This window comes from Equus asinus, chromosome X, assembly GCF_041296235.1.
Source record: "Equus asinus isolate D_3611 breed Donkey chromosome X, EquAss-T2T_v2, whole genome shotgun sequence".
NCBI lineage: Eukaryota > Metazoa > Chordata > Mammalia > Perissodactyla > Equidae > Equus > Equus asinus.
This window is the reverse complement of record NC_091820.1, coordinates 124,276,854-124,421,032: the sequence shown is the minus strand read 5'-3', so window position 1 is coordinate 124,421,032 and position 144,179 is coordinate 124,276,854. Positions and strand designations below refer to the sequence as shown.

At 41.6% G+C, this 144,179-nt stretch overlaps 3 protein-coding genes and 1 long non-coding RNA gene across 7 annotated transcripts in view; 2 read left to right on the top strand and 2 right to left on the bottom strand.

Moving 5' to 3' along the window:
- Positions 1-2,728: 2,728 nt before the first annotated feature.
- Positions 2,729-21,519, bottom strand: LOC139042791 (uncharacterized). Its single transcript, XR_011499924.1, has 3 exons — positions 20,899-21,519; positions 4,112-4,234; positions 2,729-3,943 (listed from the first exon to the last, which is right to left on the bottom strand). It is a non-coding gene; the product is annotated as an uncharacterized lncRNA (long non-coding RNA).
- A 17,716-nt stretch (positions 21,520-39,235) lies between these two features.
- On the bottom strand, positions 39,236-99,710 carry SLC9A6 (solute carrier family 9 member A6). 3 transcript variants are annotated; one of them, XM_070502344.1, is made up of 17 exons: positions 99,583-99,710; positions 99,224-99,448; positions 89,579-89,778; positions 88,098-88,175; positions 87,734-87,810; positions 87,315-87,427; positions 84,952-85,057; positions 78,227-78,362; positions 76,588-76,699; positions 76,208-76,296; positions 73,574-73,687; positions 67,882-67,993; positions 66,789-66,942; positions 61,144-61,174; positions 58,786-58,865; positions 45,508-45,613; positions 39,236-41,934 (listed from the first exon to the last, which is right to left on the bottom strand). In XM_070502344.1, the coding sequence occupies exons 2-17, from the start codon at positions 99,390-99,392 to the stop codon at positions 41,662-41,664; spliced, it is 1,950 nt and encodes a 649-aa protein (XP_070358445.1). In that variant the 5' UTR covers positions 99,393-99,448; positions 99,583-99,710; the 3' UTR covers positions 39,236-41,661. The 3 variants fall into 3 exon arrangements, with proteins under 3 accessions (XP_070358445.1, XP_070358444.1, XP_070358446.1); XM_070502345.1 differs by lacking the exon at positions 99,583-99,710 and adding an exon at positions 62,338-62,427 and having other exon boundaries at positions 39,244-41,934; positions 76,588-76,693; positions 78,221-78,362; positions 99,224-99,575; XM_070502343.1 differs by lacking the exon at positions 99,583-99,710 and having other exon boundaries at positions 99,224-99,575.
- Positions 99,711-108,821: 9,111 nt separating this feature from the next.
- MMGT1 (membrane magnesium transporter 1) lies at positions 108,822-119,827 on the top strand. The gene is made up of 4 exons (XM_014853042.3): positions 108,822-109,226; positions 113,038-113,090; positions 115,021-115,124; positions 116,765-119,827. Exons 1-4 carry the CDS (start codon positions 109,148-109,150, stop codon positions 116,922-116,924), a joined length of 396 nt encoding a protein of 131 aa, XP_014708528.1. The 5' UTR covers positions 108,822-109,147; the 3' UTR covers positions 116,925-119,827.
- A 19,559-nt stretch (positions 119,828-139,386) lies between these two features.
- The window catches only part of LOC123282715 (integrator complex subunit 6-like), a 5,522-nt gene continuing 729 nt past the window's right edge, over positions 139,387-144,179 (top strand). Inside the window, exons 1-3 of one of the 2 annotated variants that reach the window (XM_070503008.1) lie at positions 139,387-140,953; positions 143,240-143,614; positions 143,975-144,179. The exon at positions 143,975-144,179 is cut by the window's right edge and continues 729 nt beyond it. In XM_070503008.1, coding sequence (XP_070359109.1) covers positions 140,803-140,953; positions 143,240-143,614; positions 143,975-144,179 — 731 coding nt within the window. In that variant the 5' untranslated portion in view covers positions 139,387-140,802. The remainder of the gene's footprint in view (positions 140,954-143,239; positions 143,615-143,974) is intronic. The other variant, XM_044764227.2, reaches the window with a different exon arrangement.

Below are 144,179 nucleotides of genomic sequence, written 5' to 3'. Positions count from 1 at the left end.
AGAAATTTGGGAGCCATCATTATGTTGGAGTATTTAAAGCCAAGGGGCAGGATGAGATTGCTCAGGGAAAGCGTGTGATGGGGGATCCCGATTGTGTGAGTTGTGATGGGAGGCAGGACCCACCTTCCTCTGAGGAAATTGAAAATGCCAGACGCTCCCTTTCCCTGAACCCCGGCAGTCTGGGAGCCAGCATGTGACTTAGGCTCAGCTAACCTCGGACTCCCGTCCAGGACTTTGAATCTGGAGCCAGTGTTGCAAAGAAGCAAGGGACAGTTGCGAATTCGTTCTGATGGCAGCAGCTGCGGCATCCAGTGGATCATTGGTAGTGGTTGGTGGTGACAGTGTCAGCATTCAGTGTCCAGTGGAGACGGCAGAGGCACCTAACCAGTCTGTTCCTCTGGTGTGAGCTTGGCTGGGACTCTGACCCCTGAGCTTTCCTCAGTCTCAGACCGTTTCCAAGCCTGGTTCATCGGCCTTCCCATCAATTCTCTTTGCTACCTGATTTCCTGCCAGTGAATTGCTTTTCTCCGGGTTAACCAGAGTTGGTTTCTGTTAATTGCAACTAAGAATCCTTTCAGCACAGTGCTTTGAACTTGGTAGGCTTTCAACAAATATTTGCTGAATAAGCATCTGAACAAGTTTCCTCCTAACTTGAACTTACTCAGTAAGGAGTCCCATGCTTTTCCACCATGGCTGCTGCGGTGTAACGGCAGGTACTCTTTTTTGTTCATTGACAGCTTCCTTGGAGTTTTCGAAGGGCAGAGAAACAAGAGGTCAGCAGCTGAAGTAACTGTCATCCTAATCTAACAGCAATAAACACATTGACTCATGGGTGAAGTCAGTCTCCTTCTAAAGACGGCATATGGGAATTATTATTCATGGAGAAGGATTCTTCTCTGGAGCCTCCATATTTAATGCTGCTTCAGATCAACCCACTCACCATTCTCCATATTTTAAACAACAGTTATAGAAACCCATGAACTCCTGATTTTAAGGTATGCGTCCACCATGAAAGCAAAGATATCTTTTCCTTTGCAACTAGAATAAAGAAATCACATTTTACTTTTCAAAACTTCTCAAGGTAATTCAATTCATCCCTCCCCTCCAGTGCTTTTAAATGAAAGTCAACTGTTGTCTTTGAAGAGACTTAAAGAAATTATTGAAACAGCTGGAGTCGAAATCTGCTTTGGCAAAAACAAAAAAAAAATGCGGAATTATCCTACACTGTTCTATTTTACATTTTATTGATTTTGAGCTGCATAAAGGGCCATCTGCTGGGACTCCTGTAAAGAACCCAACTTTCTGTCTACAGAAAGCTCCAAACTCGAAGAGCCAGCCAGCTCTTCAGCTGTGGTGTGAACCCAGTCCAGGACAGTGCACGGTCAGTTGGAGTTCTAGTTGACAAAAAAATGGAGATGTCAGCAGATGGAGAAAAAAGTTAATTTGAAAAGGATCACTATATTTGATGCTAAATCCCATCAGTTTCACCTTAATATTCTCTCATATCTATACCCTCCTTTCCATACCCATTTAGTCTTGGCCAATGCTTCTCCGATTTTAATACGGACACCAATCACCTGGGCATCTTGTTGTAATGCAGATTTCGATTCAGCAGGTGTGTAGTGGAGCCTGGGATTCTGAAGGTGTGACAAGCTCCCGGGTGATGCGTGGACTGTTGGTCTTGGACCACACTTTGAGTAGCCAGGGTCTGGGCTGCCATAACATGTCTTAACTGGATATTTACAGCACCTTTCTAACTGATCTCCTGTCTCCAGGTTTGGTCTTATTTTCAACTGATTCTTCATAGAGAAGATAGCAATGATTGGTTTGGATGCTAATCCTGGACCTGTAACATTCTCCTCACCTCTCTCCTCTTAAATTCCCCCAGTGGCTCCCAACGTTAAATACAATCCAGATCCCCTAGTGAGGCACCAAAGGTCTCCGTGCCTATGAGCCTCCAAACAGCACTCTCCTCTATACACACCTTGCCCTCCAATCAGCCCACTGCTGCGCTCTTTCACAGCTCAATGTCTCTGCAAGTCTTTTTCGTACTTCTTCAGTTGGGCCAACTGCCCTCTGTCTGCCTGGTGAGCAACTCTTTGGTAAGTTTTTTTTTTTTTCCTGCCACAGCTCCTGCCTCTTTCACAGAGAGAAGACTTCTTCCTATGTGTTCCTACAGTACCCTGAAAATATCTCTACCACCGATCTCATCAACTGTATTTTCATTGTTTACAAGATTATTCCCTGGTACTAAATTGCGGGCTCCTTGAAAGCATAGACTTCTTTCCATCCTTTATTTCTTTCTTCCCCCCTTCTTCCTTTCCTCTCCTGCTCCCTCTTTCCCTCCCTCCCTCCATACTTCCTTCCTTCTCTCCCTCATTTCTTCCTTTCTGTCACACTGAACTATCTGAAATTTCTGAAATCTCTGGTCTGTAGGGCTGTGCAACACTGTTTTATCTCCCTGGAACGTCCTTTCCCCACCTTCTAGATCTGGAAACTCTTATTTATTCTGCAGGATTCAGTTGAGATGTTACTTTCTCCAAGAAGCTTCCATTAATAATTTTTACCCCCACTCCACTCCCCAGCCAGACTAGGGGCCCCCATATCACCCCATACAAACACATCATAGCGCTCGTTACACTGCATTGTAATTAAATGTTTACTTCTCTACTCAGCTAGACTATGTACTCATTCATTCATTTAACAAATATTTATTGAGCACATACTGTTCTAGGCACCGGGGATACAGCAGGTCCAAAACAGACAAATCTTTGCGCCTCCTTCCTTGAGCTTACATTCTAATAGAGGAAGATATATAATACACAAACACGTATGTCGGGTGGTGACAACGCCTTTAAATAAAAATAAAGCAGGTCAAGGTGATGGAAAGGAATGGGGAGGTGTGCTGTTTGGGTGGTGAGGAAAGGCCTCCTGGATAAGACGGTACATTTGGGCAGAGACCTGAATGAAGTAAGGGAGTAAGTCACGCGGATATTTGGGAGTGTTCTAGACAGAGGGAACAGCAAGTGCGAAGGCCATGAGAATGGAGCGTGCTGGACATTTTTGAGGAACAGCACAGAAGCCAGAGTGGCTGCAACAGCATGAGTAAGGAGAGTGGTGAGAGGCATTGCTGAGCTTTGGAGCAGGACCACCAGCTACAAAAATAAGAAGATCATGGACTCAGGAAGACAGGGAGCTTCGCGTATGTTCAACATCCAACACGAATAACCTTTCCCGAGTGTCAAGAGCTGTTGTTTATTGCACCCCTCCCATGGGCTCATTATCTCTAATGCTCACAATAACCCTGCAAGGAAGGTGGTGTTAACCCAATTGTACACATGAAGCTACTGAGGCTAAGAGATTTGCCAAAGGTCAGTCAGCTGGTTGAACAGGAGGGACGGGAACCAGGGTCTGTCTGACTGCAACGCCTGTGCCATTTCTGCTACATTTCATGATGCATCCCCGTAGTTGAAAACACAGTATTGAATAATGCCAAAGCCTTTTTCGTGGGGTGAAATGAAACATTTTCATAGCTTGAACGGTAAGAAAAAAAAAAAAGAGACATGGCATACAGTTTAAAACTTAAAAGTACAACAAATATCAAGAGTGTAATGTCATGGTGTTCTAAGCAGGGCATGGACTCTAGTGAACGTATCTTCTCAATGAGAAGAGATAGTGGTGGGTTACTTTCTGATGGCTGCTGTAACGAATGACCTCAAACTTGGTGGCTTAAGACAACCTAAATTTATTCTGTTCTCCAGGCCACAAGTCCAATATCAAGGTGTCAGGCGGGGCCAAAGCCTCTAGGGGAGAATCTTTCCTTGCCTCCTCCAGCTTCTGGTGGCTTCAGGTGTTCCCTGACTTGTGGCTGCGTCACTCCAGTCTCTGCCTCTGTCTTCACACGGCTTTCTCCTCTCCTCCTTGTATCTGTCTTCTCATCTGCCTTATATAAGGATACTTGTTAGTAGATTTAAAGCCCACCTGGATGATCCAGGATGACCTTATCTTGGGACTCCTAATTTAACTACATCTCCAAAGACCCTTTTTCCAAATAAGGTCACACTCACAGGTTCTAAAAGCTAGAAGGTAGACATGTCTTTTGGGGGCTCACCATTCAACCCAATACAGTTGGTGACGTGACATTAAGAGAGTCATAGTCCTCCCATGACCATCTCAACCGCACTTGGGTTCCACACTTCTCATGAATCCTAGTCTTTCTCAAACACCTCAGAGCCTACAAAGGAGGAATAGAAACAAAGTCAAATTAGGTGTGTATAAATTCTTTTTTTTTTTTTGAGGAAGATTAGCCCTGAGCTAACTGCTGCCAATCCTCCTCCTTTTGCTGAGGAAGGCTGGCCCTGAGCTAACATCCATGCCCATCTTCCTCTACTTTATATGTGGGACGCCTACCACAGCATGGCGTGCCAAGTGGTGCCATCCGCACCTGGGATCCGAACCGGTAAACCCCGGGCCGCCGAAGCAGAACGTGAGCACCCAACCGCTGTGCCACTGGGCCGGTCCCAGGTGTGTATAAATTCTTGCACTGAAGTATTATAAAGTATATCCAATAGGTTTGCATTTAGACAACTGGGTATTTGTCTCTCATTCCAGACAACCACTGTGGTGATACTCAAAATATTTAACAACTGACCTGGTGCAGGTACCAACCCATCAGAATGGACTCTGCAGCCCAACAGGAAGATGCCTACCATAATCAATAGGCACTTCTATGCTGTTGTCTATTGGCAGAAGAGCAGTAGTAACTAATTGCTAATCCCTCACATCTGAGGAATCTCTTAGCTTTCAGTTTTTTTCATATTATTTATACTATTTGGTTTCCACAATGACTCCGTGAGCATGGCAGAGCATGTTATCTCACCGATGAGCAACCAAAATCAGAGAAGTTAGCTGACTTGCCTGAGATCACCCAGTTGTGTGTCAGATGTGGGCCTAAAACCCTTCTGATTCTTGGCCAGGACTCCTTCTTCACCAGGCTGGGTCTGCGAGGGCAGACTTAGTTTACTTCGCAATGAACATAATATGCATAGAAGTTTGGGGTTGGACATCTCTTCAGGAGGCTGAATGGAGGGGCCAGGCCAGTAGTCAAAATCCAATATGCCTTTAGGAGCTGGCGGGTGAACTAAGAGTGCAACTGCCTTGGGGTGAAACAGAGAGCGTGATGGAGCCTTGCTGATCTGGAAAGCATATACCTTGCCTAAAAGTATTTAAAATCAACATTTTTTATAACAGTGAGCTATCTAAACAAAACATGTCTGCTGGCCTTCTTCAGCCCACAGGACACTTGTGTGTACCCTTTGATACTCAAACCATGTCAATGACAGATGACAAAGTTGAGATTCAGAGAGGCAAGTTATTCACCCAGTCACACAGCTTGTTACTGACAGCTGAGATTAAAACTGAGGTCTGCTCACTCTCTGCCCAGTCCTCTTCGCATGCTTAGCCCCAGGCTGCACTTGCTCCTTCAGTGCCCTGGTCGGCCTACCACCCCAGGACCGTGGCTCATAATCCAGGCTTTTACTATCCCTGTGGTGCCATATTCCTTTGCTCCTCCTAATCAAAATTCCCCAAACCTCCCCGTACCCTATGGCCCCGCTCCATGTTTGGCCTAACCAGAAAAAGGAATTTGTGCTAAGGCAGCAGTGGGAGGCAATGGCTTAGTGTGAATTAATATAGTCAGCTATGTCGGTTGGTTATGCCAAGTCAAGGATCACATCCCTTCATTGCAAAGTCATTAAGGAAGGCAATAGAACATCACGGCTAAGAGTTTGGGATCTCTAGTTATAGAGACTTGGGTTCAAATCCTGGCTGTGTGACTTTGGGAAAGTTTTATCCCTTCTGTGCCTTAGTTTCATTCTTTGAAAAATGGTTTAGTAATACTTTCTACTTCATAGCACTACTGTGAGGATTAGAGAGGGTATACACAAAATTCTTAGCACAGCGTCTGGCATATAGTAATTCATCATCAATGACAGATTCTGAAAAAAATCTCTGATAATAAATGAAGATACATCCCATTGTGAGCATTCCTTGGCAGTCTGAATGGCTTCTGTGCTCCATATCTGACTTGAGTTCAGAGAAAAGAAGAGTGAGGAGGAAGAAAAAGATCCCCTGGGTCAAATAGTGCTCCCTTATGTTAATATATATAGCCATCATCGCCAGATTATTTTTATGTAAACAAGAGCTCTTTCGTATATTTTACCTGCAAATGGGGGTTGCTTAGCAGGCCTATTTTGTGGCGGGCCAGGAATAAATTCATAGAAATGAAATAATCATGGAATAGACAAACTGGAACCAATGTGTAGAATCGGAGGTGTCAGCCAGGAAACTGTAAGAGGCCAGAGATAGACTGGGAATAAAGCACAACAAGTGAAAGGAAACATGGAGCAGACTCCTTATCCCCTTCTTCTGCTCAATATCTCCTGTCAATAACTGGAATAAAAACTAGAAGGCAGATTAATTGAATTTGGCAGTGGCATACAGCTTGGAAGGGATGGTTAAATAACTTGCGTGACAGAATTGGGTTCAAAAAGACCCAGAGAGAAATCTGACTTCCTTGTTCAATCGAGATGGAAGAGTTCCTCTTACGACTAAAAAACCCCAGACAAGACAGAAGGCTGCAACACGGAACCACCAACAGGCACAGAAGAAAAAAAGCTCCAAGGAGGGTCTGCTCTCGCTACTCAAAGGACCACAAAAAGGATAGCCTAACAGAACAGAAACTCTTTTTGACAATATCTGCCCTATTCCAGCTAAATACCAGTCTGTGTGTCTATCCCTCCACCAATACCACACTGTCTTGATAACCATAGTAAGGCTTACATTGGGCTGAATGATCTCTCTCATTTCATTCTTCTTTTTCAAAATTCTTTTAAGCTATTTTAAGTTCTTGCCTTTCCATTTCAATTTGAATGGGCACTTATACTATCAATTTGAGACATTTTCTCTTTTCTTTTTTTACTTTATTTTATTTTATTTTTTTTTGAGGAAGATTAGCCCTGAGCTAACTGCTGCCAATCCTCCTCTTTTTGCTGAGGAAGACTGGCCCTGAGCTAACGTCCATGCCCATCTTCCTCTGCTTTTTATGTGGGACGGCTACCACAGCATGGCTTTAGCCAAGCAGTGCCATGTCTGCACCCAGGATCTGAACCGGCGAACCCCGGGCCCCCGAAGCAGAACATGTGCACTTAACCTCTGTACCACCAGGCCAGCCCCCATTTTCTCTTTTCTAACGTATGATTTCATGCTATAAATTTCCCTTCAGCTCTGCTGTAGTTGTGCCCCACAAATTTTGATGTGTTGGACTTTCATTGTCATTTTGTTCAATGTATTGATTTCCCTTGAGCCCCCTTCTTTGAGCCATGGATTATTTCAAAGTGTGTTGCTTAGTTTCCAGGTGTTTGGAGATTTTTCTCTTATCTTTGTGTTAGTTTCTAGTTTTATTCCATTGTGGCTAGAGAACGTGCTCTGTGTGATTTGAATTCTTTTAAATTTGTTGAGGTTTGTTTTATGGCCAGAGATAGACCCTATCTTAGTGAATTGGCACTTGAAAAGAATGTGTATCAACTGTTATTGTGTGACGTGTTCTAAAATGTCAATTAAATACTGTTGGTTAATGATGTTGTTGAGTTCTATCTGCTTACTGACTTTCTGATTGTTCTGTCAATTGCTGAGAGTAGGGTGTTGAAGTCCCTAACTATAGTTGTGAATTTTCTATTTCTTCTTTCAGCTCTATCAGTTTTTTCCTCATTTATTTTGAAGCTATGTTATTTGATGAATACACATTTAGAAACACTGTGTCTTCTTGGTGGATTGATCCTTTTATCATTATGTAATTTCCCTCTTCTACCTGGCAAGTTTTTGGTTTTGGTCTGAAGTCTACTCTATGTGATATTAATACAGTCACTCCTACTTTTTAAAAATTAACGAGTGCACAATGTACCTTTTCCTATCCTTTTACTTTCTATCTACTTATGTTGTGTTTGAAGTCAGTTTCTTGTAGAGAGCATGTAGTTGGGTTATGCTTTTTAATTCACTCTTCTAGTCTCCTTCTTTTAATTGATATGTTTAGGCCATTTACATTTAATATGATTATTGATATGTCAGGATGTAAGGCTCCCATTTTATTATTTGTTTTCTCTTTGTCCTCTCTGTTTCTTTTTTCCTCCCTTCCTGTGGATCACTCGAACATTTTTTAGAATTACATTTTGATTTATCTGCATTTGAAAAATGAAAACGATAAAGGAGCCTACCAACATTCTCTTTATGATGACATATGAATTTTCTAAGATAAGAAAGGATGGCTTTCTCTACCATGCTCCTGACTTCCTCCTGAGCCCTCCCTGGCAGAATCATTAACATTCATATTTCTATCAACAGTTTATCCAAGCCAATGTAGGATTTTTCTATTATGCTTTTCAAAATTCTTCTAGCCTCCACCCATTACCCAATTCCAAAGTCACTTCCACATATTTATGTATTTGTTATAGCAGCACTCTCCTGGTGCAAAATATGTATCAGTCAGGGTTCAATCAGAGAAACAGAACCAGTATGAAATATATATTGAGATTTATTGCAAGAAATTAGCTTATGAGATTGTGGGGGTTGGTTAGACAAGTCTGAAATCCATAGGATGGACCAACAGAAAGGGCAGTCTGGAACTCTCCATCATGAGCTGAAGCTGCTGTCCACAGGCAGCATTTCTTCTTCTTCAGGGAAACCTCAGCTCTTCTCTTAAGGCATTTCACTTGATTGAATCGGGCCTACCCAGATTATCTAGGATAATGTCCCTTCACTTCAAATCAACTAATTATGGACTTTCATCATATCTAGGAAATATTTTCATAGCAACATGGAGACTAGTGTTTGATTGACTAGCTGGGGACTGTAGCCTAGCCAAGGACACATAAAACTGACCATCACAGAGCGTAAATTGCCACAATCACCTTTTAAAAATGTTTGACAGTGTATACTAAAGCTAAACACACATATACTCTATGACTCAGCAAATATCCTTCTGGGTTTAGACCTAATATAAATCCATGTATCCACCAAGTCATAGACAAGAATGTTCATAACATCATTATTTATATTAGCCTGAAATTGGAAACAACTGAAATTTCCTTCAACAGGAGAATGGATAAAAAAATTATGGTACGTCCATTCAATGGACTACTACTTAGCAATGCAAAAGAATAATCTACTGCTACATGCAACAGGATAGATGAATCGCATAGACATAATGGATGAGCAAAACAGTAAGAATGAATCTCAAAGACATCATGATGAGCAAAAAGAGTCATTCACAAACAAATAGATCCTATATTATTTCATCTATATGAAATTAAAAACAGGCAAAACTAATCTGCAGCGTCAGAAATCAGGATGGTAGTTACTTTGGGGTGGGAGTTATTGACTGGAAAGAGGCCCAAGGGAGACTTCTGGGTGCTGGTAACATTCTATTTCTTAATCTGAGTAGTGGTTACAGGGATGTGTGTGTTTGTGCGTGAAGATCAAGGTGTACATTTAAGACACATGCACTTAAGTTATACCTTAGTAAAAAAAATGTTTAATAAAAAGATCCAGGCAGGCTAGAAGAATGATTTGGGACCAACAAGATGATCTTTAATGTCTAACAATCTCAAAGTGGAGCATGAGGAAGACTTGATTTGGCAGCATGGAGAAAGACATGGGGGCTTCAGTTGACCACAAGTTCTATATGAGTCAGCCACATGACACGGCAATTTGAAAAGCACATGTAATTTAAGCTGCTTTAGCAGATGCAAAGTATTTCCTCTTGTTGATTCCAGCCTATCGTTTCCAAATCTCTTTGGATCTTAATTCTGTCATGGAGGACAGAATGGAGTTGTAGAAAGAACTCTTAACTAGGAAAATAAAGCCTTGGAACTAGCTTTCTAACTTAGACAATAGTCTTTAATGTTGAGTAAAAGTGAAATTAGTTGTTTTCTTTATAACTGAACTTAGATTTAGAGACCAGATGCAAAACTCTTTGAAAGTTGTTGGTAAATTTAGGAGGATTCAGAGGCCAAGAGTGAGGATAGAGAAGCAACCCTGCCATCTGTGGAGGAGCTTGAGACAAACAACTAAGGACGGACACAGAAGGTTTTTTTATTTTGAATATTGGAAGGGCTGGCATATGGAAGAGGGTGTATCTGTTCACTCCCGAGGGCAGAGCTACGAGCAGGTGGGTGTGATGGTGAAGCTGTCTTGGCTTCTGTATCAGGAAGGACCCTCCTAATACCCGGGGCCCTGACAAAGAAGGAGAGATGGTCGGCACGGAAGAGTTTAAGCAGTCGCTCAATGACCACAGGCTGGATAGCGCTCAGAGGACTCCTGCTGCATAGTGCCTCTTTCCGGAGGTGAAGAAGCAAAGAACGGCACTGAAGGGAAGGAAGGTGGAAGCTCAAAGACAATGGGAAAGGAAATGTGCTAATATCTATGTTCAAACATTACTATCCCTTTGCAAGCTCTTAAAAGTTGTCAGTGGGGATGCCTGTAAAGGTAAAGCATCAAATATTTTAAACTAGAAATGGACCAGAAATAGAAGGTAAGCTTGTTACATGTTCCCTGAGGCACCTCTGTAAAATGGAGCCAATGTTAACCCTCAACGTTATCTTTTCAGAAGACATCAGTTTCAAATGCTGTCTAGACTCTCCAGTTCATTTATGCAGCTACCCATTTCAAAATCTTGCCTCTGTCAAGCGGCATGGAAAACATCTTGTTATGACCCTTTGAAGAAAATCCTCTTCAACCACACTCCCTTTGCCCCTCCAGCTACGTGGAAAACCCACCAGATCTTTATGCTCATGATAAAGTGATTTCGCTTTAACTGTATTTAATTTAGTAGAGTTGGCATCAAATATAAAGGATTATGCCAGCAAGTGTTGGTCGATCTGACCCTGTCTGGAATGCAATGCTTATTTTATCATACGGCTGCAAAAATATTGTCATAAATATCTATGACTATCTATAAAGTATACAAGGTTATTAATACACATTCTCTTACTGAGGCAGTACAAAAATTACGTAAACAGATAAAGCTAGAAGCAAGCATATTTCATTTGCTTAAATAACACTAAGGAAGCCACTGAAGCACGGCTTCTGATGGGCTGGCAGGAAGTAGGAAGATAATTTCAGTGATGATGTGACATGATAAATTGCCTCTGCTGTACACAATTCTCACTCCAGAAAATAATTCGTCTCCGGCTTCCATCACATTGTTCTTTCCCACTGATGCGTATGTCAGTTCCATCATCTCTGGAGTCTGAGCAGAACCAAGTTTCTTCTTTGTGGCTGTAGCTCCAAAGATGCAAAACCTTGAAAGAAAAATAAACCCGCAAAGCACAGCCTACTTTGGGACAACTTCTAAAACGTAAACGTCATTATCTGGGTCCCACTTACGTGTTTGTATTGAGAGGCCAGAGATACTCATAGAATGATATTCTTTTGAGACAAGGCACCTTGAGAGGAGGCAAGAGAAGCCACAATGTGACCCCATGGAAGCTGGATTTGGAGTTCCAGCACCTACCAGATGTGTGACTTTGAGCAATTCACTTAACTCATCAGTTTCCTCATCTGCAAAATATGGATATCATACAACCTCCGAGAATTTTTTTGAAAACTAGGTGGTATCATGAATGTAAGGAGTCTAGCCGCACTGTTTGTGTCTGTTAATCGGTACCTGGCATTATTACTCATTTAACAAATATTTATTGAGCACCTATTAGCAAAGCACTGTTCTAAGTGCTGGGAATACAGCAGTGAATAAAGAAACCCAAATCCCTTCACTGATAGATCTTAAATCTACTGAAGGGAAAGAAACAGTAAACAAAATAAATAAGTAAAATGTGTAGTTTGTCAGAAGGCGATAATTGCTATGGAGAAAAATGCTGCAGGGAAGGTGAATAGGGAGTGCTGGGACCGAGTGTGGGGCTGCAGGCTCTGATGGGGTGGTCACCTAAGATGATAGCATGTAAGCAAAGACCTGAAGGAAGTGAATGAGTGAGCCGCGAGCCACGAGCCATGAGGATATCTGGCAGAAGTATGTTTCCAGCAGAGGGAATAGCAATGCAAAAGCCCTGAGACAGAAGCATGTGTGGGGTGTTCAGAACAGAGGGAGGCCAGTGTAGAGTGGTATGAATGACAAGGTGAGTAGTAAGAAATGAGGTCAGAGAAGAAATCAGGGCCAGATCATGTCAGGCCTTGTAGCGCCTGGTGTGTAGCAGGTGCTATATATGTAATAGGTATTATTATATAATGCCATCATCATTATCCGACTTAAATATTTAAAGAATCATCCTTTTCTTGGATGAAAACCATAGAAGGCACAAGGATAGTAGCGGGGAGATTATTGAAACAACCAGATGAGAGATGACGGTGGCTTGGACAAGAGTAACAGCAGTGGAGATTGTGAGACATGGCCAGATTCTGGATATATTTTGAATTTAGAGTGAACAGGATTTCCTGACTTGGTAAATGTGGGCTGTGAGTGAAGGAGAGGAGTCAAAGATGACTGCAAAGCTTTGGTGCCTGAGCAACTGGAAGGATGGGATTGTCATAATGTGAGACTATACAGGCGGAGCAGATTCTAGGAGATTGGCAGCTTGCTTTGACCATGTTAAGTTTGAGATGTCTATTAGACATCATTGTGGATAGATTAAGTAGGAAGTTGGATATCCAAGTCTAGAATTCAGGGGAGAGGTCCATGCTGGTGTTATCAGTTTACGAATTGTATTTAAAGCCATGGAACTGTATGAGATCACCAAGGAGTAAGGACACATAAAGAGGAAGAGGAACCAAGCCCTGGAGCGCTCCAATGTTATGAAGTCAGGAGAAGAACAGGCTAATCCATGGAGACAGAAAGTAGATTAGATCCAGGGTTGTTAGAGGCTGGGGGTGGGGATGGACAGTGACTGTTAATGGATAAGGGGTTACTTTTTGAGGCAATGAAAATGTTCTGGGATTAGATCATTGTGAAGATTGCCAACTCTGTGAATATACCACTTCATTGTACACTATAAAAGGATACATTTTGTGGTATGTGAATTATATCTCAATTGAAAAAAGAAGTCAGAGAGAAGAGGAAGAACCAACAAGGGAGACTGAGTGAGGTGGGAAGAAAACCAGGAAAGTAGATAGTCCTGGAAGGCAAGAGAGAAAAAAATGTTTCAATTGAAGTGTGTCAAATGCTGCTGAGACTTAACCTAGGTTGAGGCTATATCATTGGATTTACATCATGAAGATCACTGATGACCTTGACAAGAGCCATTTAGGTGGAATGGTGGAGGCGAAAGCTTGACTGGAGTGAGATGTGGGGAAAAACCCATTGGTCACTGTTGGAGGATGCTAGGGAGCCAATTCATTATTCTGAAAACTGGTAAATAGGGGGAAGGAATGAAGCACTCCTCCTGCCTTTCTATAGAAATGATATCACTATAAAACCGTATAGTAGATAAGAGGACATTTCTCTTTATAGAAGTATTTCCAGCTAATAGGTGAAGGTGCTATGATAGAATTCTAATATCACCACTTTGAAATCCTCAAGGAAAAGTATGCATTAGATTAGCAATATTTGCAATAGCTGCTAACATCATACAAAGAGACATTATCACATTTCTGTACCTCCTAATGGAAACACACACCACCATCAATGAAGTGGTCTTGCTAAAAAAAATTCAAACCAAATCTTGTTAAGTCTCTAGATTCAACTTCCAATGTATAGAAAATACAGGAGACAGAGGAGCATGTTAAATGAAACTACAGGGATGCGTTCAGTAAACTAGAGAATGTGGAGGATTCTACAGGATAAACAACCAGTTTTTTTTCCAAAAAAAACAAAAACAAAAACAAATTAAAGAACAAAAAAGAGATGGAGGCAACAAAATCCAGAACTAATTGAATGGAGCGGTGTTGCATGTTCATGGATAAGAAGATGCAATGTTGTCAAGATGTCAGTTCTTCCCAACTTGACCTATAGATTCAATACAATCCCAATCAAAATCTCAGCATGTTATTTTGTGGATATAAACTGATTCTAAAGTTTGTATGGACAGGTGAAAGACGCAGAATAGCCAATACAATATGGAAGGAGAACAAAGTTGGAGGACTGACACTACCCTACTTTAAGACTCACTATAAAGCTACAGTACTCAAGACAGTGTGGTATTGGAAAAAGAATAGACAAATGGATTAAGGGAACAGAATAGGAAGCCTAGAAGGAGACCCACCTAAATATAATCAACTGATCTTTGACAAAGGAGCGAAGGCAATATAATGGAGCAGATATAGTCTTTTCAACAAATGGTGCTGGAAAAATTGGAGATCAATAAGCAGAAACATGAATCTAGACACAGACCTTACACCTTTCACAAAAATTAACTCAAAATGAATCACAGACTTACATAAAAAAGTTCTAACTATAAAACTCCTAGAAGATAATGCAGGAGAAAACTTAGATGACCTTGGGTACGGCTATGACTTTTTAGACACAACATCAAAGTCACGATCCACGAAAACAATAATGAATAAGCTGGAGTTTATTAAAATTAAAAACTTCTGCTCTGCAAAAGTCAAATGTCAAAAGAATGAGAAGACAAGCCACAGACTGGGAGAAAATATTTGCAAAAGACACATCTGATAAAGGACTGTTATCCAAAATATATAAAGAACTCTTAAAGCTCAACAGTAAGAAAACAAACAACCAGATTAAGAAATGGGCCAAAGACCTTAACAGACACCTCACCAAAGAAGATACACAGATGGTCAGTAAGCATATGAAAAGATCCTCCACGTCATATGTCATCAGGGAAATGAAAATTAAAACAACAAAGAGATATAACTATACACTTATTAGAATGGCCAAAATCTGGAAAACTGACAACACCAAATGCTGACGAGGATGTGGAGCAACAGGGACCCTTATTCATTGCTGGTTGAAAGATAAAATGGTACAGTCACCTTGAAAGATAGTTTGGTGGTTTCTTACAAAACTAAACATACTCTTACCATATGATCTAGCAATCACATTCCTTGATATTTTACCCAAGGGAGCTGAAAATTTATGTCATATAAAAACCTGCACATGGATGTTTGTAAATCTTTATTCATAATTGCCAAAGTTTGGAAACAACCAAGATGTCCTTCAGTAGGTGAATGGATAAATAAACTGTGGTAATCCAGACAATGGAATATTATTCAGTGCTAAAAAGAAGTGAGCTATCCAGCCATGAAAAGACAAGGAGGAGCTTTCAATGCATATTACTAAGTGAGAGAAGCCACTTAACAATCTGAAAAGGCTGCCTGCTGTATGATTCCAACCATATGACATTCTGGAAAAAGCAAAACTGTGTAGATAGCAAAAGGAACAGTGGTTGCCAGGAGTTAGGGGTAGAGAGTGATGAATAGGAGAAGCAAAGAGGATTTTTAAAACAGGAAAATACTCTGTAAGATACCATAAGGATGGACACATTTCATTTTACATTTGTCCAAACCCATAGAATGCACCACACCAAGAGTGAACACTAAAGTCAACTATGGCCTTTGGGTGATAGTGATGTGTCAATGGAGATTCAATGGTAGAAAATGCCCCACTCTGGTAGAGGATGTTGATAAATGGGAGAGACTATGCATATGGAGGGCTAGTGGGTATATGGGAAATCTCTGTATCTTCCTCTTAATTTTGCTGTGAACCCAAAACTGATGTAAAAAATAAATTAAAAAAAAAATCCAATAGAAGAATCTTGATGTATCGCCTTATCCTTTTCCATACCTATGATGTCTAGAAATTTTTGCTGGTATAACTGGAATTCTTATTGTACATCTTAGGAAGTCTTTTAGCTTTCAGGGAATTACATTTCTAAAGAATTCTCAAGATCAGATGTTTTATTCTAATGTTTTTATATTCCTCTTGGACACTAGAACCAATCCACTGTTAAGGGAGGACTCTTTTGGTCTTAATTTTGTAAAGTTTCCATTTCCACTGTCCTCTAGAACTCTGTGCGTTTCTTGCTAACTGCCTTTCTGCATGTTTTCCACATATGTATGATAACTTAATGAGAGAGAGAGAAAGTATGAATGGGACGAGGGAGTTCAGAGGCAATGGGTATAGGCAACTCTTTTAAAGAGCTTTAGTGTAAAAGGAAAGAGAAAAATGAAAAATGGGGCAGTTAGCAGTGAGGGAAGTGGGTCAAGACACATGTTTGTTCAGTGAAGGGAATGATTTGGTAGAGTAAGAAAAATTAATAATTTAGAAGAGAGAGGGGAGAATTGTTATAGCTCTGTCCTTACGTAGGTGATAAGGGCTGAGAATCTAGTGAAGAAGCGGAAGAGTTGTCTTTCAATATGAAACACACACCTCTTCCATTGTAACAGATTTGGTTGTGGGAGCTTTCAGAAATTCTTTTCGTCTTCTGCTTGCTTCTATTTTATCAATAAAATAAGAAATTAGATCACCTCCTGAGAATGAAAACGGGGGGAGAGGTGTTGGAGGTTTGAGGAGAGAGTTGGAGAGTGAATATCTAGGGAAATAGTTTGGTTGCCAGGCAACTGCAAGGACTCACTTGTGGTTAGTGGTCAAGAATTTAAAGTGAGACTGAATATTGTGGTTTGGTATTTTCCTTCAGCCACACTGCAGCTGCAGGTGCAGAGCAGGGAGAGAGGTGAACTTCTCCAGGTTTGAGGTTTTGCCAAGTAAGTATGCAGATATGAGAAGGGCAACAAGGGAGCATAGGCAAGGGAGTGGTTACAGTGACGGAGTGCGGAATGTAAGCTCAGTAAGAAGGGAGAGAGGACAGCAGTGGGGTGAGGAAATATGAAAAAGTAGTTGGATCAATGGAAGGGAAGTCTCATGGGGTCAGAAGATAGTTGCGGTCACTAGTGGGAGTGAGCTGGACAGATAGGAGACGCTAGTTTCCTATCTAGCCTTGCAATGAGACATTGCAAGTTTTGGTAGAAAAACTGGTAATGCCCAGGTCTAGGGTATGATGGTGATAATATTGAGCAGCTGAGGTGGGGCTAGGGGCAAACAAGGTCAGGAAAGGAGGTCAAGGAACTGAGAAGCTAGGGGTAGAAGACTCTTGCTCATGAAAGTTGAAGTGGCCATGGCGGCAGTAGGGGGAGAAGTTGCGGTTGTGGTGGCTGCCCCAGCAGACACAGTTGTTCTCGGGAGGAGGGAGACAAGTGCAGCCCTGTGGGGAGTTCAAATGTCTCCCCTTCAGAGAACTCTTCTCTGACCATCCTGACCTCCTCTGACCTCTCCTTCCCATCACTGTGCATCTCATTACTCTATTTCGTTTTCTTTAATGCACTCATCACTATCTGAAAACATCATACTTCCTTATCGTCCATTTCTTCCACTAGAATGCAAACTCCTTGAATTTGCCTCCTCCAGTGCCTTATTCTCAGGGCCCACACAGTGCATTTAATAATAGACAGCTAGAAAATGGTGGGAAAAGAAGGAATGAGTTTTATCATGAGTGTGCTGCCTCCTCAGCATCCAGGAGGACCTTTTATGAAGCCTCTGGAAAGTGGGGTGAACAGAAAACATTTACAGAGGTTGAGCCTGTATTAATTGGGGATGAGAGGCTCTGTCAAGGGGGTTTTGCGAAGGCAGAAGACCCAGTTATGAGTCTTCAATTTCCGTCAAGTGTGGCCCCTTTGTTTCCTTCAGGAGAGTGTTGGGAGTTACATGTTGAATGAATACAGAATTCACCCAAGTGACTCTCCCTGAACAGCCTGAACAGTTGAGGGTTCAATCTTAGTTTCCCAGCAAAGAATGTACAGCCGTGGAGGAGGAGTGCAGTCTTGGGCTGCCCTCCAACCTGCAAGAAGTTGCCTTTCCTCCAGGGCCCTATCTCCACCTTTTCACATTCCGTTCTTTTCTGCACTGGCTCCGATCAGGCTTCCATAATCCCTCACCTCTACTGAAATAGCTCTTGTCAAAGAAACCAGTGACCTTCTGTACCCAATTCAGCAGTCATTCTATTGTCTCTGCCTCAATGCTCAGCAGCAGCATTAGATACATCGACAGCTCCCTCCTCCCTGAAACGCTTTCCTCCCTCAGCTGCTGTGAAGATACCCCAGGATTTCCCCCATCTCACTAGCTCCTCCTCCTCCTCTGCTCTACCTCTAAATGTGGCAATTAGGGCTTCAGGGCTCACTCCCTGGCCCCCTACTTTTCCCTGCCTTCATTCTGTATCTGCCTGTTTCCCTTGGCATTGCCTCTCTGCTCCCGAGGCCTCAACTGCCACAACTCCCATCTACTGACAGCTCTTCCTACACCAGAACTCTTTTCTGAGCTTTGGACTCCAGTATTTCCATCTGTCTACTGGACATCTCTTCAAACTCAGTGTTCAGAACAGAGCTCTTCATCTTGCCTCCATGCCCTCACCAAATCTTGTACTCTGTCTCTCCATATCTTTAAATGGCATCAGCAGATATCCAGCTGCTCAGGCTAAAGTTCCAGGAGGCGTCATTGACTCCTCTCTCTCCTTTGCTCACCTCCATGTACAAATCCCTCATCAAGCCCTGTCAGTCTTACCTTCTAAATATCTCATGAATCTGTCCGCTTATCTGCGTCTCCACCCTCGTGCAAGCCAACATCCTCTCTCACCGGGATGACTGGCCCCATCTCCTAACTCATCTTCCTGCCTCCACTCTTGCTTGCCTACAGTCCGCTCTCCACACTAAAGCCAGAGCAATGGTCTTTTCAAAACATAAATTGGATTGTGTCTCTCCTCCGCTTAACACTGTTTAATGGTTCTTCCATTGTCGTCAGAATACGAATCCCAAATCCATAACATGCCCGTGTCTAGCTCTCCAGCGTCCCTTCCCATGACTCCTTCCCCTCCCTCAAACTCTGTGAACTTTTCTTGGTCCCTCAGGTATGCTTGTGCACTGCGAGTGCTGGCCCTTTACATATGTTCTTCTCCCCACCTCATCTTCACCCTGTTGACTTGGCTAACTTGTCCTCATCCTTCATGTCACAGCTTAAATGCCACTTCCTCTGGGAAGCCTACTCTGACCCTTGCACTCAGCCTCTGGGGCCCTTGCTCTGTGTCTCCAGAGCTCTCTTCGTGTCATACTCTTTGTGCCATAGCATTGATCTAACTGCATCGTAATGGCCTATCTATTTTCCATCACTCCACCTCCATTAGAAGCTCTGGAGGGCAGGGATCTCTCCTCTTTTGGTTCCCTCTGTATGCCACGTGTCTAGCTCATAGTAGACTCTTTGCACCAGCTCACCCTTATACCAGAATATTCCTCATCCTCATCTTTAAAAGTCTGGTTACTCATCCTTCAGATCTCAGGTTAAAGGTCATCTCCTCATGGGTGCTATCCCTGACCACCCTGTCTGAGCTAGCCTCCCAGTTACTCTGTCACATCACCCCACTTTCATTCTCTCCGTTGCACTTGCCACTCCTGGATATTTTCCTTGTTCATGTGTTTCATTTTTGTCTGTTTATTGTCTATCTTTCCCAGCAGAAGCGTATGCTCCACGGGAACAGGGACCTTGTCTGGTTTTGCCCCACATTGTAACATGGCTTCTAGGTTAAAGCTTGGTACATAGTAGGATGAACGTTGGATGGAAGACATGTTGGAGGAATTGAATGAATGAACCAATGAATGAATGAAGGGATGAATGAATGAACCAAAAGTAACCCTCCGAGGAGAGTGGCAGTCCTCAAGTGGAAGCAGCAAACCAAGTGAGGAACCTGTGGCGCCTCAGCTGGGGCCTAAGATAGGTCATCAGTGCTTCCCTAAGGGCTGTGGCCTACATTCTCCCAGCATCAACTGCCTCTGGCATTCACGAAAGGAGGACACTGAGGAAGCCTCTCTTTCTTAATTTCCAAACGGGGCAGACCCTTGATATGGAAGGAGGAAAAATAGCCCCCCATGGCCGGCTGAGGGAACTTTCAATGGATGCCGCAGGCTGGTTAATCGGTGACAGGTAAGGCCTGGGACATAGATGTCACGTGAACATTCATGAAAACCAGCATACCACTGGCTAGTGATGAGGCCCAGGACAAGACTAAGCTGCCCGGAGGTCTAATGGCCCTTTTGAACAGTCTCAGCTTTTCTGGAGGGCAGTGAAGAAGAATATCGCCTAACAGTCCCTGCATTCCATCGCTGCCCTGCCTCTAACTCTTCCAACCCTTCCACCTCTCCACTCCCCACCCCATGTCTCACGTACCCCCACCCCCATATCACCCCCAGCAAGAACAGAAAGTCATCATTCCACCTCCAGAAGCTCTGCCCACAGGAACGTGAGCAACCTGCTAAAGCCAGCTCGACTCTGCTGTGAATACTAAGATGGAGCCCTCGCCAACAGAACTGCACCCTCGCTCAGCATCGAAATCGAGGTTCGGAGCTTTTCAACAAACATTTCTGAAGCCATCCCCTTTCTTTTTTTAAAACTGCAAACTAAAGAGTTCTCTCGCAAAGAGCCCCTCCCCCCTCCCCCTTTGGTGGCGAGCCATGCCAGCTTGGACATCTCCCAAGGACCAGACTTCTTATAAACAAAGCCCAAGTTCCCTCAAATGCTGCCTGATTGATGGAAGTCCTGTGGGATCCAACCCTTGGAGGATTCACAGCCGAAGGCCACTCGATTATTAAGTACTACCAGAAGAGACACCAAGCTCAAAACATAAAACTAAATGCCCCAAAGTCCCATTTGCTTGCTATTTCACATATTGTTGTAGATGATTCAGGGCACAACGCGCCCTCTGCTCCAAGAGACCCTGTGTGGTGCTGCCCAGACAATGGAAGACATACTTCCTCCCTTTGAAAGGGTCCAGTGGGCCAGATCACCATACGTGCGAAGGGCATATTGTTAAGGAAGAAGCATGTAGTACAGACACTTACGGCGTGACCAGCATTCTCTCTCTGCACCACCTCTTCTGAGTGGTCTGAGGCTCTCAGTTTCCCTTGGGAGTGCCATGACACAGAAGTCCTCGCTCCAGCACAGCAGGACCAGGCCCCGCCCCTCACTCCGGGCTGTGGAGAACAGCTCAAATTTAAATTCTGGCCTCTGGAGCAAGATACTCTCCGAAGAGCCAAGGAGCCTCCCAACTGAAACTACCCCCTCAGGGACTCTTTGTTAGCCAGGAGTCTACTGGAAAGCCCCAGCAGCACCCCAGAGCCGGGGTGGGGGGCGAATCAGGGAGCCCTGGGGAGGCGTTTACACTTGTGGCTCCAGGCCTAATCCTCCTAGCTTCTTAGTAATCCACTTGATCATACTCCATCATGCAAGCACATTGGCTTTGACAGAAACCATAAATACAAACATGGATCTGAGTAAGTCCCCCCAGAGGCCTGCGTCTAAGGCTCCGGCAGAGCAGAAATAAGTGAAGCAACCGTGACCTCGTGAAATGAAGACTTTGGTGTGGGAGGCAGTGGTTCTTGGGAAAAAAGAAAGAAAGAAAGAAAGGACAAAAAAAGTGCAACTTGCTTAACCGGTTATCTTTTTGCTTCAGGGCTGGCCACACAACATCTCCGTTGCAGAATGAGTTTAAGGAAAATGAGAAAGCAGAAATGTGGAGCAATAAGCAGGCATTTCATGGTTTTCAGAAACCACCGAACTCCGGACCCCTCCACCACAGCAGTCCAGGGCGCACAGCGGTCTGGGAGACAAGAGCGACCACCAAATGTGGACATGCCCGCTGCCTCCACTCTCTCCCAGCAAGCCCGGGCCCACCCACAGCATACCACATCCTGGCTCCTAGGGAACTCTTTCCCATCCAAACTTGGCTGCGAGAAATGGAACTCAGCAAAGTTCCTCACCACTTAGCCCACGCTGTTTTCAGCCGAACGGGTACAATGCACCAAATCCCAGCAAAATGCTCTGCTAGCAGCTGTGAAGAGATGGGGAAATGCTGGACAGGTGGTCAAGGTGTTCGAAGTATGGAGGCAGTCCGTAACTAAGCAGGAGAAGCCACACTCCGCGTGTTTCATTTTGTGAGAAATCAAATGGCCCAAATGCTGAACACACGCACCCAAATCTCGAAAGCGGTTGCCAAAATATACCCTGGACTCCCAGTTCCTGGGTGAGGCTAACCTTGGTTTTCTGCAGAAACTGTAGGTGGAGCATCTTGTCGGAAACAACCTTCAGAACCTGTGAACCTGCAGCCATTCCTGGGGATAGCCTGAGGGCTAGATTGATTTTTTTTAAAAATTGGCTAACATTTGATCCACGGCCACGAGGCGGATGTTCCCACACGGCCGCACCACTTTGGGTCCAAAAAGAAGGTGAAGGGAATTTTCTCAGGTGTCACACAACTTGGCTCTAAAGAGCGGCCGCCGTGAGGTCCAGCACACTGGCAACAGCATCGGAATAAGTGCGCAATCTCCCAAGGGAGCGTCTTGGAAGGGAAACACTCATTTAATAAATGTAAAAGTCCTGATGTCATTTAATAAATATGAAAGCTCTGATATGCTTGTTAAAAATCAATCTCTACTTTTTTGTTGTGCTGTGCCTTTGCGGAGGAGGGGAAGAGGACGAGGATGCCACTAATTCACATGCTCTCTTCCATGGGGGAGGGGCGAAGGCTTCAGTGTGTGGCTTGGCAAATTTTTTCTCCAAGGGCCAGATAGTAGATATTCCTAGCTTCGTGGGCCAGATGGGCTCTGTCACATAGGCTCAACTCTGCCTTTGTAGTGCAAAAGCAGCCGTTAATGATATGCAAACCAATGAGCGTGGCTGTGTGCCAATAAAACTTTATTTGCAAAAGCAGCCCCACCGCCTTTGCTCTGTGGGCTGGACTTGGTCGGCAGGCCATCGGTTGCAACCTCTGCTCTCTGCAAAGCGGACCCTCATCTTCAGACTTCTTGTTCAGCATCTCCAAACAACTTGCTGAAAGGTAAAGGGACAAGCTGAGGTCCCGAGGCTCCTATAATCGCTTCTCTTCAACCATTCTCAGTTTAATCCCATGATGTCACTCTGAAATGCAGCGGGTCATTGACAGGGTCACATTACTCAGAGAAAAACAGGATGTTTGACACCTAAAATATTCAGAACAAACCCAGAGCTCATCTCTGCAAAAATGCTCTTATATAATGGGAAACAAGGAAAAAGGGCAGGCAGCAATGGGCGGCTGAGCAGGGACAGTCACTCCCGGGGAAGGCGCACTGGGCCCGGGCTCAGATGGCAGGCCCGCTGCCCCGGAGAGCGCATCTCCGCGTGCAGCTGTCACTGCAACGGAGGATGACTTCATTTCAGCTCCCCCAAATAAAAGGGTAATCATCTCTCACTTGGGAGAAATACCATATGGTAGATGCTTTGAAAAGTTGTAAGAAAAGTATAAAGTACTTAGGGGAAAAAAGCTACTTCCCAAAGCATGAAATTTGTCTAGAAAAGGATCAGGCAGTTTCTTTGAAATACCATGGCTTCCTAGAAAATCGAGGCTAAACCAGCGGGATTTGGTAACAAGAGGGGCCTTATCAAGGCAAATCGATGGGGGAGATCAGTTTCTTGTGTTTACATACCTTCGGAGCAGCTCAAATCCCCAACACTTATTCGAAAGCCCTCCCGTGACCCGGCCGCAGGGAAACATCCAACTTCAACACCCACTACTCTCTATCTTGTATTCCAGGCTCACGAATATATAACTTAACGACTTCTGTGTCCCCAAAGGCCCAGGAGCATGCGGCTTCATGCCTCTTGGCCTTTCCTCATTGGGATTCCTTGTTCTAGAAGGCCGTTCTAGCCCTTCAAAATTCAGCCTCCGTTGGCTGTTCCCTGACCCTCCGAAATGTGTTCAGCACCTCCTCTTCTGTGCTATCTTGGGATTTGCACATATTTCTCCTGTTGTACTTTCCACGCTGTAGAGTCATTTATTTGATTATATGACGATTTCTCCACTTGAGTGTGAGCTCCTTGCTGTCCGATTTGCCTCGGGGTCCCCAGAGCCTAGTTAGTGTTGGATTTGTGGGAAGAGCTCGATAAACACCAGTGGGATTGGATGTCCAACAGTGGGGGCACCTTACTCGCCCAGGGGTTCTCTTCTGAACCGGAGCTATATTTCTAGGGCTAGCTTAAGTTAGGGCTCCAGGTTAAGGTCTGTAGAACACAATCATCTGTAGCCCTGGGTTCCTCTGCGAGAGGCTCCAGTCAACTGAGTCACCAGCATAGCTTTTTCATTAACTTTCTTTTTTTTTTTTATTTTCCCTAGCATTGGCTCAATTTTTATTTCTTGTAAAATAAGATTTTTTCAGACATCAAGAGACCTAAAAGCCAGTCAGGTTGTTATTATGTTGCCCACTTATTCTGTCTCAAAACTTTGTTACACAGAATTCACTCATAACCACGTGGTTTTCAGTCATCGGTGAAATTTTTACATTATTCACATAGCTAGCAGATCTGGGTATCCCGGCTTCAGAGGTGGGGGTTCTCAGAGGACTGGACATCTGATTTAAGGGAGAACGGTGTTCTGGATCTTTTTATATCCTTTCTTGGGGCACAACTAACTGGCAGCAAAGATATCTGAGCATAAATCTATACCGCATTTCAGGTGGGTTCGTGGTTGGGTCGCTCACTGTTCTTTAGCAGCGAGGTAAACAGCAAGTCAGGGCGAATTTTAGACAAAGACTTATCCTTGGAACTTGGAAAGCATTGCATGTTCCATATATTACAAGAAAGTAAAATAGAAATCCTCTGAGCCAGGTGCTTCAGATCTTGAATTGCCTTATATTAGCACAATATTTAACAACTTCTAAAAAGGTCCGTTTTGCATAAGGAAATAAAAGTTAAATTTCTAATTCCTTAACTTTCTTAACTAAACTCTCAGACACCAAGACTTCCAGTCCAACGGCCGAGAGTCTCTCAGCCAGCTCCTTCAGGTCTCATCTTCAATGTCTCCTTTTCTAAGAGGCTTTCTCTCACTCCCCAGTCTCGAGTAGGTCTCCCCATTACTCTGTCTTGGCACACTGTTCTTTTGCTTTCTACCACTTGTCACCATCTGTAATGATTTGCAATATTTCTTGACTTGGTTCTCATCTGCCTCTCCCACTAGAGGGTTAGCTCCATGAGGACAGGGAGTGTCTGCCTCACCCACTGTTGTAGCCCTGGCCTAGCACAGGACGTGGCCTTCAGCAGGCATTCAATAAATAAGTATCTGTTAAACGAATGAATGCTGTGGGGGCTGAGGAACTAACACACTTGCAATGCCTCGCACAGGACCCCTTGGCTCTAGGCATACTGTAAATGTTCTCTTTATCAACATCTCTTCCCACACGCTCGCTAATCTCGGGAAACAACTCGGAGAATGAAGCCACACTTCCCCCACCCCAGTGCTTACAAAAATGCTTCCCTCCACCAACAGACAAATGTAAAGGGAGACAAATGCCAAAAGGAAGGCAATTATCATCCTTCCTGTACAAATAAGATGTGTGCAGAAGTTGACAGCATTTATGTTTCCTTCAAGGGCAGCAGAAGCTAAATTCCCCACAGCTTGAGCAAATGGAAAGACCAGAAATGTTCACACATAACCTTAAAAGTGGATCTGACTGCAGAGTGAGACAAGCCCGGGTGCGGAGATTCTGCCCATATAAGGCCCTGCAGGCAGCTCCCAGTGGAGCCTGAGATAATTTGGCACCTCTCCGCAAAGACCAACAGGATTGCTTTCAGGGCTTTGTTCACAAATAACCCCAGATCTGCTGTCTACATTTTCATCTAAACATTTGAGGAAAAACCTAATACCACCCTAAACATCTCCGGCTTCGAAGACTCTTGATAGAAGTGCTGAAAATAACTCAAAGGTGGCCATCATGGAAATGCTCGCTTGAGGCTCCCTGGAGATCTCCCTGAGTTGCTAGGAAAGAGGCCCGGACAGGAGGACAGGACTCTGGAAACCACCTGAGTTCAGACATGGGCTGAGACCCGCTTCCTTCTCTGCCAGTGACTCACAAGGCCAGGGGGTCAGCAAGCTCTTCCTGGAAAGAGCTAGATAGCATTTTTGACTTTTTAGGCCATAAGGCCTCTGTCAGACGCCTCAGCTCTGTCGTAGTGGAGAAGCCTCAGATCATACATCTATGAATGAGTGCAGCTGTGTCTCAATAAAACTTTATTGATGGACACTGAAATTTGAATCTCACATAATTTTTACCTGTCACGATATATTCTTCTTTTGTTTTTTTTTCCAACCATTTCAAAATGTAAAGCCCATTCTTAGCTCTCAGGCAGTATAAAAACAGGCAGCAGGCCAGATTTGGACTGCGGGTTGCAGCTGACTGACCCTTGCAGTAGGCAGTAAGGCCCAAAGGGCACAGCCTCAGGCCTTTGGACTCACTTGGATTTTTCAAGCTTATTTACACCACTTTTTGGCTAGGTGACCTTGAGCAAGTCAGTAAAATCTCTGAGCCTCACTTTCCCCGTCTGTGTGGACCTCCCTACCAGGTCTGGAATGAGGATTCAAAGGGATAAGGCATAAGGAACTAGCTCTCAGTACAGTTCTTGACACACACAGTAAGCACTCAATAAATGTTAGCTACGGTGATCTAAAATTCCCTTTAATTCGAGCTGGGATTCACCCTTCCGATAGCCCTAGTGTCTAGCACGATGTCTGGCACACAGCAGGCACTCATGAATTCTTTGCTGAATGAATAAATGAATGAAGCCCCATTGAAATGCAGCAACTGATACTTTCACTCACTAGCTGCCCAGGCAGTCGGGTTTCAGCCCGCCTCACTTCCAGACTTTTAGTTTGGCCCAGTATCCTGGTTGGGTCATCACTGGGGATAAATGGTTGGAGCTGGACTTTGCACTGTCAAGATGCACATGTAGTAGGTACTCAATAATTGCTTGAAAAATGAATGAATGAATGGACAACTATTGCCTAAGCTAAGCCCCATGGTGTTTGAAGCCCAAGGAAAGTGATCTTCCTCTCCCCAATCCCTAGGGCTCATGATGTGTTTGTGGGGGGGTCATTAGCACGAGAGGGCCCCTCTGTAACACTGTTCGGGGAGGCAGAAGGTCATTGGACAGCACTACCTGTTTGCCTCCTTCTCTCGCCTTCTTCAGCTGATCCCTCAGGAGGCTGCTGGCCTGCCCACCATCTGCTTCCCTAGGAGACGCAGCTCTCACACAAACAAACTTCTTGGGGCTTTTTTGAGCCAAGTTGCTGTCTGCGCACGCATCCTCATCCAGAGGGCCATTGCTCCAGCTGCTAAGGTAAAAGAGGGGTTAGCCAGGGATTCAGTCCCGTGTGCTTCATGGGGGGAAGCCATTTATTTTTATAAAAACAGCATATGGTGCTCATCTACCCCTCACAAGGAGGCTGTGGGGATTCCTGGCACACGGGTAATTTTAAGTTTCAAAGTTCTCCTGGGTCCCAGAAGAAAAGCAGCAGAAAACATAGCAAGGGAAATCGTCTTGAGCAGTCCACAGCAGTCTTTAAACCGCAGAGAGCATCACGGGCGGATCAGAGGCTCCAGCAGAGGCCTCCCTGGAGAAAGGCCCAGCAAGGCCAAGCCAGGCTGATACGGTGTCGGGTTCCCCACCCAGAGCAACCGTGCAGGGATCAATGAGCACACTGTGCTCGGCAGCTGCCTGCCGGGAAAGCCTCGGCCTCGGGCGACACTGAGAAGGGGCCTGTGGGCTACGTGAGCACTGACAAGACCCTTCAGGGCTTCCAGCTTTCCTCCAGAGGAAGGCTTGACTTGGCTCCCACTACAAATACTGTCAACCACATCATAGCTGGTTCACAAAAGTGCTCAGAAAATGGAAAATGTTAAGGGCATTTGTGGGAAGCAAGAAGGAGCCAAACACAAGTAGGGCATCATTTTTCCCACCACCCAAGGAGCCACCTTCCCGAGTGTTGAAGAGGCAGAAAGGCAAGTCAGGGGACCTCGTGCCCGTTGAGTAGGCTTCTCTAAGCTCCCCGAGGCCTATGGGAGTCTGCATCTCTGAGCCTGCTTTGGGCCTCTGAGCCCATGGAATCAGCCATTTTTTATGGTTAATAATAGTGACAATATCCATCACAGCTACTATTGATAGAGTGTTCACTGTAGCCCAGGCACTGTGCTAAGGAGCTGTGTGACCTTGGACCTGCACTAAACCTCTCTGAGCCTCAATTTCTTGCTTATCTGTAAAAAAGGGATGATAAGAGTGCTAGGTTTGAGGGCTCTTGTGAGGATTCAACAAGGCAATGTGTCTGAAACGCTTAACCCTGGCCCCAGCCCTTATCAGGTACTCAATAAGTGGCAACTATTATTGCTAACATTAGTCCATGTGACAAATGTCAAATGATTTAGGATCAAAAGGGAAGATGAGAGCAGTCTTAACTCTGACTTCTGCCTTCCCTCCTCCTCAGTCTTCTCACCTTATCCTAGCCTTAAACTCACATCTTTTCAGTTTTTTCCCAACCCCCGTTAGGGCAGGCAGGGCGAGAGCTGACCTGGTCTTCGAGAAGCGTGAACCAATCCCTCACAGGTCTGTGTGCCCATCAACAACCACTCTGAGCAGCCTGCCTCTTTCTTCCTCCCTGCCAGGTTCATCTTCTGCATTTTTCATCTCCTTGACAATACAACATTGGCCTGGCTCCACAGGGCAACGCATGAGGCATGCCACAGCAATGTGAACAGCAGTTTGCTGGCTAGCTTGCCAGGCTGCGGAGCTATGAGTCAGAAATGCCAAGACCTTTGAAAGCAAAATCCACCCCTTCTGTCATGGCCACCAAAAATAATGCCCCAAAAGGTATTTTTTCCCTTCTTCTTATGAGGGTAAAGCAGAAGAGAAAAAAAAAGTAGCACATATGTGGAAGATAAACATATAGATAAGGAAAACAGATTAGCAGTTACCAGAGGGGAAGGGGGTGGGGGGAGGGTGAAAGGGGTAAAGGGGCACATATGTACGGTGACGGATAAAAACCAGACTATTGGTGGAGAGCACGACGCAGTCTACACAGAAGCTGATATAATAATGTATACCTGAAGTTACACAACGTTATAAACCAATGTGACCTCCATAAAATAATTTTTTAAAAAATTACTTGATCTTCAAAAAAAAAAAAAAGATAGGCAGCAACCGGTCCAATAAAGGGACTGTTTCATCTTGGTTTATTCATTTCTTCATTCATTACAGTCTTAGCAAGCGTCTACTCTTTGCTGAGTGATATGCCATAGGCATCCGAAAAATGAGACAAAGAAGACAAGGGTTCCTGCGCCAGAGGGGCTTACTGTCTAGTGGGGGAGATGGACAAAATGAACGAGCGATTCCAACGTGCTGTGGAAAGTTCTCGCAGGAGAGGAGCACAGGGTGCTGTTGGGGCCCAGAGAGTGGGCACTGAGCTCATCCTGGGAGTGTGTTTGTTCTAGTCTGAGCAAAAGCCAGCAACAACAACAAAAAAGAGGCTTTGATGAAAACAAGTGGAACTCAGCGGCCCAGGAAGCGAAGGCCAAGGGCACAGGGCCTGCAAAGGCAGCCTGGAGCTGGTTCTCCGGTTCCCTGTGATCTCCTATTTCTCATCCGTCCCTGAGCCTGCTGATTCGGCTCCTGCCTGCCATCCTCAAGAAAGAGTTGATCCTTAAGAAAATGCTCACAATATTAAGTTACAAAATACAAAACCCAAATTCAAAATCCTGTATATAGTTGGATCCCAATTTTATACATTTTGTTTCTGTATGTGGGAGTGCATATGCACAGATAGTAAAAAGACTGAAGGACAGCCATCAAAACAACGTTAACGATGGTTACCTTTGGGAAACATCTTTATTCTTCTTGTTTCTTAGTTAAATAGTTTCATTTTCTCACAATGGTCATGTATTAATCTTTATTATCTGGAAAAGAATGTTAATTTTAAAAGTGAAGAGGTGGCAAAGGCTGCGTGTTGTATGATTCTGTTTATGTGACATTCTGGAAAAGGCAAAACTATAGGGACAGAAAACAGGTCAGTGGTTGCCAGGAGCCTGGGGAAGGGACACAGGGGAATTTTCTGGAGTGATGAAAATGTTCTGTATCTTGATTGTAGTGTTAGCTGCATGACCGTATGTGTTTTCCCAAATTCACAGAACCGTACACTAAAAAGGATAGATTTTACTGTATATAAATTGTTCCTCAATAAATCAGAGTTGTTTTTTTTAAAGTTAGAGTCTGGATCATTTCTCCAGTTCTGTTATCTCTGGAGAATCCAACGGACCTAGGAAGATAATGAAAATTTTGGAATGTATAACCTCAAGAGGAAGATTAAATAAACAGATAAAGGAAATTTTCATATTCCTGTCAGTCTCTCCAAGTTCAGCCTTAGATGGCTGGGGCTTGAGTTTTGTTCTTTGCTCCTTTTTTAGAAGTCATTTGAGACCAGGATTTATGTGAAAGATGTAGTTTTTCTTGGTATTTAATGAGGTGACTTTAGCATGAATTCAAGTATATGATTTACAACTGGAGTGATATCTTTATGAAACATTTACATCTGTGACAACACCTAATAAAACTTTTTATTGGAAACATTGCATGTACGGTTAGCACAGACTGTCAAAATAATCCCCCTTGGACCACACACATCACAAATTGATCATTTTTCCTGTTGCTCTTGTCAGTATCATATCTAAATTCAATCTGATGGGGAATCAAGGGCAAGCCAGTGGCATCATTTTCTTTATGAAGATTGGGGTTTTCACTTACTGCAAGGGACACAACACAAAGACTGTCTTAGAGTAGGAAACTACGTGAGCCAGAAGCTGGCAAGAAATTAAGACTATCAGTAGAAGGAAAGAGAGATGCCTAAACACAGTTTCTCCTTCCTACGTAAGGATAGGTGCTATATTTCCCATCCTGAATTACCAGGGTAGACATTGTTTTTCAAATTCAGTCACAGAATTTAAATATTTGAGATTGCTTTGTGCTTTATTTAATATAGAATCCGATCATGATCGTAAGTACTGACATTAGATGCTGTATCATTGAGGGAGGATCTGAAGCTACCCTTTTGTCTCTTCTCTGGGTTAACAACAACAAAAGAAAGTTCTATAAGAGATCAGTGTTAATGGGAAGAACTTGGGCAACTGGCTCAATACAGAGAGAAGAGCTGTTCCAGTTACTTTTTAATTTACCTGTAAATTCTCCTGTTTCTCCTGAGAAGTGGCTCCAAATGCAGGTACGGAAACTACTTGTACAGATGCTCCTGGTTCAAATAAAATCAGTTGAGAATCACAGAGAAATACTGAAAATTAGAATATCTAAATGATTGATCCTGGTAAAGGGCATAATGAAAATATGGCATGGAGCTCTCTACCGAAAAAAAAATGGCCATGTTAGTCTATTTTCTTTACAAATTACAAATTTTGAGCTGTAGACTCATCTAGCCAGCGGCCTGCTGGACGTCTCCACTTGGATATCCCACAAGTAGCTCATGCTCAATGTGTCCGAACCTGAACTCCTTCCCTTTCCCCCTCTCCCTGACCTGCTCTGCCTGGGTTCCACACCTTGGTGAATGGAACCACCACTCACCAGTCACAGTCCAGAAACCTGTCATTCTTAACACCCCATTCTCCCTCACCTCCCATAGCCAAGCACTCAAAAGGTCTCCCCGAAACCTACTTTTGCCAGCCCCTACTGTCACCATTGGTCAGTGATGTCTGCATATTCCTGGGTCCAGTGGTTGCTCTTCTGTCTTCGTATTACTTGATCTCTTCACTGATTTTGACGTTATTGACCATCCTTCCTTATGAAAACTCTTTTTCTCCCTTCATACCTGTAACACTACTCTTCTTGTTTTCCACCAATCTCTCTAGTGATTCTTTCTCCGTCTTCTGTTATTCTACTTTCCCTTTAAATGTCACTGGTTTTGCTTGTTTTGGTTCGGTTTGGGGTTTTTTTGGGTATCTTTTTCTAGGACTCTTTCTATTACATACTTTCTCTTGATGATCTCATCCACTCCCTAGTCTAGATCTGTTTCCTGTGCTTCAGGATTATATATCTAACTTACCCTTTGAGGCTCAATTCAACATCACCTTCTTCAGAAATCATAGAATAAAAATTCATCTAATTCCAAGTCTGTCTCTACCACTAGACTACGAGTCCCTTGAGGGCAGGAACCGTGCCTTAGTCACCTCTGAAGTCCCAGTACCCAGGGTAGGCACTCAGGCAAAGCTTGTTGAAAGAATGAATGATTAGTAGAATCAAGTAATTGGTCTCCCCTGAAAGGGAGAGGTTTGAATCCCACTACTGACATCCCTACCAATGAGTCAGGCAGAGCAGAGCTCAGTGTAATGAGAGCAAAGTTGCTGGCTCCATCTTTACACAGACCAGCCAGCTTTGTCCTGGACGGTAACCATAAGCCAACTGTGAACTCTGACCAGCTATCTTGAAAATGTGATGTTGGTCAAGAGGAGTGGGTGAGAAGACAGAATCACTAACCCAAGTGGTGGTAGGGTCTAGCCCCAGTAAGTAATCTTCCTCTCTCACTGGTGTCTCCACCTGAGCCCCCTTTGTAGGGCAAGATTGGTGTTGGTGCAAGAAAACCTTGGGGAGACGAAGAGGAGACTTTTCTTCTTCCTTAGTGTTCTCAGAGGCTACACATCTAACCCCACCTGCTATTGGGAAAGACGAGGGTGAGCCAGCAAAATTTTCTTTATAGGTGAAGGGTATACTTCGTGAGGTTCTGAGTCGAATATACATCTTTGGGTTAGCACAAGAGTCCTACAATTTATGGGGGGAGAAATAAAATCCTGTTGAAGAAAGAATGTAATCATGGGCTAATATAAAAGCAATTTTAGGAAATACCTATCAGGACCAACATGACACTTTTAAAAAATGACGCCTCTCTCTGGATCATCTTTCTCTCAAGGTAGTTCTGAAGTGACTTTTTCCAATGACTCCAGAGGCAACGAAGACTTCATTTTGGAAACATTGGCTGGGTGAGCTGATGACTCACGCCTCAGATGAATTAATAAAAATTAAGAAAACACAAACCAGATGTTTCCTTCATCTGAATACAGGCCTCTATGGTTTCTTTTGTCAGTTATACTGTCAATTGCTGATTTCCTTCTATTGAGGCAAAAATCAATTTTTAAAAAGTTTGAATCCCTGCATATTTGACGAACACTGTCCCAACTGTTGCTATTTGGCTTAAACTTCCACAAAGACTGCAGCTCAGGCCCTGACTGTTTCAGCAAGCTGATGGCACAGCGTTTGAGAACAGCATACCAGACGGCTGTGGACGCTGGACTGGATTTGCTAGAGAACTCTTGCAACAGCCTTTGGGGAGAAGTGCAAAGTGAACCAATCTCCTTGCTTGCATATAAACCTCCACAGAACCAGGAAGGGTCTCGCCCGCTAGCCGTGGCTTCCTTTCTAGATCCAGTACTCATTTCTTGGCCCTTGACCCTCCTAGAAAATGCTAAGAACTGCATTTCAGAGAGCCCACAACATATATTTTCATTCTTCTGGCCAGACCAGTGGAGGATACACCAAAATCCAGAGTGACGCACTTTTAAAAGTTTCCTAATAACACCACCCATCATTCCCTGAGAACTTCGGAAGCTGTCTGCTTCTTGTAAGGAGGGAAAATAATTTATTTTTTCCTCCATCTATTGTACTTTGGTTTAAGTAATTATTTTCCCCAGACACCACCCATAGCAGAAAGCTCCAGATGTTCTTAGGTTATAATGGGAGAATGGATTACAAGTCAGTCCTGGTGTTTTTCAAACTTGCATCCTCTCCCAACTTTCTTGTTTGGGTCCTTTCTCCCACCTCTCTTTTTCTGATTGGGCTCCATCTTCCCTTACCTAAGGGATCCAGAGGCAAATTTAGATTCGTACCTTTAATCCTACATCTCAACTTCTTTGTCATAAAAGTTATTTTCTAAAATTGTAGTTACTACCATTCCACCACCCACTTGCCCAACCCAGATTGTTTGTGAACTTCGCCCTGTCACTCATTCACTACATTCCGTCTCTAAGTCCTCTTGAGTCTACTGACTAAATGTCGCCTGCACCTGTTTCCTCCTCTTCATCCCCACTCACATTTCTCTAGTCCTGGCCACGATCTTTCTCACCTGGCCCCATCTTCTAACCATCATCTCTGTGTCCACTCTTGCCCCTGTCTGGATAATCCATCCTTCCCACTGCAGCCACAATGAGAGTGATCTTTCTAGAACTCAACTATGATCATATCTTCCATACACTGCCACGGCCTGTAATCTATTGGGCCTGGTGGCCTGGGAAAATTCCTTACACCAGTGACTAATGTGGAAGTGTTAGTTCAAGCTAGGCTAAAGTCACAGCAATGGCAGGGCCTTCCTCAGCCTCCCGATCTTTCTCCCAGCTGCACGTTAATCATCTGGACTTTCCTCCATCACGGTGCCATATTGTTTGTATACTTGCTAATCTTCCCCACTGGACTGTGGACTCTGGATCTTGTTCAGTTCTGTATCCGCAGTACCATGCACAGTGTCTTGCACAGAGCAGCCATTCAAAACCAAATAGTAACAGAGACAACCCCTCTCCCTCAAAGGCAGTGTGTTAGTTACCTATTGCTGCCGTAACAAATTACCATAAACTTAGTGGCTTAAGGCAACACCCCTTGTCCTCTTATGGTTCCGTAGGTCAGAAGTCTGACACGATTTCACGGGGCTAAATCAAGGTGTCCACAGGGCTGTGTCCCTTCTGGAGGCTCTAGGAGAGAATCCGTTTCCTTGCCTTCTCTTGCTTCTAGACACTGCCTTCCTTTCTTCAAAGTCAGCAACGTAGCGTCTCTCTGACCCTGCTTCTGTCATCACGTCTCCTTCTCTGAACACTGCCAGGAAAGGTTCTCCAATTTTGAGGGCCCATGAGATTAAATTGGGCCCACATGGATAATCCAGAATAATCTCCCCATCTCAAGGTCAACTGATTAGCAACCTTAATTCCATCTACAACCTTAATTCTCCCTTGCCACGTAACCTAACATATTCATAGGTTCCAGGAATTAGGGCATGACATCTTTAGGGACCATTATTCTGCCCACCGTAAGCAGCAACAGGTCAGGACCTGAATTCCATACAGCAACCCTTTTCTAACGCTTTTCACACAAATGTAATGCTTTTACCTAATTGGCTGCAGTCGCCTTTAGACTAAAACGACGATTTAGTCACCTCTGTGTCCCCAGTGCCTGGGCCAGGGCTCAGCCCATGTTGACTGGAAGTTGGTAAGTGAAATATTGGTTGGCTGGAATGCTTAAATATCAACTTCTTTGTTCACCTTAGAAAATGGAGCTTTCTGCTTCGGTGGCCCCAGGTTTCATGGGTTTGGATCCTGGGCACGGACATGGCCCCACTCATCAAGCCATGCTGGGGTGGCATCCCACAAGGCACAACCAGAAGGACCCACAACTAAAAATACACAACTATGTACAGAGGGGCTTTGGGGAGAAAAAGGAAAAATAAAATCTTTAAAAAAAAATAAAATAGAGCTTTGATTGTTGAGGTTTCAAGAAAGTATTAAACAAACAATTTTGTAGCACAATCAGGGGGTCCAATTGCCATTACCTTGCTTTCTCACACTAAACCAGCTCTAAGATTGAAAAAACAGGCATGTTTCATTATCTGACAGAAGTCTTCCAGATTTTTCAGATGACAAACAGCTCACATGCTTTTTGCCTAGTCCACATGGGAACACAGCTGTATAGGAAATTCAAATGAACAAAAGGAAAAACTCATGCAATAAAGCCTCGTGACTCCCAAAGCAACCAAGAATTGAATACTTCCCAAGCAATTTTTGTAGGATTAGTATTTAAACACACTGAACCACTCCAGTTCCAACAAATCTGGAGAAATTAAACCTTGTTTCCAAGAAGCGCTCACAGAGTCTTCAATGCATTTTTCCATCATTGCCGAAGAAACAACTTGCACAACTAAGCTGTGTCTCTTTAGTGGGACCCAGTGCCCATCAGACAGCACCAAGCGGCAAATGAGCAGACCTAGTGTCCGAGCGGGACACCGAGGGCGGGACTCCCAGGCTGCAATTGCAGTCCGGGTGCATGGGAAACGAGAGGGGTTCTTTCAGTTGGCAGACGGACTTGGCCAGAAACTGTCAGGTCTCTTGGCGTTCAGGTCCAGCCATGACAGTCCCAGCTAAGCCAGTTCTCAGACTCCAGTCTTCACCGTGGCAACCACTTGGGACACCTCCAACTTGCTGAACTGGAGATTCTGAAGGACAGCAGAGTAGAAGCATGGTCTGCAAAGAGTCTTCCATATTTTGTTCGTATAGCACCTCATCAGCAAAACCTTATGCAATCCTCCACTTCAGTTTCAAGAGCCTTCTGAATCCCGGTCAAAATGTTTCAATGTACGTCACTTCATCTGATCCCCCTGAACAGGCCTGGCAGCTACTTGGGGCTGGAATCATAATCTAGTACCTACCACAGTGCTGGCACATACCAGTAGCTCAGTAAATGTTTACCGAGTCCATGAACTGTCATCATTTTACAAAGGAAGAAACAGGCTCAGAGAGGTTTCAGTGGCTTTTCAAGAGTGGCCAGGGGCAGGCAGGGCTAGGACTCCGGCCTGTCACTTCTCCTACTCTGCCATGCTGGCCTTCCAAATCCAGATCAATAAAGGTCAGGAGGACGTTTCACTCCTTTTCAACAAACATTCGTTGAGCATCTTCTCGAAACCAGGTCTTCCCAGCACGCTCCCTGTTCTCTGCCTGGCTGACTCCTTCAAGCCTTGGTTTCAATGCTACCTCCTGAGCGAGGCCTCCCGACCAGTACTCCCACATCCCTCCCCCCGCCTCCTCACATCCATTACCCTCTACCGCATTCCCAACTTGTCACTTATCCCAGGCTCTACTTATTTTATTTGTGTATTTGCTTATTGATGGGTGGCCTTCCCCGACTGCATTGTAAGCACTGTCAGGGCAGGGGGCCAGCCCAGACTTTCTGGTGACAGTCAGCCCACTTTAAGATGACTGGGATGTGGCCACAAAAAGCCAGTGTGGTCTCAGGCACATTCATAAAGATGTCTAGAACAATGGACTTCTGGTGCATGTCTGGGAGACAGGAGGGGAAGGGAGTCGTTTAGCCTGGGAATGGAAAGACACAGGGAAGACATACCAGCTCTTCTTTTTAAACATCTGCAGGCTGCAACCCAGAAGAGGGGCGTGCACTTGCCTTAGCGGTATGGTGGGAGAGGGCCGAAGGGGAGGAAGTAGCAGGGGTAGGTTTGGGTTCAAGTGCTCCTTGTCGGGATTGTTGGGTAGTTACTGTCTTCCCCACTGATGTGGAAGAGCTGAGAGGATAGCCAGCATCCACTTCATTCCTCACTCTATGAATATAGCACAGTACACGGTACGTCACTCAGTAACTATTTGATTGAACGAATGCTATGTGGAAGATCGATTATAAGTGGAGAGCTGTCACCACCCACTCTGCTTGGAATGCTCCTCATCCTCACCCCTCTTCACCTGGTTGACCCTCTGCTTTCTCTCGAGGTCTAAGCTTAGATATCACTTGGTCAGGAAAACCTTCCCTACTCCCTACCACCAGATTGCAGGCCTCTCCCACAGCCTCCCGTACCTTTCCATCGTAGCCCTTATGATTATTGCATTTGATGTCATTGCTGATTATTAAAGGTGGATATTCCCCTATCAGAAGGCAGTCTTTGTTGCACAAGTGGTTCCTAACCACCCCACGAGACAGCTGTCAGCTTCTCCCATAGAACACGCTCTGAGAGCAGGGGATGTTGTTGCCTGCTGCTATATCCACTGGGTGTGGCACGAAGCAAGCGCTCAAATTCATTTCTTGAGTGAATTAACTTCACAGCTAAGAAAGTGGGAAGGCTCAACAAAGTCAAGTAACTGGCTTACGTTACACAATAAGCAAGTAGCAGAGCCTGGATTTGAACCCAGCTCTGTGTAACTTCAAAGCCTGGGTTGTTTCTACTGAACCAAACCACGTGGGCACAGAGCCATTGCCTGGGACAAGCTCTGCCATAAAGACAGGCCCCTTACTAAAAATGTTGGAAGATGGAGTGTGAAGGCATGGTGCTAGCTAGGCTGCCTTGCCCGTGGGCTCAAAGAGACACAGGAGGGCACTTCACTAAGAATTCGAGAAACTTCCCAACCCGGGGAACCCGTGTCTGGCAGCCAACAGTGCAACAAATGGAGGGACAGAGCTGAGACTTCCTGCCCTTCCCTGGTCTGACGACAAGCAGGTTGTGTGCAGGACAGAAGTCTGCAACTTCCTCCCTCATCCTTCTAGTTATACTCAAGATGGCTCAGCGAGCCACGGGGGCCAGCAGAGTGGTGGTTAACAATCTAGACTCCAGAGTCAAGACCGGATTGGAGTCCTGCCTCTGTCACTTAATAGCAGTTTTCTCACTGTGAAGTGAGAATAGAATGCACCCTCACAGCATGATTAAGATTAAATTAAAATGCAGATTAGAAATTACCTCATACATACATTGTCTGTATCAAAGAGGGGCTCAAAAAAAGGAAACTACTATCCTTATCATTTCCAATTTATGTCCAGCCTCATACCTCTACTGCGCCATCTGTGTGGGGTACTCCCTATACAGGACCTTATGAGTGAATCAAAATATCTATCCTTTCATCTCCTTACACTCCTGCACTGAGTCAGGTTCACAAACGGACTTGCTCAAATCTAACGCAGGGTTTTATCTGTGAATTAGAAAACATCAGTTTGTCCAAGAAAAGAGCCTATGTTGTGCAGGCCCACCACCTGTGTCTCTCACGGGACCAGGAACCAGGAAGCTAGAGTGCGCGGCAACACCACACAGAGTGTGGGCGGTGCCACTGCTCAACTAGACAAAGTTGCTGTCAGCAAACTCTAACCTACAAAACTGTTCATGTACAGAAAGAAAGACCTCTCTTTCACTTGGAAGAAGGCCTGTTTGCGTGATCATGCTTTCAACCAAACTTGGAACTGCCTTTCTCCCTAAGTGCTCACAGCATTTACTCTCCCCAAATAACAGAACGAACATTTTCATGACATTATCCGTTACTAAGCTAACAGGCTACAAATCAATTTAACAGAATTCGACTGCTATGAGTCGTATTTCTTAAATGGTCCAATTGTGACCACAAGCAAATAACCCAGCCTTACACATGAGCACCAAAAAATTGCCACCCTGTCAGTTACGTTCTGTTAGGTTTCTGCTTCTTTTTTAAACATCACTCTTCCCCCGTTCCCAGTAGGTATATAGGTGGAAAAATGAATGAAGTCAGCACTCTTTCCTTCTCATTAGAATAAACTGTGACTCAAATACAGTGAGTGGTTATTTGCAAGGCTATAATTTTTTTAATGACAGATTTTCCTAAAAGAAACCACTATAACATCTGTCCAAGTACTCCAAGGGAAAACAAAAAATACATAAAGATTAAAAGTCTATCACTTCAACAGCACATTGCCAAACACGGACAACTAGGATAAAATGCCAAGGAACCTTAAAAAATAACTTTAAAAGATGCAACGTTCAAGTCATTCAAATGGGTAGGGTCCACAAAGAACAGAAAAGCAAGTTCGAGAGCAGTTCTACTTGTGCAAGATGGTAACTCAGACTGTACCGCACCCACGCTCACTCAGGTGGCGAAAACCAACAGATGGATGAGCAGAGTTTGTTTTTTCCTCTTCGCTTGGAGATGTGCACACAGATGAGAGGAGAGGAGAATCTTCCAGATGCTGATGTAAGCACAGCAGGCTTGGTTCCCCTTTGATAAAGTACGAAGGCAGATTGAGTTGACTCAAGCTTTATCAGTTTCCCTAAGAAAAAGTCTTATGCATGCTGAAACGGACGAGTTACTGAATTGGGCATGCTAAGTATTTACAGCCATTTTCATAAAGTGAGCTCAGTAACCTGACAGAATAAAAAAAGTAGTTGTTAATTTCTTGTATAACCTTTTACAACTTGAATAACTCCGGGGGTAAACGACACTGAAGTTCAAAGCCCCTCAAACATACATTAACAAGAAATTACTGACTGCATGAAGAGGCACACACCATATAAAATGTACACTTCATGGGGTTCCTGCATAGCAGGAAAGTCACTACCACTACAGAACAAATGGCTACGCCGACAGTTAGAGCTGCCACTCAAGGGGACGACAGCAGAATTCCCTTAAAAACCTCAAGGAGTGTTGACAACAGCACAGATACCTTTGGGGGAATAAGCTCATATTTCGTTTGGAAAGATATTTTTCATTGGAAAATTTGAACATCATGTAAACAAATCAATTTTCGAATTGGGTAAGATTTAAGGCAATGCTACTCAGACCCGAGGGGAGAAAACCCACGAAAGTTTCTATTTTCCTTCTGAAACATTAACAGGTCAGAATCGGTCAGAAGGCATCCCCCTTCCAAGTGTCCATGCACCTTTAGGTATTTTCAGCATTGCCAAATAGCATCCACTTTCATACTCTGAATGTGAAACAGGAAACTGTTATGTACTCTTCCTTGAAAACCGTAAAACAAAACACACATGGCAGCTTAGGTATTTCACGTTAAAAAGTAACAAGAAAATGAAGACAACTACACCCAGTGCACACAAAGGAGGCCCGCCTTTGCAACGAGCTCTCCAGAGCATTGTAGTTCTCTCACGCCTGACTTTGGTGTAGTGTGGAACAAACATGGATTCATAAATTAACTTTTAACATCAACTATAGACTAACGAATGACAATTAGACACAGTAAGTTCAAAAGTTTTACATTTTGCTCCTGTTTGGCTGCTAAAGAGCAGCGATTTAAATCGATATAAAAACTTCTGACCACAAAGCTTGCTATACAGATAAAGTACATAATCAAAAAGTAAGCAGCAATTGAATTTCTTATTTAAACTTATCTGGTACAGAATATTTACATACTTGGGAAGAGAGATCTCCGAAACCACCATTCTCTTTCCCCCCCTCCTGCCCTCTGCCCCTCTCTGCCCGCCCCAGTCCCTCCAAATTGAAGTCAAATGCCCAGGACTATCTACACCTGTACTTTGGCTAAGCTGGCTGGATGCGACTCCGTCTGCGGTCTCGGTCTGGAAGAAAAGAAACAAAGTCTTGGAAATCATTTGCAGCCTTCTTTTCGGAACAGCAGTGTACTGTACTCAACGAATCTGTCCTTTCCCAGCAAGGGGGAAAAGGGCCCCCGCACTTCACTCCCCAACCTGAATGGGGCAAGATCTGAATGCCATCAGCCTCTTGCGCCATAACAGGCCGCCAGAGAAAAAGGAAAGAAAAAGGTCACAACAAAGGCAGCAATGATCAACACAAGTTTCCCAACAAAGAAACCTCTCCTCCCTGGGCTCCCCCAGAAATAACACTCCTTCTTTCCTCTCCCTCCCCTCCCACAAACCAAAATGAATTCACATCACAAGAACTTGGTACTCTGGTTAAGTGTCAGGTAAATATAAGAAAGAGTAAACCTGTCACTTTTTGTACTTTAACTGAGACATAAAGCTAACGGAATACACAACATCACTGTGAAATTAACTTTCTAAAACAGATCCAGTCTACATAGTGCAGCCAATAAAACAGAAAAGGATAGTTTGCTCACAATCTGCCTTGTACAGGATATTTATATTCTTTCGATGCCATATAAATAGCATTTATACAGCTTAAACATTCAGAGACATGCACTGGGACTTTTTAGGTAGTACGAATTTCTTCACAATCACATGTGCAAATTTTACAAATCACTAAGTATTAGTAAGCTTAGGCTGGACTGTGTCTCGTATTATCTAACAAATTTAACGGGGGTTCAGAATCATCCATAGGAAGAACCAGGCGTGTTCCCCGAATGACCAGTTCGTGGTCCCCAAATGCAAGCTCCCGATCCAAGGCGTCTTCAGAACTGTTTCCTATAAATCTCCTAGGGGCACCGGATGCTGCTGATTCAGTGTTCACAGTAGAATCCCCATACGTCAAACTAATATCGCCGTCATTGAGAATAAGATCGGAGTCGTCATCTTTCAATTGCTCCTGGTTCTAAATGCAAATAAAATAAGTTTTAAGAATTGTTGGGAAATTCAAGAAACATTTCTGACAGGGAAAATGTCAAGGATTCTCTATTTAAAACCCTTCAGGGGTAGCCTGCTGCCCTCAGGATCAAGTCTAAAGTCCTTTCCTCTGCTCAGAAGACGCCATGTGACTCGGGGCTTCATCTAACGCCACCATCTGCTCTTGCCACCCACAGCCCCACCGTGGGCCCGCCGGACTGCACTGCTGACGGTTGTCCAAATCTCTCCTGCTTTCTCGTACCTCCTGCGCCCTCTGCCCTCCTTCACGTGACCAGACCCTACTTATCACTGAGGTCTCAGCTCAAAAGTCATTTTCTCCCGGAAGTTTTCCTTGATCTTCCAAGGCTAGCTTACATGTCCCCACTGTGTTCTCCCCTCGCATCCTGTACTTATCCCTCTCCTGGAGTGGCACTTTCCTTTGTATCATACCTGCATGCGTACTGGTCTGGTCCACACACCATCTCCCGCTAGACCCTCAGTCCCTGCTTTGCTGCAGCCCAACTACTTAGCAGTTTGGGACACACAGAGAGTATTCACCAAGATTCAACTGATTACTGAATGCATTTGTATAAATGAAGCTTTAACTTTTGTATTAACAGTGCCTAGAAATACAGTATCACCCAACCATATTCAATCCTCATCGCATACTTGTCTCCCAACTCACTAACCTTTGGTTCTAACGGAAACTTTGCGGCCAAAAAGAGTATAATTAAATAAAGTTCTACAAAAAAGAAAAAAGTCAAGCATATATAGTGCCATTTTGGTAAGTAAAAAATGTACATGTGCACAGAAAAGTCTGGAAGGGTATTTAACAAAATGATGATAATGAGCTCTGCATGATAGGATTGCTAGTGATTTTTATTTTTTTAGGTTTCTGTATTATCTGAAATTTTATGGTAATGAGTACATGTTACTTTTAAAAATCAGAAAGTCGTTTTTTCTAACGTAAAGAGTAAAAATCATTGCAAACACTCATATTGATGCAGCAAAAAAGTCTGTTGACGAATACTCCCTGAGGGAAGTAGAGCCAATAGAAACATCTTACATCCAGCTCTCCTATCCTGGATGTTTGAAAATTTAAGATCTGTCTAAGTTAAATAGATTCAAGAGACTATTAGACAAACATAATAAAAAATTTTCTCTTGCTAGAAATTTGCCTAAATACTCAAAGACAAAGACATGTGAATTAAAAAGCAAACAAACCCATTCCACCAACCAGCCATGATCCCTTCCTGCCCAATCTAGCTCTAACACTAAGTCTGACGAGTGTCCATCACTGAATTCAGCAACAGTCACAACAGAACTCTTGGCACCTTCACGCATCAGCAGGAGCTCTTCAGCACCTTCTAATGTCTTTATTAAGTTTGAGGTTTGGGGCAATATCTATCAAATTCAAAATGCATATGCCTTTTGCCCCACCAATTTAATCTTTAAAATCTCTTCTGTTTACCTTTATATACTTGGGTAAATTTATATGTACAAGGATATTCACTGTAAACACTGTTTGTAATAAAAAAGCAAAGGAAACAACTTAAAGTTCTATCCATAGGAGATTGATGAAATCACTCTCGGCATAGCCACACTATGCAGCCTCGAATAAAGAGCAGGTAACGGACCTCCTGTACGCACAGAAAGCTATCCATGATGCATCACTGAGTGAAAAAAGCAAGTAGCAGAACAATACACTTATTATGAGCTCACTTGGGTAAGACAATCTGCACTAAGCGCTTCACAAAGACTGCCTCCGGGGCATGTGGGGGAGAAGGGGGGCGGCTTTTATTTTTCACTTTGTACATTCCATACTGTTTCAATATCTGGCCACAAGCATGTTCCTTTTCTAACTAAAAAAACAGTTAATGACAACAAAAAATAACATTAAAAAGTTAAGTCTTATGGTCGTTACAGGTTACATTGCATCCCCCCAAAAGAGGTTGAAATCCTAACCCCCAGCACCTGGGAATGTGACCTCATGGAAACGGGTCTCTGTAGATGATCAAGTTACGATGAGGCCATTAATGTGGGCCCTGATCCAACATAACTGGGGGGTGTCCTTATAAAAAGAGGAAACATGGAGACAGACACAGACATACACACACACACACACACACACACACACAGGGAGAACACCAAGTGAAGATGAAGACAGAGATGTGTGTGATGCTTCTGCAAGCCAAGGAATACCAAAGATGGCCAGCAAACCACCAGAAGCTGGGGAAAGGCATGGGACAGATTCTCTCTCACAGCCCTCAGAAGGAACCCACCCTGCCCACACCCTGACCTTAGACTTCTAGCCTCCAAAACTGTGGGACAATACATTTCTGTTGTTCCGCCACTCCGTTTGTGGTACTTTGTTATGGCAGCCCTGAGAAACTAACACAACAATGTTGTTTTTTGCTATATTCCACAGGACACACAGCCGTTGTGGAACTGTTGGCTCTTGATGCTGGTGAATGGGTCTCTGGAATCTAAGAGCCAAAGCCCTCTGCACAGAGCCACATGGGCACACGGCACAGAAGGAATGGCGACTGTGCTTGAGGGGAGCCTGGGCAATGCGGGAGGGAAAGACAAGAGAACACGGGCTGTCCCTCCCACTCCACCAGTACCATCTGCCAGAAACGTGCACTGACTCAACGTAACCCAAAGCTGCAGGCATTCCTCCCCGATCCCGGTGCCACTCCAACTAGGTCTACTCTTCTCCATCCAGTCTCTGTGGGATCTGCGCTAACACACGACATTGCAGGTCACAGGGGACTGGGAGGCGCATGTCTGCACTGCTTCACCACAGCCTCGTTTCTCTTCTCAAGGTGTTGCGTCAGAGTAGTCAAGATTGGTGGGTTTTGTTGACATGAGCACTTTATTTGATGCCACAGATTATTTTTGAAAGGTTGAGTTAGAAGCAAAGATTTTAAAAAGAAGAACTTGAAAAATGAAAAGTTCATCTTTTAAAATAAAGGCAGGTTGGCTTTTGTCATTTCTTTCTTTGTTGCAATACTTGCCGGATCACTAATCCTGTGTTGGCAGCTAAGGAAAAAATATGGAACCTAGATTATATCTCAGTATGCTCACGCCTCTCAGCAGTGTGGAACCCACGTAGGTAAACTTTCCCTAATATCCAAAAGTCGGTAGGCATGAAATAAAAGACCATCTGTTGCACTTCAGGGGCACTATTAATCTTCTTAACATGACTGTGACAACTCTACTTTATAGATTAAAACATACGCATTTGTACTGAGCTGAGGCCACATGACTGCAAATAAATGAAAACCAGCAGGGAAACAGAATTATCTACTAAAATCACTGACAGTAAGATGAGGTACGATTCTATATCTGTTTTCAAATGATGTTTCAAAGGCTGTGAATTATATTTATAGATTTCAATATATTTTCTGGCTGAGCAAAATGTGCTTATAGTCCCTCTCATGGATTTTATACCTTAAAGGCGAGTAAAACCAAAGCAAACCAAAGCAAACCAGTAGCCCATCCACAGAGCAGATAAATTTAACTTAATGAAGAATTTAGGTTTTGGATAAAACCAACTTACTTCATAAGCCTGGGGGCTGGTTAGGCATCTCGCAATGGGTCCACAGCAGGCAGGGAGTGTTGTCGTAAGAGGAGGCCCACTGTGCGTCAGCAGGGGCTTCAGATAGCTGTGCTGGTTAAGGAAGAGCTGCATTCCTTTCTCCACAAATTTAAAAGAACAATTTATTTGAGAACACCCACTGTCACAGTGTACCTACCACTTCAGAGGACAGCAAAGGGCGTTCACGTATGTTGTCTCATTTTATCACCATGTTACGTAAGTGAGATAGCAAATGGAGATTTTATTATCATCTCTATTTCGCAGATATGGTAGCTGAGGCTCAGAGAAGTCAATGATCCACCTGAAGTCATACAATGAAGTAAATGGAGGACCAATACTCGAACCCAGACTGGTTTGATTCCAAATCCTATGCCCTTTCCGCTACATCATATTGCCTTTCTGATTTTACTAAAACCAAAAGGAAGACAAAATCACTCTCAGTTTAGCACTGAAGGATATATGGAAGAAAGTAAAGAATGACAAAAGTCAGAAAAAGAGATTAAATATTCCAGTAGTAGAATACAGTAATAGAGATGGTTTCAATCATTTATTGTGGATTCAGCTGGTCTCTTGAATGAACTGAAACTTGAGCATCAAAGGAAATTCAAGTCTAAAAACATTTTTAAAAATTATGTGTCATCAGTTCCTCTATCATAGACTCTCATTTCAATATTCATTTATTCTCCAAAAAACAAAAATAAAAACAGATGTGCTAATATATATGATACTTGGAAGGAAAAAAGAATCACAAGAAAAAGTAGAGAAAAGAAGAAAGACACGTATACATATCCTCTATTTTCTAAAATTACAACCAAAGATTGTTCTCAATTAAAAATGAAGAAGTCAGAGAAAATGTCTTGAATTCCCATATTTATAAATTCTAAGTAAAGATTAAAGTCCTCTATATAAATTCACTTATATACTTTATAAAATATCTGGCCACACAAAACGACTGAAAACCTGGAAACTACCAGGTCTTAGTCTAGTGGTACTTGATATCACAGTACTGAGGCTAGCAAGTCTTGATGTTTAACTCTATAAGAACAAATTCCTTAAAAACCAAAACTTACCAAATATTGACAAGAGAAAAGAAAGAAAAATCTGAATAGTCTTATATCTATTAAGGAAATTAAAAACCTCCTTATACAAAACACTCTAGGCACACGTGGCTTTGCTGGTAAATCTTCCCAGCATATAAGGAAGAAATAATACCAATCCTCCAGAAAATACAAAAATTTTTCCCCGTGAATTTTATAAAGCCAGCATAATCTTGTTACAGAAACTTGACAAGGACATTACAAGGAAAAAAAAATCACAAACCAAATCTCTCATGAAAATAGACTCAAAAATCAGACACAAAATATTAGCGAGTTAAATCCAGTGATGTACACAAAGGATAAAACATCATGACCAAGTTGTATTTGTTCCAGTGACACAAGATTGGTTTAACAATCAATCAATGAAAATCAGCATAACAACAGATTACAGGAGAAAAAAATAAACATATGAACATCTTAACTGACGCAAAGCATCTGATAACATTCAATACCTGTTCATGATAAAAACTCTCAGTAGACTAGAAATAGAAGGGAATATTCTTACCTTTATAAAGGATATCTCAAAAACTTACAGCTAACATCATACTTAATGGTGAAATATTGAAAAACTTCCCCCTGAGGTCAGGAATAAGACAAGAATGCCCACTATCATCACTTATATTCAACATTGTACTGGAGTGGTCCAGGCAGTATAATAAGACATGAAAAAGAAATGTAAGGTATTGGAAAAGAAAAAATAAAATGTTATTATTCACTTGATTTTCTGTATAGAAAATAAAAAATAATCTACAAATTATTAGAAATAGTAAGTGAACTTAACAAGATTGCTGGATACATGGTCAATATATAAAAATGCAATTGTCTATATATTAAGAGTAAACAAGTAGAAAATAAATACCATTTGCAATAGCATCAAAAATATCAAGTATTTAGGGGGCTGGCCCCGTGGCCGAGTGGTTAAGTTCGCGCGCTCCGCTGCAGGCGGCCCAGTGTTTCGTTGGTTCGAATCCTGGGCGCGGACATGGCACTGCTCATCAAACCACGCTGAGGCAGCATCCCACATGCCACAACTAGAAGAACCCACAACGAAGAATATACAACTATGTACCGGGGGGCTTTGGGGAGAAAAAGGAAAAAATAAAATCTTAAAAAAAAAAAATATCAAGTACTTAGGGATAAATAAATGAAAGATGTGCAAGACTTGTCACTGAAAACTACAAAACATTAATGAAGAAATCAAAGATCGAAATAAATGGAGTTATATACTATATTCATGAATCAGAAGACTCAATATTGTTAAGATGTCAGTTCTCTTAAAATTCATCTGTAGATCTAATACAGACCTAATAAAACTGCCAGTGGGTTGTGTGCGTGTGTGTGTGTGAGTATATGTGTGTATGTATAGAAAATGACAAGCTGTTTCTAAAATTTAGATGAAAGTGCAATGGACATAAAACAGTCAAGGAAATACTAAAGAATAACAAAACCGTAGGATTTCCCCTATTGAATAGCAAAACTTATTACAAAGTACAATCATTAGCAGGGTGTTGTATTTATGTAAAAATAGACAAATAGAAAAGAGAGTCCAGAAACAAACCCCCACTTATATAGCCAAGTGATTTACACCAACGCTCCACTGTAAATCAGTGGGCTAAGGATGGTATTTTCAATAAATGGTGCTGTCAGTTGAATACTCGTACGGAAAAAAGTAAGTCTTGAACCGTACCTCACACCATACACAAAAATTAATTTGTGATGGATTGAAGACTTAAATATGACATCTAAAAAAACCCACACTTTTAGAAGAAAATGCAGGAAAATATTTTCATGACTTTGGATATAAAAGATTTAAGACACAAAAAGCGCTAACCATAAAAGAAAAAATTAATAAAGAAATCTTATTAAAATGAAGAAGTTCTGTTCCTCAAAAGACAGGATTATGAAAACTAAATGGTGAACTACAGATTAGGAGAAGATAGTCACAATACATAACACCAAGAAAAAACTGAATTCAGGAATATAGAAAGAACTATAAGTTGCTAAGAAAAAGATAAGAGACACGTCAAGAATGTGGCGTAGGTGGACTCTGAACTCACCTCCTCCCACGGACACAACCAATTTACAACTACTCTGGGAACAATTACCCCTAAAAGAGAACTGAAAACTGGATAAAAAGAACCCCTGCCAACAAGGGACAGTCCTGATTGAGGTGGAAGAGGCAGAAATTTCTTTCTGGAGAGGAAAAAAGCCACTGTCACAAGCCACAGCACTTCATGGCTGGCCAGGAGCAATCCTAAGGTATACAGCCTTCCCTAGAGGGAATGGGGGACCTGAGCGGGGTAACGTTACTGCTATAAGCTTCCTTTGGACTCAGCACAACTAAGACGAGTGTCATAATATCTGGCTTTGCTGGCTATTAACTACAATGGGGGATACCCCAGAAAAGCTATTGGACATAAGGGGAAATAAAGCCAGCTCTTACAGGGTCCATGCACAAATTCATCCATTTCAGAAAGCAACCTACAATCACCAGAAAGTAAGGTGCACAGTCCTTTGGTGAAAAGAGACTCACCTCATAGGCTCTGGCATCTCGGTAAGAGGTGAGAATCCTCCAGGGACTGAGACATTGGTGGCAGCCATTATTGTCAGCTAGTACAGGTGTGCAGACACAGATGCTGGCAGACACCATTGGAGTTCTTCCCCTGGCCTGTTAGCCCAGGGTCTGCCCCACCCCCTAGAGCACCGATTTAATCCAGCTGAACAAGGGCAGGCAGCCCACCCTAGGGACTGGCTCCACCCAACAGCCCCACCCTCAGGCGACTTGTCAGCCTCATTAGACTGGGTGTTCGGATCCTCTGCAGGCAGGCAAGTGGGTCTGCCTCTGTAGGGGAGGGCATGTGAGAGGTGCAGGTGTAGTGTGTGGGGCACTGGCAGAGTGTGTGAGAATTCTTCAGTGGGGGGATTGGGTCTGCTTCAAGGGCTCAGGGCACGAGCATGGGGCAGGACTGTGTTGATGGTGCATGTGACCCTGTCAGCGGTGGGGCTTGACAGCTACAGACTTGTGCTTCTCAAACAGCTACATACGGGATCATCCCCACTTTCTAAAGCATGAAACAATTGGGTGCTCCCTTGCCTGGGGACAGCCCCACTCAGCTGCAATTGTAAGAGAGCTCAATAGCATTGCAGGCCTGAGGCCTACAACAAATGTAAGCCCCTGAGCCTAGCAACCAGCCAGGCTGGGGGCCTAATCAACAGAAATACTGCAACAGGAACGTGCTATTAGACCTTGTAGCCAACTGTGCTGGTGCTTCCCATGCCCAACAAAGTGACTGAAGGGTCCAGAGCAGGAACTCTCAGCTGAGCATTACAACCAGCTGGCTGGGTGACAGCCTAGACTCCCTGTGCACCTGCAGCAAGAGCAACCCCGCCACAACAGAAGGACACGTGTAGCCCAAACAGGGGACACTCCTGGAACATATGGAACTGGTTATGAGAGGGAAGCACACTGCTAGGCCTCATAAGGCATCTCGTACATAAGGCCACGTCTCCAAGATTGGGAGACATAGCTGACCTACCTAATACACAGATATAAACACAGAGAAAGAAGCAAAATGAGGAGGCAAAGAAATAGGTTCTAAGTAAGAGAACAGGACAAAACCCCAGGAAAAGAACTAAATGAAACAGAAATAAACAATCTACTCGACAAAGAGTTCAAACAAAAAGTCATAAAGATGCTCACTGATCTTGGGAGAAGAATGGATGAACACAGTGAGAATGTCAACAAATAACTGGAAAATATCAGAAATGAAGAATACAATACTGGAAATGAAAAATTCACTAGAGGGACTCAACAGCAGAGTAGATGATACAGAATAATAGATCAGCAAGCTGGACGAAAGACCAGAGGAAATTACCCAAGCTGAACAGATAAAAGAAAAAAGAACTAAAAAGGATGAGAACAGTCTGAGGGTAGTCTGCGACAACATCAAGCACACTAACATTCATGTTATGGCTGTCCCAGAAGGAGAAGAGAGAGACAAAGGGGCAGAGAATCTATTTGAAGAAATAATAGCTGAAAACTTTCCTAACCTAAGGAAGGAAACAAACATCCAAGTACAGGAAGCACAGAGAGCAGCAAACAAGATAAACCCAAAGAGGCCCACACCAAGACACATTATAATTAAAATGTCCAAAAGTAAAGATAAAGAGAGAATCCTAAAAGCTGCAAGAGAAAGGCAATAAGTGACATACAAAGGAAATCCCGTAAGGCTATCAGCTGACTTCTCCGCAGAAACCTTACAGGCTAGAAGGGAGTGGCATGATACATTTAAAGTGCTGAAAGGAAAAAACCTACAGCCGCCAAGAATACTCTACTGGCAAGATTATCATTCAGAATGGAAGGAGAGATAAAGAGTTTCCAAGACAAGCAAAAATTAAAGGAGTTTATCACCAAGAAACCAGTTTTACAGAAATGCTAAAGGGACTTAAGTGGGAAAGAGAAGACCACAAATTACAATAAGAAAATCATCCCAAATAAGGCAATAAAATCACTGATAAAGGCAAATATACAGTAAAGTTAGCAGATCAACCACCCATGAAGATAATATAAAGGTCAAAAGACAAAAGTACTAAAATTACCTATTTCCATGATAAGAGGGTAATGGATACACACACAAAAAGAGGCTGGAAATGATATCAAAAACATAAAATGTGGGAGGAGAAGGGTAAAAGTGTAGAGCTTTTAGACAAGGTCAAATTAAAGAGACCATCAACTGAATATAGATTGCTACATACGTAGGTTATTATAAATGAACCTCATCATAATCACAAACCAGAAACCTATAATACACAAAAAATTAAGAGAAAGGAACCCAAAATAATACTAAAGAAAACCATCAAAGCACAAGGGAAGAGAGCAGGAGAAGAAGAAAGGAACAGAGAAGAATTAATAAAACACCCAGAAAAAAAGTAACAAAATGGCAATAATTATGTACACACTTATGAATAGCTACTTTAAATGTCAATGGACTAAATGCTCCAATCAAAAGGTATAAGGTGGCTGACTGCAAAAAAAACAAGACCCATATATATGCTGCGTACAAGAGACACACTTCAGACCTAAAGACACAAACTGAAAGTGAAGGGATGGAAAAAGATACTCCATGCAAATGGCAATGAAAAGAAAGCTGGGGTAGCAATCCTTATATCAGACAAAATAGATGTTAAAATAAAAACTGTAGCGAGAGACAAATAAGGGCACTACATACTGATAAAGGGAACAATCCAAAAAGAGGAAAACATTTGTGAATAGCTATGCACCCAACATAGGAGCACCTAAATATATAAAGCAATTACTAACAGACATAAAAGGAGAAACAGATAGTAACACAATAACAGTAGGGGACTTTAACACTCCACTTACACCAATGCATAGATCATCCAAACAGAAGATCAATAAGGAAACATTGACCTTAAACAACACAACATACCAGATGGACTTAGTAGATATATACAGAACATTCCATCCAAAAACCACAGAATACACATTCTTTTCAAATGCCACTTGGAATATTCTCCAGGATGGATCACATATTAGGCCACAAAACAAGTCTCAATAAATTTAAGAAGACTGAAATAATACTAAACAACTTTTCTGACCACAAATGTAGGAAACTAGAAATCAACTACAGGAAGAAAATCAGAAAAGCCACAAATATGTGGAGATTAAACAAAATGCTACTGAACGACGATTGGGTCAATGAAGAAATCAAAGGAGAAATCAAACCATACCTGGAGATAAAGGAAAATAAAAATACAACATGCCAAAACTTATGGGATATGGCAAAAGTGGCTGGTTCTAAGAGGGAAGTTTATAACAATACAGGCCTACCTCAACAAACAAGAAAAATCTCAAACGAACAACCTAACAGTGCACCTAAAGGAACTGGAAAAAGAACAAAGCCCAAAATCAGTAGAAGGAAGGAAATAATAAAAATCGGAGCAGAAATAAATGAAATAGAGACTAAAAAAACAATAGGAAAAAATCAATGAAACCAAGAGCTGGTTCTTTGCAAAGATAAACAAAATTGACAAACCTTTTGCTAGACTCACCAAGAAAAAAAGGGAGAATTCTTGGGGCTGGCCCCGTGGCCGAGTGGTTAAGTTCGCACGCTCTGTTGCAGGCGGCCCAGTGTTTCGTTGGTTCGAGTTCTGGGCACGGACATGGCATTACTCATCAAACCACGCTGAGGAAGCGTCCCACATGCCACAACTAGAAGGACCCACAACGAAGAATATACAACTATGTACTGGGGGGCTTTGGGGAGAAAAAGGAAAAATAAAATCTCAAAAAAAAAGAAGTCTCAAATAAATAAAATCAGAAATGAAAGTGGAGAAATTACAACAGACACCTCAGAAATACAAAAGATTATGAGAATACTATGAAAAGCTATATGTCAACAAATTGCATAATCTAGAAGAAATGGATAAATTCTTAGAATCATACAACTGTCCAAAATTAAATCAAGAAGAAATACACAATTGGAATAGACCAATCAGCAGTAAGGAGATTGAAAGAACAATCAAAAACCTCCCAAAAAATAAAAGTCCAGGACCAGATGGCTTCCCAGGTGAATTCTACCAAACATGCAAAGAAGATTTAATATCTACCCTTTTCAAACTCTTCCAAAAAATTGAAGAGGAGGGGAAGCTTCCTAACTCCTTCTACAAAGCCAACACCACCCTGATACCAAAACCAGACAGAGACAACACAAAAAAAGAACATTACAGGCCAACATCACTGATGAACATTGATGCAAAAACTTCAACAGAATACTAGCAAATCAAATACAGCAATGCATTAAAAAGATCATACACCATGATCAAGTGGGATTCATTCCAGGGACGCAGGGATGGTTCAATATCCACAAATCAATCAACATGATACACCACATTAACAAAATGAAGAATAAAAATCACATGACCATCTCAATAGATGCAGAGAAAGCATTTGACAAGATACAGCATCCATTTCTGATAAAAACTCTGAATACAACGGGTATAGGAGGAAAGTATTTTAACATAATAAAGGCCATATGACAAACCCATAGCTAATATCATTCTCAATGGAGAAAAACAGAAAGCTATCCCTCTAAGAACAGGAACCACACAAGGATGCACACTTTGCCCACTCTTATTTAACACTGTATTGGAAGTCCTAGCCAGAGCAATCAGGCAAGAAATAGAAATAAAAGGGATCCACACTGAAAGGAAGAAGTGAAATTGTCACTATTTGCAGATGACATGACTTTATATATATGAAAACCCTAAAGAATCCACCAAAAAAACTTTTAGAGATAATAAATGAATACAGTAAAGTTGCAGGAGACAAAATTAACATACAAAAATCAGTTGTGTTTTGGGGCCGGCTCCGTGGCTGAGTGGTTAAGTTTGTGCGCTCTGCTGCGGCAGCCCAGGGTTCAGATCCTGGGCGCGGACATGGCACCGCTCGTCAGGCTACGTTGAGGCGGTGTCCCACATGCCACAACTAGAAGGACCTGCAACTAAGATATACAACTATCTACAGGGGGGTTTGGGAAGATAAAGCAGAAAAAAAAAAGAAGATTGGCAACAGTTGTTAGCTCAGGTGCCAATCTTTAAAAAAAAAAATCAGTTGTGTTTCTACACTAACAACGAAGTAGTAGAAACAGAAATTAAGAATAGAATCCCATTTACAATTGCAACAAAAAGAATAAAATACCTAGGAATAAACTTAACCAAAGAGGTGAAAGATCTGTACAATGAAAATTATAAAACATTGTTGAAAGAAATTGAAGAAGACACAAAGAAAGGTAAAGATAGTCCATGCTCTTCATTTGGAAGAATTACCATAGTTTAAATGTCCATACTTTCTAAAGCAATCTACAGATTCAATGCAATCCCTATCAAAGTTTCAACAACATTTTTCACAGAAATCGAACAAAGAACCCTAAAATATATATGGAACAACAAAAGACCCCAAATAGCCAAAGGAACCCTGAAAAAAGAACAAAGCTGAGGCATCCCACTCCCTGATTTCAAAATATGCTACAAAGCTATAGTCACCAAACAGCATGGTACTGGCATAAAAACAGACACACAGATCAATGGATCAGAATCGAGAGCCCAGAAATAAACCCACATATCTATGGACAGCTAATTTTCAACAAGGGAGCCAAGAGCACACAAGGAGAAAGGAAAGTCTATTCAATAAACGGTGTTCAGAAAACTGGGCAGCCACATGCAAAAGAAAGAAAGTAGACCATTATCTTACACCATACACAAAAATTAACTCATAATGGATTAAAGACTTGAATGTAAGACCTGAAACCATGAAACTTCTAGAAGAAAACACAGGCAGTACGCTCTTTGACATCGGTCTGAACAGCATATTTTCAAGTACGATGTCTGGGCAAGGGAAACAATAGAAAAAATAAACAAATGGGACTACATCAAACTAAAAATCTTCTGCACAGCAAAGGAAACCATCAACAAAACAAAAAGACAACCTAACAACTAGGAGAAAATATTTGCAAACCATATATCTGATAAGGGGTTAATATCCAAAATATATAAAGAACTCATACATTTCAACAACAAAAAAACTAACAACCCAATTTAAAAAATGGGCAAAAGATCTGAACAGACATTTCTCCAAAGAAGATATACAGATGGCCAACAGGCACATGAAAGGATCTTCAACATTGTTAACTATCAGGGAAATGCAAATCAAAACTACAATGAAATATCACCTCACTCCCGTCAGAATGGTTATAATTAACAAGACAGGAAACAAGAAGTGTTGGAGAGGATGTAGAGAGAAGGGAACTCTCATACACTGCTGGTGGGAGTGCAAACTGGTGCAGCTACTATGGAAAGCAGTACGGAGATTCCTCAAAAAATTAAGAATAGAACTACCATATGATCCAGCTATTCTACTGCTGGGTATTTATCCAAAGAACATGAAAAGACGAATGTGTAAAGATACATACACCCCTATGTTGATCGCAGCATTGTTCACAATAGCCAAGACCTGGAAGCAACCCAAGTACCCATAAAGGGACAAATGGATAAAGAAGATGTGGTATATATACACAATGGAATACTACTCAGCCTTAAGAAAGGATGAAAACCGGGGGCTGGCCCCGTGGCCGAGTGGTTGGGTTCGCGCGCTCCGCTGCAGGCGGCCCAGTGTTTCGTCGGTTCGAGTCCTGGGTGCGGACATGGCACTGCTCATCAAGCCACGCTGAGGCAGCGTCCCACATGCCACAACTAGAAGGACCCACAACTAAGAATATACAACTATGTACCAGGGGGCTTTGGGGAGAAAAAGGAAAAAAATAAAATCTTTAAAAAAAAAAAAAAAAGGATGAAATCCAGCCATTTGTTTCAACATGCATGGACCTTGAAGGTATTATGCTAAGTGAAATAAGTCAGAGGGAGAAAGTCAAATACTGTATGATCTCACTCATAAATAGAAGATAAAAACAACAAACAATCACACAGAGACAGAGATTGGATTGGTGGTTACTGGAGGGGAAGGTCGGGGGAGCAGGGTGAAAGGGATGATTAGGCACATGTGGGTGATGATGGATGGTAATTAGTCTTTGGGCGGTGAGCATGAGGTAATCACACAGGAATCGAAATAAAATGAACACCTGAAATTCATATAATGCTATAAACCAAAGTTACTGCAATAAAAAAGAAAAGAAAAAGACAAGTCAATTAAATGATGGCCAAAAGAACTGAACAGACACATTTCATAAAAGAGGATATCCAAATGGCCAATAAACATATGAAAGGATGCTCAACCTCACTGGTCATCAGAGAGATGACAAACTACATGAGATATCACTACATACCCACTGAAATGGCTAAAATTTAAAGATTTTATTTTTCATTTTTCTCCCCAAAGCCCCCCGGTACATAGTTGCGTATTTTTAGTTGTGGGTCCTTCCCGTTGTGGCATGTGGGATGCCACCTCAGCATGGCCTTATGAGTGGTGACATGTCCGCGCCCAGGATTTGAACCGGCGAAACCCTGGGCCACTGTAGCAAAGTGCACAAACTTAACCACTCGGCAACAGGGCCAGCCCCGTGAAATGGCTAAAATTTAAAAGGCAGACAAATACCAAGTTTTGGTGGAGACGTGCAACAACTGGAACTCCCTCAACTTGCTGGTGGGGGTGTAAATCAGTTACAACCACTCTGGAAAACTGTTTGGCAATATCTACTCAAGCTAAACATATATTTGCCCTAAATTCCACTCTTAGGTATACACCCAAGAGAAATGAGTGCGATGTCCACCAAAAGATGTATACACAAATGTTTAGCTTCACTTCCAATAGTCAAAAGCTGGAAACAACCCAAATGTTTATCAACAGTAGAATGGTTCCATACTATGGAACTCTACACAGCAATGAAAAATAATTACTGGTACAGGGAACAATATGGATAAACTACACAATGTTGAATGAAAGAAGCAAGACATAAAATAATATATCATTCCATTTATATGAAGATCAAAAACGGGTAAAACTAATCCATATTGCTAGAAATCAGAACAGTGGTTGCCCTTTTGGGAGGGGGAGGGGAAGCTATTACTGACTGCAAGAGAACGCAGGGTACCTTCTAGGGTGCTGGAAATGTTCTATGTCTGTATATGGGTGGCAGGCACACAGGTGTATACACAGGTCAAAATTCATCAAGCTGTACCTTTAAGATCTATGCACATTACTCTATTTAGCTTATATCTCAATTATAAGAAACAAGCAGTCTGGCTACACAAAGGAACTGAAATCTAGAATGAGGAATGATTCATCTACTAGGGTACTAGGTACTAAAATGACCAAGTCTTAGTCTAGTAGTACTTATCAGGGTAGGACTGAGTCAAACAAGTCTTGGTGTTTGCTTGTATAAGAATGTACAGAAAAATAAGCTATCATTCTACTCTTTCTCTACATTAGCATCATTTAATTGTTTTGTATATTGGGCAGAAAATATACAACATAATTTATGCAAGAAACACCAAACAATGTTTGTTAAATCAGAGGGATGAAAAAGCCCCAAGAGATATGGGAGTGGCTTATACCCAAAATGCTGATACTAGAGCCAAAAGTAATGACATAATCATTAAACAATTTTAAAGAGCCAGGATCTCTCTAATGGGAGTCTTAATATCATAGATATGCTTGCATTCTTGTTTCCATACAGTAATTTAATCTGAGTACTTACAAAAAATGAACGTAAAAAATCTAACAAACAAAATACAGTAAATAGTAGCTTCTAATGATAAGTGTCAAGTGCATTTTTCTTAAATATACAAGGCTTTGATCAGAAGGTTGAAAGCAAGGAAAGATTTTTACAGTTGTCCCAAATGTGCTTCAGCGGACTATGAACCAGGTTTTGATTCTTTTACTGATAAGTGTCAGCCCCAAAGAATTCCACAGTCCCTTTTTCTAGTTCTATTTTCAAATAAGAAATTCATTTTAATGAATAGTGAGTGACAAAATGTTGTTTAAAAGACATGACTCAAACAGGTTATAGGCTATAACATGACCCAAAGTATAGCTATGATGAAGACTGTTATAATAGGACAAGAAGGGAACTTGGCAAAGAAGGAAACACCAGCATTTGAACGCAGATGAGAACCTCCCAGTCTTTGGGAAGGTCAGAGAAAAGAGGCCTATCACTGACTAGGGCAGTATCTACCGGGACTGTGTTTTTATCTCATTCCCATGCTTCTTCCTAAGGCAGCCTTTCCTCTTTTACCCTAGCAAGTACACTGACAAGAACCAACAAATATCTTCTGCAAGATCCACTAAATTAGCTAAAGGACAATAAATATTAAAGTTTGCTCAATAAATAAACCTACATATCAAAGACAGTCTATCGTAAGGGCTCCTGAGTCCCTCCAAACAGTCAGCTTCTGCAATCACTGCTCCCTACTGATTCCATGGGTTTTCAGAGGAATTCCTTTGTGTGGGTTTCCTTTAATAACCTTCTCCACTACTCTGAAGGGGAAAGGGAAGACCAAACATAGGTTTTATAAGCCACTTCAGGAAGGGAGTGGTCAAAACAGTTGCTCCATTAAATTCTAAGTGTCCATGTTCATACTACCATTTTTTTTTCTCAACTAAGGATACTTATGATCAAAGTTGTACCATATCCGGAAGAGCCAGGCACTCTCTGCTTTGGTAGTTCTTCGCTCATTTTCAGGAATACCCTGCAAACAGATAATAAAGAAATCAATATATACACAAAGATCAAAACACATTTACTTAAGAGTCATTTCTTTGTAGAATCGGAAATAGAGCCTACTACATATGAGATACTCTCCAATACGGGTAACATTAGAAACTTAATAGCTTGTATAGTACAGGTTTGGAATAAGAAATTGAAATGTTTTTCTGAACACCTCTATTACTCAGGGTGCTTGCTGATTTATGAGTCTACTGTTATTTAAAAAATCAATATGGAATAATTCAGCCCCTAAATCTGAAAGACTTACACTCACAATGTGAATTGCACCTTAAGTAGAAAATATCACATGGATATCCCTATATTTGGGATTTGCCGTGGGTCTCAAACTAAGCAACTGGTATTTTCAAAGTTGCTACTATGTTCTTAGAACACTAGCAAAATGAAAGCAAGTAGGGAAATTCCATAGTACATCTGACTGGCTAGGAGGGAAAACTAACATAGCAAGTGGGCCTCTTCAAAAATAGCTTCCAAAAACATAAACTGGGTCCTTCTTTGTAATATGGTGCGGTCAGTAGTGGGGCACTTAGGCGATCTGGTTTTTCTCAGCTCTGACATGAACTGATTGGGCACGTCCCTTTTTCCTCTCTGGGCTGGAACTTCTTCATGTATACCATGTGAGGGCTAGAGAACCTCAAAGGCCCTTTCTAGCAAGAATGTTCTGTGGCTCCATGATTTTTAAGGAGCACAGAGTTTAGATTCCGGGTTTTGGTTCCTTCCTGAGCCTCATAATAAATGAATCTCCCTCTCAATGTGTATCAAAACAGACACAATATAAAAATGTTTGAGAATGCTGTATGGGCTTCCGAGAACCAAAAAACACCGCTATTGCCCTTCACATCAGTAGGCATAGGTTTGTCTCTCTACTTTTTTGAAGAGCAATTAATCTATAAATCTCCTGATCTCCTCACCACATAAACACCTATACACCCAACCCCCACACACTCCATACTTATTATAATGTTCCTGTCTGCTTCCCAGCGAACGCTCAAAATATTGAGTCAGTAATATAACAAACCAAGACATCCATAGGGTTTCGAGGGCAAGGGAAAAACGGTATTTTTTTCTCTCTGTCACAGCTGGCAGTCACCCACCTGGCTCTCTCCCTGTCACTGCACTTCTCTTTCTCCTCTGTGGTGACAGAGGTAACACAGCAGGTTGAGATTTATGCAGACGGCGATCGAGCATTTGTCTGCTGAGCTGGGCGAGAACTTTCTTCTTGTTTGGACATGGGGGTGGAGGCGCTGAGGCGCTAGGACCACTTGGAAACTACCCCAGCAGCTCAGCATCATGGGAATTTATCCAGCCTGATTTTTACATGTATTTCAAGCCCACGGAATTATATGTTAAGGTTCTGACCATAAAAGCAGCAAGCACTTACTGTATCACATGTATGCTCATCACTCAACAGCAAACAAAATCAGCATTTAGGGAATGAATCTGATTTTTTTTGAATTTGTCACCCTGAAGACAAATTGACCAGGGTTTGTTTCAGACAAGACAAAGAATTGTGTTTTGAAATAGATAGTTTGCATCTTCAAAAACCTAATTTCTGTGATTTCCCATCTAATGTCTAGGACAGTCACATATTCATGGTGCTCAAAACCGTTAAAAAGCGGATGGAAAATACCAGAAAAGAGTGCTCAGTCTAGAGAAGGCACTGGGTTACTCTGCACTCAGTCTACCAGACTCGGGTTCTGAGGAACAATCGGGAAGGTGACACAAGGAAACAGCAAGGAAATGAGGCAAGGCTGAGGCACGGGGTAAGAAAGTGCACTCTCCTGAACAAGCGGGGAGGACTGGCTGAAGATTCCAAAGCTTCTAGGCAGTTCTCAAGGGCAGCTGCTGCTCATCCAATTTGAAAGTTACACAGGAAGAGCAGCTGGAGTGGGACTTACATCAGAGACAAGGCTTCATGCGCAAACCCAAGTGGAAAAAGGCTCCCTGTGCCAGAGCAGTCACTTGAAAACCCAGGAGTGCTTAAGGGACTGCTCGCCTCTGTGGCCAAAGCCCAGGCTGGTGGACAGATATGAGAGCTGTTACCCTTGATAACCACACACTGTCTAAAATTTGGTTTTGTCTCTATCAAGCAGTGAGAAAAGCCAGGAATGACGTCAGTTAAAAGCGATGCAAATAGGACAGGATCTAAATAATAGTGGCACGAAGTCTATAGTAGATTGTTTTCTTTCCAAACAACTGCACATTCGACAGAAATGCCAGAGACAACACGAATGCATATTTACCAAATGTTCTTGGTCTGAATCAACACCAACCCTAAAGGAGAAACACAAAAGGCAAATGAGATCTTGAAGCCAAAAACATGGTCTAGTCACATGTACATTGTCAGGCAGCTACTTTGCTGAACACAGAAGCTAGGAATTGTTAACATTTTGTCGCTTCTCTGTGGTTGTTGATGTAGATTTTTGGCTCCTGTCACTTTCCTTAGCAACAGCTTGGCTCCTGAGGCAAGCAGAGTCTCCTGATTCTCTTCCTGCAATGCCATTGACCAGTTTCAGAAAAACAGCATTTCTTCTCCGACTCCAAGTACACTGTAAGCAGAGTCCGAGAAAGGAGCATTGCGCCCGTTGCTGAATAAGAATTACTGGGTAATTCCAAAAACAAGCCTGGCCCCATGCAGTTCCAGGAGGGAGCTGCTTGTGTTCGGACCTCTCGGCTCTCATGGCAACATTCTGTTATGATGACTGAAGAGAGGGTCCAATTACATATTTTTCTCACAGGCTAGTAGATAGCCATTAGCCTTGATTCTTCAGAATTCTTTTTTATCTGCTTAAACTTCCTGCTTTCCGTACCACAGGGAACAGCTTCATTACGAAGAAATCCTCTTTGACTCCTATCTCCTCAACACGAGTACTCACCAACTCTGTTAATTCTTTCTCTAAACTGTCTCAGATTTTCTCTCTTTTCCATTCCAACTGCTCAAGCTCAGGCCTCGTTCTGACTCACTGCGGTCTGTAGCAACTGGCTATAAGGTTTCCCAGCTGCCAGGCTCTCCCCTAGAGTTAACTGTCAAAAGCACAGAACTGACTGGGTTATTCCCTTGACCAAAGACTTGGAGAGCGGCTTATGACACAGAGGGTCAAGTCTAAAGTCTTTTGTGCGACTTTCAAGACTCTCTACAAACTAGCAGCCCCCACCACTCCAACCTACCCATCCCCTCACTCTCTTCCACATGCCCTACATTAGCCGCACTGGACCACTCCTCTCCCCAAATCCCTGTCCTCTCCCGAGCCTCCGAGCCTTTGTCATGTTGTCCCCTCTATCTGAAATGCACTGTCCCTCATTTTTCCCTACTCCTTGTTTGAGTTCCAAATGAACCAGTCTATGACTCCTTCAGGCAGAATCCTTTTTTCCTCTGTGCTTTTACAGCACTTTCTAGAGTCCTCTATTCTAATACTTAGCACAGTATAGTTATTTACCTGTCAGTCTCCCCAAATAGACTGTGAGCTCCTTGAGGGTAAAGGCCACGTCTCAAGTCATCTCTGTATCCCCAGAGTCTAGCACAGTACCTGACACACAATAGGTGCTCAAATGTCTATCGATCAAGGTCACTACTACAGACAGCACAGAAAACAGAGCAGTGTGAGAAGCTGCAGCAGTAGCATCCCAGAATACGAATAACACCGAAGGGACGAAAAATGATGCAAGACCTCATCTGGAAGGCAAGTGAATCACGGTCAAGTACTTGAAAACAGATGGCCTTGACCAGATTCATAATTCAAAGAAAGCCTCATTTCTTCTTTGTTAAAATGACCAGAAGCTGTTTGCTATCTTCTTAGCCATATTAAACTCTAATCGCTTTTGTGCATCTAAAGTGACATCTAGTGGTCTCGGGGATAGCACATTTGTAATACTCACACGGAACATTATGGGAAGCCAACTCCATGTGCTAAAACCTTTATAGAGCACTTATTATCTGCCAGGCACTGTGCTAGGCACAGGCTATAGACATGAGTTAGATACGGCCCTGTACTCTAGGAGCTCAGAGCCCAGTGGGGAAGACAGACACAACTACAGCATAACCCCCAAGGACTGCAATCAGAGAGAGCTGGGTGCCAATCTGACCTCAGCGCCTTTCTAGCTGTGTGAACTTAGTCAAGTTACGCAGCCCTATGAACTGTAATTGTATCAGTGGGAAAACAGCTACCACACAGTTGCTTGGAAGGATTAAATGAGAAAATGCATCTGAAGATTTTAAGAGACTATCTGATCCATCATAAACACTCGCTAAATGGCAGCTCTTAGCACAACATTATTATGACAGGGCTAACTGAAATAAGGGTTGAGTAGAGACACCCGACGTTAGGCAAACAGAAGAGTGGTTCTGATCAAAAGCAGAGGGCAAAGGAGTGGCATTTGAGCTGTGTCACTTCCTGGGAGGGAAAGAGAATTTCAGGCAGGAACGTTACGAGCAAAGGCTTGGAGATGGAGAAGTGCAAAGTCTGTGTGGTAAATGAGAGGGAGCCAAATGTGACTGTCACAAACTATGCGAAAGGACATAGGAATAGCTGGCTGGCTCTAACTCACTGAGGATCCGTTGTCCGCACAACAGCTGGAGTGATCCATTTACACTGTAAAATAGATGGCGTCACTCCCTGGATTTAAAAGCCTACAAGATTTCCAACTGGATTTTAAGACCCAAACTCCTCACCATGTCCTACAAGACCCGATAGCAGGGGTCCACAAACTACAGCCCACAAGCCACACCCAGGGCATCTCCTGTTTTTGTGAATAAAGCCTTGTTGGAACACAGCCACACCAACTGATTTACGTATTGCCTATGGGAGCTTTCACACTACAGTGGAGTAGTTGAGACAGAGACCACATGGCCTTTGAAGCATAACATATTTACTATCTGGCCCTTTACAGGACGCGTTTGTCAATTGCTGTCCCATAGGATCTTGCCCACCTCATTTCCTACCTATCCTTCCACCACTATTTTCCAGCTACATGGGCATTATTCTGTCTACTAAACAGGCTAAGTTTGTTCCTGCCTCAGGGCCTTTGCACTGGCCTTCCCCTCTGCCTGGACTGCTCTTTTTCCTGCTTACTGTTTAACTGGTGATATCTTGTCATTCAGGTAGACTGAGCTCAAATGTAACCTCAGAGAGACCTTTCCTGACCTCCGTCTATAAAATACACTCTATCTTCAGTCACCACCATGGTACCTTGTTTGTCATCAGAGCATTTCCTATCATCTAAAATTGTCACCTTCATTTGTTTACTAGTTTATTGTCTGTCTCCTCCAGGGATTTTTTCTATCTCGTTACCACTACCGCACCTCTCTAGAGCAGGCTCTCTGAACCTTCGCATTACTAACATATTGGCCCAGATCACTCACTGTTGCAGGGGGTGGGGGGCTGCTCTGTGCACTGTAGGATGTTTAGCAGTATCCTTGGCCTCTATCAACTCAATGCCAGTAGCAGCCTCCTCTCGTTGACTGTGACAATCAAAAATGTCTCCAGACATTGCCAAATGTCCCTTGGCAGGGGGCAAAATCACCCCCAGTTGAGAACCACTAAGTTAGAGCTTAAAACAGTGCCTGGCACCTGGTGGGTGCTCCATCAGTATTTATCAAAGGAAAGAATAAAAGGCACATTTGAAACACTGTGCTAAGAGCTTTACAGACATTAGCTCACTGAATCTTTACAACAACCCTAGGAGGGAGGTACGATCAAATGCACACTACAAATGAGGAAAGTGAGGCTTAAAAAAAATTAAGGACCTTGCCCAAGATCACAGAATTAGTAAATGAAGAAGCAAGAATGTAAGGTCAAGTCTAAGTCTGCATGAATCTTAAACTTCAAGGACTTATCAGCATCCTCAAAACTGTACTAGACAAATTTGGGGGGAGGGAAGAGAAACTTAAATTCCAGTCTCCATTTGCAAAGAGGCCCCCAAACCCTCAAATAACAACAAAAACAACAGGAATTAACCTAAGACTGTAAAGTAATATATACAATTAAATGCCAAACCATGCTACAGGGCAGGCAAGAGGGGGCCAAAGGGCTTGCAAAGCTGATAAGGTGGATCAAGTTTATGCGAAGAGGTGGGGGTTTTTTTGCGGGGGGGTAGGTGTGGGTATTTGGTTTGGTTTGTGTGGAGGGCAGCAGGGAAGAGAATTGATCCTTTTTAAAAACTGAGACTCGGGGCTGGCCCCGTGGCCGAGTGGTTAAGTTCGCGCGCTCCGCTGCAGGCGGCCCAGTGTTTCGTTGGTTTGAATCCTGGGCGCGGACATGGCACTGCTCATCAAACCATGCTGAGGCAGCGTCCCACATGCCACAACTAGAAGGACCCACATCTAAAATATATACAACTATGTACTGGGGGGCTTTGGGGAGAAAAAGGAAAAAAAAAACAAAAACAAAAAACAAAACAAAAACTGAGACTCCACTTAAGAGGACTATTTTTCCTAAATTATCTTACATTTAATTTTGTTCTTAGTAGAACAAGGAGGAGTCTTCATTTACAAGTCTTAAGAAAAGGAAGGAGTTCAATCCTTCCAAAATCCCGCCCCCCCATTTCTTGATGCAGCACAGTCTAGGAGGAATTCAGTGAGATCAGAGGCTCCTCCGTCCACCACTGAACTGTTCGTGTGACCTTGAACAACTTAGAAGGTTTTGAAGCCCCTATTTCCTCACTTGTAAAATAGAGCTACTGTGATTAGATAAATATGTAAAACCCACTTAACACAACACCCAGCACATAGTAGGTACTTAACAAATGCCAGGTCCTCCCTGAAGTCATAACCAGGGTTATGAGAACATTATTTTTGTGTATTTTCAATTATATACAGTAACAGCATGGAAATTTAAGAAAGGGATTTGAATAGCAAAGAGAGAAAGAAATAACAACATTCAAAGAGTGATTTAGGGCTGGCTGGTCTTAGAATGTTAAAAGAAAGGCATAATAGAATGAGAAAAATGGAGAACAGATTCTATAAGATGTGAAATACTGTTTTCTCTAATAAACCCTACATATTCTGGAAGCTCAGTAGTTCTTAAGTTCTATGAAGTTTCAGCCAAACAGAGGTAAAATCTACAAAGGCTTTAGCAACATAGGCTGCTGTATCCATGGAAACAAATGTAGAACTCTTGAGATACAAGGAAGCTTTCCAATTGAATACATCAACTAGTGTGCATTTAAGACCACGACCTCACAACCTCGGCCTTGGATTGTCGGGTCAGAAACAAGGCTGATCATAAAGATGAGAAAGAATGATAAAATCTACTATTGATTAGGGGTGGGATAAACTGGACTGTCTCGTATGCTGCAGATAGACGAAAAATTTTTGATCTGATCTGGTGATAGGGATCAAAAGCCTTAAATATATGCATATCCTTTGACCAAGCAATTATACTTCCAGGAATGCATCCTAAGGAAATAATCAAACAAGTGCACAGCAGCGTATGCACTTATGAATGTTCACAATGCTAACTGTAATAGTAATAGCAAAATCTTCAATTGTTAATGGTAACAGCAAAATCCTAGAAACAACACGAAAGTCCAAGGGTAGGGATTTGGTTAAATAAATTATGATATATGCAGCCATTAAAAAATGATATTTACCAACAAAAATGTCCATACTATATTACACTTAAAAATTAGTTTACAAGAGTACCTGTAGTATTGTCCTTTTTTGTTAAAAATATATACAATGCGTAGCAAGAGGGCTGAAAAGACATCCCTCAAAGTGTTAACAATGGTTTTTATTTTTCTTTTGCATATTTTCCATTTTTTCTGTATGTTATACTTTTTAAAAGGAAAAAATGAAACATTGCAGATTTGTCAAAGCTTAAAATTTTCTCCCGATTAAAAGAAAAATAACTTGAATTGTAACATTAAAGTGAGGTCACCAGTCACTACTTACCTTATATGCAAGCATGACAGCATGGCAGTGGTGCCACCACCAAATACCCACACAGTAAAAAACACAATCAGCAGTGTGGTGCTGAACATCATTTGCCGCGCGTAAGTGGCAGTGTCTCGAATGGCCAAGGCAAATGCCATCGCACCACGAAGGCCTACAAGGGAATGAAAGAGTATTTCTTTAATACCTCATTACCAATGTGCGCTTCATAAATCCAGAGAAATAAGGCACATTCTGAGAACTCAGAAGCACATGAACAAATACACAAAATATACTAACATACATAAGCATATACGAATAAGAATTAGTAGGTGATACTGACACGCACTGATCTTATGACAATTTTTTGAAATTTATTTTTAAATTTACATACAATGAAATTCACTCTTTTTGGTGTACAGTTCCATGAGTTTTGATAAATGTAGAGGTGTGTGACCACTACCACAACCAAGACACAGAACAGTTTTATTGCTCCCACCAAATTCCTTTGTGGTACCTCTTTTTAGTCCAACCTCTCCGTCAGCCTGCCAACCCCTTGGCAACTACTATTCTCCATCACTATGCTTTTGACTTTTTGATAGCATCACATAAATGGAATCACACAGTAAGTAAGCTTTTGAGACTGGCTTCTTGCACTCAGCACAATGGGTCTGAGGTTCATCCATGTTGCTGTGTGTATCAATAATTTGTTCTTTTTAGTGCTAAGCAGAATTCCATGGCATGGATGTACCACAGTTTGCTATTCAGTCACCCACTGGAAGACAGACAATTGGGCTGTTTCTGGGTTTTGGCAATTAGGAATAGAATCGCCAGAAATATTCACATACAGGTTTTTTTGTGTGTGTGAAAATGCATTAATCTTTACCTTCTCCACCATGTGTGACATATTCCTGAACCAGGAATTCGGAACCAGAACATGAAAATATTCCCACAGAAGGGAATGGGACACTATAAAAAGTTTTCTATTGGAACCTGCAAGTACAACATGTAAGGAGTCTTATATTACCAGCATATCACTTCCACTTAAAATCAAGTTGGCACGTGTTGTGAGTGGTTTCTTGGAGTGGGCAAGAGAGGAAACGTTCTAACTTACCAGCAAACATCATCATGTGCTGAAAATTTGATCCAATCTTACTTCTTCTACCCAAATTAAGTAAGAGGGACAGGGGGTAAATATTGGCAGCTCTTCCCAAGAAAATAGCAATCTAAAATTATTAATAGGTTAAGGATAATTCTTATTATTAACATTATTTAGACTATACATTCAAGATGGTGAAAAACTATCTTAGATAGCTCAGTTTCTAACACACAGGCTTTTGATTCCTCTGTCTGACACAGCACTGTCCAATGGAACTTTCTGCAATGATGGAAATGTTCTATATCTGCACTGTCCAACATGGTGAGTACCTGAAATGCAGCCAGTGACTGAGAAATTGAAATTGTCATTTTATTTCATTTTAATTAATGTAAATTTAAATAATCACATGTGATTAGTTGCTACCAAATTGGACAGTGCAGGTGTAACATACAGGAAATTCATTAGATGAACAGAAACACGTCTAACAGCAGAGCTTCTTTGGTATAATCTGAAGATTATTAACATGACAGGTTAATTCATTTTAATTGTCAGCGTTGGCAGGAGGAAGAGTAACACTGGCTAAACTTGCCCTTGCTTCCTCAGAACAAAGAAAAGGGCAGCTCCAACACCTCTGATGGCTGAAGTTCCTGCTAGCCCCACGTGTTCCGCCGAGGCAAGACTTCCACCTTGCTTCAAAGGGCAGGTTTCACAGGAATTCAGGATGGTTTCAACTAGAAACCACTTTCAGTGTCTTTTTCTCCAGTTTGCTGTCTATGGAGACTCCTGCTTTACAAAGACAGTTTTTCTTTCAGGGGTTACAATATAGTCCCCACCCCATTTTCTGAAAGGAATAAACATAAAGTAAAATCTAAGATTAAAAACAAAACAAGGTGGGGGAACCAGTGTTGTCTTAAGTAACTTCGGAAATGGGTGCAGTCTGTAAGACTAAAGGTAAAAGGAACTGCGCATAAGCACTATATGCGTGTTGATAAAGTTGTTTCCTAAGGGAATACTGGTTAACAATTCTGATACCACTGTGTATTATGGGAATGAACAATTAAGTAAATGGATGGTGGGTGGTGGAAGTCAGGTTTCTCACGTTGGAATGGGAGTTCACAAATCAGCAAGGGGAGGAAGCTTAAATGATCCATGTGGTAATGGATTAGAGTTGGAGACATCCATGTGAACTCATCTTTAGCTTAATAGAGATACAGGTAGTTACATATACAAATGTTTATTTTTGTATGTGTATGTATACATATATACACACACACACACAATACAGGAACTAATATATACATATATATATTTCCTTGCTCTGTCAGCTAAGAGGGCCTAGAAGCAAGGACACTCTAGTAGCACTGAGCAAAACTAGAGCCCAGATTTTGGTTGCTAATACCATCCCCCAATAAAAGGAACCAGGGCTCCTTGGGGAGATGGTTGATTCTAGGGCTGGGCCAGAAAATATACAAGATGAACTCCAGAAAGTAAGGAAGTGCTCAAAAAAATTTAAAAAACACAATGACAGGGGTACGTCAAAGGGACAGAGGAGCCCACTGAAAGAGCTTCCAATGGCCAAAGCTGGAATGGTTTGAGCAAAAAAATTTAAAAAGTAGTATGTATTATAACCCAAAGTATAAAATAAGGATCAACGAGTCCATACTGATACAAATAAGTGACAGGTCAAAACAATAAGTGGGGGAAAATAGAGAACTCTCCTGTGCAAAGAATTCCAAATAATTTTATAGAAACTCTGTCCTCGAGGAGATGGAACCTAACTCCCCACTCCCTAAGTGCAGGCTCCCTGCAGTGACTCTCTTCCAAGCAGCACAATACAGGAAAAGGGAAAAATGAGTAACTTTACAATGGAGCAACCTGACAAATCACTATCTTGGCTAAGTGATTAAGACTAACATCAACAGGGGGCCAGCCCCGTGGCTGAGTGGTTAAGTTCGCACGCTCCGCTTCAGTGGCCAAGGGTTTCGCCAGTTTGGATCCTGGGCACAGACATGGCACCGCTCACTAGGCCATCCTGGGGCGGCATCCCACGTGCCACAACTAGAAGGATCCACAACTAAAAATACACAACTATGTACTGGGGGGTTTTGGGGATAAAAAGCAGAAAAAAATAAATAAATGAATAAAAATTGGCACCCGAGCTAACATCTGTTGCCAATTAAAAAAAAAAGGGGGGGGGCCGGCCCAGTGGCGCAGCGGTTAAGTGCGCATGTTCCACTTAAGTGCCCCGGGGTTCGCCGGTTCGGATCCCAGGTGCAGACATGGCACCTCGTGGCAAGCCATGCTGTGGTAGGCATCCCACATATAAAGTAGAGGAAGATGGACACGGATGTTAGCTCAGGGCCAGTCTTCCTCAGAAAAAAGAGGAGGATTGGCAGATGTCAGCTCAGGGCTTATCTTCCTAATAAGTATGCACCCTTGATAAGAAGTGATGAGAACGGCAACTTACTCCTGTGGTCTTCCTCCCAGTGAACGCACAACCCCAGCCTAATCAGGGGGAAAACATCAGACAAATTCCAATTGTGGGACATTCTGCAAAATACCTGACCAGTACCCCCTCGAAACTGTCAAGGGTCATCAGAAACAAGGAACACGTGAGAAACTGCCACAGCCAGCTGGAACCTAAGGAGGCATGACATCTAAATGAAATATGGTACCCTGGGTAGGATGCTGGACCAGAAAAAGGACATTAGGGAAAAACTCCAGGGATCTGAATAAAGGATGAACTTCAGTTAATAATCATGTATCAATGTCGGCTCATTAATTGTGACAAGTGTACCATGCTAATGTAAGATGTTAATAGGGGAAACTGGGTGTGGGGTACATGAGAACTTTCTGTGTTATCTTCACAATTTTTCTGTAAATCTAAAACTACTTTAGAATATAAAGGTCATTAAAAATAGTGATTCCCCGAAAAAAAAAAAAAGAAAAACAAAACATGTGGGCTGATGTGGCAGCGACTGCTAGTTATATCCACATCTGTTCTTCCCTTACTCTACAGCAGCGGTCACTCCTCCCTCTTACCTCCAGTTTTCATTTGAGTACACAGCCACCTAGATAAAGAACAGAATTCTCAGCCTCCCTGGTGGGTAGGTGTAACCCATGGATGTTAAGTGGAAGTGATGCGTGCATATTCTGGGTTATGTATTTAAAGGGAATTGGGAGACATGGGGGTGAGCCACCGTGGACCCTAACGACAAGGGAAACTCTCTAGGGAGGGTTGTAAGAAGGCTGCTTGGGTCCCTCATGACTTTGTGGAGCAGAGTTGCCACACCAGTTCAGACTCCTACGTGAGAAAGAAAGAAACTTTTATCTTGTTTAAATTTTGGTTAATTAGGGTCATTGTCACCTGAAACCAAACCTATATCCTAACTATTGTAGCCAGCAAGAGAACAACGCTCTCCTGGTAAGAGTCAATTTTCACGGTAGGATTTTGTATTGAGGAATATCAATTCCTACCAGACTCAGAAACCCACAGAGAATATTTAGCCTTGTTTCTGGATAAGAATAGTTGATCAAGCCACTCGACTGCTCAAAAACTTCTCAAAGACTAGCAGGATATGAAGTTCCTGATCGCATGGGAGTTTTCCAGCTAAGGTTCTCTTATTAATCGGGCTTTATCTTTTTGCCTGAAGTCCATCCCCAGGAGACTAAGACTCTGTAGAACGGCATTTCAGTAATACCTCACTTTCTAACAGAGATCCTACTTAGAGTTTTAATTTAAAAATATTTCTGCTAATCTCTTTGGCAGAATCCTCCTTCTGAGGTGGTTTTCTAACTATTTCTTTTGAAAATCACTAATTCAGACATCTCTCTTTCTGACCACAATCTCTCCTTGCATGTTTCGCGTTCATCCAGCCACTCTGATCATTCTTCTACCTCACGGAGCCTCCAGTCCAAAGATCCCTCTACTTTTCCCTCAAACGGTCCTCCCCTTCTTCACTTCCCTTCTTTTTTTTTTTTTTTGAAGATTAGCCCTGAGCTACCTACTGCCAGTCCTCCTCTTTTTGCCGAGGAAGCGTGGCCCTGAGCTAGCATCCATGCCCATCTTCCTCTACTTTATATGTGGGATGCCTACCATAGCCTAGCGTGCCAAGTGTTGCCAAGTCTGCACCTGGGATCTGAACCGGTGAACACTGGGCCGCCGAGAAGCGGAATGTGCAAACTTAACCGCTACGCCACCGGGCTGGCCCCTTCACCTCCCTCCTTAGCCACGTCTTAGTAATACTCTTCCCAATACCCTACATTCACTTGCCCCGTCTGTGTTTTCACTGCACCCACTTGACAAAACCCCAAACCTAGACAGACCCTCTCTCTTTTCTTCATGCTTACAGCTAAGTACTCCTGAACGAAGTCATACAATAGGGCAGACTGATTCTGCTGTTAATACCTACTCCTCAGACTCAAACGGCTCCCTAATACTGCTCAGCAATCCTACCGCTTTTCTTTGGTCAACTCACTCTCCCACTCTCTACAACAACTGTCTCCAAACCTTCTCCTCAAAACTCCTCTCACCTGTAGAAGCCAGCCTCCAAGATGGTTCTCAACGATCCCTGCCCCCTAGTATTCACATTTTTGTGTAGTCCCTGCTCACGCTGTACCACGGTCCATCTGTGTGACCAAGAGAATACAGCAGAAGGGATGATGGTATGTCACATCCAAGATTAGGTTATAAAAGGCACTTCGGCTTCCATTTTGGTGCTCTCTCAGCTCACTCCCTCTGGAGGAAGCTATGCTGTGAACTGCCCTGTGGACAGGTCCACATGGAGAAAAACTAAAGCCTCCAGCTAACAGCCACGTGAGAAGCATAGGGTGGATCCTCCAGTCCCAGCCAAGTCTCGAGAGAGTACAGTCCGAGCCCAGAGCATGACTGCAACCTCAAGAGAGATTCTGGAGCCAGAACCATCCAGCTAAACTGTTTCTGGATTCCTGACCCTCAGAATCTGTGTGAGATGCTACATGTCTGTTGTCTTAAGCTGTTAAATTTTAGAGTAACCTGTTCCACAATAGCTAACTGATAGGCCACCAGCTCCTATCTCACTCTGAGCAAACATCTCACCTCCAACTTTGCAGATAAAAATAGAAGTTATCAGAGAGGAACGCCATCTTGCAAACGTCCCTTCACCTCTATATACCCTATCCTCTCTTGGAACAATGGTGCAGCTGTGCCTCCTCCCACTGAAGGCCAGTCCCTCCCCGCATGCTTTGGATGCCATCTCCTGCCTTCACATGAGGCTGGCACTACTGATCGCTCTCTTTCATGTACTCAGCTTCTCCCTTTTAACTGGAGTTTCAACTCAAGGAGAGAGACACTGAGACAGAGAGAGAGAAATGCAGCCTCCTTCAGCCTTTCATCATCTTTCAACCACCATCCTGTGACATGGACTGCAAACTCTTCCCCAGTATCCACTCTCTCTTTCTTCCCTTTAGTAATGGAGGACAAACAATCTTATCTTTTGGGTTGGCAGAATGGTAGAAGACTTTTTTCCTGTCATTTTACTCTGTCAGGATTATTTGTGCAATGAAAAAAATGAAAACAGAATAGATAAAAGAGTTGAAATCCTTATTTGTTTTACTCAGAGGAAAATTCTACATATTTAAATGTATTCTTATCAACCACACCTCCAAAAAAATGTGAAAAATCTCAATAAAAAGAACTTTTCAACACAGAACATATAATAAAGGATACAAATGCTCCTACTACAAATGTCGGGTTAAAGACATGGTTCTGGAAGGTGAACAGTGTCAATCCCATGTAGGAGAAGATGAAATTCTCTGCCAAGAAATTGAGAAGCTCAAACAACTGAAACGAAATTTGAAGAGGTTAGTCCAGTAAATAAAGTCACACAATTTGAAAACATGAGCATTACTAAGAAAATAAAACAGATACTTCAAATATGTAAAGTTCATGTACGTTCCCAAAAACAAGTGATTCACAGGGGAGCAAATAGAGATGACACTTCTAGTCCCACAAAAAAAGCCAGAAATGTTGCCCCCACTTCCCCTAATCAGCTTCCCTTCTCCAGGCCGCATATTCAGTCATTCTGCTCCTTCTCCTCCAAACTCTGTCAAGTTTTCTTTTGGAATGTTCCTCGTTGTCCCTGCCACTGTCTTAGTCTAGCTTTCATCACTTGCCACCCATGATGCTGCAAAAGGACCCTCATTGTATCCCTGCCACCCTCATCTTCCACACCACCACCCAATGACTCTCTCTAAATATGGTAGTTTCAAGACACTTCCCTCTCTACAGGCTGTAAGATCCAGTTCAAATTCTCTTATCCTGGCATAGAATGCTTCGTGACAATTCTCATATCACTGCCTTGCCATAGTGCTTTCACTTCTTACGTGGGTCTCAGCCTTCGTTAGGGAGTAAGGGCTTACGCATTATAGCCTCATGCTCTAGCCTCCCCTGCTGCCTGCCCACCCTCCACCTGTTCATGTCACTAAGTCACTGCCTCTTCAAGTGTTACTAACGGAGGAGGGATCCAAGCCTTGCTGAAGGAATGAATTCAAGGCCCTCTATAACCCGGCATCCCTCTGTCCATCATAGTTACCTACCACTGCTCTTTAACATGAGCCCTCTGCCCCGCAAAAGAGGCTAGTGGTTAAGTCACAACATGGGCTCAGGAGTCAGAATGCCTTGGCTTTGAATCCTGCCTTCTCCACTTGCTAGTTGTGTGGCTTCGGGCAAGTTCGTTAATCTTTCTAAACTGGGGTTGCCTTATTACTGAGAAATGGGAACAAAATTCAAGTAAATAAGTATATATTTAATTTACCTTAAATGATTTAATATACTATTATTATGACTTGTTTAATGATAATTGCTAAACTTTATCCAGTTTTTACTACGTGCCCAAAACTATGCTAAGGACTTTACATGCATTATCTCACTTTAATCTCACAACAACCCCGTGAGGTAGCTACTATTATTATCTTCATTTTAAAGTTGGCAAAACTGAAGCACAGAGAAGTTATATAACCTTCCCCCGGTCACAGAGCCAGCAAGTAGTAGAACCAGGATTTGGAACGAACGATACAGGGATGCCAGGGGGCCCACTTTAATCCACAAGCCCAGAGGTCAGCAAACTTTTCCTGTGAAGGGCCAGAGAGCAAATATTTGAGGCTTTGCAGCCACGTGGTCCCTGTCATAACCACTCAACCTGGCCAATGTAGCACAAAAGCAGCCATAGATTGAACATGAAAAACTGGGTGTGGTTGTGTGTCAATATACCTCTATTGATGGACACTGAAATCTGAATTTCACATAACTTCCATGTGTCACAAAATATTCTTTTTTTGATTGTTTTCCAACCATTTATCAACGTACAAACATCCTCAGCTTGCACCCCTCACAGGGAGGCCTGGCCTTCATTTGTCAACCCTCGCTCCATGCTTTCCTGCAACAAGACTGGGAGCTCTTACCTTTTTTTTCTTTTATTCCCCACCCCACTGCCTAGAAAAATGCCAAACCCTTCAGCTGATTTTCTTCTCTACACTTATTGCACTGAATTAGTCTGTGAAAGGGATCTGTAACCCCAATGCATGTGCTTGGGGGGAAAAAGCCTAATCTCTTTTGAGCGGTTGGGAAAGAGCATTGGCCATACGCTAAATCGGTGGCTCCAGGAAAAAGACAAGAAAAAGTACCTTTGCTCCTGCTTTATCATGAGTCCTTTCCAGGCTAATCTATGTTCTAATCATTTGGCAAAACTCAAAGCTTCTATTTCTCAATATGATCAAGTATGCACACTGCTCATGTATTTGTTCCATATACATCCTAAGACTAGAAAATGCCGTGCCTATTTGCTTTATAATTTCCTTCAGGTACCCTGCACAACTGATCATTCAGTACCATGAGAAGCCCAACCACTGATGTGGTTGACATTCCTAGAAATATAGCAGCTCCAAGTGCCTGAAGGAAGATGGAAGGGAGTTAAACTTCTCTGTATGAGCCAGCAGTAGATCTAGTCAGATCAGCAGTTAATCTTATCTAAATCACACGGCAGTGTTTCTAGTCAGACCAGAGTGAGCTTCTAAAACATTCCTCTTAAAAGTCATTAGATTAGGGAAAGAAGGAAAGGAAGGTGACTGACCCCTGGAGCCACAATAAAAATAGGCCCTGGCCATTCTGCTGACCTATCGCTCCCCCAAAAGCTGTCACCCTTCAATCTGCCGATCCCATCTGTTTCTAGAGTCAAAGGAAGAGGAGCTGAAATGAGTAGACACTGTTTTGAACAGATCGAAGATTATTTTCCAGTAAAAAACGATTTCAGTTTCACTGTTAAGAAGGAAAAGTTTATTCACAAACTTATAAAGTTTCTCTTACCTGTTTAGTTCTATGCTGAGACTCCGTGGACAAATTATTGTATGTATAATGGGCCTGTGTGATGCCACAAAACAACACTGCAACCACACCTATAAAGACAACAAGTTCCAAGTTGACATCAAAGGGGAGTTTCCGACTTTTATACCGAGGCTCTTATTGTGCAGAAGTAGGTTATGTGCTCAGTGTTGAAATGTTCAGTTGTGACTTACTTTGTTGAGAGGAACCACTTCCACTGAAAAGCTTTATTACATTCTAAAGTGACAGCACAAATCCCAACCCTAACAAATGTGCTCAAATACTAGAAGAGTTAGTCCACTTGTCATCGACTGGCAAAGTCATTCCCTGTGATCAAAAGAGATCTAAAAGAGAAAGTAACCTACCCGTGAAACCCCACGCTTCAGCCAAGAGGAAGGTACTCCAGGACATCAAGAAGAACAAGCCGGTCTCCAATAACTGGAACTCCCGTAATTTGGTGAACTTTGTCACGTAAGACTGTCAAGGCTGATAACAAGATCTCGTAATACAGAAGAGTGATTAGAAAAAATAATAGTCAAAACAAGGCAACCGCGAAAGCAAAAGAAGGGTTCTCCAGTTTAACAAAAAAAAGTCACAAAATAAGGAGGCACCAAAGTGAAGAAATGGTTAAAATGAGCATCATACTGAGGAGTAAGCAGCCTTGCCTTCTGTGAGGAAGTCTTACAGCTTAGTCAACCCAACTGTTTTCTGGGTATCACATGCTTTGCCAGAAACCACACAGTAAAGGACAGGCAGAGACAAGAGCAACAGATCAGATACACAACATGGCAACTCTGACCATTAATTTGCGACTCAAAGCAAGACAGCTTCCATAATTATAGTAATTTACATTTATTATAAATGTCATTTCCATGCGATTTCACGCGTATTTGATTCTCTAACATCTCTGTGATGTACAGCATTCCATGATGAAGAAATGGAGGCATGTCACTCATTTATACTAGTCTAAAAAATATTTGTTAGTTGACAGTGGAATGGCCTGTGTCAAGCTGTGACAGATCTCAGGCTGGAACCAACAAATGTGTACTACAATAAAAGGATGAATAAGATATACTTCCGACCCTCAAGGAACTTGCACTGGAGAAGAGATACTATCTGTCCTGGCTTCTTCTTCAGAACTCTTTTTACTGCCCCTTTATGCCACAGTTCACCCGAAAAAAAGCCATAAGACAAGTCTCTTCTAGCACGAAGCTGAGGTACAGCAAGCCTGTAGATTCTTGAAAGAGTATTTGTTTTATAAGAAAGTATCTGAGAAGTTTGCAAGCTGCAAGTTCTGTAGAGATCATCTAGTCCCACTCATCTTCCCTGCTGCTCCTGCCCTCCACCTGCCTTCACTGAGGCCCCCAAGTGATGCGTCAACACTTTCACACCAGAAGCTCAAGGAAGGCAGAGGCCATGTCTGCCTTGTTTATCTGTGATACCCACAGCATAGCATCTGGCATGCAGCAGGCAAGCAAAAACTGTTTTCTGAATGACTACAAGAATGACTTGCCCAATATTTCTAACAGCAAATTAGTGGCAGTGCTTAGGACTCTAGAGAAGAAGGCTAAAATCGGTGGGAGCTGAGATGATGTTCAATTAGCACCATGGCTGTACATGTCCTCTTCGTCCCCTTAAACAAAGAGCAAAAGACTGCCGGCCTGAGCGGCGGTGGAGAACATCCGGAGGCTCTTTGGAATATAGCTACCATGACATCAATTCACTCTACAACCTTAAAATCCACCCCAAAAGCGTCTCTGTGTCTAATTAGACTTTTGTAGCAAAAATTTGAGGGCATGAAGCCCTACACAAAACATTGAAATTCTTTTATTTATTTATTGGTAAAGATGACTGCCTAATATTTGCAAACAAAATACTTGGTTATAAGGCTCATAATTATAACACAATGCCACTTATGGAACCAGGAGAGAGCACAGAACACAGCATTCGACTACTCTTTTAGGTTAACAAGAAAAGATAAATACAATAAAAGGATATTAAAGCTGTCACCACTCCAGTAGCAGCACCCATTGCAAAAGATCCACTGAAGATCCCAAGGAAAATCCCAATGGACTTGAACATGGCTGTGACATCAAAGGTGTGACTGTTGTCTCCAGCTGGCTGGTATGCTACTATTGAGCTACAAAAGAGAGACTGTTCTTACTCCTGGAAGCAACTTTTACTTTAAAAACATTATCTGAAAAATAACTTAAAAGTACATACATACATAAAAATGTTATCCTGTGTAAAGCCTGAAAGATGAAATCACAGGAGGGGAGAAATCCAAAAATTCTTGATTCCGATTGCCAAAACAAGGACAAAAGATTACCAAAATACCCTGCGGTGGATCCAGCTAGCAAGGAAATTCAGCTTTTACTTAAATGGCAGTTTCAGGAGGCAGACCATTTTAAGGCTCTCTACGTGAAAGGTATAGCGAGCCTTTTCCTCTAGCCTCAAGATGCTGGGCACTACCATTCTTTTGTGACTCTGTTTAAGGTTTACTAGTACTGAGTGCCTGAAAGCCCTAACACACCAATGTGAACAAACTAATGACAAATTCCACTTATTTCCAGCGGAGGCATGAGAACACAAAGAAGACTGTTCAGTACTCAACCCGGTCACATTTTGTCTTTCCTATGGGAAAAAAGATGACTGAAGCACCTTTTCAACCTTTAGAATACCAGAATGGGCCCAATGCCTGATATCTATTCACTCCCTGAAATGGACTTTTATAGGAAAAACGGTTCTTGAAAGGCCTTCCAAGGAATTAGAATCCACTCAACAGTACTTTTAGCATACCCAGTTGGATCCTCCACCTCACACTTCTGAAAGAAAGTCACTCTCTGAGAGGCCAACAGGCAGTTACAGGAGACACTCTCCATCTTGAACGCACAGTCCAAAGCTAGTCTAAAAGTGTTTCTTTTAAAACAGTCACCCCAGAAAATAGAAACAGCTGAGAAAATCACTGTTGAAAGCAGGTCTCTGGCAGGAGGACCTACCGTTACTACCATCAGTTCTCATCTCAGTTAATTGAGGTACCAGTGTTTTTATGAAAAGTCCAGACTCAAAGACATCATACAAGTCATGTGAAAGAAAAGGAGAAAAAAACACATTCTCAAGAATATAATGAATTCTCCCTGTGGCTACTGCAATGATTTTTCTGGTCCAAGGTTAAAAAATGGGCTTGCTATATCATGCACGCCAAGTTCTTTTCATAACTCCTCAGTTAAGAAAAAAAAAAGCAAAAACAAAATCTAAGACCAAACTAAAATTTCCTAATTTTATGTGTTTTACGGAAGTATAGCACTAACATTAATTCTGGTAATGGCATCTAGAAATTTCTGAGATTCAATCTGAATTGAAAATTTTAAATATTTGTGTTTAAATGTTCAAAGTGACCAGATCACTTGGGGACAATATCATTAGATTTGATATTGTTTTAATAAATATGAAATGGCCTTTCATTTCATGCTATCTTACCTATACATATCTTCCCTACCTACCACAGTAAATGAGATCTGATGGTATTATAACATTAATACATAGCACCTGGTTGGAGAAAGAAAGGATACGGCTACAACAAGCTTTTTTCTCCCTCGTCACAGTTTTCAAAATGCTGGCTGGAACAAAATATCTACGCCACGCCTCCTGAGGCTGCTTTCTCTGGATTAGTTCACATAAATTCAAGATTCACATTAATCGTTATTTTACTCTTTAATCCCTAAGATGCACAAGAACACATGAAAAGCACTGTGGGCTGAGAACAGATGAGAGGTTTGTTTTCTTCTTTTTAGTAAAATCTTGGCCTTTGGATTGAAATCTTAACTCTTTCACATCCATCAACATTTTATCTTGAGGCAGCAACATTTTTACAAATGTTTTTTTAAATCCTGGAAGTGATACAGTGTACAATTTAGGGGGAAAAATCACCCCACCATTCCACTACCCTGACAGGTCTATCTTACTTTCCTTCTGTATTTCTTTCCCTTCTTTTTGTTGCATGCGTGCTATTTCATGTTTAGTTGTAACGATAATGAACACATGCTTTTAAATTCTGCTTCTTCAACTAACAATGACATAAAAATTGTTATAGCCTCTCTAACTGTGGCTTTTAAAGACTTCAAAAATGGTCCAAATGGATATAACATAATTTATTTAACATTTCCCCACTGTTAGACATTTAAAAGTGGCTTCTAATATTTTTGTTACTACAAATAATAGTGTGAAAGAATACATTTGTGCCTTTTACAAATTTCGGACTATTTCCTTGTGCTACATTACTAGAAACAGGGTATTACTATACCCATGGCTTTTTTACATGTTGTGCAACTGCTTTCAAATACATCTGTATTATATTTTCAGAGGGAAATATAACTATATCTCTCATTTTTTTAGTGATCATATCCATTGGTCTAGAAATTCTACTTCTAAATAACGTCCTACAGAAATACTCTCAAGGATTCACAGAGATTTACACGTAAATATGTTCACTGCAGTGCTCGTGACAATAATACAATATTAGAAAATATTAATCAAAAAGGAGTTGGAGAGGTAAATCTGCAGTGCATCCATACAATGGGAAAACAGAAGTATTAATACAGCACAACGTCCAAGTGAGAAAAACAAGTTAGAGAAATGTATGTATAGTACTAGGCCATTTTTTGTTTAAAAAATTATTACTACACAGTCTTCCTCAGCAAAAAGAGGAAGATTGGCAGCAGATGTTAGCTCAGGGCTAATCTTCCTCAAAAAAAATTATTAATAGATTTATATATATGTTAATATGTGGAATATTAATGGAAAAAGTCTGGATAAAAATCTTAACAGTGGTTATTTTTGACAGCTGAAATTTTAGGAATTTTCTACTTTCTAAGTCAAATACTTTGAATTTCTGTTACAAACGTATTAATTTTATTATCATAAATAATGACAAAAGATAAAATACAAAAAAGCTGGTGATACCAATCTCACTGTTAACAAGAATGTACGAGTAATGTAGTTTTATCACACCAGGGATCAAGAAACACTAATTTTGCTTACCCGGCATTATTGATATTTGGGGCCAGATAATTATCTGTTGAGTGATGGGTGCTGTCCTGTGTACTGAAGGATATTTAGCAGCACCCCTGGCCTCTACCCACCAGATATCAGTAGCAACCTCCTCCCATTCGTGACAACCAAAACGTCCCCAGACATTGCCAAATATCCCCTGGAAGTGGGGGCAAAATTACCCCCATCAAGAATCACTGCATGGACCATTACCAGCAGTTAACTCTTTTCATTAACAATTTTTTCTTGTTAACTGAATAGGTAAAATTGGTCATTTATTTTAACATGTATATCTCTGGTAACTAGTAAAGTTAAACAGTTTGTCATGTTTGTTTACTCACTGTACTTCTCCTTTTATAAAATGTAAATCACCCCAAAAAACATACTTTAAACTAGTATACATACAGGTCTCCAGGCTAATGGCATATCCATTCAGCGGAATACTATACAACTTAGAATTTATCTCCATCTAGACATACAGACTACACTATAGCAGTACATACACATCTACCTCCTACAGCGACGTATGAGTGAACCAGCTTCACTTCACTCTCACCAGGTTAAAAGTGTTAACAAAAGCAAGTAGTGTTAATCTAACAGGTCAAAATACAAAGAAAAACAACTTCCAACATAAATTTCAAGAAGGGTTGCCTTAACCTGTTAATTGCCAAACAGAACTCCTTCAGAAAGGGGTCCTCCCTCCATGCAAGGCTACTTTTATAGAATATACACATTAGAAAATCATCAAGCTAACAGAACTCAACACAAAGTAGACTATTTCTATCAAATGAAAGATGATGACAAACATCTTGTCAAGCCTTCCAGCTAGTAACCTCCCATAGCCAGTAACACAACTAGTTTTACTTTAGTGTTTGGGTAGGAACCCATTTGTTCAACTCCATTAAGATGCTAACAAGCTCCCTGATACGATACTCTCAGATACAGCCCTTCTCGACTAGGGTTCCACCAGACTATGTCATGAATTAACTTATCTAAGTCTAGAATGGTACTAGCTCTGCACCTTCCTCAGAACTGAGAAAAGAATCACTTGAATCATTCTCTATAAGGCTGAATGCTCTCACAGAACCCTATTTGAGAAAGGCTACAATAGCAGGACAAGCACAGCTCTTTGTGAGCAGTGTTATGGAAAAGGCATTCTCTTTATGACAAATTTATTCTTCACCAACAACGATATGTACACCCCAAAGCTCAAAGGCATAGGGCACAATAGTTTACAATAGGACCACAACAGAGATTTTTCTGACCCTTGATCCATTAGGGCAATGAAGAAGGAACACTCAGTAGTAAGATGATTAAGCACCAGGATAATGATCTAGGATGGGGAATTGATGCTAAAAGGAACTGCCTGTATCTTATTCTCTTCATCTGGTAGCACTGGTGCTCTCGCAGGTTCCTATGTACTGAAAGCTTCAACAATCTTTGGAGTGTCATTTTTTTGTAACACATAAGTTACAAACACACTATCTGTTTCTACCTTCTTTGAAATAATATAAAACTTTTATTTTACACACCTATTGTCATTGAAGGTGTACACGTTCAGTATCAATATTAGACACTTTAGGTTTTATTTTTTAAATTATATTTGCATTAGTTGTGGACAGCTGCAAAATATTCTGGCAATAAATAGAGGAGAGGAGTGGAATTTACATACATTGCATTCACAAAAAAGGATTTGACCTTTTGCATATCATTATACACAACATTTAAGGGATCAGTGTTATATCTCAGAAAAGGTAATTCTCCACTATGCAGTAAGGCAATGGCAGCAATCAAGCTATGTAAACTAGAGTCAGTGACTGATTACTCTTTTATAGTTAATAAAATGGAAATTTAGGAGAGAAATAAAAATAGGGAGAAAATATAAACGGCTTTTACTTCTCTCTCATAGAAAGTTCTGGTATGGAGTAAAGGCAACTGTCTATAGGGTTAGATATTTGCTTAGTAGGAATGAGTTGGCAGGATTGAGTTCTTTAGAGGTTCAGACTCATTCTTTCACCTGCAAACACATTCTAATAACATGTATAGCAATTTCTATAATTAGATTAAACTATGGCTCATTTGCTAATTGTCTTTAAAACGTGTATTAACACTTCCAAAAATTAAAAAATGTTTCTGAAATGATTATGTCAAATAAGAGAAATACAAATTAAACTATAATGAGATATTTCTCAATCATCAAATTGGAGAAAATACAAAAGTCTGACAAATATTCTGTTGGTGAAACTATGAGGAAACAGGCACTCCCATAATTTAGTGGTTAAAGTGGAAAATGGCATAATCTCTCTGCTAGGCAATTTAGCAATGTCTAACAAAATTACAAATGTATTTGCCCTTTAACCCAAGAAACTCACTTCTGGAAATTTATCCTACCAATATAGCTATGCATGTACAAAACAGGTAAGTTCAAGGTTAATCACTGCAGCATTATTCGGGATAGCGAAGGATTGAAAACCCTTTGTTTCCAGCAATAGAAAACTGAGTAAATACACCATAGTACAGTTTATAGTATAGCACATAGACTACTATAAAGCTACAAACAAAGAATGAGAAAACTGTTTTGATATAGAAAGATCTCCAGAACACAGTTATGTGAGAGAAAGCTTGGTATAGAACATATATATCATGCTACTTTTAAAGATTTTATTTTTCCTTTTTCTCCCCAAAGCTCCCCAGTACATAGTTGTATATTCTTAGTTGTGGGTCCTTCTAGTTGTGGCATGTGGGACGCCACCTCAGCATGGTCTGATGAGCGGTGCCATGTCCACGTCCAGGATCTGAACTGGCACAACCCTGGGCCACTGCGGCAGAGCGCGAAAACTTAACCACTCGGCCACGGGGCCAGCCCCACGCTACTTTTAAAATAAGAAATGAGAGGCAAATAAGAATATTTATTCATATGTGTGCTTGCATATGAATAAAGAAATTCTGGGATACACAAGAAACTAATAAAAATGATTACCTATAAGGGGCTCGGGGTACAGGTGAATGAGGCCAGGAGTAAGAATACGACTTTTCAACATATACCTTTCTATATAGTTTGTTTTTGAACCATGTGAGTACATCATCTATTCAAAACATTTAATTTGGGGGCCAGCCCTGTGGCTGAGTGGTTAAGTTTGCGCACTCCGCTTCAGCAGCCCAGGGTTTCGCCAGTTGGGATCCTGGGTGCGGACACGGCACCGCTCATCAAGCCATGCTGAGGCAGCATCCCACATGCCACAACTAGGAGGACCCACAACTAAAAATACACCACTAGGTACCATGGGGCTTTGGGAGAAAAAGGAAAAAAAAAATTTAATTTAATTAAAAAAATAAAATGTTTCATGTTATAGTGTTAAAACAGAGTATAAAATTATATATATACACTACAATCACAACTATGTAAAAATATCATGCACAGAAAAAAAGAGTAAAAGAAAATGTTTTAGAATATTTACAGTAATTGTCTTTAGGTGTTGGGAGTACATAATCTTTTTTTCTTCCTTTTTCTCTTCTGCGTTTTCCATGTTATCTACAAGTATGTATTTCTTCAAGAGGGAAAAAATGCCTCATCCTTTCAAATATTTCCATTCATAATGCACTTCACTCAATAAGTGACTCTCAGTTCCTAATACCCTAACATTCGATAGACAGAATATAATAAGAAAACAAACACTTACGAAGACAGCACTATGGCAACAGCATCGTTGAGGACACTTTCACCAAAAAGAAGGGCATAGAGTTCAACATCAACTTGAAGCTCGTGGAATATGGCCAGAACGGTCACTAGCAAGTAGAAAGAGTCAGAGGAATATTTAGACATTACAAATATATTCCCCTTCACAGATGATTATAATAGCTATTTAAAAAATCATTTCTTCCTCTTAGAATTCAATCCTGATAAACAGGTTCTTACCATATTAAAGATTCAGTAATTTTATGTCAATATTTTCCTTTTCCCTAATTGTGTACCTGCAATATCGCCTTTCTCTCTCTTACAAACTGTCGAAAATAACCTAGGAGGACTGAGCTGGCCTACATTCTTCACACAAATGCTAATAATTGTCTTGTACATTTCTTTTCCATAAAGAAAATGTTCCAAATTTCTTATAGACCAGGTGATCATTAATCTTTGATGACGAATATTATGAAAAGCATTTCCTGCTGTAAACTTCATTGTTTCCTTGGAGTCTTACAAGGAAGAAGGAGCGTTCACTTCTATTTGACCAGCAAATTTCAAAGCACACCGGTTTAGCAAAGAGTAGGAAATGAAAACACAAGGTTGGTTTTTGGTTGGGATAAAATTTATGACCAGAATTACAGCTGCTATATTTAACTCAATTAGAAGCCAACTATCAGGTTATTACAGCTTGAGAAGAAGAAAAAACCCTTTTTTTAGGAAACAATTATGTGAGAATTCTTAGAAAATCAGATGAGATTGAAGTTGCATTATAACTTTAATTGCTGAGTCACATACAGCTCACTTGCTAAATAAACCCAAGCAGACATGAAAAAGTATCATAACTAGAGATGGGAGAGCCTCTTCAAATGCCAATCAAAATAACAGGAAATGTGCATTTTATAAGATATAGTTTCTACTGCAAAGCATTTCATCCGAAATATACTGATACCAAAGCTTACCAAGAGAAAACAAGAGCAGGAACAATGCTGCAGCACTTTGAAAAGAGAACCTATGCTCACCCTTCTACCAAGTGAACAATTGTAAAATAAGAGAAATATTATAGGAGCAAATGCCTACATAATTCAGAAGAAATATAACTGTCCAACTTTTATATAAGCAAAACAGTTTTGCTTGAGCCATTCAGGCAATACGCCTGCCCAAATAAAATCAGAAGACTGAAGTAACGTAAGCCAATTGGATTGCTTAGATTTCTCACAGGCTTTGAAAAGTCGAGGAGCTTGCTTCTAGTGAGAGGACAGGGAAAACAGACCACCAGCTCCTTGCAAAAGCCATCCTATCTTCATGTCGACAATGGGAGCAGCTACCAACAATAGGGGGCAGCCTTGATTGTCTTTAAGGGAGCGATTTGATTTTCAGTTTTAAAGATGCTCAACTACACAAATGCCCCTGGAATGCCCTCTAGCTTTTAAAATCATCTCTTACAGAGTACAGAACAGATTTTCCTACTTCCTATGATGTCCTGTGTCATCAGAGTTTACAAAGGAATTCAGAGATAACCTGAAGATCCTATCTTTACTTGTGTTGGATGACAATTCAAGATGATGATTAACTTACAAGGTCAAAGGTAAAACAGAACAAACTTCTACCAAGGTCCTGAAGTCTAGTAAAAGAAAACTTGCATCCTCAGTTCAAAAACTGCAGCCTCTGTTCCCATTCCTACGTCTTCGGCCCACATAGTCTCTAAATTCCTAGTCTGGGTGTAGCTGTGAAGCTCAGTAACACAGTAGCAGGAAAACGACAACCTAACGTGTACAGTTAAATTCATTCTCCAGCTGTGCTCTATCAAAACTATTTTATAACCATAAACCCAATTTTCTAAAAACAATTCTTTAATGTATATTAAACCCCCAATGACCCGAAGTCACACTTGTAGTAGCACAACTGCCTTCTGACAATCATTTAAAAACTTTTTTCTTACTCTTAAATGCAGACAGCTGAAGGTGAACAGAAGATTTTTAAGCAACTGGTTTTCTGGAAGCTTGAAAGGATGTGTATAATTATTACACAGTTTAAGCTAGCTCATCTTCTCCTATACCCAGTTACTAGGGATAGACACCAACCTGAATTCCTAAAGAAAATATCTTACAGCCCTTGTCTAAACAGCATCAAATTGTGCACCAGTAATAGGCAAATGTGCTAAAACAAACGAAAAACAAATAAATCTGTGCTTAAGTCAAAAGGAACCATGAATTTTGGTTTTTTCCCCACAATTGGAAAGTATAGTACTATGGGAGATACCTAATCATGAATTCCACCCCTCAAAGGAAGAATTACCCACATGTGCTTTGACAGCAAAACACTTCCTGAAGTGCTTAAGCTTCACGCTCATGGAAAACATACCTGGATCAGTTGCCGAAACGATGGCACCAAAGAGCAGGCAATCTGTAAAGTAAAAATCTCCTGCAAGTTGTCCAGTTACTTTCATCAGTGTTACACAGCCGTACATTATTGACCTGTTCAATGAACACATTTCTACTTGAGAAAAAACGTCAACTGTTAAAGAAGTTAGAATAAAGTAAGAATAAGAAGATGGGTCTACTGTAGTACTCATGACTAATCCCAAATTTAATTCATGTCATTTAATTATAGTAACACCTTGGCCTTAAGGAAAACTCAAACAACTTATTATCTATGTCAATACATCTTACTGCAAAAGTCCTTAGACACATTCAGGAATACAATACTGCATAAATCAAACATGCATTACTTTAAAATTATAATTTGAAGGTTAAAAAGTGTTTTAAGCTTCAAATACTTACCCAATTACAAAACAAGAAATTGCAGTTCCAAGAAAAGCATATGCTAGGATAGACCCAAGGTTTCGAAAGAAATGTCTCTGACAAAAAAAAAAAGTTACACTGTGTTAGAATACTTACCAATTATCTGAAAAAGAAAAGGTTTTCTATTCTGGTGTGCTATGCTAATATTAAATGCATTATTCATTAAAGGAAATAAGTAAGAGGAAGACTTTTTGTACAGGCATAAATTTCAGCATCTAAAAAGGATAAGGCAAGGAGAAGGGAGGGAAACTTGGAAAGAACTGCCTGTTTTTGAAGTGTCAAAGACGATAAAGCCCATGGAGTTTAAGGTGGTTCAAAGCATATGAAATACAAAAGCACTTACTCTTTTCAGACTATATCCTGCATAAAATATGATAGGAGGAAGTAATATGTTGAAAAACACTTCCGGATCAAAAGTAACCTGTTAAAATAAAGAGTTCTCTTAGATGAATTCCCTTAGAAGACCTCATATTACATTACCAATTCTCAAAAAGAAAAAAGATTAAATGTTAAACTGGTAAAAGGCAAGAATATTACTGTGGTAACTGAAAAATATTTCATATGGGATAGCTGTTGTTCCACTTCTCAACCAACGACAAGGAGACAGTGTTGGAGCAATCAGTTAAGTCACAGCTGTGCAAAGTGTGTTCAAATACTATCATACTAAAAATCTTAAAAATAGGAGAAAGCATGAACATATCCGAGCTCTAAATAAAAGAGACCCAAAACTGGGAACACAAAATTTGGCGGTACATCTTTATTGTTGGCAAAAGGAAACAGATCTCTTGCATAGGTAACATCTCTAAAGGTATACAACATAATACTATGGTAAAAAGTTTCTGGACAAGTCATATTTCGAGTCATGACAGCCCACTTCTTTTAATACTGATTCCCTATAATAATACAGATGCCCCCTTCTGTTCAGAAGGCTGTAGTAGGATTTGACATGAACACAAAGCAGCTACACACATACCCATGCTAAAATTTCACGTACTAGAACTTTTAAGGAACTGGAATTTTCCAAGGGTGGAAAGAATTCTTGCTGCAAAGTGAACTTTAAGTTCATATGAAAATTTAAAGCATTAAAGATGGTCAGGAACACCATCTTTAACCAAGTAGGTATAAAAGCCAAGTCATGCCAATGTAGAAGCCAGAAGTGGAGGCAAACAGCCAAGGGAGGGCAAAAACAGAGACATGAGCAAAGAGGCCCTGAGAAGATTCATGATAGAAACTATGAGGGGGCAGGAGAAAACAGCTCCAGGAAGGTCTGGGAGCCAGACAGACTGCAACCCAACCTCCTACATATAGCTTTAGGCACAGCATAGGACAATAACTGATACTCAGACTGAGGCCCCTGAAGTTATGCCAGATTCTGACTCAAAGAAAGGTTAAATTGTGCTCAGTATAAAATACCATCAAAGTAAGAAAGAATTCAAAGGAATATTAATGGACTATTCTAGGTTTTATCAAATAAACTCAATGTGCTGAAGTATATAAAACTCTGAGGACCATCCGCAAATTCAAAGAAATGCTTATAAATTCTGCTGAACTCAATACTGGTCACCATTTATTAGAACTGTCAACATCACAGAGTGAAACAAAAAAGGTTATAGTACTTAGCCTCAATCAGAAAAGGAAATGTACAGACAGGTCCATTTCCGTGGCATTACATTACATTCATTAATTGAGGTTTTATTCCATTTTAAAAGCCTGATTATTTTAAATATCATTAAAAATTCACTATTTATTTTTCTCCTGAGTCACTCTGTTGCTAGTTATACACTTTTTTAAAAGTACAGAGATTCCCTTTAACTAAGAACTTACCTTTCTAAGCATTTCATTATCTTGAACGTTATTGAGTTCATGTGAACTAATCTCTCCTTTCAGCGTATACTCATAAAATTTTCCACTAACATTTACCAATAAGGTAGTTGGGCTTGACTGCACTTCACAGCTCAGGGTCACATTATTTACATCGCTTGGAACATGAATCCCATATCGAAGGACAAGGCCCACCAAGAGACCTGGAAATAATAAAAAAACAATATAAGCTCTTCTTTCGGAGGGAGACTACTTCTTTTGTACCCTACACATACCTTTGGACTGACAGCAGAAAATCTCTTACCATAGCCCCTGTGGTTCAGAACCAATTTTTAGACCAAGTGCAGTTACATTTTAAAGTATTACTAAATTCACAAACCTAAGAGTCCAATATTCATATAATCCACTGGGACAAGAGGGAAAAACATTCCCTAGGGTAAACAGCACGTAACACTGCATTTCTAGATCAAGATGTAAATAAGTGATTAGGTAGGGAACAAAATGAGGAAATACCTCCAAATCATCTGCACACAGAATATGCTCCAAGGTGTCCCCACCCAACAGTGTAATCATGTTAGAAATGTGTTTACCACTCCCATCTACTAATTCACAAGATTAAACAAATACGTTTCTCAAGTTATTCCTAAAGCACATGGCTGGCCCAATAATAGCCATTTAACAAACTGGAAAGTCAACAATACTTGTAGACTGATTGAGTTCTTCTACTGCTAAAGGATCAGATTTTAATTTTAAAATACAGTCATGCATTGCTTAACAACAGGGATATGTGCTGAGGAATGTGTCATCAGGAGATTTCCTTGTTGTGTGAACATCATAGTGTGTACTTACACACACCTAGATAGTATAGCCTACTACTCATCTAGGCTGTATGGTACTCATCTTATGGGACCACTGTCGAATATGCGGTCTGTCCTTGCCTGAAACATCATTATGCGGTGCATGATTGTACAGGCTTCAAAATCAAAACATGGAATAGAAGTCTTGAATCTGGCACTATAATATCAACATATTGCTAGGATTTTACCCAGATCATCATACTGATATTCAAATATGCACAATGTTCTAGGTACTATAAACCTACACTGATCAAATTGTTTAAAAACAGATTTATTGAGATATTCACATAATACAAATTTTACCATTTAAACTGTACAATTCAGCGGCTTTTAGTATATTCATGAAGTTGTATATTGATCACTACTATCTAATTCCAAAACATTTTCATCGCTCAAAAAAGAAACTCCATACCTATTAGCAGTCACTCTCCATTTCTTCCAGCCTCTGGCAACCACTAATCTACTTTATCTATATATAGATTTGCCTATTCTGGACATTTCCTATAAATAGAATCCTACAATATGCGACCTTCTATGTCTGGCTTCTTTCACTTAGCATAATTTTTTCAAGGTTTATCCATGTTATAGTATGTATCAGAACTTCATTCCTTTTTATGGTCAAATAATATCTCATTGTATAGATATACCTCAACTGGAAATTGAACTCAAAGTTCTGGAACTTTCTATCACTATTAATAGTTACATTTTACCTGCCTGTCTCCCTTCACTCTACCCAGCCAGCCATTGTTTTAATATATGTGAATGGCGTATTATGCTACGTAGGCTCCCAGGGTTCAGAGAGGAAAACAAGAGCCCTCCTTAAAGTAGCTCTCAGTCCAGTTAGCGAAAACAGACTGTAGAAACAATTATAATATGATCTATATGTATACAAGGTGTTCTAAAAACAGAAAAGAGATACCTAACGAAGCCTGAGGGAGTGGGACACTAGGGAAGTCTTTCCAGAGGTGTTACCTAAGCAGGTAATAAAGTACAAGAAAAGGTTTTCCAGGCAGGAGGAATAGTAGTACATATCCAGTCAAGGAGGAGGGAGGGAACACAGCCCATTCAGGAATCCCAAGTCCTTCAGTATGGCTGGGTTATAAAGCGACCAGAGTTGGGGTGTGAAAAGGTCAGCAGGAGCTGAATCTTAAAAGACCCTGAACGTTGGGGAAAGGAGTTAGACTTTATCCCGAAAGCAAAAAGAAGTCATAGAAGGGTTATAAGCAGGGGCTTGACATCAGAGTTCTATTTTAGAAAGACTGGTCTAGACAACAGACGTTTGAAAAGGCCAGAGAGAAGGCCACAGCAGTCATCCAGGCATTAAGAGCTCAGGACCTAATCTAAGAGAGTAGAGACAGGGAAAGAGAAGGATTTTTAGAAGCTATTATCTTTCAGAAGGATATGGTGACTGAGTAGACTGGGAGGAAGGGAGATGAAAGACTACGAGAAGTCTAAACCGACGCAGCAACTCAGTGGGTAAGCTGGCTTGAACAACCAGGTGGGTAGCAGGGCCATTCAGTGATACAGGGAACAGATCTGCCAGGGAAAATGCACAGTCCAGTTTTGGACATGCTGAGTTTGATGTACTTTCGACACATGCATAGTTGAGTATGTGGGATCTGGAGCTCAAAGAGGGCCGGGGCAAGGGGGGGGGGATGGGTCTCAACTGGAGATAAACACTTGGCAGGCATAAGATGGCTGAAGTCAGATGCGGATGAGATTACCTGGGGAGCAAATAAAATGGGAAGAGGACTATGGATATATGTCTGGAGTTTTATCTCAATATTTAATAGTGAACATTAAGGGGCCAACATTAAGTAGAGGAGGAGGAGCTGATGAATGAGTCTAAGGAGGAAAAGCCACAGGAGCAGGAAGAAAAGAGGCGGAAGTGATGAAAACTAGCACATGCTACAACAAAGTCAAGGAATACAGGCATTAAAAATTGTCCATTAGGTTTGGCAATAAGAAGGTCATAAGTGGCCTTGGTAAGAGCAATTCCAGTGGAGCAGTGGGGGCAGAAGCCAGAGCAGAGTGGGAAGTGATGAAAGAGGAATGGGGGGGCGTAAGAGGAGTAGTTGGTTGGGAAGGGGTAACAGAGTGGAGATGAGGAATCCTTCTAATCAATTTATAGTCACACATATTTTTTTAAAGTGAGCAGCAATGAGTAACTGGTAAATAGTACGACATCAACTTTTTAAAAAGTTTTAACAAAAGTTCAGATTTAAAATAAGGGAAAGAGAAAATAATATCCAAAATATATAAAGAACTTAGACAACTCAACAGAAAAAAACAAATAATCCAATTTAAAAAACGGGCAGAAGATCTGCATAGACATTTTCCCAAAGACATACAGATGGCCAACAGGGACACGAGAAGGTGCTTAACATCACTAGTCATCAGGGAAATGCAAATGAAAACCACAATGAGATATCACCTCACACCTGTTACAACGGCCATTATCAAGAAGACAAGAGATAAGTGTTGGTGAGCACGTGGAGAAAAGGGAACCCTTGAGCACTGTTGGTGGGAACATAAATTGGTGCAGCCACTACGGAAAACAGTATGGAGGTTCCTCAAAAAATCAAAAATACGGGGGCTGGGCCCATGGCCGAGTGGTTAAGTTCACGCACTCCGCTTTGGCAGCCCAGTGTTTCACCGGTTCGGGTCCTGGCGCGGCCATGGCACTGCACATCAGGCCATGCTGAGGTGGCATCCCACATGCCACAACCAGAGGCACTCACAACTAGAATATGCAACTATGTACTGGGGGGCTTTGGGGAGAAGAAGAAGGAAAAAAAAGAAGATTGACAACAGATGTTAGCTCAGGTGCCAATCTTTAAAAAAGAAAATCAAAAATAGTATTATCATATGATCCACCAATTCCACTTCTGCATATTTATTGGAAGAAAACGAAAACAGTAACTTGAAAAGATACCTGCACCTCCATGTTCACTGCAGCATTATTTACAATAGCCAAGGTAAGGAAATAACCTAAGTGCCCATTGATAGATGAATGGATAAAGAAATTGTGGTATTATATACACAGTGAATTATTCAGCCGTAAAAAAAGAATGAAATCTTGCCATTTGCAACAACATGGATGGACCTCGAGGGCAGTATGCTAAGTGAAATAACAGACAGAGAAAGGCAGATACCGTATGATCCCTCTTATATGTGGAATCTAAATAAAACAAAAGCAAAAGCCCACAAGCTCATAGATAGAGAGAGCAGACTGGTGGTTGCTAGAGGCGGGGGGTGGGAGGTGGGAGAAATGGGTGAAAGGGGTATAAATTTATTTAAAGATCTTAAAAAATAATAAAATAAATGAAAGATACACTTTGAAAATATCTCACCTCCAGAAATCACAATAAAAAAGTGATAGCTGGGTATCAATTGATAAACATAACTTGGAAGAGAAAAGGCTACAGATGCACAGTCATCCAGCCCATATGATACAGAAACAGCTCTTTTCTCTACTACTCCGTAAGATCTCCTAATTAAGAGGCTCGGTAAAAGTTGCTCCCATATATTTATGTGCAAAAATCATAGTTAAGCTGCTACAAATAGTAAGAAATAGCAACAGAAATTCTTCCGTGTCCCCAAGCCTGACTGTGTAGGAACAGTACCCACTGGTTCTACTGCACCTGACCCGATGCTGAAACATCACTGGATGCCCTGACGAGGGCTCAGCACTTGGACAAATTTCAAACACACACTTCAGCAGTTAAAACAGCAGCAAGGAGAATAATGACTTAGGTTGGAAGAAATCAGGATCCTTTTATCACAGCATCAAACATCTGAAAAGTTGGAAATTATCTGAATAAAGTTGACAGATCAAGTTAATTTGGGTTCTGTGAAAGGTCAAATCCTAATCATGGAGTTAAAGCACTTCTCAGTAAAGAGAAAATACACAAAAAGAGTGCTTTGTTAAGGGGATAAGGCAGAAACTTCTAACCTCCTACATAGAGAGAGGAACAGAGAATACTGATATCATAAAATTTAAAATTACCAAACAGGCAACAAAAAATACAACCACAAAGAAATATCTTCCACAAAACAAAGAGGTCCCAATCCCCTTACACTTTCCTGACCCTCTTGCTCTAGAAACACTCCCAGGGGTAAAGAACTCAGTGTCACCTAAGGTCCCACCATTGTATGAGGCTCACAGTTAGTGGAAATTGGTTTTCTCATGGATTTCAGCTCATTCTTCCAGCTTACCACATTAGAAACCTCTGATAGTCAAAAATATGGAAGGAATACCACTGAGGTGTTAAGTGTGGCCAAAACTGATAAAATTTCTACAAGTTAAAAAGTATACGTGTGTACGTATCTATTTATATATGTGTGTGTGTGTGTGTGTGTATGTATATAAGATGTATCTACTTCTCGAAGAACGCTGTTAGAGTCTGTCTTAAAAAGCTAATTCAACCTCAAGATACCCAAAAAAGTCAAGGCTTTTGCTGAACTGTAGTTAGTTTTACATGTGTTTATTCATCTTTTTGTCTCCTCGCACATTCTCTAAGGCAGCTCTTCCATCCTTTATCCTCCTTCTCAAGTCCTCAATCTCAATGCCTACTTTTCTGAGAAGCTGGATGCCATTTGATGTAAGGTGCCTGAATTCCAAGCCTCTCCATCTCAATGTAAGCTCACTTTTCCTTAGCCCCTCTCTCAGGAAAGATAAACCTCTTTTCCAAGGAAATCCTTTTACCTAGGACCTGGAACCAATCTCCATCCTAATTGTGTCTGCATATATTATTTGATCCTTATAACCTCATGAAATAGATACTATTATAAATCTCTCAGTCATTATTTCCTCATCTATAAAATGGGGATAAATGATTTGACCAACATAATTTGGCACTAAGTGATGAAACCAGGACTGGAATCTGGGTTTTCTATTTCCAACGCCTCTATAATTTTCTAATCATCTCCTCACTGTCACGTCACCACTGACTGCTTCTCCAGTGGTTCCCCTTCATCTATTCTCCATTCTCCCAAAGCCTTCTCTTGCAACCCCCTCAAAAGCCCCACAACTTGAAGTATTGCCTCTTGACATATCTGATCTTATGACATTGATTACAGTATAGTGAAGGAGGAAAAGCACAAGTCTGGAAGTCAGATAGGTGTATGAATTCTGGTTCCATGAAGTTCTGGTCTGGGATCTTAGGGCAGATAACCTCTCACTGAACTTCAGTTTCGTCATATGTAGTGATGATAATATCAGCCCGTTTTATCTTTATCGTTAAATCTTTTCAACATGACGCAAAATGGTTAGGGGCTAAGAGGAATGGGGCTTTTGAGCCAGACTGACTGGGTTTGAATCGTGGCTCAATACTTACAAGTTATGCGACTTCAGGCAGGTCATTTAACCTTCCTGTACCCCAATTTCCTCATCTGTAAAATGGGAAAGATAATCGTACCCATCTCACAGGGTTGTTATAAGGTTTAAATGAAATGATACTTTAGAGCACCTAGAAGTGTCTAACACATTATAATGCTCAATAAACACCATCTATTAAGTCCCCGGATTGCAGATGCTTCGTGGGCAGGGATGATGACTCACATCTGTATTTCCCATCATATCTCTCACATCAAAGATGCTTAATAAATATTTATTGATGAATCACATTAGTTAAGCCCAGGACTCTGGATGCTGTAAATTTAAGGTAAAAAAAGTATTTCTTCCCTTTTGCTTTTTATACCATCTGTAAGCACACTGCAGTGAGTGATCACTCTTCAGACTTAACTAACTACCCTGACGATTTTTACTAATGGTGACTCATTTTTAAGCTTCTTAAGCAAGCTAGCCCAATGAAAAGAACGCTTGGGGGCTTTGACACTGTGTTTGTAACTGAAGCAATTAGGCTATATTACAATCTAGAAACTGACCACATTGGCAATTTAATCTTTTTTTCTTTTTCTTTTTTACCCTTGCTTCTCAAAAAGATTAAGGAAAGACTTGGGGCTGGCCCCGTGGCTGAGGGGTTAAGTTCGCAGGCGGCCCAGTGTTTCGTTGGTTCGAATCCTGGGCGCAGACATGGCACTGCTCATCAAACCACGCTGAGGCAGCGTCCCACATGCCACAACTAGAAGGACCCACAATGAAGAATATACAACTATGTACCAGGGGGCTTTGGGGAGAAAAAGGAAAAAATAAAACCCTTTGACCTAGTCCCATCTATTTGCAAACTGGACTGGAGAGTTAGTTAGGAGGCTGTTCATCCACAGTCTCAATGGCCCATACTGAGAAAATGGAACAGGTTAAAGAACGCCAAGTTGTGGCAAATCAGTGCCAGATGTGGCCCCCAGGTAACACTCTTCCATTTTATATTCCACAAGAGATGCCCTGTTTTTCCTTCACAAAATACTAACACCAAGGTACTCCATCACTTTTTATTAACTTAGAAACGTCAGGAAATGCAATTAGGAATCCCACTTTTCTACTTCAGCCCAAGAGTTAGATGAGGTTAATGATATCAGCTACTAAAGAGCAAATATTTTCAGGGCAACTCTAAGTCTCCATATGGTTTTTTAAAAAATACTACGTTTGCTTCTCAAGTTACAAGACTGAGCAATTAAAACAACTGTTCCAAGCCTAACCTGAGACAATGCAGTTATAACAGCAATAATAATCGTATCATAGCTATCGTTTATTAAGCATTTACTTTAGAGGTCAGGTACTAAGTTAAAAACATTTCTTCCTCACAATAATCCTACTATCATTGTTCCCAATTTATATATGACAGTGTAGGAGGGTAAGGGATTTGCCTAAGATCACAGAGCTACTGGCACAGAGGGACAGCAACCCAGGTATGACTTTAAGCAGGGGTTGGCAAACTTTGGTGGCGGTCTATTTTTGTATGGCCCAGGAGCTAAGAACCGTTTTTACATTTTTAGAGGTTTGGCAAAAGGAAAAACAAAGAAGAAAATCCAACAGAGACACACAGACCTATGTGACTCACAAAGTCAACAATAGTTACTGTCCAGCCCTTTACAGAAAAAAATTGCAGACCTCTGGTCTAAAGCCTTGCACCTTTAACCACTACATCATACTCTCTCCATATATATAGGAAAGCGGTTTCTGTGATCGTTTCCTCATTTTAACACCATAATACTCATAATACTCACTTGGCATTTAACTGAATTTAAGATGCCATTATTTGCTGTCTACTCAAGAAGGATAAGTTCCTTGAAGATGGGGATCTAATATTTCTTCGTGTTTTGTGTGCATAACACATAGTAGGCTGGTTAGCAAATGTCTGTTGAGGATAGTAAATAAATCACACACTTATACAGAGAAATTATATAGAGCTGTATACCTTATGTGGCCAATTTAGCTTAAGGGATGCTGCAAACAAAATGCAAAAAAATATGAAATATGAAAACCACCTAATACGTCTAAAAGCTAAGAATCCTAGGGAGTAGAGAGATTTTGCACGGAGGCTTAGAATTTCAATACTTTACAAATGAAAAAATAAGCCTGAGTTCATGCATCTTCCTGATGCACACAACTACCTTTCCTCACTACCCTTGCGATGCTCATTCCAGATATTTGTATTTACTGGAAAGGGGGGCAGGGAGTGCATGGAGAAACGCCTTTTTGTGTCAAGGCTTCTTCTACCTTCCAAGTCTGAGAAATTAAGGCCCAACAGCTCATCAGTTTAAGCCTGTTCCAAATGAAGATACTCTTCCCTCATGTACTGCACAGAAAGGACTGTGTGTCCGCCCTCATCTCTTCAGCCATCTATACCCTCACAGTCATCTTAGATTAAGACAGTCAGCAATATGCATCTTTTCCTCTCATGAGGCCCCAGGGCAGTCCGAAACGCCTCTGAGCCCATGGTTTGATTTGCCCTTCTCTCCTCAAGACCAAGAAATAAATAAATAAATAAGAAACCTCAGAAAGAAAGCACACCTAAGACATAAAAACTGAAGCCATCGACTCAGCGATCCGTCAATAACCTGCTGCCACCAGCAAGTCACCCATACTGCATATGCGTGGTGGTGTTCGTAATTACTGTTTGGCTGAACTGATCAGCGTATAGTACAACACACTGCTGGGAGATCCTTAACTCTTCCTTGTCCTCGTTTCGGTACGCCTGAATTAGAAGGGTCAACCATATGTATCCCTATCAGATATTACAAGCATAGTACAATAAACCAGGAGGTCATTAAAAATGCCCTAAGCCTTCTTTAGCTTCTTTCGCCTTCAGGTTTGTACTTGGGCTCCACTGGAGTAAGGTTTTCATTCTCAACCTCGAAGGACAGGGCGTAGCAAGAGCTGGGTGATGGGTAAAGGTGGCCTCTGGCTCCAAAAAGAACGCCAGATTCTGAGCAGTAGAGATACTACTGCAGCTTCAATGGACCTTAAACAAACGGACACCCCAGAGAAATGGATCGCTGTGCTGTCTTCCCCTCCCCCAGCCCCTAGCCCAATCCGAGACACCGCACCCACTCCCTTCCCATCCTCAGTCCCGGTCCCGAGCTTGGGAGGCAGAGGCGGAGGGAGTGCAGAAGAAAAAGGGGGTGGGGTCGGAGGGAAAAAAGGTGTGAAGAAGCAGAGGAAATGGGGGTTGAGGAGGAAATGGGGCGAGGCAGAGAAACGGGGGGCGTAGCAAAAAAAAGGGGAGTGAAGCAGAGAAATGGGAATGGGGGACGAGGCGAGGCAGAAGATGGAAGGAATCAGAAGGGGAGTCGAACGTAGGCCGAGCAGGGCCAGGAGGGGAGGCCCAGCAGCCGGCAGGCAGAAAAGGGGGAGCGCCAGGGGCGGACAGGGGGTTGAGGCACTTGCCATAAATCATCGCCAGGCCAGTTTCGTGCAGGAAGCGGGCCCGGCGGTGCTTGAAGAGCCAGATCGTGAGAATAGTGAGGGTGAGCAGCAGGATGAAGATGAGCAGGTTGGCGCTGTCCTGCCGGTGGCTCTCCTCCGCCTGCTTCTCGGACACGATCTCTTCGTCCATGGCTCTCGCCGCTCCGCCAGCGCCGTCCAAAGCCCCAGCCCAGCCAAAGACGCCCACTGCGAGGAGCAACCAGAACGGCCGCATGAGCCGGCGGGCCCGGGGGCCGCCGCCGCCCACAGCGCGGCGGAGGGGCGCCCGCAGCCAGCCGCGCCGAGCCATGACTCCCCCCACCCCGCGCCCCGCTCCTCACCCGCAGCCGCCCGCGGTCGGACCACTCCCCGAGGGCTCACGGGAAAGGGGCGGGGCCCCAGGAGGCCGTCGGAGCGCGCGCGGCCCCCGCTGCCGCCGCCGCCGCCGCCGCCCTTAAAGGGGACGCGACACTCCTAGCCCGCTCGGCCGGTGCCTTTGCCCTTCTCTCCCCCGCCACTCCAGCTCCTCCCCGCCCCGGACGCGCACGCTCGGGCGCTGCCTGGGAATGAAAGGCCGTCGAATCTAGTCTAGTCTTCTAGAAAAGAAGCCTCGACTGGCGTAATCAAGCAGAGGCAGATTGCACTCTGTCTCCTTTGATCCTATTCTTAGAGCGCTCAGGGGAATGGATCTTTCATAACCCATCTCAATATCGTCCCCCAGTGTCTCTTAACAGGATAAGAAGTTGTCTCCTTGGGCGGGGCCTAAATCTTCCTCTCTGTAATTTAAAGTGGATTTTCCTTCTTCTGTCCTCATTGGGAAACAACGCTGTAGTAGTTCATAAAAGAATTGACTCAAAGGCAAAGATTATGCATGTGTCTGTATGTTCGGTTTTCTTTACATGTAAAACACCTGATATAAGTCATCTCTCACGTCAGGAACCTGTAGAGAGAAACTCATCAGTCTCGCAGAGACGATTCAATTGGTTTGTGCTTAAATTTACCCGTGCTCCAAACACTCCTCTCCCTTCCTGAAGAAGAAATCTTCTGTGGTGTGATGGGTCTCTCCCTCTCCTCTCGCTCCATTTTCCTGCTGTCTTAAAGCAAATTTCCCCAGCTCAGAATTCACCTTTGACACCATCTCTTTTCTCTCTTCCTCAAAGAGTATTTCTCTGTTCTCAGCCTCTCAATCTTCCACACCTGAATTTTCACAGTTCTCACCCCTTTGAAAACAGTGGATTCCTATTTTCTCGTCCTTCTCAGACCACTCCTTAGGCTGTGTGGGCTTTGTTTTCTCTAGGCTTTCATTTCTACCTCCGCATGGATGAACTACAAATTCCAAGCCCTGACCTGCCACCCTCCCTTCAGGCCTCTACCTGATGGATGCTGAACAGATCCTGTTGAGGCTGCCTACCAATCTCAAAAACGAAAGTGTTTTAAAATGAGTTCATTTCCCCCCTACAAACACGTATTCTTTCGCAAATTTTTCATACCATCAATGGCACTTGCCAATGGTATGAATCCAGTTCTTATCATCCTGCCTAGAATTCCTGATTCTCAAATGTTTTCATCTCAGGACCATATAACTTCCTTGCAAAGACAACATGCAGACAACTCCAGGCTGTGCCAGTGTGGATTCTCTCCCACTAACCAGCTCTTCAAGCTCTGCGAGGATGTTGAGCTAAAAAAAAAAAAAAAAAAAAAAAAAAGCGCTAGAATGGGGTTCAACGCCAAATTCTGTCCCTGTTGGGTCAGGAACTGTCCCAGTGACTGTAAGCTCATTTTCTCCTCTTAGTGTCTGAGTCTGTCTGTGCCTTCCCGAGAAACCCTATGGTTGCCTGTCCCCTGTCCCCTGACTCCAGCCTAACCATACTGCCCTGTTCACACAGGGCTGGGCTTTGCAGAGGCAAGAAACCCAGGTTACAGTCCTTCCCAGTCTCACCACGGCCCTCTCCCCAGACCTATCTTGGTCACCCCAGAAGACCTAGCGAATGAATTTACCTGCTTCCTTAGGCCTAACCACCTAATCCAAGGCTGTTTTCCCTCAGGACAAACCCATTTTTCATTCTCCTAGTGTTTGGAACTTGAAAAAAACAAAGGCACAGATTGCACCACAGTTAGCAAACGTCTTCAAGCCCCAGACTCTACCTCTGTTTATATGGCCCCAGCAATTTAGTATGCCAACCCCGCCCCCCGCAACCTCTTTATATCAGAGTTCCAGGAGGAATCTTGAGATGGCAATAACTTTACCAAGGGGGCCAAGCCCCATGAGCCTTCGGCTCCACTAGGAATGTACTTCTCTCTCAACCCAACACTGCTCTATGCTTCTGACTCTCGCCTCCCAGTTTCTCCTCCCACCACTGCCCTCCCTGCCAATCCTTGTCATGTGCTTTCTGGAATGCCCTCCATTATGAACAAACTACCCAACCCTCTCAGTTGCTACATTGATGCCCCCTCTGTCTCCTCCTTTTACCAGTACCTGAATCTCGCCCAGGACATCACATGCTCTGAAGCTGTTTCAAGTGGAGGCTATTTCATCACCACTCCACTGTCCTACATACACACACATACACAACTCACCCTCTCTTTTCCTTGGCATCTAGTGACTTCCTGGTCACTCCCACACATTCATGGAGGACTTGGGCATTTGCTTCACAGCTTCCTCTCTTCTCCCATCCTCCACTCCACCCCTTCACCCCAGCCTCACCATCGTCCTGGGTGGCTTCCATGCTCAGACAAGTCACATGGAATTCAAGCCTTGCCTCCATTTTCACTGGGAAAAGCAAGATCCTCAAGAAAATAGTCCTCAGTTTCCTTACCCTGCAACCTACTTAATATCCCATCAGTGTCCATCCTTTCTTCTTCCCCTCCAGCCTCACTGGAAGAGGTGTTTCCTCCTCTCTTATGAAACTTATACCTCAATCTGTACTCTGCGTTCCATCACCTCCTTCCTGCCTCTTCCAGGATCTACTCCAACAACTATCTCCCTCCACCATCTTCAATGGCTCCTTCTCCACTATTTCTTTCCACTCTCTAAAACCACTTTCAGGTGTCTTCTGAGAAACAGCCCTTCGTCTACACCCCTCTCAAACATTGCACTATTTCTCCCCTCCCCTCCAGAGACGAGCTTCTCAAGAGTTGTCTACGTTGTCTGCATTCCCATCTGCGAGTCCGGGGGTTAGCAGAGTACAGCTGACCAAATCCAGCCTGCTGTGTTTTTGTGTAACCTGAAACTAAGAATGCCTTTTACATTTTTTAATGGTTGGAAAAAATCAAAAGAAGAACAATATTTTGTGACACATGAAAATTACGTGAAATTTTCACTTTAGTGTCCATCAATAAAGGTTTATTGGCCACGGCCATGTCCAATTGTTTATTTACTGTCTGTGGCGGCTTTTGCACTACAAGGCAGAGTTGAATGGAGTTGCGAAGGACACTAGAGCCTGCGAAGCCTCAACAAGGTACTGTCTGCTCCTTTGCAGGGAAAGTTTGCTGACTTGGTCTCCGCCAGTCATTCCTCTACACTTCTACCAGAGGGGTCTTTCTGAAGCACAAATCTGATTACATATGTCACAGCCCTGCTCCAAACCCTCCAGTGGCTTCATTGCCTTCAGTTCTGGCTCCTTAGCCTGGCATACGATGCTCTACATTTCCTGACTCCAGACTGCTTCTCCACCCTATATCCTGTCCTTCTCCCCAAAAGATATTTTGCTTCAGCCATTGTGAACTCCTTGTAGTTTCCTGAATACTTCATGTGGTTTCATACACGTAGGTGCCTTTCCACGTGTTCCCTCGGCTTGGGTAGTCCTCCAACCCTTTCTTGACCTAACTAACTTCAACTTCTCTGACAAAACTCAGTTTAAAGGTCATCAAGCCTTCCAGGATGCCCTCAGGTTGCGTTAGGGACTCCTTGTACGGGCTCCCGCAGGCCCCTGGGCAAATCTCTCTCTTAGCCCTCCTGAAGTATTATCATGTATGATTGACATGTTTACCTTGAGGGCAGGAACCAGATGTTACTCATTTCTTTACTGACAGCAGCTAGCACAAAGCCTAACCAAAATAGGTACTCAATAAAACTTATCTGAGCATCCATAAATGTCTCAAATTTAATGGAGTACAAAGGAAATCTCCATGTTCACAGATGACATTAAATTAAATTCACAGATGACATTAAATTCATTAGATTCAGTTCAAACATAAACTGAAAGAGAACTTTACAGTACTGGATATATAGTAAGTGCTCAGTAAATAGTTGATCATTGAAAAGTGTAGAAAAGTTTCATCCAGTGCTTAGCACAGTCCTTGGTACCTTGGAGGTGCCTGATAAACACTGAATTAATCAATTCATGTATTGGGGGAAAGGCTGAAAAGCTAAGGTGAGGCCATCTTGTGGAAGGTCTTCATGCTAAAGAAAATTCTAACATTCATTTCCCTGATCTAAATCTCCCCAATATTAGTTTGGCAGCAGAAGTGGGGGGAGGGGCAGAGCGAATGAAATGCAGAGAGATGGGCAGTAGGAGAGATCAGTTAAGAGGTTTGAAAAGTAGTGAGGCTTTAACTCATCAGATACAGGAGGAACGGAAATGGGAGGCTGGATGCAAGAGCCAAGGCAGAGGTAGGATTAATCTGTCTTGGCAATTGATCAGATGGGTGGAGGGGGAGCACTTGAGGAAGAAGGATTGAAAGATTACTCCAAGGCTTTGAACCCAGATATCTGGAAAACGTAGGATGGCTAATGGCATTAAACTGGGAGCCAGGGGGCTGGCCCGGTGGTGCAGCCGTTAAGTTCGCATGTTCTGCTTCGGTGGCCTGGATTCCGGGTGTGGACCTACACACAGCTTGTCAAGCCATGCTGTGGCAGGCGTCCCACATATAAAGTAGAGGAAGATGGGCACCGATGTTAACTCAGGGCCAGTCTTCCTCAGCAAAAAGAGGAGGATTGGCAGCAGATGTTAGCTCAGGGCTAATCTTCCAAAAAAAAGAAAAAAAAAAGGAAAAACAGTGGGAGTCAGAAGGTAGAGCTTGGCTCTGGGCAGGTTGGATTTAAGGGACTGGTGAGATATCCAAGTGGAGGTATCAAAATAGGCAGTTAGAAGCTTGGGTCTGGAGTTCAGGAGTGAAGTCAAGACCAGTGATAGATCGGCAAGCTATACAGTCATCCCTCAGTATCCATGGGGGATTGGTTCCAGGACCTCCTCAGATACCAAAATCTGCAGATGTTCAAGTCCCTTATATAAAATATCATAGTAATTGCATATAAGCTATGCACATCCTCCTGTATACTTTAAATCATCTCTAGGTTACTTATAATACCCAATACAATGTAAATAGTTGTTATACTGTATTGTTTAGGGAATAAAATGAGAAGAAAAAAAGGTCTATGCATCTGCAGTATAGATGCGACCATCGTAGGCCTTTCCACCTGTGGTTGGTTGAATCTGCAGATGCGAAACCCACCAATACAGAGGGCCCACTGTATGCACAGTACTGAAGCTGTGGAAGTTCATGTGTTCTCCAAAGAAGAAAGGGTAGAAAGAGACCTAATCTTAGGGCAATAGTATAGGGAATGTCTATATTCAAGGAGTAGAAGAAAGAGTTGGTTATAACTATCAGTTAGTTTTCAGTTTGTTTCATGAACACACCAGTCCAATGTGCTAAAATAGCAAATAAGATTTTTAGTGTCATTTACAGTATCAATGCTATTTGAAATGAATAACTGTATTAACCTCAGACAAGTAACCTAGGAAACTATGTGCCAATGTGGTAATGAAACCCCGAGAGAGATATTAGTAGATCTGGAAATGGTCCAGAGAAGAGCAGTTAAAATAATCACAGGGGAGAAGCAACTGATGTTTCAGGAAAGACTAAGTGCATAAAGAACCTCTCCAGTCTGAAAAAAAAAGTAGCTAGAAGAGTCAACACCAGCAGCAACAACAATAGTAATAGCAGCTAACATATATTGAGTGCTCACGATCTGTGAGATTATTCTAAACAACTTATATGCATCATCTCACTCAATCCTGACAACAATCTTATCAGGTAAATACTATGATCATCCCCGCTTTACCGATGAGGAAACTGAAGCACAGTAAAGCTAAGTAACTTGTCCAATCTCCCAGAAGGAGTGAAGGAGAATCCAGGATTGAAATCCAATTTGATTCTACAGCATATGCTTTTAAGAAGTATAAAACTCCCAGCAAACAAATCTTAAAGATATGAATCAAGTAACCACAGTATTGTTTACTAAGGTTCAAAACTCGAACTACCAAGGTGCCACTTAATGCTTTAAGAGGAATACATTGTTTTGTTTGAATTTCTTACGCTGAGTACACGTCATTTTTGTAAAGAAAAAAAATAAAGAGGGTGCAATTTCAATATAAATATTGAAAATGCTAGTTTACCGAGAAAGTAGTAAACTTCTCGAACTTGTTAGCCAGGGAGGTTGTAATAAATATAAATAGCTTGAAGAAAGGTTTAGTACCTACAGATATACACCTCGGTATCTATGATAGTCAGGAACGTATTCCTAGGGAAAGTGGTGTTTCGAACTAGGTAGAAAAGAACAGAGTGTGCTAGCTAGAGGGAGAATCTACATGGGCAATGGAGACACGGATGAGTGGTGTGTGAAGTTACTCGTCTGGTTGGGTGGCATGTAACAAAGCTAATTAACTTTAAAACAATCCGGGAATTGCTGTGCTTTCTCTATTCAACAGACTATCCCGGGGAAAGGTGATGAGTCTTCATAAATAGCATCTTGGTAGGAAACACTTTAGAGATCGCTATCCCCAGCTTTAATAACATCCACATCATTTATTCACTGTGCGTACGGAAAATGGCTGTTTCTTCGGGAAAACTAAAGGTACTTCTGGGGTCACCTAGGAATTTAAATGCTCTTTCTCATGAGGTTTGACTTTTGTTCGAAGAGCTCATGAAAACAGTGCTGCCGCTAGCTGTACCTTGCACCTTTGGGATTAACTCCAACCTAGAGAACACTGTACGAGTGGACCCAAGGACATGTTTGAATGATACAGTCCTTGATAACTGTGACTATGAATACCTTAGCTTCCCTTCAAGTTGGAATCCACAGATAAGACAATTAAAATCCCACTCCATGAATATGAGATAACCATTTATTTCCAGAAAATGTGAAACTAATTTCTTTTGCACTCAGTACTTGGGTAAGAGATTCAAAAGAAGAGAATGGGGAATGCATTTTAACAGGGTAATGGAGAAAACAAAATTCAATGCCTAGACACTGGTCACTGCCCTGAAGACTAGGAGAATGCATTGGTGGTTTACACAAATACCAGATTCCTTACTAGCTCCTCTTTTTTCTATAACCTCATCCTTTTTTTCTTTTGAAATTGGCAAGGTTATTATTATTATTATTATTATTATCATTATTTGCTGGGAAAGATTTTCCCTGAGCTAACATCTGTTGCCAATCTTCTTCTTTTATTTTTCCTCCCCAAAGTCCCAGTACATAGTTGTATATTCCAGTTGTAAGTCCTTCTAGCTCTTCTATGTGAGCCGTGGCCACAGCATGGCTACTGACAGATGAGTGGTGTGGTTCCACACCCGGGAACCAAAGACAGGCCACCAAAGTGGAGCCTGCCAAACTTTATCCACTAGGCCATCAGGGCTGGCTCAATAGCTTCATCTTTTCAAAAGAAAGGAACCAGATCTCAACTCCTTTACGAAACTTCCTAATCATTTCCTGCTTCAGATAAATTAATATTAGAAGAGACAACTTAATAGGGTACCTGAAAAGGCTAATTTCAATTTGACCATTATCAAAGCTAAAACAAAGTTTTAAGATTTTTGGAGGTCAACTATCTTTTCTATCTTGTCACCTTCCAGGGGTGGAGAAGGAAGTATTTTCCTGTCAGGTACAGAGAGAATATTTCCTGGTTCTTCCTGATTGTGAAGTTTATAAATAGGACTACATTCGTAAGGAATATATTATACTGTACTTGACATTGAACAAGTACTGTGTCAAATCTTGGCTTAGAGGTGAAGAAATTGGAGAGAGCCCAGAGAAAAATAATGACCACAATTAAAGGTTTGGAAAATGGGATCCAGGACAAAAACTACATAGGTAAAGTTGAGGAAATCTGATGACTCTTGGATGCTTTCTTTATTTTCTAGATTTTTTTTGGCTTTGAGGAAGCTCAAGTATATCAGAAAATGTTTATCATCAATCAAAGTATTATCAAAATTTAAGAGTGCATACAAGTCCACAGGGATTTTTGAGCCCAATTCAAAATAATGAAAGGACTCTCTATAGAGATGCTTTCAAACAAGGATACATCCCTCCGTCATTCTTTCCCATCATTCACGCATCACTCAACAAAATTTATTGAATGCCTACCATGTGACAGGCACTGTTCTAGGCATAGACAGAAATCTCTGTCCTCTTGGAACTTACATTCCATTGGGGGGAAAGAGACAGTAAACAATAACAACACAACAAATATAATACATAAATAAATTATAGAGTATGTTAGAAGCTTATATAAAAATAAAGCAGACAGGTGATCAGGAATGGGAAGATTGCACATTTAAAAGGGGTGGTCAAGAGAGGTATCTTTGAGCAAGTGAGAGCGTGCAAAGTGATGCAGATAAAACGTAGACTTCTGATAAGGTTGAGTGGAAAGAATGACGATCATACTTTGCATTTACCTTGTGATATGCAGTTTACAAAACTGTGCGATCAGTCGGGGGCACTTGAGGAACCAGCGCACAGTTTGGAAAAGAGGATGAATCCCGTTTTGGCCATATTAAGTTTGAAGTGCCGCAGGATAGAATTAAATGACCGGCAGGCAGTCGGAAAGGCCGGTCTGGAGCTAAGGAGAAACATTTGAGATAGAGATGTCTATTTGGAATCACTGGATATCGACGATGGCTGAAGCGGTGGGAATGAATAGGTGAGCTCGCCAAAGGAGAGCAGAATGAAAAGAGGTCAAGGGGATAACCTCACTATCGAATGTCTACATTTTAGGGGATGAAGACAAACAGGAATCGAGAAAGGAGAGTACATTTTATTCTGATCAGAGATAGAGATAGAGACAAGATGGGCCTGCATTGTCAGCATTCTTACATTCCTCCCATTTCACTTCTACCTAATGTAAACTGGTTCCCTTCATGACAAAAAACTCCTGCCGCGCTACACCCCTTTGGACACGAATCTTTCTCAAAGATCTTTTGAAAGTAAGGAGAAGGGAACTGACTTTTACTGAGCATCCCCCGCATGCCACGTGTTTGGGGCTCCAAATCCCGGGTTATTTCCCTCTACACTCCACCCGCCTCCTCGCTTCCACACCCTTGCCTCCTTCCGCAGTGCCGGTTCCTACAGGGCTGAAGCACAGCAAAGGCCAACAGGAAACAAAGGACACAGCTTGAGGGAAAAGCAAAACAAACAAAAAACAAAACCGCCCTGCTGCGGATAGAGACCCAGTACCAACAGCCTCTAACCAGCGCCTGTAGTCCCCGGTTCCGCAGCCTCACCCGGGCCTCTCGCAGGCCCCGCCCCGCCTCTCTGCAGGCCCCGCCCCTTGCCCCGCGGCCCGCGCTCATTTGCTGGCGCCCTTCCTCTCCGCTTCCCAGCCGGGCCGGTTTTCGCCTCTTCTTTGACGCCCTCCGCTCAGCTCCGCCTCGCGCAGGGAGGCAGCGCGGCGCAGGTTTGGCTCGTGGACACTCGCGGACCTTATTCCGCGTCGCTTTCCCCTTCTTCCCGGCATTCCTGTTTCCGCTTTCTCACGGCTCCTCTGTTTTTCCACCTCTGAGGCGCTTCGCGCCCAGGGCTTCAGTGACGTCATCTTTCTGCGCTGCGCGGACGCCAGCCGGTGGAGGAAGGAACAGCTCTGCCGCCCTTCGCTGCTTTTGTTGGGCTGCTGCTCCGCCGGAATCATGGCGCCGTCGCTGTGGAAGGGGCTGGTGGGAATCGGCCTCTTTGCCCTAGCCCACGCGGCCTTTTCCGCCGCGCAGCGTAAGTGCCCGGGGGCTTGGGTCCGGTCCCGTGAGGGACTCCGGGGGCGGTGTGTGGGCGCACCCCTGTGGGACTGTCAGATCGAGTGTCCCAGGAACGGTCATTTGACACCTTACAGTTTGGGGTGACTACGAGAAGCGGCATGGAGCTCCCCGATGGAAGGCTCGGATTCTGAGTTTGCGGAGAGTGGGGACACCTGAGATTGCAGCCGGGTTCGAAGGGGGGTGTCTGGGAGAGGGCTCCGAGCGGGACGGGCGGGCTGCAGGATGCGCAGAGAGGGAGTCTGTCTGGGAATGCTGGACAAGTGATGTCAGATCCAGCGTGGGGCTGATCAGGCAAAGTGTCAGATTGAGAACCTCGGATGCTCATGGTCCCATGACAACTAGATGGACAACATCTTGGGCACTCCTGGGCTGTTCAGGCAGAGACTAAGTTAAGTGACCGTTTGCGTCAGGGAGGCACTGTGGTACAGAGGAAAGAGCATTGGTCTGGAAGTCTGGAGGGCTGGTTCGTAAAAACTTGCTTTACCGCTAAATCTGTGTGACCTTGGGCAAGTCACGTCCCTTCTCTGAGTCTTCATTGAGGTGGATTTTAATTCCTGCCCTTTCTGTGTCACAGAGTGATTGGGAAGTTTAAATGAAAAAAAAAGTAAAAGTACTTTATTATACAAATACAATCGGATGTATCGTGAAGAAGAAACTTGGAGTCCAGCGGAGGATGCAGTGCAGTCTTGAGACAGCTGATCTGTTTTGAGATCTTCCTTCTCTCCTGGACCAGGGGTCAGCAAACTCTGGCATGTGGGCAAAATGCAGCCTCCCTCTTGTTTTTGTAGTTAGCTGATAATGTTTTTACATTTGTAATTGTTGGGGGAAAGAGCAAAATAATATTTTTATGATCCATGACAGTTATATAAATTCCAAGTTTCAATGTGCATCAATGAAGTTTTATTGGTGCTCGGCCACACCCATTCATTTAGGTATTGTAGGGCTGCTTCCTAAGGGCGGGGTTGAATAGTTGTGATAGAGTATCTAGGCCTGCAAAGTCTAAAATATTTATTATCTGGCCCTTTACAGGAAAAGTTTGCTGACCCCTGTCCTAGCCTATAGAGCCCATGAGGACAGGGGCAATGTATATTTTGTTCATTGCTGTAATCTCAGTGCCTAGCACGATGTTCCCCACAGTAGCTACTCAATAAATTTGTTGAATGAAGGAGATGAATTCAAAGTTGAACTTCATTCCTTTTATTTGCTAGATTACTAAAACTAGTAAATAGAAATAAAGTAGAAAATAAAATGTGAATTCTTTCAAAGCTCTAATTATTTTTAAGATAAAAGCTTTTGTTCCATTTATTATATGTAATTAAAATGATCCAGTTATTTTAACTACTTTTTACAAACATGTATTATGACATTTGCCTGACAGAAATTCAGCTTTATTTTTAAAATACATTTCTTTATTTGAAATTTTAGATTTACAGAAAAGTTGCAAAGATAGTACAGAAGAGTTATGGTATACCCCTCACCTAGTTTCCCTTCTTGGTAACATCTTACATTACCATGTTATATTGTCACAACTAAGAAACTGACATTGGTATATTACTATTAACTCAAATCTAGCTTTTATTTGGATCTCACCAGTTTTTCCATGAATGTCTTCTTTCTGTTCCAGGAATCAATCCATGGTATCACATTACATTTAGTTGTCATGTTTCCCCTGTCTCCTCTGTTCTGTGACACTTTCTCCAAAGCTCCAATCTTTAATGATAATAATAATAATAGCTGACATTATTAAGTGCTTACCACGTTGCCAGGCACTGAAGTAAGCACTTTACATGTAGCATATAATTCAGTCATACCGAAAGCCCTGTAAGGTAGCTATTATTGTCATTATCGCCTTTGAAAGATGAAGAAATTGACACTGACACAGCTGGGAAATCTGCACAAAATTACAGAGATGATAAATGGTGGGGCCAGGATTCAAAGACAGGCAGTTTGACTCTAGAACCTGTGTGCTACACTGCTTTATAAAATTCAGTCTTGAGTAATTGTTTGAAATTGCGCTGTGCTTAGGTGCCAGAGGTACAATGATGCCCTGAGGGAGTTCAAAGTCGAGTGGAGAAACAAGTGGATCCAGAAATAAACACTTAAAGTGATCTAGATGCTATTTCTAAAATGTGTAGAGATAAATGGAGACGGGGCCAGTCTTTTTTCCGGGGGCAAGGAGTTAAGGAAAGTATCCTAGAGCCTTGCTGCTCAAGTGTGGTCAATAGACCACTATAGTGGGAATCACCTGGGAGCTTGTTAGAAACGCAGAAACTCAGGCCCTGCCCCAGATCTATTTAATCCGAATCTGCATTTTAATAAGATCCCCAGGTGATTCTATTTACATCCCTTTGAGAAGCACTGCCCTAGGGGAACTTAGGATACTGTGAAATCCTTTGTCATTTTCTGCAATAGGCTTCAGCTGTAAATTTTTACAGGCCAAGCGCAGGTTGTTGAAGTCCAACCCCTTCGTCTTACAGAGGAAATACCTGGTTAAAGGTAGTGTTAGAGTGAGATTAGGCTTCGTGCAAAGAAGAAAGCTAGCTGGGAAGTGAACAGGCAGTGGGAAGTTAGCCAAAACCTATTTTTGGTATTGGTTTGATTTTTCTTTTACGCCTGTCCTTATGCTAAATCCTGTAAGGTAAAACTTCAGAAGTGTTTCTAAACACATTCTCTTTTAAGAGTCACTACACGTTCACTCACAGCAATTTGGGTTTCTTAGTCCACAGTACATTATTACATAGAGATTGTGTGAGGTTCCTCTGGAATTAGGATTTTGTGTTTGTATGTTCCCCATGAGATGAGAATGCCTTGTGGCATTTGTCACTGTAGTGGACCTCTTTATAACGTTCAAGATGGAAAGAGACCAGTATTTACCTTTGAGGCTGTGTCACGTCAGATTGTGGCAGCAGATACTGTGGTGCTGTGGCGCGCTCATCTTTGCCGTGGTGACCTTAGTTATGGCAGAGTGCCTATCATGTATCTCTTTCATCCTCACATTATTCCTATTTTACTGTTGCAGAAACTTAGGCAGTGAAAAGATACTATATTTCTTTGATTCTGAGACGTACACCCCCTGCTACATTTTAACACTCTGAAATTGAGATACATGTTACAATCCATGAGAGTGTCTTACATTGAATGAGATATAGTCAATTACAGTACATTCAAGAGCTGGTATTATGATCTAGGCTTTTCAGCTTCCAGATCCTGATCCTTTTCCTTCATACCTTGCTGCCTCCCGAGGCTAAGGCAGCAGCAGAATTATAATTAAATCATAGAAGCAGAAATTGATGCCCGGGAATTTCTCCTATTCCACCACTGCCCCAGCATATTCTCTCAGGAAAAACATTTCTATACCAATATTACTTTGTCCATACTATGTGATGATGGTGCTATTTCAGGGTTGAGATTTTCTGTAGACTTATTAATTTTTAAAGTTGTGATTGACCGGTTAGTGAAAGAATTTCAGAGGATTCTAGTTTTCCTGTGGTAATGAAAGAAAAATTATGTTTAGGCATTTCTTCCTCATACTTGCTCACCTTTCACTCTTCTCCTGTTTTATAAAGCGACAAAACAGTCATGATGTAAATAAAATAGTTCAAGATCAGGTTGACTGCCTTAGAAGATAGAGGTTTTTGAGGAATCCGGGATTAGCATTACTTTATGTAGCATATAAGTCAGCTGCTTCTTTGGTATTTTGATTTGCTTGCATTTTAAGAAAGAAAAATGGGCTACAATTTCCTTAATGGTATGCTTCTGGTTTATAGATCGTTCTTATATGCGATTAACAGAAAAGGAAGATGAATCACTGCCAATAGATGTAAGTTGGTCATTTATATTCCATTAAAATGTCTTTAAAAAATTAGCCACATAGCTTATGTTTTACAGGGTTTTATTCTCTTAAAAATCTTCCAGATATGAAATAATATCTGTTCTCTACCTTTTGTCGCTCATTGTAAAACCCCAGAATTTGGAAACAAAAGATTTATCTGTTTGGCTTCTAGAACTGTAGTTTAAATAGTCTTTCTAGAAGTTACTCCTTCCATAGTCTAAGATGGACATAAAAAGTTGATTATTTGACTTCGTTTTTTAGAAAAGTTCCTTTTATATATAAAGTATAAAAACAAGCAAAACTAACAAAACGTTGTTTAGGGACATATACACAGATGGTAAAACTAAAGAAAAACAAGGAGGTGTTTTTTTTAAGCTAAAATGATATGTGAGCTTCATTCACAATTTTTATCTTTATTGAACTTTAAATTACAAAAGTAGTAAGTTCTACTTTAAAAGAACAATCAAACAGTAAGTCTAAAGAGTAAAATACAGTTAAGAAGAAAAAAAAACTGACCCCATTGCTCAGCAAGTCTACTCCCACCAGTTTGGGGTATATCGTTGGTTCAGTTTTCTTCCTGTGCATAAACAACATTATCTTTATTCATGCTTTTACGTAATTGAAACACTGAGTTTTTCTTTAAAAAGTTATGCATGTGTATATAGTTTTATAATTAGCTTTTTTATTACTTAGCAATTTATCTTGACATATTTCGTGACACTCATGGATTTATGACGTTCTTATTAATGGTGCCTGTGATTGCATTGTATGAAATAGGTCTTGGTACACTGGTGGTGGGAATGTAAACTGGTATAACATATGACATTAGGTTTTAATTTAGAAAGTTAGAGTAATAGCTTGTGGCTAATTTTGACTTTAGTTGTCTATAATTAAAAATATGGTAGATGTGGCTATTAACTCATTTTCTCATCACCTTTGCTTTGTGGTACATACACACACACACAAATTCATTTATATCTATTTAAAAATAACTTCCTTCTGTTTAGAAATGGGAAGATTTGAAAAATACAGAAAGTCACAATCAAGAAAATAAAATATGCCTGTAATCCCATGTTGGTTAATAGCAAACATTGCAAGTTTTTGCTTGCACAATGTTTTTGGAAAGCAGTTTGGTCTTACCTAATAAAGTTGAATGTGTGTATGCTCTCCTCCAGTGATTCTACTCCTGTGCACCAGGACACACACACAAGGATATCCATATTGACATCGTAAAAGTAACAAACAGGAAACAGCCCATATAGCCATCAACAGCGGAATGGATACCTTGTGGTATTTTCATATAATGAAATACAAAACACAATGAAAATGAATGGACTACAACTATATACCACAACAGGGATGAATCTCACAAAAGAGTTCAAAAGGGAAGAAGTAAACAATATATGTTTTAGAGGTACATACATAGCTGGTAAAATTATAAAGAAAAGCAAGGAACTGATTAATACACAATTCAGGACAAGAGTTAATGTTGAGAGGGAGGGTGAAGAATATAATTGGAAAGGGACACATGGGACTTGAAAGGTACTGATAATGTTCTCTTTCTTAAGCTGAGTGGTAGGTAAGGGCTGTTCTTTCTATACTCTATGATATTTAACAATAATACATTGAACAATTCTTGGTTGCTCTTGGAAGCAGGTAATAGTTGATAACTGAGTTCTGAATGGCTCAGTACCTGTTTTTGCTATTTGAGCAAAACCCAAAAGTATTTTTGCAGTTGATCCACAGAATTTATAGAAGATTGTATTGTGTCCAAGTCCAAATCATTTGAAGTGAGAAGTGATTCCTTGATAGGATCTGGGAGAAATACCTGTTAGAGGCTAAAAAGAGATGGAGAGAAAATTGCAAATTTTTACAATATTTGTATGTTGTTTAGTAATCTCAATCTTTATACTCACAGATAGTTCTTCAGACACTTCTGGCCTTTGCAGTTACCTGTTATGGTATAGTTCATATTGCAGGGGAGTTTAAAGACATGGATGCCACTTCAGAACTAAAAAATAAGTAAGTCTTTCCCTTTTCATAGGCATTTAATTTCATAGGGGTTTTGCTTCATTTACGTAATTTAAAATGTATATTTTCTGGTACATGAAAGTTGGTTTTGTTTTTATGTCTTGATTATGCAGTTTGTATGACTAATGTGATAAAAATATTGAGGCAGTGTTTGATATAATAGGAAAAATGGAAGTTGAACGACAGATTATTGATATTAGGATAAGATGTTATGTTATGGTTGCTTAAAATTATTTGTTGGTTGGTTGGAGGGACAGATGGATGGAAATAGATATATAGGAAGATGTTCCCTTGGAAATTTTCCCTTCCTTCCTCACTCCCTCCGTCCTGTCTCTTTGCTTCCCTCTCCTTCCTTCCCTCCTTCCTTCCAGCTCTTCCTCCCTCCCTCCCTCCCTTCCTTTTTCTTCTTTTTATCCTCTTGTCCCAGCTTAGTCTTTGAAAGAAAAAGGGGTTTTCTGTTTCCTCTATTGCTTGAACCTAGTCTGTAACAAACTCTGCTCTCCGGCCCTTTTCTATCCCTGGATTAATGTATATTTGTTATTCTGCTTCTTATGTCTCCTATACGTCTTCTAAGCTATTTTCATGAGCTTTACTCACTTTTCTTTTCCATATTTCTTACTTTCATAAAATCATGTTTAACTTTGTTCAATTCCATCTTTGGACTTTACCCACCTTCTTGATCCTGAATATTTTAACCCTTTGCAATATTTCCCTAGAAGGAGTCCCAGTAAACTTTTACGTTTTAGAGGAAACTCACCCCTTTTTTACTTCTACTTTTTAGTTTACGTTTTAAATAGTCATATCTCAGGCTTCCTGTTTTATGTGGGGCTATCCTTGGATTTTTAGGTAGGCTGACTTTGAGATTTGAGTTTTTATTAAAGGAAGAGTTCTTTTTTTTCCCCAGGAAAATAATATTTAAAAACAAACCAACACTAAAAGCCATACACTTAGGTGTTTGTGAACTTTTTTTAGACTACATGTATCTTCCTGGAATAGAAGAGCGGATACTCTACTATCACCACCCACTGCTGTTCTTACAAAGAGTCTACTAGGAATCGCAGGCAAGGGGCCAGGAGAGAAGCAAGTAAAACAGAATGGGATGAAGTAGGTGGTAGCAAAATATATGAATTTAGTAGGTGGTAGCAAAATATGTGAGTTTGGACAACAGCAGGTACAGAAGGGCCAAAAGAAATTTTTTGCTGTACTTGAAAGATTCTTGGAAAACAGATCTCTGAAATGATCATATGGCTTGAATAGTGAGGGCCAAATGAGACTGATCAAAAGTGCCATCTGTGTACTGTTTTTTTAAAAGACTGACCTGGGCTAGTGTTAGATTTACAGAGGTGATTAAAGTTGAGCAATTATTTGTGTTATTAGTCATAGACATCCTGGAAGGAATGGCTGCATAAAAAAAATTCGAGGGCTTTTGTTGCTTTTCCAGGTTTCTTACTTTCCTTGTACAGGAAAAAAAATGAGATACAGTATAAATGCCATTGATAGGCTGATTTCATGGATTTAAACTTAGTTTAAAATATAACCCATAGCAAATTCATAATTGTTTAGAAGCCTGCTTGTTGTCACGTACACTTTTATAAAGGTTTATCTAAAACTGATGCTTTTTTTCTTTTAAGGACATTTGACACGTTAAGGAATCACCCATCATTTTATGTATTTAATCATCGTGGTCGAGTACTGTTCCGGCCTTCGGATACAACAAATTCTTCAAACCAAGATGCATTGTCCTCTAACACATCGTTGAAGTTACGAAAGCTTGAATCACTGCGTCGTTAAGATTTTTACAAATTATAATAATAGGACAGGACACAGAGCTGGAATATTGGAGTTTGGGGTATAAAACACTCCCCTATCAGTATTTATATTGATCTTTCAGACCTAATTAACAAAAGTCTATGGCCCTTGTTTGTACACTGTTAATCAAGTCATTAATGCGGTATAAGTTATCTGTGAAATGAGTCTTTGATCTTTCAAAGAGAGAGTTCTTTTTTTCATTTAAAACAAATTCACATCTTTTGTAAAAGTCACTGTTTTGAACACATTTCTTGGAAAAATGTTGATGGTTTCGTAATTATTTATTTTCTTAGATTTCTTTTGCACTACAGTTTTTAGGATTCTTTTGGAAATAGTGTGACTACTGCATTTTGCAGCACGAACGATAGTAAAATGACCTTCAGTTCTTAACAACAAATGCACTTCTCTAAGGAGACTAAAATGGTGACTTAGTTTTTCTTACGCCCCCTAAAAAGTGACTCTGCTTCAGCAGGTACTGGCCAGTTTTTAATGTACCCATGCCTTCTCAGCCCGTTCTGCTCCCATACACCTTCTAACATCAGCTGTCTTGTTTCATCACTTCTCTGGGGTTCTGTGTGCAGTGAGCAATTTTTGTGTCAGAACTTCTTTGTCATAACAAATATATTTAACAAACTCAACTTGTTGTAAGGCTACTTGTGTTCTCTTCATTTATCTGTCAAAAATTTCCCTAATTGATTTTGTAGTATAAGAATAGTTGAAGATAGACCAAAAAGACCATTCGTGATTTGATTATCTTGCCTGTGTAAAAAAATAGTAATCACTGAGGAAAACTGATTCCATGTCATTAGCCAGTTTAACTTATTCAAAAATAACTCTATTTCATTGCACACTAAACTAGTGAATTAGTAAAAATGAAGGAAACTTCTTATTAAAGGTAGACTTCAAAGGAATTGGGCCAAATATGTTCTATATATTTGGAACTAATATCTTTAAGTTTTTAAAAAGGTCAGTTAAGAAATTGTTTCATAGCTTCTGATTTGTAGCAGGCTTAGAGTTTTCCATCTTCATTGTATGTTGCTGAAGGTGAGGATGGGGTACAGAGTAGGATTTTTTTAGAAACAGTAATTTTGGGGAAATTTGGCTGCTTTTTGATCTGCAGGAAGCTTAACATTTCTTTGTAGAGAACATTGCTTTTGTTGAATTGTACAGGTGTGACAATAGGTGTAAAGGGAATAACTGTATGCAGATTTGAAAAGGAAATGTGTTTTAGGCAAGAGTCATAAGATGCTCTTACGCTTGATGGCATTTTTTCCATTGGGAATGAACCTCAGCTCTTCTCTTCTGCCTGCTAACACACAGCCCCAAAGCGCGAGGTGGTTTTATCATTGGCTTTTTATTGTCGTTCAGTTTTGCTTTGTTTGCCAACCCAGTCTGTGTGTGGAATACTGACTCTGCCTGCTTTCTGAGAGAACAGAGTTAGAAATCTGCTGATAACCTAAAATAACGTAGAAATAAGTTAAAAATGTGAACTCACGGGTTAAAGTGGTGATAATTAAATCAAAATATTGTGCAAGAATCAAGCTCCTTACGTCAGGCTTGTCTAGTGTTTCCTCAGGTCTGACGTGACTTGCAAGAGCCTCTTGTTTTCTTCTCTTTTGGGGCTATCTTCCTTTCCTGATATGTTTTTCTGACAAATTTATTTGAGATAAAATTCACATAACTTAAAATTCACCCATTTAAAGGGTACAATTTAGTGATTTTGCTGTATGTTCACAAAGTTGTGCAACCATGACAACAGTCAATTTTAGAACATTTCCTTCACTCCCAAAAGAAACCCTGTACCCTTTAGCTGTCACCTCTCATTTCCCCCATAGTGCCTCCCAGCCCCGGGCAACCACTAATCTATGTTCTCTCTCTATAGATTGCCTATTCTGGTTATTTAATATGAATGAATTTGTACAATATCTGGTCTTTTGGGACTGGCTTCCCAAATATGGTTTTGTTTTATGTGGAGTGAGAACTTTGCGTCTTGGAAACTGGGCTTGCTGTGAAAGGCAGTGGTTGGTAAAGGCAGTGGATGTGAGGAGGGAGGGTGAGATACCTAACAGGTTTCTCAGTCAATCTTGTGCCGAATAGGATTTCCTCATGACCAAGCATTTGTGATGTACTTCTACTTAGAATATTTTGGCTAGTCTCTAGAATAGGTATTGAAATCTTTGCCCAGTCAGGAAAGACCTGCTACAACTAATGACAAATAATTTGGCAAATAATTGACATAACAGTTTTCAGGCATGTCTAACTTTGTTAGCAGCTTGTATACCTCGGGCCAGGTGAGCTTCCCAAATTTCTTCTTTAATTTCCGCCAGTGAATTTCTGCTCTCTTTTTTCAAGTATGTACCATAGGACTAAAGATGATTTGGGTGTATCGTAACAGTGCTAAATAGATTAAGTTCAGAATTTTATTTATAATGCTGTGAGACAGTCCATGACTACCTAGTGTAGTCCAAAAATGTAGTGATTTGAGCTAGTTAAGCCTGCAGTTGACTGTGATTTCAGTGACATTCAGAAGTGTGTTACTATTGAAGGCTCTCTATGATATAGGAATACTCACTTCTTAAAAACCAGGGAACCAACCAAATGCTATGGGCTAATGGCCCAGCCACAGAAAATGCAGATCGGCGAATTGGAGATGATGATGCTCTGTAACTCCCTGATGATTGTTTCCTAAGCATTGTGGCTTCTTTTTGAGTGGCATGGCAGCATCTTCCTGGTTGTATGTGGCCTGTTTCCATGATGTATTGAGTAGTGTTGTTCGTTGTGAGCATCGATGCCTGTAACACCAAGCTAAACACATTCTTTTGGATATGTTTCCTCTCTTTAAATGACCTTGCCCTGTCCAATAAATAAATGATTGTCTCACCCTGTTTTTGGAAGTGGTTTTTCTTTTTGTTTTTTGTTTTTTTTTTTACTTTTAATCTCATTTTCTTCTGCTTCTCTGTCCCCAGAAAAATGTAAGTGTTAATTTTATGACTGTATTTTTTTCCAGTGTGATGCTGTTTTACTAAATTCAATGGATACTTTACTTTTTATGGTACATGTAAAGTCTTATTGCAATTTTATGTTTTTTTAGAGTTGAAACAGAATGTGTAAGCTCATTTTATAAATTATCAAATACCCTTTTGGGTATAAGAATTTCAGTCCTCGAGTAGCAATGTTTAATCATTCCATCACAAATTTGTTAGATAGCCCAACTACCATTACAAAATGTCGCTTGATACTTAACAGGAAATCATGATTAAAGCGTCAGGGGGCAAGTGTAAAGTCTAAAGACAATCCAAGGGGTAGTTCTGATCACAAAACTTGGCACTTATCTGCAGTATTTTGAAAAATAGCACTGCCAGTATTCTAATCTACCTAGGATTGTCTCAAAATAACCTACTAATCAAGTATTCTTTTAAAAGGAAAAAAGAAAGATAATATATGCACTTGGCAAAAAAAGTCAGACGGTACAGAAAGGCTTGAAGTTAACACTTGCCTCCTTCCCTCCTCCTCCTAACACCTCTCTCCGAACGTAACCAGCTTAAGGTGTCTTGTACATTCTTTCAGGAAAAAAGTTATTTGCCAGCAAATATATACTTAAAAAAGTTTTACATTAATGGAATCAGACTGTATACACTCTTCTGTACCTTGCTTTTTTTGCTACCTGTGTCTTATAAGATTTTTCTGTTATCAGTATATGCAGAAATGCCTCAGTCTTTTTGCTGACTGTGTGGTATTCCAATGTACAAATGTGTTATAACTGTTCGAACATTGATGGGCTTTCAGATGGTTTCCAGTATTTTACTATTACTAAACCATACTGCAGTGAGCATACTTGTACATGTAATGAGATTATACTGACAGGGGTAATGCCTAGCAATAGAACCCTGGGTCAAATGGTGTTTTTCATTTTCAGTTCAGTGGTTGTTGCCAGATTGTTCTCCAGAAATCTTTGCCCATTATACTTCCATAAATAATGTATAAGAATAATTATTTATGAGGCCCATGCCAACCCTGGGTACTAGATTTTTAAAATTTGATCATCTGAAAGTGAATACATAGTATCTTGCATCTAAATGAAGCTATAATGCATTTTAATGAAGGAGATGGAACACATTTTCATGTTTGTTGGTTACTTATATTTCATTTTCTGTGAACTGTGTGGTCATGTTCTGTTTTCTATTAGATGATTTGTTTTTTATTGATTTGTATGAGCTGTTTGTAAGCTAAGAAAATTGGTGCATTGTCATATGTTTAATAATATTTTCTTGCATTTTATTTATTTATGGAGTTAACTTATCAGTCCTTATGGCTTCTGGGGTTTGTGCCTTGCTTAGAAAGGCCTTCTTTATGTTTAAGAATAAATTTAATGTATTTTTCCAGTACTTTTAAGTTTTTTTTTTAACCTTAAATCTTTGATTCATTTGGAATTTATTTAGGTAGAAGGACTGAGGTAAGGATTCCACGTATTTCTCCCCCAAATAAGCTCTCTGGTTATCCCAACCCCATTTATTAACTATTTTCCCACACTGATTTGAAAAGCCATCCTCATTCATACACTGAATTTCCATATATAGTTATATCGGTTTCTGAGCTCTGCAGTCTGTTGCAAAAATTACTAGTCTTTTAATTAAGTTGTTATACATTTTCGTATTTGACCTCGCTAGTCCGTACCTCATTATTACTATTTTCAGGATTTTTTCCTAGTTGTTCTTACATGTTTATCTTTACAGATGAACTTTAGTATCATTTTGTCCAATTCTAAAATCCTATTGATCTTTTTCCTAGAATTTTATTTTGAAAAATTTCAAACTTATACAAAATGTGAAAGAATAGTATGATGAACATCAATATACTTTTCATTTAGATTCATTATTTCTAACATTTGCCGTTTTTGTTTTTCTTCTCTCCAAATGCGCTTCCCCCCCCCCTTAATCATTTGTGGTAAGTTGCAGACTTCATCATCACACTTCGTGACATCGTGACATCCCTAAATATGTCAGTGTGCCTCTCCTAGTAAGAGTGAGGGCGTTCTTCCATTTAACCACAATACCATTCTCACACCTAAGAAAATGATGAGCCATCCAATATTATTTAATATTCAGATTTCCCCATGTGGCCCCAAAATGACTTTTATAGCTGCCGCCACCAAGGTTCACAAATTACATTGGTTAGTGTGTCTCTCTAATTTCTCTTAAACGGTCCTTCTACCTCTTGTTAAAAATAGTATTTTCTAAATAAACTTTTTTAGAACTGTTTTGGATTTATAGAAAAATTAGGAAGATTGTACAGAGTCCCCACATACCCTGCACTTACCCTCCCCTGTTACAAGCACGTTAGCATGATACATTTGATACAATCAACGAACCAATATTGATCCATTATGATTAACTATAGTTAATATTTGGATTTTCTTAGTTTTTACCTAATATCCATTTTGTGTTCCAGGATCCCATCCAGGACACCGCATTACATTTAGTCGTCATGTCTTCTTAGGCTCCTCTTGGCTGTGGCAGTTTCTTAGACTTTCCTTGTTTGCTGACCTTGACAGTTTTGAGAAGTACTGGTCAGGTATTGTTTAGAATGTTCCTTTATTGGGATTTGTCTGATGTTTTTCTCATTATTAGACTGAAGTGTTACGTATACCATTATTATTATATCAAGGGTACATATTTCTTAACACGACTTACCACTGTTGATGTTCATGTTGATCACCTGGCTGAAGTGTTTGTCAGGTTTCTCCAATGTAAACTTACTCTTTCTCCCCGCTTCCATATTGCACTCTTTGGAAGGTGGTAACTATGCACAACCCACATTCAGGGAGTGGGGAGTCATGCTCCACCTCCTTGAGGATGGAGTATCTCCATCAATTATTTGGAATTATTCTCCACAGGATGTGATTCTTCTCCCCCATTTATTAGTTTATTCAGTCCTTTATTTATATGCATTTGGGCTCATGGATATTTATTTTATAATTTGAGTTATCATGAAATACTACTTAATTTTGTTGTTGAGATTGTTCTAGTTTTGGACATTGGTAGCTCTTTAATTTGACTCCTGTGTCCCTTTGACATACTCCCATTATTGTGGATATTGTTTTGAGCACTTACTTTCTGGCGCTACAAGATATTCCAGGCTCATCCTGTATATTTCCTTCTCCAGTCCTAGAATCAGCCTTTTCGCTAAGGAACCTGGTTCCTTTTATTGAAGAATGGTATTAAAAACCAAGATCTGAGCCCTAGTTGTGCTCAGTGCTACTGAGGTGTCCTTGCTTCAAGGCCCTTTCAGCTGACAGAGGAAGGAAATATATGTGTGTATGTTAGCGTGTGCATATGCTCATGTGTTTAAACATTTCTGTATGTAACATCTATATTTCTATTAAATGAAACATGAGTTCATACCGATGTTCGATCTGTCACTATGTAAATCATTCTAACCTCGTCCCCTTGCTTCTCTGTAAATTCCCACTCCAACGCTGAGAAACTTGGTCCCCACCATCTGCTACCCACTTACTTGAATTGTTTACTTCCAGTATACTTGTAAAGTGGTTTCAGAATTGTGAACCCGTGTTCCCATGGGAAACGACTTTTCCACCTAGAGCACAGTGATTATTTAGGGTTCTTGCCATTGGTTTTACAGACTCCACTCATTTCCAAAGTTACTTAGGTCAGCACCTCCCTCCACCCCTCTTCAGTACGTTTGTTTCATAAATTTGTAATACGATTAGATTGTTTTGTCACAGTCTGCATTCTATCCTGGGAGTCCCCTGACCTCCTAAATGGTTTTTTAAAAATTTGTGTACATTAAGGTTCACTCTTTGTGCCCTAAAGTTCAATACGTTTTGACAAATCTGTAATGTTATGTATCCATAATTGCATTATCATATAGAATAATTTCACAGCCCTAAAAATCCCTTGTGCTTCACCTGTTCAGCCCTCTCTCCCCTTCCCCTGAGCACCTGTTAACCACTGATCTTTTTACTATCTCCATAGTTTTCCCTTTTCCAGAATGCCATATAGTTGGAATCGTACAGTATGTGGCCTTTTTAGACTGGCTTCTTTCAGTTAGAAATATGCATTGAAGGTTCCGCCATGTCTCTCTGTGGCTTGGTCACTCATTTTTTAAATCTCTGAATAATAATCCATTGTATGGATAGTCCAATTTGTTTGTCTATCACCTATTGAAGGATATCTCCAGTTTTTGACAATTACGAATGAAGCTGCTCTAAACACTCACATGCAAGTTTTTGTGTGGACATAATTTTTCAGATTACTTGGATAAATATCAAGGTGCATAATTACTTATGTTCATAGATTATAGATTATGTTCAGCTTTGTAAGAAATTGCCAAGCTGTCTTCCAAAGTGGTTGTACCATTTCGCATTCCCATCAGCAATGAATGAGGGCTCCTGTTGCCCTGCATCCTCACAAGCAACTGGCATTATAAGGTTTTAAATTTTAGCTATTCTTCTTCTTCTTTGTTTTTTTTTTTTTTTCTGGTGAGGAAGAGTGACCCTGAGCTAACATCTGTTGCTAATCTTCCTCTTTTTTTTTCCTCCCCAAAGCCCCAGTACATAGTTGTATATCCTAGATATTAGCTATTCTGGTTCTGCTGTGTGAGATGTTGCCACAGCATGGCTTGAAGAGCAGTGTGTAGGTCCGTGCCCAGGATCCAAACTGGCAAACCCCAGGCCACCAAAGTGGAGTGCGCAAACTTTACCACTTGGCCATGGGGCTGGCCCCAATTTTAGCTATTCTAATAGGTCCCAATTTTAGCTATTCTGGTAGTAGTGATATCTTATTACTTTAATTTTTGGTTCCCTGATGACAAATGATTTTGAACATCTTTTCATATGCTTATTTGTCATCTATATTTCACCTTTGGTGAAATAATCTTTAAGATCTTTTGCGCATTTTCGAATTGAGTTGTTTTCTTATTGTTGAGTTTTAAGAGTTCTTTGTATATTTGAAATACAAGTCCTTTACAGTTGTGTGCTTTGCAAATACTTTCTCTCAGTCTGTGTTTTGTCTTTTTATTCCTATAAGTGTCTATCACAGAGAAGTTTTTAATTTTAATAAAGTCCAACTTATCAATTTTCTCTTTCATGGATCATGCTTTTAGTATTGAATTTAAAAGCTCATTTTCAAGTCTGAGGTCATCTAGATTTTCTCCTATGTTTTCTTATAGAAGTTTTATCATTTTTCATTTTACATTTAGGACTATGATCCATTTTGAGTTGATTTTTGTGAACGATATAAGATGTGTGTCTAGGTTCATTTTTTTGATGTGGACATACAATTGCTCCAACACCCTTTGTTGAGAAGACTATGCTTTCTCCATTGAATTGCCTTTGCTCCCTTGTCGAAAGTCGGTTGACTGTTTATGTTTGGGTCTATTTCTGGGCTGTCTACTCTATTCCATTGATCTACATGTCTACTCCTTTGCCAGTCCCACACTGTCTTGATTACTGCAGCTTTATACTAAGTCTTGGAATTGGGTAGTGTGAATCTTCCATCTTTGTTCTTGTTTTTTAGTGTTGCGGTGGCTATTCAGGGTCTTTCATCTTTCCCTATAATCTTTAGAATCAGTTTGTCGATATCTACAATATAACTTACTGGGATTTTGATTTGGATTGCTTTGAATCTACAGATCACATTGGGAAGAATTGACCTGTTAATACTGAATCTTCCAATTTGTGAACATGGACTATCTCTACATTTATATAGATCTTGTAGTTTTCCACATAGAGATCCTGTGCATATTTTGTTTGATTTATATGTATTTCATCATTTTGGTGCTATTGTAAATGGTACTGTTTTTTAAATTTCAAATTCCGTTTGTCATTGGTATTTAGGAAAGCAATTGACTTTTGTATATTAACCTTGTATCTTACTCTTTGTTATCGTTTTTAAAATTCAGGAATGAATCTTGAATTTTGTCAAATGCATTTTTGGTATCTATTGAGATAATCATTTTTTTTTTTACCTATTAAAATGGTGAATTATAAGACTAGATTTTCGAATGTTGACCCATCTTTGCATCCATTGGATGAAACAAGTATTCATTAAAAATAACAGCTTGCTAGGATTTTTTTGTTGTTTTTATGATTTCCTTTAATGTTAACCTTGCTTTTATAATAATTTCTTTAAATCACAGGTTCACTAGTAAGACTAGAATTCTGCTAAAAGTTGGGCTTCTTTCTTCCATGATTATTAAGGATACTGACCTCTTTCTCTGCCATAATTTATCTACCTTTCTTTTTGCAGTCAAGTGTTTTACAATGTAATATTTGGTCCATACAAAAATATATGGAGCATGTATGTAAGACGAAACTTAAAAGGGACATGTGTAAACTTACTATCAAACTTAAAAATGAGAGTATTACCGTTACTATTGCATCAACTTTTTCTGTTATATTTAGCATTTTTTGTGTCCTCTTTAAGAAATCTTTTCCTATTTTGAAATCTTAAAGATACTCTTGTATATTTTCTTCTAAAGTCTTAATTTTTAATTTCACATTTAAGTACTTAATCTGAAATGTTTTTTTAATATGGTGTGAGGAAGAGATCTAATTGCATTGTTTCTCATGTAGATTGCCAATTGTCCCAGGGCCATACACTGCAAAAAGAAAGTCTCTTCTTTCCCTAGTGATCTACAATGACCCTCTGAAATGTATCAGATTTCCATATATTCATGGGACTATTTCTGGGCTCTGCTATTCCGTATCATTGTTCAATTTGTGTACCTCTGCCTCTGTGTCACGCTGTCTTTGTTACTAAAGGTTAGTAATAAGTCTTGATAATAAGGCACATCCCCCAGTTTGTTCTTTTTCACGTTTGTCTTGGCTGTTCTTGGGCATTTACTTTTCCATATAAATTTTAGAATCAGCTTGTCAAGTTCCCTGAAAAACCCTGTTGGGATTTTGATTGTAATTGTGCTAGATTCATACATTAAATTGAGAGCTGGTGGAAGCAGACACCGAGTCTTCCTATGTATGGTGTAGTGCTCTGTGTAAGTCTTCTCTGATGTCTTTCAATAAAATTTTACAATTGTCTGCATATTTGTTTTACACAGTTATGTTCATTCCATGCACTCTCTCTCTCCATGTATATATGTATCATATATATTCTGTAAATATGTTCCATGTATACAATATATATTCCTATATATATATTTACATATTTATTCCTTATATAGTTTTGCTAATTTTAATAATAGCTTAAAAACTTACATTTCCTAAATTTCTTGTTGCTGTTATATAGGAATACAATTAACTTTTATGTGTTGATTTTATACCTAGCCTCCTTGTTAAACTCTTTGTCTATAGACTGCTTTGAGTCTTTAGTTTGGTCAAATAACTTATCTTTTATTGTCTTAGGGTACAAGCTAAGGATTCTTGTAGTGCCATGTTGAATAGAAGTGGTGATAGTGGACATCTTTCATTGTTCTTGATCTTATGAAGAATACTTCCAATACCTCTAATTTGTCACCACTAGGAATAATATGCACTGTAGATTTGTGGGAGATTCACTTCTTAACAAATAATTTTTTTTTTGTTTTCTTACTTTTTGTAACTTTATTCTGGTAAAATTTACAGAAAATTTACAAAAGTGGTAGAAAGAACTACCGTTAACTCTTTCACCAGATTCAACAATAGTTTACCTTGTGCTGGAAAAGATTTATTCTATGATCTATCTATCTATCCGTCTATCTATGATCTATCTGTATCATCTATCAATCATCTCTTTTTCTGGACCATAAGAAATGCTTTTAATTTTGCCCCCATGAATAGTTGTTGCATTTTATCACATATTTTCTGCATCCATTAGGATGATTGTATGACTTTCCTCTTTTATTTGTTTATACAGTGTGCTGGTTGTTTATTTATTGCCTCTCAGCTTCAGATTCACCTGTTTGTCCTGATCTGTGAAAATGGTTCTGGTTCCTTTCTTTTTTTTTTCCTGTGGCAGTTGTCACTGAAGTTTGTCTGTAGAGGGCGCCGGAGACATTGCAGGGGAAGAGTTTTGCCTCCTGGCTCTGCGTTGCTAGGACAGAGAAGCAGGAGGCTTCTCTAGCACGGGGCTCTGCACCGCACACAGCCTTCTCGGCACCAGGCTGGTACGGGGCAGTGTGGCCAGCAGCACTCTATAGCCAGCAGCTTCCCTTGAACCCCTGTTGGGAAGTAATACATCAGACTGCTTCTGGTGAGACACTTTCCTGTGTACAACATTCCCAGATACCCCAAAGGCATATTTCCGGCAACTTTCAGAGGGCAGGTTTCTAGAAAGTTCTACTGATGTGGCACCACAGCAACTTTACTGCCATTCTCTGAGTTGCTTCTAGTCATCTCCAATAAGGTCAGGATTTCACCCCTTGGGGTGGGGATGCTTTACCTTGGGTACTTTATCTCCACCCTGGAAGGAAACTCTTCCTTGGGTGTTCTCGGTCCTGGGGGTGGTACTGTTCCTTGGGTGACCTATCTCAGCCCTGGGAGGGGGAACTCTTCCTGGGGTGTCATGCCTCAGCCATGTGGGGGACTCTTCCTTGGGTGACTGTCTCGGCGCGGGGAGAACGTTCCTTTGGGCTCTCTCTCTCAGCTGTGTTGAGGAGGGGACTTTCCGTGGGTGCTCTATCTCAGTCCATTGAGGAGGATCTCTTCCTTGGGTGGTTATCTCAGTACTAGGGGAGGACTTGCCTGTGGGCACTCCCTATCGCAGCTCTGTTGGGGAGAAGGGGCTTTCCTTGCTTGCTCATCAGCCATGCAGTGGGGAGTCTCTTCCTTGATTGCTCCATCTCAGCCCTTGGGTTTGGGGCTGTTTCTTAGATTCTGTGTCTCAGCCCTGTGGGACGGACTCTTCCTCGGGGGCTATAGATTAGCCCTGGGATAGGGCCTCTTCCTTGGATGCTGTGTTTTAGCTGGGGGTGGGTGGGTGAGTGCTTTTACTTGAGTGCCCTGTCCCAGCCCCGTGGAGATGGGGAGGAGCCCTCCTAGGGCCCTCTATCTTAGCTGTGTTAAAGGAGGGGCTTTTCCCTTGAGTGTTTGATCTCAGTCCTAGACAAAGGGATTCTTCCTGGGGCAGTACATCTCTAATTCTAGAGGCTGGGTTTCTGGCACCACAAAAATTCTCTGCCATACATTGAGTCACAGCTGGGCCTCTCCAACAAGATGCAGACTTCCGTCCTTTTGGAGGGAGGGATTTTCCTCTTAAGCTCTCTAAGCCCTGGAGAGGACTTCTCATTGGGTATTTTATTTCAGCCCAGGTGCAGCACTCTTTCTTGGGTGTTTCTGTCAGCACTGGGGGGAGGGGAATTTCCCTTGGGCACCCTATCTCAGCTTTGCAGTATGGGGGCTTTCCTTGGGTGCTGTGTCCCAGTCCTGGTGGGGGCACTTACTTGGGTGCTGTAACTCAGACCTGCGAGTGGTACTTTTCCTTGTGTGTTCTTTCTAAGCCCTGAAGGGTGGCTCTTTTTTGGGGCTCTATCTCCGCCCTGGCAGGGATGGGGGAGACACGTTATATCTCCACTCATGGAAGACACCATTGGTATTAAGGCACAGAACATGCAGTAATCCTTGTCCAACAGAACTAGGCTTAATGGTAGTCCACCTCACCCCAATCCTCAATTAATGAGAGTTTTCCTTACTCTTTCTGTGCCTTGGTTTCCTCATTTATAACAATGAGGATGATAATCACACCTAACTCACAGGGCTCTGCAGAGAATTAAGTGAGCTAACACCTGTAAAGCATTCAGAATAGTACCTGGCAGGTGGTAAATGCTCAATGAAGTGTTTTACTCTCTTTGTGCTTTTCTATTATAGGAAATGGAAATGGTATGGAAAATTGTTTATCATGATTCTATTCAAATAATGGAGGGCATAGTCTTTGCTTATCCTTGGATGATAACAGCTTAAAGATGACTTTCTATACTTCTGGCCCTCATCCCCAACATTGAAAAGTACCCCCTCCACCCAGCACGTAGGTGGACATATTTGAATCTCTCTGTGTTTGGGAGTGAGAGGACTTACATTTTCAAACTACCCTACCCTTCAACATCTATGTGTACCATTGGGTAAAGGGTAATCAATATTTGCTAATGAGGTGGGGCCGCCCCTGTGGCCAAGTAATTAAGTTCACATGCTCCACTTTGGCAGCCCAGGGTTTTGAAGGTTTGGATCCTGGGCGAGGACATGGCACCACTCATCAGGCCATGCTGAGGCGGCGTCCCACATAGCACAACCAGAGTCACTCACAACTAGAGTATACAACTATGTACCAGGGGGCTTTGGGGAGAAAAAGAAGAAGGAAAAAAAAGAGGATTGGCAACAGATGTTAGCTCAGGTTCCAATCTTAAAAAAAAAAGTTAATGATGAATTTAAAGCATAAAAGGGCAAAAAAAAAAAAAAAAGAATGATTTCCCCTGAAAAGGGCTGATGCAGAATGGATTGTACTTCTTCCGTGGGTAACTGCGTGTTTGTCCCCTTTGGGTTGATGCGAGCCTCTCCTTCCCCAAACATTCTGATTAATCATGGTGGTACCACGTTTGGCTTTGGACAACACCTTGTACTTTAACTTCCTCCTTGTTTCACATAGACTGGATTAAAATGAAGTTGTGTTTCTGAGAACAGAGTGTTTCTTGGGGGATGGTAAATTTTTGCCCCATGATTAAAACTTATATTGATGCAAGTGCATGATTGTATACACATGTGAAGACTTTCCCGTTTTGTGATGATTGCATTTTTAGCATTAATGGAATATGTTGATTGATTTTTTTCAGTGAATGAGGACTGATGAAGCAGATGAGTTTGCTGCAGGGTCTGAAAACAAAGTGAAAAGTCCTAGAGAACCCAACATCTTTCCATATCTAAGAAAAGGTAGAGTATGGCCTTGCTGTTAATGAAATAGGGAGGAAGGTGATAATTATGTCTTTGAGGAACAGAGAGATATGAGCATTTTGGCAAGTGGAAGGGAAAGAATCTAATGAGGTGCAACCATTTTCAGTTGCTGCAAGAGTTAGAAGGATGAAGCAGGTTCCTGAGGCAATAGGAGATGACGGGCTTAACAAGAGGATGGGTCTCCACTCCCTCTCTGCACATCATCACCTCCTGTTCATCCTCTAACCCAGTACAGTCTGGTTTCTGCCTCCTCTACTCTACTGAAACTGTCTTTGTCAAGTCCCCAGTGTCTGCTACTTGTTGCCTTTAACTTCTCAGCAATATTTGACACAGTTGTTCACTCACTCTTCCATGGAAACCTTCCTGGGTTTCTAGAAACCACGTTTCCCTGATTTCTCCCCTGCTTACTGGCACTCCTTTTTATTCTCCTTTTCTGGTTGTTTCTTTTCATTCCTACCACTAAATATTGTAGGTCCCCTAATCTGGATCCTGGACCTTCTCCTCTTGAGTACCTTCCCTCTCTAGATGATCCCACATAGTATTGGAGCTTTAAATACGATGTGTATTTCAACAACTCCCAGACTTATACCTAGACTACAACTTGCTTCTGAACTCCAGACTCAAGTTCAAATGCATGTATGGTATCGCCACTTGTGTGTCTAAGAGAATTTAAATTTATTGATTTAATTTTAAATGATTTAATTTTAAATGATTAAATTTAATTTTAAGTTTTATTGATTTAAATTTAAAATTCAACCCTTTCCATGTGTCAAAAGCTGAACTTATGAACTCCCTCCCCTGCAGAAACTTTCTCTACACACAGCATATGTCTCTTTTTGTTTTTGCTGCCTGTGCTTTTGGTGTCATATCAAAGAAATTATTACCAAGTCCAATGTCAGGAAGCTTTGTCCCTATGTTTTCTTCTAGGAGTTTTATACTTTTAGGTTTTACATTTAGGTCTCTAATCCATTTTGATTTAATTTGTGTTTATGGTGTAAGATGAAGTGTTCAGCTTCATTCTTTTTCATGTGGATATCCAGTTTTCCCAACACCATATTTTCAAGAGACTCCTTTCCCCATTGAGTAGTCTTGGCACCCTTGCAGAAGAGTATTTGACTCTATACATAAGGGTTTATTTCTAGGATCTCTATTCTATTCCATTGGTCTATTTGTTTGTCTTTATGCCAGTACCATACTGTTTTAATTACTGCAGCTTTTTAATATGTTTTGAAATCAAAAATATGAGTCTTCCAACTTTTTTCTTCTTTTTCAAATTGTTTTGGCTATCTGGTGTCCCTTGGGAATCTATATGAATTTTAGGATGAATTTTTCTATTTCTGCAAAAAATGCCATTGGAATTTTGATAGGGATTGCATTATAGATTGCCTTGAATAGTATGGGCATCTTAACAATATTAAATATTCCAATCCATGAACATGAGATGTCTTTCCATTTATTTGTGTCTTCTTTAATTTCTTTCAGCAATGTTTTGTAGTTTTCAGTATACAAATCTTTCACCTTCTTTGTTAGGGTTATTTCTATTTTATTCTTTTTGATACTAATTTAGTTGGAATTACTTTCTTAATTTCCATTTTAGATTGTTCATTGTTAGTATATAGAAACACAACTGATTTTTTTGTGTTGATCTTGTATCCTCCAATTTTCAGTGAGGATTCACTTTATGATCCCATGTATATTATAAATTCCTTTTTGTATCTCTCACAATGTCTTGCACAACATAGGTGCTTTAGCCATCTTTTGGTTAATGAAATGTCTTTTTATTTTCAGGCTTAAAAGAAGACTCAGGACCTTGAGAAGGTACTAGAAAAAATAAATTCCCACCATCCTCACAACAAAGTTAATTACATAAAAAAGTTAATCCTGTTATCACAACTATCCGTGAGAAACAAGGACAAGTTTGCTATGCTGTAGAATGGCGCTGGATATTGCTGTAGTTTCCTAGAATATGGCACTCAAGGGAATTGCCTTCCAGAGGTTAAGGAAAGGAAGTAGAGCTTTTTAATGTTATGATTCTCTGTCAGTAAAATCTGGCTTTGGCCCTAAGAATTTCCTTTGAAAATATAGTTTGCTTTCTTATTTGTTTTCCCACGTGAGGAGGGGTATGTTATTAACTCATCAGGCTAAATACTATTACAGTCCTGGTTTCTGCAGCAGGTTACATTACTACCTTTGTCCTCAGCCAGCACCTTAGCTCTTCATGGTTCTTTGCCTGGGAGGATGACTCAAATCTTTATTCTTGAATGATTTGACCATTTGATGTTCTGCCTCAATTAGGTTATTATAATTATCCATTGGCTTTTTTTCAGCTTCATTGACAAATAAAATTGTGATATTTTTAAAGTGTACATCATGGTGATTTGATATACAGACACTATCCATTGACTTTAATTGCAAAACATGGGAGTACCAAGAAGCTCTGTAGACGTACAGGACATACTCCTCCATAGCCCTTTTTGTAGTAGGAATTCAATTTGCCCTTGATATTCAGGTTCAGTCACCCAGCCAGTACAGTACAGCCCTTCTTCGCCTGTTGATTGAGAGGGATGGGAGTCCAAAGTGGCCAGCTGGAAGTCTTAACTTCTCATTCAATGGAGTCATTGTTGTATCCCCCAGAAAAAGCATTTCTTTCATTGGAACTAAGATCTCTAGTCCAGAAGAACATTAAATTATGGGGATAAGAAGCAAAAATGTTCTATTGTATCGCTAGGGGTAATAGTGAGGGGAGACACTCCCATTTCCTTATCTTGATTGTAGGACCCGTGAATCCATGCGATGGAAGAAACAGCACCATATATTTATGCATATGACTGCTTAGAGAATTACCATCTCCTAGAGGCTGTTCCCCAGCCCCTCGAGTTATTGCCACCTAGCTAGAAACGTGAGTCTTCTAAAGGTCATTCCTCTTCAGGATGAGGGGAAATGTAATTTGACCAGTAAATTCCATGAACATTGCTCTATTGCATTCATTTCCTGTGAAATGAGTTGCTTGTTTAGAAGTGATCCTGTTTGAAATACCATGATGGTGAGTAAGGCATTTTTCCAGTCTATGAATATTGGTTTCTCAAAAGCCCAACAGGTGGGAAGGAAAATCCCTATCCAGAGTGTCTCTTTGGATAAGAACAAAGTACTAGCTCTTCCTTTATGGAAGGAATTCAATGTAATCACCTGCCATCTGGTAGCTGACTGATCAGTCTAGAGACTGGTGCTATGTTGGGGCTCAGTGTTGCTCTCTGCTTCTGGCAGATTGTGCACTCAGCAGTGACGGTGGTGAGATCAGCCTTGGTGAGTGGAAGCCCATGTTGCTGAGCATAACCTCCATCCCTGCCACATGGCCACTTAGTTCTTGAGCCCACTAGATTATGACACGACTGCTGGGGAAAGAGGCTGATTGATATCTAGACAATGCATACTTTATTCATTAGATTATTAAAATACTGCTCTGCTGAGGTTATTCTTTGCTGAGAACTCTCATAAGACACGAACATCTTCACATTGTATGTCTACTGAGATAGATCTGTCACATACCTCTTCCCCAGACCTCGTTGTCATTAATTTTCAATTGCATACCCTCAAAGTCCCTGACCTTGCAGCCAATGAGTCAGACACTGCCGATGCATGGGTATGCACTCGTACCTCTGGCCATCTCCCCTCCAGGCAGAGTGGACAACCAGGGGCACTGCTCAAGGTTCTTCCCTCTGGGAGTATTTCTCTTCACTGTCCTTCAGGGCTGTTCCCAAGTGGGACAGTAGTGCCACAGCTGTGCACTTTTGACTTGTGTGGTAGGCATGATTCTAATTATGCCCGCCCAATATTTCAGTCTTCTGATTAATTTGAGTACTGCTGTGGTGGGATTTTTTTATGGAAAAATATGTATTTTATTTTGGTAGCATTAAAAGAAAAACAAAACAACAGTATTTCTGCATTGAGGTGAAAACAATGTTTAAAATTTCTCATCAACCATGTATATTACAAAAGAAAGTATGTTTTGTGAAGGTTCCAAAACACAGGCAAATCTTAATATGAAAGTACAAGAATCTGTAGTACAAAATAACTGTCTTCTGATAAGGGTTACATAAGGGGATGAAAGAGTGTCAAAACCAAAAATATTTGGTTAATATATATGGGAATGAATTCATATAAAGATAAAGAAGTAACACTCATAATTATTGCAGTCTGTGTTTCCACCTATGGTCATGTGGTTCCTTCTCTCGTTACCCAGTCCATGTTCCCTTAGCCCTCAGCAGGCACTTTGCCTGGTGATAGTGCTGTTCCTGGTAGGGCGAGCAAAACGTTCACTCCTGAGGTTCATGGGCAATAACAGACCTGGGTGAATTGGGTTGTTGTAATTTCCACTGACCTTAATTAGTGGCAGAGGTGCCCTCAAGGATCTCCTGCCTTCCAGACATACTCATCTTACTCCCACTATGACTAAGGGTCCCTGAATCAATCAAATCCCAGACTCAACTTAGTTAAAGATCCAAAAACTCATGTATGAAGGGGAGGTTTCTTGAGGAAGGACCCCTCTACACTGAAAAGTTTGTGTTAATCTTTCTTCCATTCATACCCAAAGCATGAGACAACCCTTTATTAGGGTGACTGTACATTGGGAAAGAGAAATAATCAGATTTCTTGGTGATTACAGGACCCCAGCTCTGAACGGGCACTAATTTCCTAGAGACGTAAATGTCATTCTGGTTCTTTTGAGAAACATTTGGCTTACAACTGGGTCTTAGTAGAGACTGAATGTTTGAGCATGGGACACGAAGCGCCTGTGCCACCTGAGCTGCCATCCTAACCTTGGAGTTTTCTGACCCACAAGTCACAGCAGTGGGTATGCACGGAAGCATCCGCTTATCAAATGGAAGGAATATGCACAAGCTCAGACTCGAGCAGGCCCTGAAGCCACAGGTACTTCTCATGAGGAAGCGGCCCCAGACCCATGGCTCTGTCACCTACTACATTAACTACTTTCTCTTCCTTGGAAGAATGCTAAGATGGTCCCCATGACCTTTGCCCTCTGGTGTTACTCCATCACTATGGGACAGGACAAAAGTGATTTTGCAGATGTAACTGAGATTACTAATCATTTGACCTTCATGTAGTGGGGTTAATGGGAGCACCAGACCTATTCTCATGAATCTTTTTTTTTTTTTTTTTTAAAGATTTTATTTTTTCCTTTTTCTCCCCAAAGCCCCCCGGTACATAGTTGTATATTCTTCGTTGTGGGTCCCTCTAGTTGTGGCATGTGGGACGCTGCCTCAGCGTGGTTTGATGAGCAGTGCCATGTCCGCGCCCAGGATTCGAACCAACGAAACACTGGGCCGCCTGCAGCGGAGCGCGCGAACCCAACCACTCGGCCACGGGGCCAGCCCCTCTCATGAATCTTTTAAGCAGAGTTTTCTCCACCTGGAAGCACAAGCAGATGAGGTAGTTCTGAAGCACGAGAAGAATTTAATGTGTCCTTGAAGGCTTGAAGATGGAGAGAGCCACCTGAAAAAGGCCTGATGGTGACCTCTAGAGTTGAGAGTGACTCCTAGCTAACAGCCAGCAAGAAACAGCCCGGCCTTCAGTCCCATACAGCAAGTACTTGGATGCTGCCAACAATCCAAATGAATTTGGAGCTCATTCCACCCCAGATCTTCCAGATGAGAACAGAGCTTGGCTAAAATCTTGATTTCAGCCCTTTAAGAACTGAAGCAGAGCACCAGGTCACGACTGTCCAGATTCCTGAGCTACAGAATGGTGAGATAAGAACTAATGAATGGGTGTTGTTTTAAGCCACTAAATTTGGGGCAATGTTTTTAAGCCCTTGAATTTGGGTAATTTGTTACACAAAATAAAAAACTAATACACTCTTTTAATTTGCACCCATATCCTCATGTAGATTTCACTAAAACCAGTTGGCTGGAGGAGCAATATGTGAGACCTGGACTGTAGGTAGTTCGTCACAACATGCAGGCACTGCCTATATTAGTTTTCTTCCAGAACAAAGAGAGCACTGTATAAATAATTCACAGTCAGATTCATTGGATTTATACTTAGTTTAAAATGCAGCATCTATGAAGGGGCACTTCTGGATTGGTAGATATGTTTTTCTATTCTAATCACAAAGCCTATGTGTAGTTGGCATTTATTATTTGCTAACATTTAGGTCTATGATCGCTTTAGGTTAATTTTTGTATGTGGTGTGAGGAAGGGGTCCAACTTCATTCTTTTGCATGTGGATATCCAGTTCTCCGAGCAACATTTTTTGAAAAAACTATTCTTTCCTCAATGCATAATCTTGGCACCCTTGCACAATTCAATTCACCACAAATTAAGGGTTTCTTTCTGGACTCTTAGGTTTGTTCCTTTGACCTGTATGTCAATTCTATAACAGTACCACATGTCTTGATTATTGTAGCTTTTTTTGAGGAAGATTAGCCCTGAGCTAACATCTGTCACCAATCCTCCTCTTTTAGCTGAGGAAGACTGGCCCGGAGCTAACATCCATGACAATCTTCCTCTACTTTATATGTGGGGTGCCTGCCACAGCATGGCTTGACAAGCAGTGCATAGGTATGCACCCTATATCTGAACCAGCAAACTCCAGGCCACTGAAGCAGAATGTATGAACTTAAACTCTGTGCCACCTGCCCAGCCCCTTGATTGTTGTAGCTGTGTAGCAAGTTTTGAAACCTGGAACTGTCTGTCCCCTGACCTTTTTCTTCTTTTTCAAGATTTATTCTGTTGGCTCTTTGGGGTCTATTCATTTCCATGTGAATTCCAGAATCACTTTATCAATTGCTACAAAAACCTAGCTGGGATTTTGAGAGGGATTGTGTTACATCCCAGATGTACTTCAGGGGTAACTAAAATTATCTGCCTCAGTTAAAGCAGGATCTGACACCTCAGGCGTATAGAAATGTTTATGATATTGCACGTAGTAGTCATTTAGCGCGGTTAACAAGAAGATCATTCTGCCAAAAACAGACAAAATTTTGTTTAGGACATTTGTTGATTATGAAACTATCAAGTCTACTTGCAGGAGGGTGTTGGCCGCGTGAGTAGGTTATTTTGTAATACTTTGACATTTAGAATATCCATTTTCACTGAATCCCTACATGTACCCATGTCCTCAAGCCTAAGGGGAGCTGTGTGTTAACAGCATATACACCATCCTCTCCCTGCTTTCTCTCCTGTAATCCTCAAAACAGCCCCAGGAGGTAGACACAGTTTTATGTCCATTTTGTGGAAATAGAAACTTCGAGGAAGCCTTTAAGTATTGCCCCAGGTTTAACCAGTTGGAAAGTGGCAGAATCTAGGTCTCTAAGATTCCAGAGACTGCACACCCAAATACTATACCACACTGCCTACATTTATGAGTGCAGCAGAGAGTTCCTCGTTTGCATGAAAATAATGAAACTGAGAGTGTCCGGGATAATTGGTGTCAGTTTATAAAGCCTCTTTACTCCATTTGGTTGATTTTAAGTGGGATTATCTGTCCGTTAAATTGAGCTGATCTTAGGCGGAACACACCCCTGAAGTTATAGACCAGGTTTTGTGTGCAAGGGGGCTTTTTGGAGATGAAAGTCTGTAGATGTCATCAAATTATCCAAAGAGGTAAATGCCCGCTACCCAAAGTTCTCTGGATGATAAGAGAATGCCATAGAGGCTAGTTTCTTCCAAATAGGGAGCTGTATGACCTTTGATTGGGGATGGTGGAATAAGGAGGGTCAGCCCATCCTCAAACCTGGCTTGAAGCATGAGGGAGTTGTTCTGGACCTGGTGGTCTGAGCCTAGAGGCAGTAGCGCTGGTGCATTGAGACAGGACTCAGATGAGGGGAGATGATTCTGGATCCTAGAACACGATCTAGATCCTCGACATGAGATTCTAAATTCTGTTTGGTGCCATGGTACACATCGCCAACACAGTCTATGATCATGTCCTCCCTAGAGGACCGTCAGTTTGAGCTGTATAGCATCAATGACTTTTCCAAGGATTTTCCACTTTCCCATCGGAGTGTTCTCCTCGGACAAATAATCGACTATGCGGAGCATCTGGAGAGGGCTCCTCCCCGTCAAGAGAGTAATGCAGGTCAACCTAGAAGACATTATACTTTCAGCTCTCTGTTTCAAGAGGACACGCAGGTAGGAGAACTGTTTCTATTTCTGCCCAAATTGTGATATTCTTGGCATAATTACTTTCTTCTTCAAAGGAGAATATAAATCTTATGCTTCACTTCTATGTACCTAAAAGACAAAATACAACACAGAGATTCTTTTTCTTTTAAAGACTTTATTTTTTTCCTCTTTTTCTCCCCAAAGCCCCCCGGTACATAGTTGTATATTCTTCGTTGTGGGTCCTTCTAGGTGTGGTATGTGGGACGCTGCCTCAGCGTGGTTTGATGAACAGTGCCATGTTCACGCCCAGGATTCGAACCAACGAAACACTGGCCCGCTTGCAGCGGAGCACGCGAACTTAACCACTCAGCCACGGGGCCAGCCCCAACACAGAGATTCTTATGTGAACAGAAAGTAGGAGGCTTCTGATCCAGGAGTGTTGGTGGAACAGAAATAATAGTTGCCGTTTATTGCACTCGGAGCTGGTGACTTAAATGATCACATTTAATGCTCACAACTGTTCTGCAGATGAGTATTACTCCCTGCCCTTTCTTAAGCAGAAATCAAGGCTGACAGTGGCCCAATGCTTTGCCCTGAGGGACACACCTGACAGGAGCCAGGATTTGACCCACATCTTTCTGGCTCCAGAGTCTGTATTCTTTCCCACCCCCCACAGTAACTCCTTGCTATCGAGATTACAGTCTACTTCCTCTGTTTCCATTATTCCAGTCACACGCTCTCCATCTACACAATGACTTAGTGTTCCTCTTGCAGCATGAAGCGCTAGGTGATGTTGCCATAATTGGATTGTCTAACGGACATCTTAATGTGAGATGTGTGTTGTGTGTGTGAGGGAGACATGCTGACTCGACCATTGAAGCATGAAGACAAAGGGGATTCGACCTGAACTCGCGGAGGAGATCATTGGTATGAAGGCACAGAACATGCAGTAATCTCTTCTGCAGCAAACTCAGACAAAGTTATTCCACCTGACCCCAAAACTCCTCAAGTAATTGGAGTTTTTCTTAATTTTCTGTGCCTTGGTTTCCTCATTTTTAACAATGGAGATCATGACGCTAACTCATAGGGCTTGGTGGAGGATCGAATTAGCACATGTAAAGCATTTAGCACAGTACCTGGGGAGAGTCAGTGCCTAATGAAAATGTCTTCACCCATTCTGGGCTCCCATTTTCTGGGAAATGCACACGCTTTGGGAAAATACTTTTATCACCACTGTATTCAGATCATGTACGGGCACATTCTTGGGTTATCCTTGGGTGGTAACAGCTCTTAGCTAACCTATTATACCCTTGATTTCAAGTTTTGTCTACCACCAACCCTGAAAAGCACTCCCTACACCCACCTGGCCCCAAGGATGACATTATTAGAACTTCCATAAGGTCAGAGGTGGGGAGATTTACATTTGCAATCTATCCTGCCTTTCACCATCTACACGTGTCATTGAATAAAGTGTTAATCAGTATTTGTTCATACTTAAAGCACAAAAGGACCAAAGAGGCGTTTTCTTTTTGTTCTCCCCCAGCGAGGGCTGAAGCAAAATGGTGTCTACTTGTCTAAAGAGAGGACCACATGTTTATCGCTTTGGTTGAGGAGAGCCACTCATTCCCCAGCGTTGTTAGTAATCACGGTTTTACCGTGTGCGGATTCGGACCACACCTTGTTTTCTACCTCCTCCTTATTTCACTTAGACCAGATTAAAACTGGACTGCATTTTCTGAGAACAGAGGGTGTGCTGGTTGATGGGAAATCTGTGGCCCATGATTAAATCTTATACTGATGGCCTAAATGCATGGCTGTGTGTGCATGTGAAGACTGCTTTTTCCGATGATTAGATTTTGTCTTGAATGGAATGCATTCACTGATGTTTTTCAGCAAAGGAGGAATGACGAAGCAGAGCAGTTTGCAGCAGGGCAGCAGAAAAGAAAGAAACGTCCTAGAGAACCCAAGAGCCGTTCGTCATCTGAGGAAATGCAGAGTATGTCACCATGGTTAAGCAAACAGGAAGGGGGGGACCCCATCTCTAGGGCTCAGCCCTGTCAAGGGAAGTTTGCTGTCATGGCCTTGAGGGTAGACAGATAGGAGCATGTTTGCAAGTGGAGGGACAAGGCTCTAGTTAGCTCCAACCATTTGGAGTTCTTGTAAGAGTCAGAATAAAGCAGGTTCCTGAGGCAAAAGGAGCTGATGGGCTCCACAAGAGGACAGGTGCGCACTGGCTCGCTGCTCATCATCACCTCCTGTTCGAGTTCTCACCTTGTGCCGCGTGGCTTCCTCACACGATAGGCCAAAGAAGCTGTTAGCATCAGGGTCACCAGTGTCTGCTGCACTTTCCCATTAATTTCTCAGTGGCATGAGATATGCTTGCTCACTCCCTCCTCCAGGGAAGTCTGCTGGCCTTCCTGAACACCACATTCTCCTGGACTCCTTACCCCCTTCCTAGGGACTCTGTTTGCGTCTCCATTTTCTCTTTTTTCCTCTCCTTTCCCACCTCTGAATATTGCAGGGACCCAAAGCTGGATATTGGGCCTTATCTCTTCAATCCACTGTCTCCCTAGGTGATCCCACCCAGTCTCAGACCTTTAAATGTGATTCACACCACGAGAACGCTCACCTTTACACCTCTAGACCACACCTTGCTCTGGACCTTCAGACTGAAATACAACTGTGTGTGTGTCTCCAATGGGTGTCTACTCATGTCTAAAATACAACTGGTTCTACGGGTTTGATCTTCTGAACATCCCCCCTCTTCAAAAAGCCTCGACTTTCAGCCTTCTCTGTCTCAGCTAACAGCATCCCCAAAGGTGTAAGAACCTGCTGCCTGTGGGCATCGGGGCCTGGGAGCGTCAAGAAACCCCAGTATTTAGAGTTTGCACATATCCACAGTGTAACTAGTCCCACCATGGCCTAGTTGCAGCTGGCAACATGAGGTCACCGAACCACAATCAGGAAACATTGGCCACACTCCACACTTGTGAGCAGTTGCCAAACACCTGCACACAGCTGGGACTATTATCCACCCAGTAGTTCAGGCCAACATGCCTAGATTCACTCTTGATGCCTCTTATTATTCTTTGATTATTCTCTGACTTCCAACCCCTTAGTAATTTGTTGCCCAATATCAATCCTGCACCCCACCGTTTCTCTCTCTCTCTCCAGTCGAGGCTGCCATCATCTGTCACCAAGCTACTCCAATAGCTTCTTACCTGATTTCCCTGCTTCCCATCATCACCTCCTCTAAACCATTTTTTGCCCTGCAGCGAGTGATAGTGTCGCCATAGAAATCAGATCACGCCATGTCCATCCTGAAAACCCGTCATCCACTTTCCTATTCTCAGAACAGAATCTGGACTCCCCACTGCGGTCTGTAAGCTCTGCACGACCTGGCCCTTCCATCCTCTCCTAACTCATGTCCTGTGGGTCTCCTCCTTGCTCTCTTTGCCTCTGTCCTTTGCTCTGTGGTCCTGGCTCGTCCTCTCCTGCGGGCCCTGCACTCATTCCACAGCCTGGAACTCTTCCTCTGCCTGTGCCCAGGCCGGCTCTGTCTCCTCCTCCAGGCTCCGCCCAAAGGACACCTCCCCGGAAGGCCCTGCTGGACCACGCGGTCCATAGAGGCTCCCTCTCCTGCTGTCTGTCACATCCCCGCTTACTTCTTCCCTAACACGGATTCAGACTGTAATGATCTTGCTTGCTCCTTGGGCACTTCCTCTCTGACATCCCCATGCGAATGTGAGTCGCCAAAGACTAGGGATCGTTTCTGTCTGTCTTGTTCCGAGCCCATCCCCCAGCTCCTGGCACTGTGCCTGGCACAGAGATGAGGAAGTGAAATAGAGGTGTCAGGCTTTGAGTAAATAAAATTTACTTTTCTGAGACAGCAAAGAGTGACGAGGAGGGTCATATACTGCCAGAGATTTTGGTCGATGCTGAGCGACTATTAGACCTCTTGACATCGAGACTTTCACCTTGTCAACTTGTAAAGGGCACCAAGGAGACATTAAATCCTGAGTGCCAGGGCTCTGTGAAGGTTGCTTAGTTAATTATACTGTCCAACTAGGTGTCTCTATATATCACAGGGCCAGGAGAGAGAGAGTGGTTTATTGTGTGAGCTTTCCCAAGCCCTGTTTGCAGCATCTGATATGTCCAGGTGGTAGCCCCTCCAGCTTTATGAGATAAATAATATCCTCAAAACTGTGGAGCACAGCAATGGCCCTGTGGGCAGGGTAGCATGCAACTACCTCACAGCTCAATCTCTTAATTTGATTCCCAGATGCTATTGTCACTCACAAAGTCCATGCCAAGAAGACGAAATGGACTCAAACCCCACCAGATGGCTTCATGTCGAACTCTGCTGCACCAGAGCAGATGAATATGGCGGGAGATGGGGTTCCACCCAACCGATGGGATTCTCTCTCTGATGATGTCGCTGGGCTCAGGAAAGATGGCCTGGCTCACAAGCCTGGTAGTGATGCCCTTGCAGGAGGAAGCAAAACCTGCAGCACCTCTGGAGGTGACCGAAAAGTCACAGCCACGTCTTCAGAGGGAACTGTGCCAAATACGTCGCAAATAAGTCCTGCTATGGCACAGAAAATTAATTATAATATAAAGTATGAATTAAGGAAGGAAGTTCGGAAGTTTGGACGAAGTAAGTCTGTGAAAGCCATAGGTACTTTCTCTCTCTCTAGGTTTTAGAATAGATTCAACCCACCTCTTCAACTTCTCCTTTGGTCGAATTGGGTTCTTTTTAATGCTTTAGGACGGTTTGTCTTTAGTGTTGTCTGAAAATTCCTAATACACCTCTGAACAGTTTTTGCTTTGCTTGGTTAGTGTTGGCCGTAGTTTATTAGTAGGTCTGTGCAGGTGTTGTGAATTGAGGGTTTAAAACACCTCAGTATGTAACATCCTAGCCCACGAAGATGAGGACTGAGGCAGTAGATGCTTTCAGATTGAGATCTACAGCATCTTCCTACGTGTAGACATACTGACTTCTTTTCCTTCTCGTCAGAGTATGAAAGAATTTTCACTTTGCTTGAAGGAGTCCAAGGCCCTCCTGCAGTCAAGAAGCAGTTTGTTGACTTTACCATCCAGGAGGCCGCGAGGTGGGTGTCAAGAAGAGCTCTCCCATCTTTTCCAGCAGCTGTGCCCAGTGCTGACCGGGGTGGGAGCAGGCCCTGCCTTGTGTTTCCCAAACTCTGGCCCTCCCTCCTGGT

Excerpts from the sequence above, each read along its gene's own strand:
- SLC9A6 (XM_070502345.1), bottom strand. The coding sequence starts at position 99,551 with ATGGCTCGGCGCGGCTGGCTGCGGGCGCCCCTCCGCCGCGCTGTGGGC. Across the intron at positions 89,779-99,223 it reads TGGCCTGGCGATGATTTATG|GTCTCTTGGTGGGCCTTGTC; the intron begins GCAAGTGCCTCA and ends TATTATTTCCAG. Across the intron at positions 88,176-89,578 it reads ATAATGAAATGCTTAGAAAG|GTTACTTTTGATCCGGAAGT; the intron begins GTAAGTTCTTAG and ends TTATTTTAACAG.
- MMGT1 (XM_014853042.3), top strand. The coding sequence starts at position 109,148 with ATGGCGCCGTCGCTGTGGAAGGGGCTGGTGGGAATCGGCCTCTTTGCC. Across the intron at positions 109,227-113,037 it reads GGCCTTTTCCGCCGCGCAGC|ATCGTTCTTATATGCGATTA; the intron begins GTAAGTGCCCGG and ends TCTGGTTTATAG. Across the intron at positions 113,091-115,020 it reads ATGAATCACTGCCAATAGAT|ATAGTTCTTCAGACACTTCT; the intron begins GTAAGTTGGTCA and ends TTATACTCACAG.